At 42.3% G+C, this 144,179-nt stretch overlaps 1 pseudogene and 2 gene segments (V, D, J or C); all 3 read left to right on the forward strand.

Annotated features, from left to right (window-relative positions):
* The first annotated feature begins 4,091 nt into the window (after positions 1 to 4,091).
* On the forward strand, positions 4,092 to 38,006 carry LOC123001765 (T cell receptor gamma constant 2-like; annotated as a pseudogene).
* A 10,642-nt stretch (positions 38,007 to 48,648) lies between these two features.
* On the forward strand, positions 48,649 to 91,877 carry LOC113265892 (T cell receptor gamma constant 2-like). The segment is given in 7 exon segments: positions 48,649 to 48,763; positions 48,859 to 49,170; positions 71,471 to 71,527; positions 77,774 to 78,103; positions 79,876 to 80,001; positions 89,425 to 89,472; positions 91,302 to 91,877. Coding segments are annotated over 7 exon segments (1,104 nt in total).
* Positions 91,878 to 110,805: 18,928 nt separating this feature from the next.
* LOC113258353 (Ig kappa chain V-VI region NQ2-6.1-like) lies at positions 110,806 to 111,542 on the forward strand. The segment is given in 2 exon segments: positions 110,806 to 110,934; positions 111,022 to 111,542. Coding segments are annotated over 2 exon segments (582 nt in total).
* The last annotated feature ends 32,637 nt before the right edge of the window (positions 111,543 to 144,179 follow it).

The raw sequence follows: 144,179 nt of genomic DNA on the forward strand, positions 1-144,179 counted from the left end.
GGGGAGCCCAGAGATCATCCCACAGGACCTGGGCCTTGTCCCTTATCCCCCAACTAGGTTCCCAGCAACATGACACCTGCCCAGAGTGATGCCAACAGTAGCCTGACTGACAGCATGGGGGTCAGGGGACATCGGGTGTGAAGCTCTGTAAGTATTAACACAGTTATAGAGTCAGTATTAGCAACTTGCAACACACATGTGCACATACACACACGCACATGCACACGCACACGCACACACCACAGCCACAGTGAGCTTCCTGGAAGAGGAGGCATTTTACTTTCTGATACTCATTAAGTTTACAGGCTGACACTAGTGCAATGTAGTCCTAACGTCCATGCGTCTCCAGAAGTCTGACAACGTTCATAATCAGCAATTTCTTCTCATACGAGGCTCATTTTGGTCAATATTTTCCTGACATTTTATATTTACAGATATATAACATTAAAAGATCATATGGAAAAGTCAAGTCCCTACCCCAGTGTCTAGACAAGAGAATCCTTAATATCTTTCATTAGATTACTCCCCCCCCCCCCCCGCCGTTACTCTGTACTCAATGTAAGCTCATCGGGAAGGATCACCACCAGTGTTCTTCACCTGTTCGCTTCGCCAGCACCCCCTCGGGTTTCTTAGTGAATTCCATGTAAAATCCATACAACTCCCTTCTTCATTTCCCCAGTAACTGATAAAGTCTCTACCGACCTGTTCTGTGTTCTGAATCCACTGCAGGGATCGTCTGTACACGTGCAAGGAGCAAATAAAGGGCAGACTGAGGGATGATGGGTTCACAGAAGTCCACACACGCTGATGCACGGACCATGTTTATGGAGAACGTGTGTGTGTGTGTGTGTGTGTGTGTGTGTGTGTGTGTGTGTTTCCTGGGACCAACAACCCTGGGATGAGATTCCCAGGGAGCGACTTGTTGCCCGCGTGTAGAGCCCTGAGCTGTTGGTGACAACCTTGCTGGTGACAGCCAGTCTGGGAGCCGGACCAGTGTCTGTCACTGTCGGTGCATGAATTCATGCAGTGGCTGCAGCCAGTGGCACCAGGAGCAGCACCGAGGAGCAGTGAACTGGGGGACAGACATATGGACAGACATTGATTGATGGGAATGGTGTGCCATTTATATAAATGTAAATAAGTATATTCACAAGCAAATCTCTGTAGTTTTCACAGGTACATAGGACACCAAGCATATCAGTCAGTTCTCTCATTTGAAGCTGGGGAAATGGGGGCCTTGCAAGGACGAGCTGCTTACCCAAAACTACCATGCACACTGAGTACACAGTTGGAAAAACAGATTTCCTGCCTCGTATTTCTGGGCTCTTCCACCACTAAGCTGAGTCTTTGCTGTAGTAGACTTCACCTACCTGCAGAACAATAGAGGACTACCAGGTGTGTGACATACCTGCAATGGCCAGCAGGGGGGGCTAGTAGTCAGTGTTAAGTAACAAGCAAAATACCATAGTTTTTATGCAGGAAGCTTATTATTGAAAAATCGGAAGTGGAACAAGAACACAATGTGCATTCAGAGCAACAGCTCAGAGAGAACAGAAATTAATCTCTGAATCAAAAGCACCAAGCAGGTTATGTAAGGCACATGCTTCGTTAACCTGGCGGAATTCAAGTTCTTGCTGTGTTCTTCTTAGCGGGACTACTCAACCTCCCTGAGCCTCTGTCTCATCTGCAGAATAGGATAAATAACACCTTTATGTTTGCAGGGAAGGAATCAACAGGTACCATGTATGACATCCAATAAAGTGTATTTGACATTATTTAATGGATCAATGATTACTGTTACGACCTTAACAAAATTAGTGTCTCTAAAGGCAAGCAACTATTAATTCACCAGTGCTAGAAGAATCTCTATCGTGTTCTGCGGTCCAGCACTGTTACCTGAATGACTACTCTCCAAGAACAGCTTCTACTCCTTGCTCCCTGGCATGTGAGAGATTCTTGAGTTCTGCGAACTAGCTGAAATTTCCCTCATGATCTCTTATTCTCTAGAGCTTAAACATAACCCTCTCCATCTCTGTGTATATATATGTTGAATTCTCCATCTATAGAATGGATGGTGAGACAGGTTTTGCATTTGTTGGCCTTGTGTTTAAATCAAGGCTCCATTACTTATGTCACTGCACAGATGAAATATTTGAAGATTCCAGTTAGCTGCTCTGTCCTATGTGGTTGTTATAACTATGTTGGCATGTCATTTTAAGGAACAAGTGGTTGTAAAAATCACATTGGATATAAGACTGACTGATAGTATTTATTTAGAAAGCGACCAACTTGGCCCAATCCCAGGTCCATGATGGACGGTGTCTACAGAGTGAGCATTATTATTCCCGTTTTCAGTGACTTTCCCAAGGACACACATCCTCCAAGTGGCAGGGCTTGGACTGGAGCGTCATTCTGTCCTGGTCAAAGCAATAAGTCCTCCCAGAGTTAGCAGGTATCATTCAGCCTCTCCAACGTGTCCCATTTTGGAGCTCCGGACTGAGAGGACGTCTCCCCTCAGCGCACCATTGATCAGATGACATCGCTGGCTGCGTGGAGAGCTGGGCTCCCAGGCTGGGCCCATGACTGGAGCGTTCCCGAGGCCAGCAGGTCTGGGAGGCTGGCAGGCACGTGCAGTGGGTCTGAACCCGCCGTTCCCTGCAGACCGCGAGCACCTGGCAGCCGCAGGGCCTGTGGGAAAAGCAGGCAGATGGGAAGCTTTGGTTGAGGTTTCTGAAGTCGATTTCTCTTATTACCTTTTTGTCTCAAGAATACTCTTTCTGCTTTGGTGTGATGACAATTTTACATTTTCTTAATTTTGAAACCACGAGTCTTCTGTCCCAGCAAGGATTTCCGGGCCTGTAAGACATCGAGCTTGCCTGGGAGATTCTGCTCTCGGAGCTGCTCCTGGGGCAGCCTCCTGTCCCTGGCACATGGGGTCCCTGAGCAAAGGACGGTCACCCCGAGTCTCTGCTGTTCCTCACCTCCCAGCTTCTGTGATGATGTTTGTTATGTGCTTTTTGATAACAGCCAATCAAATGGGTGTGAGGTGATATCTCATTGTAGATTTGATTCGCATTTCCCTGGATTTCAGGTAAACCACTGATAATTTTGTAGTTTATGTCCAAATATTGCGTAGCACTTTGCACTCTTTTTCCATTAAATTTGACAACGCTATGTGAGGCTGCCTTTTTCCTCAGGAGCAACAGACATTCTCTATTAAATGAATTTGCTATGCTTGCATTCACGTGTGCACACACGCACACCCACACTCACAATACACTCACACACACACACCTGATTTCCCATGAATGTAATATTCCCTGTAATTCTACACTATGAGGACCCCAGGAATCATCTACTACAACCAGTCCAGTTTTAAGATGAAACACCAATGCCCAGCATTTCCTGAGCTTGTTCTATGCATCTGGGACAGGACACATGCTTTGCTCACACTCCCTGCTTATTCCGCATGCAACCTAATGAGCTCGCTCTGACATGTGAGGACAAGGAGAACTAGCTTGTCTAACACGACACAGCTATCATGTCACGTTAGGGCATTGCCATCTTCCGAGGAGACCGCCGGGAGAAATGCTGCAATGCTAGCTCAGGGGGCTGCTGCCTTTCCAGCAGGATCTCTGCTCTGTGCTGTCCCTGCGTCCCGAGCCACCTGCACACCCGGTGCTCTGTCAGTACCGAGTGGCCCTTTGAGGCTTGAGATTTGTCTCCAGGCAGACCTGGCTCACATCCCCATCACCTAATTCCCTGTAGGCATGCTGCCTTGGAAGGGTTACTTAAAATATGAGCCAGGCTTTCCCCATTTCTAAATTCTAAATCTCCCCACAGTGTGATTTTCAGGATGTGATCAAACAATGAGCAGAAAGCAATTCGTGCAGCGCTCAGGCTACTGATGTCCAGTCAAGGACTGCTGTTATCGCTGGTGCTCTCCCTGCACTAACACGCCTCATTGTTTCTCAGCCCCCTAACCATTGGTGTTCCCTCCCCCCTTGTGGTCAGACCTGTCCCAGCCCTCTGGCCCCTCCCTCCTTCCCTCCTGCCTCTCTCTCACCATTCCTGCAGGTTCCTCAGTGAAGCAGAGGCTGAGGTCCTAACCTGCCCTCTGCCACCAGCCAGCCAGTCTCCTCACAGCAGGTGCAGCCAGGAGGTCAAGCTGTGTTTCTTTCCAGCAGGTGGGAAGCAGAACCATGCTGGGTCCCCTTGCCATCCTGTGCTCTCTCCTGCTCTCCGGTAAGTCTAATTTGCTCTCTGGTGCAGGGTGCAGGGGATACCCTGAGGCTCCTGGCCATCACTGTCTCACCGCTGTCCCCTTCTCCCCCTGGCAGGTGGCGGAGCAGGGCTCAAGCTGGAGCAGCCTGCTTTGGTGGTGGCGCGCTTGCCCTTGGAACCCTCAGCCACACTGACTTGCAAAGTTGACAGCTCAGTCCGCTACATCCACTGGTACCCGCCACCAGGAGGGTATGGTCCCCAGGAGGCTCCTCTACCTCGACATGTCCAGTTCCAAAGTGGAGAGGGATTTTCCTATGAATGCGGACAAAGTCAATGCTGAGAAGGGCAGCGACGGCTACAGCTGTAGTCTGTCGGTGCTGAAACTGAGGAAGAGCGACGAGGGCGTGTACTACTGCGCTGCCTGGGAAGAACACAGCCCAGCACTCTGATCAGGTCCCTGAGCAAAAATGTCTCTGTCTCCCAGGTCACTCCATGCCTGGCACCTTCCACGGGCTCTGGGTTCCTGGGGTTGCCCTAGGGTCAGCCCTCAGCACCCCGGACTCTCGCTAACGCCCCCTCCGCAGGTCCACTGCACAGAACCCTGGAGACCCAGGGAGCTGTCCTGTCTGGAGGGACTTCTCTGAAGATCGTCCAGCGTGGATTTTCTGAAGCATCTGGAGCAGAATCTGTGCTGCTTGATGCAGGAGCCACGAGCCACTAGCCACACGTGGCTCCTGAGCACGTGAAATGTAGCTAGTCCACTAGTCCAAGCTGAGATGGGCTCTTTGTGTAACATACAAGTCACATTCTGGAGACTGTATAGAAGATGAACCGTCTTACTAATTTCTTATTGATTACCGTTGAAACACTATTTTGGATATCTCGCAGGAAATAAAAATAACCCTAGAATTTTGTTTCTTAAACTTTTTTTCTAAAAGCCACAGTTAGAAAGTGTGTCTCAAATTGTGACTTATATTTGTTTCTACTGAGCAGAGCTGTGACATTCCAGCGATTGAAGATTCTGGCCATCGCCAACGAAGAATGTGGAAACAAAGTATTGTGCGAATCATTCTGGGGACAGATTTACCATAAAATGATTGAAAACTGAGATGGGAAATCAACTCCTGATTCCAGTTTCTAAGTTGCTGCCCGCCCACTGTTAGTTACTTGACAGTGGAGAGTCAGGCATTAAAAGCACAGAAAACAGTAGGGCTAAATTCTCAGCACCCTCACACACTGGCATTTTGGTGCTTGACTCCTGTGGGGGGACGTGATCCTCAGGCAGGTTGAACATCAACCCTGAATGAGCCCAGAGCCCGCAGCCTTCCACTTCTCCTGGAATGCTACCCCATATGGGATTTGGGGGCCAGATTCCCTGGACCTCTGTTCTCTCCTCTGCAAAAGGGGGTGGTTTAACTGCCACAATTATAGGACTGATTTCTGTTAAAGCAAAATTGTACAAATAAGGTATCACTATGTTTCCTAAATCCTTATAAAATTTGTCAACTTCTTGAGAAAAGAAAAAAAGAAAGAAAAGAAAAGAAAGAAAAGAAAAGAAAAGAAAAGAAAAGAAGAGAAGAGCTATCTTAGTGATCCTCTAGCCCCAAACAGGAAAACATCTCCTGTCCCATGTGGGGAAGAAGAAAAGGCTCTCTGAGGAGGTCTAAGCTGAATTAATTGTATTTTCAAACAAAGATTCAATCTGATGTACACTTAACAGCATTGGTAAGCATGATTACTGCAAGTCCAAATCATCTGTAGTAAATTGGTCTCTCAGATTCAGTAAGTCCTCATCTGTCTCCCTGAGCTTCTGTTTCTGCAGCAGGAGATTTATACTTAACACACACCTGCTTGTGAAAAACCCAACACCCCTACCCTCCACTGAAGGCTGGCCCAAGGCTAAGACCTCCAGCAGGGGCAGGAAGGGGTGGGGGAGGAGGGGCGGTAACTTACCTTTGCTCTGTTTTGGGGATGTTTCTTCATGTGTCTCTCCTATTTCCTAATACCCTGAACCCTTTCGTCTCAGTGCCTGACTCCACAGAGGAATGATGCTGAGACCTGACTGTGACAATTTAGTTACAGAGAAGTTAGCTAAATATGAAGCCCCTGTCATGAGAAGGCATCCCAAGTCAATGGAAATCTCACTTTTCAACATGGGTCCGTAGTGCCCTTGAGTTACAGGCTGAGAGGACAGTGGCCTTGTGCATGGAGGAAACAACCCCTGTGTGGAGGGAACAACAAGTCACATTTGGAGTCATTTCCTACCCCCTGCCCTTGTCCCTTTGGCTAGGTGAGTGTCACCAAGGACGCTGCAGCCACACACAGTAAAGCCAAACTACCCAGAGAACATCCAACCCTCCTGTCCTACTTAAATGATTGCTAATTAAATGGTTGTTTACATGGCAGATTCTAACAACACTGAAAGCATCGTGTTAGAATGTACAGGACCCAGTACAGTGGTGACTCCATTAATGTCTGTTGAAGTGAGATTGACATTTTGACTATGACAGAGGGGCTCCCAGTACCTCAGGGGTGGGGGATTTTGCATAGCTGGATGGTTGAAATACCCTGATGATTTGGGCTCAACTCATTTATTTCATTCCTGAGTTGGGTGAGACACTTTTATGAGTTTGAATAATTGGACCAACAGTATATTATGAATTTAACGGTGAATAAAGTCTAAGAACATCTCAAAAAATCATAGTTTCCATAGTTATATTATCCATTCCCAATTGATCACACACGCAAGTACTGTGGAAAAGTCATGTCTGTTCCCTCAGTGTCGTCTTCTAAAAATCACAATTCTGAAAATTTCTGGGCACACCTGGAAATCTATGCGGACTGGTTTGTGTTGGGTGTTCTTAGTGTTCCACCCCAGAATGCGTCAGGGACACAGTCTTCAGTAGAGGAAAGGGCACAACTTGAAGAGGTCACTCCTAGACATTGGGATCAGGAGAGATTTTATGATGTCACTTCCATATCCTATTGTCTCTTAGAAAACCTGTATGGCTTTTGATCTTTATTTGAAAATTTGTTGTTAAAAAGAATTCACATGTTACTTGATATTAAAATTCTTACATATTATTGAGCACTTAGACACACCATGTGTCATCTGACGGCTAGAAATGTGTATAATAGCCTGTCTTGTCCACAATTTCTCCCCTCTTCTCCAACAACCTTTGCTTCATTTACAATACAAAATCTTGGTTTCCCTCCTGGTTCCTACTGAATCTGTCTGCCAAGCTAGAGACGAGGTTCCTGCTTGGAGAGCTCAGAGTAGCTTCGTGGCCTGAGTGTGTCTTTTCCCCTGTGTAGGACAGGTACCAGGTGCTATAGACAGTGACACCAATACTGAGTCTTCCTATTAACACTGTACTTAATCTCCTTGGTTTCTTTACATCTCTTGTCCACATGCAGATGAGGGAATGAGATGGTCTCAAGCAGAATTGCACACAACCATGGTTTTGTTCAGCATAGTTGCTTGGCACTTTTATTGCCTGAAAACATGATCTGCTACCATTCATGGAAGGTTGCTAGAAAATCAGCTTCACGTGTTTATCCGGACACTGAGAAGAAGGAATCTGTGTGTCCCCTGCTGTGGGGGCATGGATCTCTCCCGCAGACAAAGAACAAGCACGGACGCAGAGGGGCACAAAGGGCGGATTCTGTGAAATCTTCTGTTTCCTCCTCAGGATCAATGCTCCACTTTTCTCCCCATTGCTCTGCGCCCCAGGAACTTGACCCTTGTGGATTACAGTAATGGGACTCTTTGCTCTGATTTCCAATGGAAAGTTGGCCAATGGAAATTGAAGCTCAGAGAACCATCACCATGTCACCTGTCAAAAGCATTTCTTCTTGGCACTAGATTTCCAAGGCTGTGAATCCAGAACCCTGGGAAAAAAGAAACACAGTCCTCTAGTGTGTTGGTTGATATAAAAGGAAATGGCCTCTCCCACTTGCACCTGTATTTGGCCGCTGTGAGGATGCAGGCCCCCTTCAGGGAGGGAACCCGAAGCTCACTCTCTCCCACTTCCCAGTCTCTGCTGATGCTTCCATTAGCTGCTCCCGAACAGTAACCAGTAACTAAGGAAACCATGTGTGCCGTCCCCGCGTGCCCACCTCGTCATGCCCAGGGCACGGTAACGAGAGGTGGACTGTCCATCTGGAGGAGCAAGAGAATAAGCCTCAAGTAGACGGTCACATAAATAGGGTTATATTTGCCCCCAAATAAATAAAACAAGTGGCAGAGTTGGGAGATTTTATCTAGTTCCTTTCTCTTTCCACAAAGCCACCAAAGTCCCATCTGTGACAGAACAGGATGTGCCCATTCCTTCAGTAAGAAACAGGAAACCGGGCAAGTGTTGAGAGAGGATCAGTAACACTGGTGCTTTTCTAGTTGGTGAACACAGTCGAGAGGAGAATGGGGATTATTTCTATGCTTTTGTTCTTTGGTTACATCAGGGATTCTGAGGTATTTGTTGAGTTACTAGGTAAGTCATCACCACCTCAGTAGAATGAAATAAATAAAGAGATCTCTCTATCTGTGTAGAGAAATGAGGATAGGGGTTTCTGAACCAGTATTATGATGAATTCAGTCCTGTGTTCTTGATGTTCTCTAATACAAAGACCAAGTGTGCAGTAGTGAACAGTCTTAACTCTTACAAAAAGAAAGTAGAGAATTGTCTGCCACTTCCGTAACGTCAACTAAAATCCAGCCTCTCACATTTGTTAAAATTGATCTATCTCTTCTGTCCATCTTCTTTTCTCCCACCTGTGAGTCAACATTTAAATGTTTCACTCACAAACTGATCGTTCCTACCTACGGTGAGTTCTGTCGCCTCTGTTTTTTTAACTTCTAAATTGAAGTTACACAATACTTACCAAAAATCTGTAGTTATATTCTGAAAGTGGTAGAATTAGTATTTGCAATCCACACATCAACAGTTACTTTGCTTTCCTATGCTCACTCAAAGAAAAAGAATTAAGTTCTTTATGAAATTTAATAAATATAATGTTCTGATAAGATTTTAATAAGAGCTATTTTTTACTGAGAACTCTTTCCGTACCGGGTAGGCAGTGTATTAAGCACTTTAATACTTCTTGTTAGGTAATGCCTCAGTATTAGAGGAAAGGGAGTTGGATGGCTCTCAATGTACCCCCGCAGATATCACTAACCCTGCCCTAAATGTCTGGTTGACATAATTTCCCATTAACTCACATTCCTATTTAGAGACTCTATGTTGAAATGGTCTGATTATCTCAGAGAGAAGTAAGGTGGTCAGAGATTTTCAGTAATTGTGAAAAGCTCAACCTCGAGGTGCTGGCAATGAACAAAATGGAATTCACATGCATTTAGCTGCCAGATAATGTGCTAGATGTTGAGTCTGTTGAGGGAATCATGTAATCATCCTAAAAATCCTACAGATACACCTATTTCATGGAAGAAAGAATTGATGCTTAGCCAAGAGCAGAAACCGCAGGGAGGAACCTTTACGTCCCAGGGCGCGGTGAGAGTCAGTGGTGGGTTCAGGGCTGGTTAGTGCACAAGACAGTTCTGACGAGGCCAATCCTAACGACCAGCGGGGCAAAGGGCTGGAAGAGGGTGGGAGGACCACTATGAGAACTCACTGTCCTCCCATGTGTAGTGATGTCCTCATGAGAACGAGCAGGAGACAGACAGAGAAACGGAAAGGATGAGGAATGTGCCAGAAGAGATTGTCTTAACCTGAAAGAGGCTGTTCCAAACCAGAGGAAACTATTTTCAGTTGGTAGGGTTAGCACCTCCCTCCAAAATCAGGAGGAAGAGATGACATGTATAGGTTCTCAACAGTAATGACACTTCCTTCCCCCGCAACACACCCGGAGTCGCAGCCTCTGTTTGTTGTGACCAGCGTGCCCTGCTCATGTGTGCCTATGTGAGGGGACACGATGGGGACCAAAATCCATCCCACGCCCACCCTCCTCTACACCCTGAGCAGGGCTGGGTCAGCCTGGAGAAAAAGTGACTTTTTCTAATTATTCTGCAAAGGCTGTGCCCTTTTTTATTTAGTTAAAAAGGAGATTTCTGTGCTACAGTGACTCTGTTCAGAAAGTACTAAGTACATAGTTATGTAAACAAGATACAGGGTTTTAAAAACCGAATCTATGAAGCTTTCTGACTCCAAAAAAAAAGAGAAACTAATCTATAAAAAGTATGGTCCAAGAACCAATGGAAATACTATTGTTTGAATCCAGGAACCAAATTTCACAATTCAAAGTTCTTGAGAGAAACGGACAGTCATGAGAAATGCGGTAAAATGGCAACAACAACAAAGGCCAGAGTTTGCATAGACCCTGGGGGCCCCAGACTGTGGGGTCAGAGGAGGAGGTCAGCGGGAGCATCTCCAGAGTTGCCTTCTGGGGAGCAGAGGTGCTCCCACCCCAGCGACTGGTGTGAGATGATGAGATGAGAAATCCAAGATGCGTAGCACCCAGCCTGGAGGACGACTCCGGATTATCATCAGTACTTCTTTGAAATTTCACATCTGTCTCTACTCCTTAGCATGAAATAATTGGGACAATTAATTGAGAAAAGTCTTTCTTGCGGCACATTTGCAATATTTCTAGCTGCACTAGATATACCTGTGTTTACGTCTCTGTCAGTCTCTGTCTCCATCTCTGTCTCTATCTACGTGTCTGTGTGTATATCTCTGTCTCTCTTTCCAGTTACTAGCTAAAATGGCACAACCAGAAATATCATATCCATAGTAGAAAAAAGGATAATTACCTTTATGTACCATACTCAATATTGTACCTGCCCCCTTAGTCATGTATTGGTACCAAAAAAATGAATCAGGCTTTGGGTATCTGATGCACATCTGGTCTCTTAAAACACCTGCTCAGAGGCAGTAAGAGGAGAATAAACAGGCAGCACTGAGACATCCTGTCTCCTCCACTGGGATTCTTCCTACGCAGTCCACAGAACACAGTAGATGAACCCACGTGCAAATGTGCCAAGTATTAGAGAGGCCAAGCCAGTCAGGCCCTCACCCTGCGCTCCCTGACAGGTACCTCGGTCCTACAACAAGGGGGAAAGCAGCAGACAGCCACCAGCTGTGCCTGCAGGATGCCAGCCTTCCTGCCGCAACTTCCCGTGGACCCGATTGCCTCCTGATGAGAGCTGCTGTCTGCGGTTGTTGAGAACAGCCTGAGTGAGTCAGGGACTGTCAGTTCTTTGTCCTGAGATTTCCAGGGAATGTCTGTGGTTCAGGCTGCATAAGATGGGGCTTGAAATGGAGAGAGGGCACATGACTGTGGTCATGGACGTGACTGTGCGGGCCAGGTTCAGCGCCAAACGAAGGAAGATGAACGCAAGTGCTGCTGGGATACAAGCGCTCCCAAGTAAGACCCTTGTCTCCGGTGCCTGACCTCGCCAGGGTCCGCACATGCCTCGTCTCTAGGGCAGCCTCCGTACACACTTGCTGACTTGATGGGTGAATCAATGAGTCTTAGGAAGCATTACTGAGGAAGCACATTTAGAGTATTTCCTGTAGTGAATCCTAAACATGTGTTCTAGAACTTTGGGATAAATAAATACACATATACCTATGTATACATACATGCATATGTACAAATACATGGATACGTATTCTTATTACATAGTTGTATATGATATATTGTATATTGCAAGTACATATGGAAGAAATAAAGTATCTGATTTAAGGTTGTGCGTTCTAGGTATAGATCCCCTGGTGCAAATTACTGTTCTGCCACTTACTCGCGTCAGACCTTTGATAAAATGCCTGGTGTGTCAAAAGCCTCCCTTTTCTCATCTGAAAGATGGGAACAAAAATAAAAGCACCCACTTAGTAGGCTTTGTGAGGATTAAATGAGATCATAGAACCAATGTGTTCATAGCACAACACCTACCATGTAGAAATGCCTTCACTATGGGGTGCCTGGGTGGCACAGCGGTTAAGCGTCTGCCTTCGGCTCAGGGCGTGATCCCGGCATTGTGGGATCGAGCCCCACATCAGGCTCCTCCACTATGAGCCTGCTTCTTCCTCTCCCACTCCCCCTGCTTGTGTTCCCTCTCTCGCTGGCTGTCTCTATCTCTGTCAAATAAATAAATAAAATCTTAAAAAAAAAAAAAAAAGAAATGCCTTCACTATTGTGAGCTATTAATGTTATGAAAAATAAAGAAAATAACATCTCTATTTTCTGAAAGTGTTTAAAATAATGAATAGAAGATAAATTCTGCCTTTGCTTACTTCCTGTTTGAAATAATTCACGAAGACAAAACACATTTTTCCATGAATATATCTGAAGTGGCCATTTATCTCCCTTCTTGGCTTCTAGCATCTGAAACCCTCATCTATATCCAGGAAATTCCCCACCTTATGAGTCTTAGTGAAAGAATGGATTCATCCCCACTATAGGAAAGAAAAATGTCAGATACTGTTTCTCAGCCTTCCTTGAGGTAAAGTCATGTAGAAAGTGTGGGCTCCCCCAATTAGACACACACAAGTGCCAGCCCTTCTTCATAGAACACATACACGGAGACACACACATGGACAAACACACAGGCACACATAGTCACATAGAGACACACACACAAACGAACACAATGCACAGGAACACACATGCACACACACACAGGATCTGGAAGGAGATGCCTAACAGTAATGGCGGAGCAGGGGACCTCCCTCCAGAGTGGCCCTATGTCTCCTCTCCCTCTCCTCCTCCTTCACATTCCCAGGAGGCACCTTCCTGGAGACTAAGAGTCAGTCCTCTTAGTTGGAGGCCATCGGCCTTCTGGTCTACTGTCCTCCACCTCCCCAACCTTCAACAGCCCAGTGTGGATCACTTCAGAAGTGATATTTATTGGAAAGCAGGGACAATAGGGCAGCTGCCTCAGGAGGAAAACCCAGCCATCCTGGCTTCTTCCTCTCTTTTCTCCTCAGACAGGACCCAAATCAGAGTTCACATCAGCTCCACATGGTATGTGACAGAGCCACACGTAAGTTCTAGGCAGAACTCTTCAAAGTTTTAATAGATGCAAACATTTAGAGAAAACCATATGGAAATCATAAAAGGCAAGCAAAAAAGCTTCACTGAAGAAAGGAGGGGGGGAAAGAGGAACATGGAAAATCAATGCAGAAAAATAAGATAGTAATAATATGTGACTGATTTTCCAGGTTACGACTTCAAAATGGTCACCAAGGCTTTTTCACAATTAAAGTTGGTGTAAATAATAATGGTTGACAGTATGGGGACATTAAATTTGTGAAATCATAGTAGGAGTAATGATATGTATTATCAAAAATTCACTATATTCCAGAACCTGGACTAGCAGTTATAAGACTGAAATACTCAGTTATTTAATGTGCACTAACTTCTGTGATAGGATTGTTATCACATCTATTTTCAGATGAGGACTTTGAGACAGAAAGAGATTAAGAAATGTGCACAGTTTCAGGCAGCTCCCGAGCGACAGACATAAACACTTCATAGCCTCAGACATGAAAAACTGCTCCAGTGACAGGGGGACATGCTCAGAATATGAAGTGAACTGAAACAAGAAGAAAACAAAACGCTGTGTGCACCTGTGACTCGTCAATGTCTCTGTAGTCCCCAAAATAACACTTATGCCCATGTATCTGCAAAGAAGAAATCTAGAACTCCACACACCATAATGGAGCGAGTTGTTGCTCGTGGTGAGATGCTCATAAGGCATTTTTATCTTCATCTTTATCCTTTGTCTCTAAGTTTCTTCAAGGAAGATGTTTACCCACTGTGGCTTTCCTTGAGTCAGGTGTCACTCCTCTGTCCCTCACTGTCCTGATCTGTGAAATGAAAACTACTAGCATCCGTATCATGTGATCGCTGTGAAGATGGAAAAGGTGAAGGACGTTTAGAATAAAACTTCAACAATAAAAAATACTCTTAAATATTAGCTCATTTTTTAGAGTGGTTCAGGGAGGGGCAGAAGAAGAGAGAGAATCTTAAGCAGGCTCCACGGTCAGCACAAGCCCAATGTCAGGCTCAATCTCAGGACCCTGAGATCATGACCTAAGTCAAAATCAAGAGTCAGACGCTAACCAGCTGAGCCACCCAGGTGCCCTAAATATTTGTTCTTCTGAAAGTTAATATTTAGTAAACATGCAATATTTTAAAATATTATACTGAGAAAGTATGTTCATAAAACAGATCCTGGCAAGTAGAAACCATTCTCATTTCCACAGAAATCAGGATTCTTCCATGGTCCCTTCACATTTATGCCAATAGTCCTCAAGAGACCACCAGCCCTATTTTGAGATGGGCACAGCAGGAAGAAGCCCACAAAACACAGCCCATCAGACCCTGCAAGTCTGCAGTCAGCACTAAGGGCCAACAACCCACCTCACCAACCACTTCTTTCCCCCTCCCCATTTCAGGCCATGCCGTCGGGACACTGAGGCAGGAGGCATCCAGCCACCAGGTCCACACTATCCTGCCTGTTTCTGTAGGACACAGCCTGGCAAATGGGATGTCACTGCTCCAAGCGTTCACCTTCTTCTCCTTCTGGGCTCTTGAGTCACACTCCCAGAGCATTTTACTCTAGATGAGAGGGCAAAGAAATTCTGTAATGTTTCTTATAATTATTAGAAGTTTGGGGAGGCTGGATGGCTCAGTTGGTTAAGCGTCATCCTTTGGCTCAGGTCATGAGCCCAGGGTCCTAGGGTCAAGTCCTGTGTCTGGCTCCCTGCTCAGCAGCGAGTCTGCTTGTCCCTCTGCCCCCTCCTTGTACTCTCTCTCTGTCTCAAATAAATAAAATCTTCAAAAAAAAGTTCACTGGAAATGCTCTTCTTTTATTTACAGTTGGACTTGGGTTATCAAAGATGGAACAGTGCCACATATCCATTTCACAAAAGTAAAGAAAAATATTGACAAATATTGCAAGAAATCAAGCCCAAATTTTGAAAAGGTAGTCATTCACTGGTAGGGGCAAAAACACAATTAGGCTTTGGAGCATCGGATTTTTGAGGGGTGGACAAAAATCCCAAATCAAATTCATGTATGTGGGAAGAACAAAGTTGAGGCAAAAGTTTTCTCAATTTTTTACTTCAATCTTTACCATAAATTTCATAGAAATAGAGGATGTTGTGGTACTCGCCATCCTGGAACTGTGGAGACAACCCACAGAACATCTCCTTGGGATAGTCCCATCCACATCCTTCCCTACAGTGGCAACCACAACCAGTCCCCCAGCTGGGCTCCCAGCCTCAGTCTCCCCTGGTCTGCAGCACTTCTGGAGCTTTCCAGGAAGCCAGCTTGGATTACCCTTACACAGTTTTTTTCTAGCCGACCTCAGGAGTTGTGCTTCCAAAGCGTCCTTGGACACTATTTGCAAGCGAACGAAAGTCCTCTGTGGGGACTGAGAGCACACAGGCTGTACCACTGACCCTCATCTCAGCATCCAGAGACTCAGTATGTGGGCAAAGTTCAGGCTGAGACAGGGAATCACTGTGTGCCATTTTTATTGCATGTTAAAGAAATCCCTCTGTAATATAACTATTATTGGTCCATTTTAAAACTAAAAAATATTCAAGCTTAATGAATTTAGGCTTAGTGTTGAGCCAAAGGTAGTAAGTTCATGCCTTCTGAGTTGGACTAATGGGCACTGAAGGGTTTAAGGACTGCAGTTCCTTAAGTGAACACTAAGGGTCTGGTGAATTAGAATCGGAGCAAGGCCCTTTCCTGGGAGGTGTGGGGAGGTTGTGCCAGCATGATGTCATCAGAATAGAGCTCAGAATTCATTGAGGCTGTGAGATGGGCCGCCATATTGGGCCACTGTGGATTCTCCCTGTGAAAGAAGAGAGAGAACCTGGACCAGAAGAGCTAATCTGTGTGTGTGTGTGTGTGTGTGTGTGTGTGTGTAAGTTCTCTCTGTGTGTTCTCACTTCTGAGTATATGTTAGCTCCTGTAACCCACACCACCTAAATGTTCTGTTCCAGTGTTATCAGCAAGCATGCCCGACTCCTGAGGTAACTGAAGTACTAAGGGGTCAGTGGCTTGTCCAGGTCACACAGCTGGTATAGGCAGAGAAAGGGGGGGACCCAGATCGCTAGCTCCTCTTGACGGTTGCACTAAACCACTTCTTCACTGTAAGACAACACAAGGAACACTACACTGTCCCCCACAGCAGAGACAGACTGCTATTGAACATGGAGTGACACGAATCATTACAATGTGCTGTAGCACCAGTGCAGGAACTGAGGGATTAGATGTCTTCAGAGAATAAGTAAAATGCCAAGAAATTCTCAATTGACTAATACAAAAGGCCTGTCCTCATGTTTCTGAGCAATGTTCCTGCACTACGGGATTCAGGGGGAATGGCTGAGCGGGTTTGAGTATAATCCTGCCACACCCCAAATAGACATATTCACCAGTAATTTCTTTCCAGATTGGGAGCCCTCTTACGCTTTCTGCCCAGCACTCATGGGGCACAAAAAGCCCCAGAACTGCTTGGATCATGAACAACCTGAGGGAACTATCTAAGCCACCAGTTCTTCTGAGACCTGAACCAGCCCCGCCCTCCTGCCCCTGGCCTGACAAGTCCTGTTAACAGGGACCTTTCTTACCTTGTTGCTGGGACCCAGCCAGGCCAACGGGATGTCACTGCTGGAAGCAGTCATTTTCTTATCTCTCAGGTGAGTTGTCCCTCAGGAACATGAGTCTACAGAAAACTTCAAAAAATTCTTTCTTGTTGCCTTTTTCCATATCATTTTTTCATGGGAATTTCCTTTCGTTGTTCGCAGTTGGCCTTGGGCAGGTGAAGTTGGAGCAACCTGAAATAGCAATTTCCAGAGCAAGAGATGAGTGTGCCCACATATCTTAGAAAGTGCCCACTGGCTTAACAAAAGAGCCAAGCACTGGTACTGACAGAAACCAGATCAGGGAGAGAATATCTCACATTTGTCTCAGTAAAGCTTACTTACAGTCACTTAAGTAGGAAGAACAACAAACTTGCACTTCCCCCTTGAAAATAAATTTCTTAAGGAAATAAGACGAGGCCGTGTACTACTGTGGCTGCTGGGATTGGACCCACAGCATGAACGTTGCCAAGAGAAGCTGCACAAGAACCGTCCTCAGGTCTGACCCACCCACATCCTGCCCAGCATGGGCGACCACAGAGGCTGCGCAGCTGGGTGGCAGCCTGAGCCGCTCCCTCTGCGGTATTTCCTGAGCGTGGCAGGCAGACATCTTAGATTCTGCTCACACAGTGAGCTCCGTATGGTATCAGCAATATGGTGCAAATCAAAGCAGTTTGAACCAATATCCCACCAAATGAGGCTATCTGGGAACTCTGAAGATACACGGTGAACGGTTCACAGGAAGATCCATTTGTCTGTCAACGCACTGTAGAGAGATTTCTAGTACTGAAGGGTTTAAAATGAAGACAGGAAAGGGGTATACAGATTGCCTAAGTATTTCCTAGTATTATTTCCAGTTTTATTCATGGGCATTACAGTTTTTCAGAGGTGGAATGGTCTCTCAAATTTAGAAATTCCATGCCTTTGTTACCATCCTGAGGCCATCCTGAAGGAATCTACTGACTGTTCTATCCCTAAGTATATGGCAGTTACTTGGGTATGGGAGACACCAAGGTGTACATCTTGTATCCTAGAGGAAGAAGCAGCACCTCACTCCACATTCGGGGTCAACACCGGGACAAAGGAACACTCTGCGTTGGAACAGACCCCTGAGAGCAACAGGTGCCTGCAACATGGTGGATATGGCTCTGAAACCTTGTTCTCCAGGGTTCTGGAAAGAAAAGTAAAAATCCTGAATATGGATCAGGTGGTTAAAAAGAAGGATAACACATGCTCCCTTATTCTGTAAAGAAAAGATGGCAAAGGTCTTTCACAAATGAATCAGATTAAAAATAATGACTGAGAATAAAATTCTGTAATTAGTAGCTGGATGGTCGCCAGTTTTCAGCAAACAGTGATCCACACAAGCCATGTGTGAAATTACAAAACCCCCTCCCCCACCTCCTGAGCGTCCACTTTCAAATGTTGAGGTAAGTTCTTTACTTCAGAAAACCTCGATGCTTTTGGTAACTTGGATATCTGAGCACATAGTCACCATGCATGCGGTTCACCTCTGGTTCCTGAGACCATGACAACACCTTCATTTTGTTTCTCCTTCTAAGAATCATGCGGTGCTATCAAGTGCAGAGACACTATGGAAGCAGAATGAATTCCTCCCCCAGCCGTGTCAGCTCTTCCCAGGGCAACCTCAGGATCTTGTGTCCCTGTCCATTATGATTCCTGACTGGGGTGGGTTCCAGGGGGAGGAACCCGAGAGCCTGGGTCTCAACAAGGCCTCAACTGTCCTCTAACACATCTACGGAAACAAAGGTAAGAAGACCCCTGAATGAAATACGGAGTCAGAGAACATGAACACTTTCTAGAAAGAAGTGAATGAATAGAAAGAGGGATTAAGTTTTCACAGTCTCTGTGCCAAATATTTTACACCGATTATTTTATTTAATCCTCAAAAGAGCAGCAGAATGGACTGAATTGGCCACATTCAAGGAGACAGAGCCTCCCTGACTTTTCAACACACAACAGCCATGAAGCACTATGAACAGGAGGGAAAGGATGGCCTTATCCATGTGGGTTTGATGTGACAAGTTACTATGTGGCCGTCATAACCTGTTTTTAGAAGAATTATGCATCAAGTTTACAAATTCACTAAGGGAAAGAACATATTTCCTAAGATTTGGGCCTTGGTCAGCATTTCTAAGATTTCCAAGGCGCCCAGAAAATGTCACGCCAGGAGAGGACTTGATCAAGATGGAGGGCAAAGGTAGAGTCAGTATTTTCAGCACTAATGCAGTCAGTATTTTTTTTTTTTGGCTTTTACATTAAATAATAAGATTATTTATATAAGAATATAAAATGTAATTGTTTATATAACACTTAAAATGGTTATATATTTATATTTTCCCATCTAATATTATTATACTAATATATTAATACTAATACTACTCAGTAACTCCCTGAAAAAAAAAGATAAACTAAAAAGCAGCAAGTAACCATAATGGCGATAGTATTTACCATGGAACAGGAGGTCCGCAAACTCTGCCCCTGCCAGGCAAGCCCCAGGTTTGTTGATAAAGTTTTATTGAAACACAACTTTGACCGTATGCTTGTAAATTGTCTGTAGCTATTTCCCCTCAAAAGACAGAGTTGAGTAGTTGCAACAGAGACCCACAAAGCCTAAAATGTTGAGTATTTGGCCCTTTACAGAAGATGTTTGTCAATCATTGCCCTACAGTGATATATTGTGAGTGACATTTATTTTTATTTTAGATTTCCCTATTTCTCAGTGTTTCCTCAGTGACCCTTTGTTACATATCCACGCCCCCCCCATACTAACTGTCTTACTCTGGATAAATTGAGTAATATATCTTTGGTTCATTCTCCTCACTTGAAAATGGAAAATATGTTTCTATTTACCTGAAAGAACTTTGGGGAGGAGGTAACTTAAACAATATGTATAAAGTTCTTACAAGTGCTTGGAGCATGTCTAATGCTCACTACATTGAGGCTTTCCATTGCTTATATGGGTTATTATGGAATATTTGAACATAATACAACAAAATATGAAACAAAACTGATAACCTACTCTTTTCTTATTTTTTATTTTAAATAATAGAAATAAGTGAAAATAGACTACTTTTCCTTTCCAACATTCCTAATAAAACACCTGCTGACCTTTCTGGAATGCTGCCATGCCTATTCCTTTCCTAACTGTCCATGACTCCTTTTGTGCTACAACAGCAGATGTGAGGATTCACAGCAGAGACTTTAGGGCAAGAGCCTAAACGAAATATTTGTTATCTGGCCCTGCAGAAAAAATTTGACAGCCCTTCCTGTGCAAGAAAGAGTAAAGGAACGAGTTTGAAACAATAACTAAAATTCAAGATGTAGTTAAGAGAAAATATTGACAAAGTTTACTCCATGAAAATGAAAACCAAATTTGCATGGCAGAAAGCACCATAATTTAAATGACAAGAACAAACCATTAGGAAATATTTACAACTTCTGTAGAGCAAATCCTAAGAGTGGCTTACTAGAAAGCGGAGACCACCCTTCACATTTCTCAAGTATATTTCTGTGGGCACGCTCCTTTTTTCAGTTAGTGAAGCGTATCCTCTTCAGAAATACAATCTTAAACTGCTGACACAGGAGGCCTGGCGTTCCTGAGAACAGAAGAGCTTTCCTCTGATGCATCTCTGAGCAGTTTCACACACTCCAGCACCTGGAAATCAAAACCTCTTGATTCTCTGAACACTGTTCCTGGTAATTTAGAAAAGCGATTGGTTGACCACTTGGTCTTGATCTTCTTATTCTTTCTTTCGTTTTTTCTTTCACTTTCTTTGTCCTTTTCTTTCTTCCTTTCTTTGTCTCTCTCCCTCCCTTTCTCCCTCCCTTCCTCACTCCCTACCTTGCTTTCTCTCTTTTCTTCCTTTCTCTCTTCATCTCTTTCTCCCTTCTTTCCCCTCCCTTCTTCCTTCCTTCCTTCCTTCCTTCCTTCCTTCCTTCCTTCCTTCCTTCCTTCTCTCCTTCTTTCCTCTCGCTTTCTTTCTCTTTCTTTTTATTTGCTCTTATCATCTCCATTTTCTATCAGCACTCTTCCGTGATTGCTGCCTCCATCAAAACAGCCATTTGGGTTAATTAATCTGAGGAAAACTTATAAAATATATCAGATGCCACAAAGCTTATATTCAAGGACTTTTAATGACCTCAAAAGATCAAATTGCCAGTACAAGGTTTCTACCTGCTGGCCCAGCCATGAAGCTCAGGAGAAGGCTGACATTTTTGTAGAAGCTCTAACCAGTGTGAGAACCTCTAACCAGGCTGGATCAAGATATTTGCAGAAGGAACTAGGTTCATAGTAACTCCTCCTGGTAAGTAACTTTGTTCCTTTTAGATCCTGTGAATGAAAAACTGATGGGTGCTTTTTAGAAAAAACAATGCAGAATCAACCTAGCATTTGGACAGCAATTTTGCAGCTACTGGCCACTGTATATGGAAACAAAACTACTCTGTAAAAGTTTATTTAATTCCCTGCTTGCAACCAGATTGAAATTCTACTTCTAGAAAATATATACACAAAAGTATAGATGCAGGCTTGAAATTAAAATATTTCTGTGACCGTGTCTGTGATATATTCATATAAGTTATTGGGTTAAGACGTTTTTCATGTAGGTGGCCTTTTAAGTGAGACGCTTGTTGATGAAGTAGCTGTAGTAGTAATGGTGCTCCCTTCTTAATGAGTAGTGCTCCTTTCTCTAATAACCTGCAAAACCTGTGTGATCGCTTTTGATCTCATCTTTAAGAGCAGGGCAAAAAATTAACGCTTACAGTGGAGGACTATACAACATCAATAAATCGACCTATTATTATTACTGTAGTTTCTTAGTGGGTAGGCTGAGTTTAGTCAAAATCTGAGCTATTGTGACTCTTGTGACTTTGCCTAGAGATGGTCCAGTTTAATGGATTTTGTGAGCTCAGTAATCCAGTTCAGCACCAGGGCCCATGAAAAGAGGCTGTCAGCATGGCTTTACATCCTTGACTGTTCATTTATTGAAGGCAGTGTCTATGCTGGACTCTAGAGACAGAAGGTGCACAGGACACATATATATTTTTTTAGTTATTTATTGAGAGTCAGATGCCATACTGCCTAGTTTCTGTGCCTTATCTCAGTCCTTAAGAACACTATACAGGGAATTTTCTTATTCCAATTTCACCAGTGGGGAACTGAGGCTTAGAGATGTCAATTGTTTGTCTACATTCACATGGCTAGTTACTATGGCAAAGTTTGGGACCCAATAGATAATTGTTCCTTAGTGCATGGTCTATACCATTATATGCTATTAGGAACATTAACCCATGTTTTTATTCTGAATATATAGTTTTTTGTAGTCTGACCTTTTACATAGACTATGTAGTTGAATGTTTAATGAGTAATAGCTCATAATTTGTATGACTTCTCATGCAGAAAACAATGCTTCTGCTTCTTAATCATGGCACTAAAATTGCCTCTCTTCCCCCCCAAGACATCAAGTCAGTCATGTTGAATATTCATTTATTAAATTTTCACCATGTGATTCTTAGGGTATTTCTATAAAATGACAAGTCCTTTTGGCACCATTCTATTCAATCTTTCTGTATTGGCATCCAATTTGCTGGAAATATGGAAGCTGGCAGAAGAACGGGAGCAGTTGTCCTACATGCAGGACTCAGCTGCAGAATTGGAGCTGTCTGCACTCGTGCTGGGACAGCTGCAGAGAGACCAGGCCAGACAGGGTCCTCTGAGGAGCAGCTCAGAATTGTAAGTCCGTATCCTGGAACTTGTTAAGGTAAATTCAAGTTCAAAGGAACAGTCTTTCAGGAATAAATGGGTTGAGAGATCATCGTTAATATTTCACACTCCGTAACAACTCATCTGGATTAGAATCGTGAGGACTGAATTCTGGAAGGAACTTACTTTAAAATCAAACCAGATATCCACCCTTCAATGTGCAGAAATTTTAAAAAACCTATAAAATATTGAACATTCGTATATTAAATATTCAAATATATTGTCTGTTTTTGTTCCTCTGTTAAAATCATAGAAGTAGTAACTGTAAATTACACTCTAGGAAAAGCACTGACATGAGACATGAAAACCTTTTAAGGAAAAAGACTTAGAAGTTTCAGGAAAATGGTAGGGTCGCCTGGGTGGCTGAGTCGGTTAAAATTCTGCCTTCAGCTCAGGTCACAATCTCGGGGTCCTGGGATCGAGCCCCACATTGGGCTCCCTGGTCAGTGGGGAGCTTACCTCTCCCTCTGCCACTCCCCCTGATTGTTCTCTGCTTCTCTGTGTTAAACATATACATAAAATATTTTAAAAAATAAAAAGAAGTTTCAGGAAAATGAGAAGGAAAGGTAAAATCAGATTCTCCAATGCGTGTGAGTGAGATGGGAAGGACAGACCCAAACTGTCCAGGCAGAGAGGATCAGTTCGTCCATTCTTGACTATGTTCGTGTCTAATGTGATTTTGCTTGAGATTCATCTTTGTTTAATGTCAGAGGTGCTTATTTATATATATTTATATAAATATTCAAAAAATATTGACACAATCTTAAAAGAGGCACACAGGGAGATTTCTGTAAAAGCTTTTCAGACAGTGGATCTCCTTTAGCTGGGAAAACAAAGTGTTTGGTCCTGGCACAATTCTCAGGGTTACAGGTAAAATATTTTTTAATTCTTCCCTATTAGGTAGGGGAGGGCAGTTGAGGCAGGGAGGGCAGGCTAGGTGCTGGTGCTGGCCCAGAATTCTAGGATTTGGTCCCAGTTTGGTCACAAACAGCAGCGGGATCCTTGGAGAGGTAGGTGACTCTGTCCCAGTCCTTGGGCGTAATTGCTGCCTGAGCTAGCCTGGAGGACATTAACAAGGAGCTAACCAGCTAGAGCAACTGGGGTCCCTACAGGGTGCAGATGTGAGGTCCCGTAGAGATTTCTGTGTTGAAAGATTCGTAAAGAAATTTGTGTATCTTATTTATTAGATTCCAAAAATACCAAAGGAAAAGAAAAAAGAACAAAAAATTGATAAAGTTGCCATTTTGTCTGAAGGCGATTTGTATCAGGTATCGACATATTTAACTGCACAAATGTATCCAAGAAGGTCATAAGCTGGGTTAGTTTTTTTCCAAATTCGGTCTAGTAACTTTGTTCATTCTTCATTAGACTTAGACATGAAATTTTGCCTGGATGAGGGAGAAAGTGTCACAGGGATGTTTCTACCCTATAGGATCTAGTCAAATAAGTATGTTTTCAAAGAATTTTCACAAGGCTGGTGAAACATTGGAAAAGTGAAAGGAAAGATATATTTTGGTGTCTTTCTGGGAGTGATCATAGGCACAGATGAGTTCATACATTGGAAAGCAACCTTCTAGTCCCAGTTTTTTCTCCAACTGACTGCAGTGTAAATTCTAGCAATCTAATTACATAATGGTGACACAGATGTAATTCATGAGGTCCTGAAAAAATTTTTTTAGGAGAGTGAGGTGCAGAGAATAATGTGGACTGTGATTCTGAATCTATCATTTTCTGTATAATCGTCCTTCAGCAGATAAATTTTGATTCACTGGTTATTGCTTTCTTATCAGTATAAAAATAATATATACCCATTAGGGAAAAATTGGAAAGGAGAAAAAAATAAAGTATTAAAAATTTATGACGACACTTATTCTGTTAACATTTGCTGTATTTCCATCCATCTTTCTGTCAAGGTAACAACCATCTCAAGTGGATGTTGTGGAATTGAATATGGAAATAGCTACCGCGTAGGTTGGGACGCGGTAATTCATTAAAACAGTTCTACAAATTCCAATTATCACTCAGTGGAGTCCTTTTTAAATCAGGAGTACAGAAAATTGTATTAATTATGATCTAGTCTACAGGTCACTTCAGAATAATTGTTAACATTTGCATAATACTTTCAATTTTTAAGACTCATTGTTACACGTTTCTAAAAATGAGTAGAATATAGTAAGCAGTACCTCATATATCGTTAGCCTCGGCATAAGTTGATCTCTCCATTTTCAGTGGGAACATCTGGATGTAAACTAGGGAGAGGTTTTATAACTGAATATATAAAATTACACTAACATATATATAAAGTTAATATTCACTTTTTTAATAAAACATTTTATTTTTTATATATTAGAGGGAGAGAGCATGCATGCAAGAGAGAGATAGAGTGCATAGGAGCTGGGGGGAGAGGCAGACAGAGAAGGAGAAGCAGACTCCCAGCTGAGCAGGGAGCCCAGTGTGATGGGCTCCATCCAGGACGCTGGGGTCATGACCTGAGCCAAAGGCAGATGCTTAACACACGGAGCCACCCAGGTGCCCCTCAAATATTCACTTTTAATAGTTTATATCGTCATTGGACTATACCGACAAATTAAAAATTATGTTATTACAAATATCACTTGAGAAATACCGCTTTTCTTAACCTCATATTTTGTTAAAGATTTTGTTCAGATTCTTCACATGCATCTAATAGGTATACTTCCGAGCAAATTTCTGAGTCATCTTAGGGTCTGAGTGTCTGTTTGGGGATGGCTTTATGGTGATGTCTTTGGATATTTCATTGGAACATCCACTTATAAAATAAGCATTTTTTATTTTTATTTTTTTTAATATTTTATTTATTTATTCGACAGAGATAGAGACAGCCAGCGAGAGAGGGAACACAAGCAGGGGGAGTGGGAGAGGAAGAAGCAGGCTCATAGCGGAGGAGCCTGATGCGGGGCTCGATCCCATAACGCCGGGATCACGCCCTGAGCCGAAGGAAGACGCTTAACCGCTGTGCCACCCAGGCGCCCCCTATAATAAGCATTTTTTAAATTTATTCTATCATTCTGTATATGTACAATGTAAGCATAGAGTATAGAGACTTTAGTCCCAGGTAATATTTACCAAATCCATATGAAACTTCTTTATTTTATTTTATTTTTTTACTGGCGCTATCTCTAAACTGGCCTCAGTTGAGTTTATTTCAGGTTGATATCTTGTCCAGGTATATTGTTCAATCAAAGTAGAGTATTAGAAGAGCATCTTTTAAAATGAGAGATTGCCCAAACTGAAACATACGCAGCCTCTGCTTTATGAGGCATAATGTTGGGAGTGAAAGCTTCACCTCATGCTCTGATTTCAGGGTGTTTGAACTCTGAATGTTTTGCATTTATATCACAGAGTGGGATCTGCAGATATCTTGTCGCGTTTTTTCATGTCACCTTTGAGGTAGACCTGACTAAAATATGAAGCTCTGGGGCAGAAAAAGAAACAAGTTCTAATGCATGAACTGTTTCTCATTTATTTATACTGCCTATTGCCAAAATCAATTTGAGAAGATGTAAATTATGCAAGCACAGTTAGGCAATGAGATAAAAGTAGCAGACCAAAAGCACTAAGGAAAATAGAAGAAAAAGGCCTGTGATTATCTAACAAGAAACATAGGGTAAAATTTTACTTTCAAAGGTAGGAGGAAAATGTAACGAAGCACCTAGTATTTATTAACTGAGAAAACAAAGCACACCAGATTTTCAAATAGGTTATGTGTTTCCCACCATAAAATGAGGAAAGGACTTCAATGCATGAGACCTTTAGGAGGAATGTGAAGAGAAACAGTGGGCATTGCCTTCCACATTCGCTTTATAAAATGGAAGAAATGGTCTTTAACAAACACATTTCATGCTCCCACTGCATCATTCTATGGGCGCCATGACATTAATGTCACTCACAGATGGTGACCTTCAGCCGACCTGGTCAGGCAGGTGACAGTCTAGTGATCTAACGTGACAATAGAAGGCTTGGAGGACCAGGCAATTAGCCATTGCTCTAGTCATTCCACCATGACTGTTCACTGTAAGAGTCTGAAGCCCAACTTTGGACATGAGCTGGAAGGAAGTCAGTTTGAGGTAGAAATTTCTGAGGAGAGCTTGGAATGCTCATGGATTGTGTTGTTGATGGGAAAAGTGCCATCTGCTTTGGACAACACAGGTGAATCAGTTCCATGAAGTGACCCCATATTACTGGGCTTTACTAGCTTCCATTTGATGTTCTTATCACTGGAAAGGCATTGGGTAAGATAAGACAAATGATTCCCTAATGATTGTTGTGTGAAGGACACATTTTCAGTGATCAGGTTCAGAGAATTCCAGACATAGTAGAGCAAAGAGAGGTGCAAACGAAGGAATGAATCTTGATGCTTGATTGACACAGGTCCAATTGTCCCCAAATACTGCATTCCCATTAGTAAGGGAGGGCTTGGTCCCGTGAGATTAAAATGTCATCATTTTAATGATGACACACAATCATCACAAACAAATTGCTAATAATAGTGGTAATGATAATTATAATCTCTCATTTTCATAGCATGTTTAGATGTGGCAATCTCAGGAGAGATCTGTATACCAATCCTTCCAGTAAAGGTCCGCATAGACAACATCGTGCAAACACTGTAATAGGATCTGACCTTGTGTCCGTGTGAACTTGCATGAAGTGTTCATGTACAACATGTGTAATTGTCTTGAAAGCATTTGGCCCAAGAACAAAGTTGATCAGGACAGATAAGTTGTGTGAGTTGACACATTGCCTTTTCTGATGGTGAAAGGGTGTTGGCAGAGAGGCTGGACTTTGGACTCAGGCTGACCTGGAGATCTGGCTTCACCACTTGCTACTTATGTGGACTTGGGTGATTATTCTCTGGTCTCAGTTTCCTAATCCAAAAGATGGGATAACAGGATGTATGAGCAAGGGTCATATGAAAATCAAACGAGAGACAGTGAATAAGGCATTTGTCACGTGGTCTAACACATAACAGGCGCTGCATAGATGTTGCCCCATTTCAAACCTAAAGGGAGAATCGTATCCAGTGTGGAGAGTGGTTTGTAACCGATCATATTGACAGAGCAGAAATTCTCCAGGAGATTCAGCTCGACTTCTAACCGCTCTAGCGGGACGTTACTTTACTGTCCACTGATACACAAAAAACTTGAATTTAGAGGTATTTGTTTAATGGACTTTTCCCTCACTTGTCACAAAAATGAAATTAAAATGTGGGTCTTTTTTTGGTATTTTTAAGTTGTCAAATGTACTTAAATCTTAATCCTTTATCTTAATTGAAATCATGTCTAACACTAACAGGTTTGGCCTTCATACTGATATTTAGTAGAAAAACAATTAAAATTTTAAATTTTATTTAGAAAATATGTCGGAATATAGTTAGAGATACAGTTAGTCCTTTTAAATATACTGAGAAATGTCATAAACCTGAAATTCATATTTACATAAGAAATAGCTTTAAGTATTTTTTAATAAAAAATGAGAAGAAGAAAATAGGAATTTTGAATCAATGTTAATATGCAGATTTGAAATACATATTTAATTGAAAATCTCGTTGCATTTGGTTAATTTATATAGAATTCACACTGCTTCATATTCATCAAATATATACAACTTGGGCAATTTACCTGAAAAATTTTTTAATTATGAATATTACAAATGCATTGAAAATTTCATTTATTTTGTATACGGGTTTCAGTTTTATAAATCAATGCAATGATTGTGGCCATAAAAAACACTTAATAATTATTTTTAAGATTTTATTTATTTATTTGAAAGAGAGAGAGTGAGTGAGAGAGAGAGCAGGAGCAGGGGGAAGGGAAGAAGCAGACTGAACGCTGAGCAGGGAGTCCAGTCCAGGGCTGGATCCCAGGACTCTGGGATCATGACGGGGGCTGAAGGCAGACATTTAACAACTGAGCCACTCAGGCACCCCACTCTTAATAAGTTTAATAAAGAATGTTGTGGGCCACCTGGTGGCTTTTCGATTAAGCATCTGGTCATGATCTCAGGGTAGTGGGATTGAGTCCTGAGCTCCATGTTGGGCTCCAGGCTGAGCGTGGAGCCTGCTCAGGATTCTCACTCCCCTGTTGTTCGGCCTCTCCCCCACCACTCTGCCCACCACTCTCTCTCTCTCTAAAATAAATAAATAAAATCCTAATAAAAAGCAATGTTAAAAAAACCATGTAATATAATTCCATAAAATATAGCCGCTAATCATATATAATCAAGAATACTATTGAATGCTCAGTTAACTATCACATTGAGAAAGTTATGAAAGTTCAAGCTACCTTCTATCCTGAAAAGAATGAAACTTCAGGGCTCTAGCTAAGGAAAAGGGACAGGAAGTAAGCATAATGTCTTACCATCCAGATTTTTCCAAACTCATGATTTGATATTCAAGTCCCTTACTGTGATGAATCAGAAGTGTTCCTATCAAAAACCAACCTTTTTAAGGTGAAAACTAAATTCTTTAATGTATTGACTTGAGGCAAAAATTATGGGAATACCATGTACTTTGAAAAATAAATCTTGCTTTATATAACATGTTTTTTAAATTAAATTGAAATTAAATTAAAAGACAAAAATATATGGTTGAGGAAATATACAGTGTCTTACTATTATAATCAGTAAAATACTATTTGCACTATAAGGAAGACGTACAAAATTAAAAGAAGTGCATTATGACCTAATATTTATTTATACCATGAATAAAAAAACTCATCATTGTTCGCTTACTTATTTAGTATAAAAATAAGGAGCTTTGGTGCACAGGCAAAAATTCTGAAGAATTTTTTTTCCTTTCCTCTCAGAGGAGAAATCCATTTATTCTTTTCTTAGGAAATGGCCCGTGAAATTATTATTCCAACTCCAAACTAGTGGAAAGAGAAAATAGTAAAGCATTTGTGTTTCAGTTGGAACTCAAACTGGAAAGAGTTCTACTATTTACAATTTGAATCATTAATTAATAATAAATGTATAACCAAGGACTATTCCAGCCTTCAAGTGACATGACCTTGAAAACCATGATGTTTCATTATATATTTTGACATTATGTCTGCAAAAAACTCAGACTATAACTGTTAACACGACGCTGTTAGATATAACTTTATTCAGCAGGTGAAATGAAAGAAAATTGAGGGGTCCTACACCAAGTTCAGCAGGCTTGTAGGGCAGATTCAGATTTGGGGAGAGGTGCTAAGGGTCAAACGGTGTCTTCTTAGTCAAGGTATCTTCAAAAAATTCCAATATAAAATATACTTTTAGTGAACCTTTCCTGAAGCAAAACAAAATTCTGACCACTGCATTACTTGATTAGGTTACTATAAGAACATTTCTGAAAATAATCAATAATTTTTTTAAATAGAAGCTTTGGAAATACGGCCATTTTGTTTCTAAATTTCAGGCATTGTAAATAACTTGGAGGTGCAGCATTAAACCTTGCCCTACTCAAAATCCTGCAGTGGTTCAGACGTGAGAAGGAAATATTCTATAAAATCAGAAATCAAGGAGAGGAATTCTAGTATCAGAAATGGCCATGGGATCTGTATTTGTAACTGAAAGGTCAACTTGCTAAATTTCCACTCAAACAAGTGACTATGTATTATTTACAAATATTGCATGTTTTGATTCAGGACTTTTTACTTAATAGTTGTAACCTTGGGCAAGTTATATAACCTCTAGACCCTCTTTTCCCAAGGAAACTAAGAAAATAAGCACCTCGTAACCCTTTGTGGGTGAAAAACCATGGTAAACACCGATTCTATACAACTTTCCTTCCCTTTATTATGTGCTGGGCGTTTCCAAACCACACAATGTTTGTGTTTCCATAACTATGGTTGTTTTTTTTTAAAGGTTTTATTTATTTATTTGACACACACTGGAATAGAGCACAAGTCGGCAGAGCTGCAGGCGAGACAGAGGCAGAAGCAGGCTCCCCATTAAGCAGAGAGCCTGATGTGGGGCTCTACCCCAAGACCCTGGGATCATGACCTGAGCCGAAAAGAGACGCTTCACCAACTGAGCCACCCAGGCGCCCTCCAATTATGTTTTAATTGTTATTCCATTTTCTCCAACAGATAAAAGTCCTGATGCAGACATTTCCCCCAAGCCCACAGTTTTTCTTCCTTCAATTGCTGAAATAAAAGTCCAGAAGGCTGGAACGTACCTTTGTCTTCTTGAGGATTTTTTCCCTGACATTATCAAGATAGATTGGCAAGAAAAGGATGACAAAACAATTCTGACATCACAGCAGGGAGACACCATGAAGACTAAGGGCGCATACATGAAATTCAGCTGGCTGACCGTGGCTGGAGCATCACTGGATAAAGAACACAAATGTATCGTCAAACATGAGAGTGATAGAACAAAGGTTAATCAAGAGATTCTTTTTCCTTCAATAAACAAAGGTAGGTGCATATATTTTTTTAAGATTTTATTTATTTATTTGAGAGAGAGAGGCAGCGAGAGAGGGAACACAAGCAAGGGGAGCGGGAGAGGGAGAAACAGGCTTCTTGCTGAGCAGGGAGCCCGATGCGGGGCTCGATCCCAGGACCCTGGGATCACGCCCTGAGCCGAAGGCAGACGCTTAACAACTGAGCCACCCAGGTGCCTCAAGATGGGTGCATATTACATGAATATAACCTTCCAGAACCCTTTGTTTCAAAGGGAAAACCCTACATTTTCTGTCAAGTATTAATGAAAACAAGCAAATAGAAATTTTTTTCTAATGTTGTTTAATGAAAGCATCAATGTCCTGCTATTTCTCCATGGAATTAATCTAGTATGGGCTTTGGGGGCACCTGGGTGGCTCAGTTGGTTGAACATCTGACTCCTCATTCCGCTCGGGTCATGATCTCAAGGTCTTGAGATCAAGCCCTGCGTTGAGCTCCGTGCTCAGCATTAGAGCTTGAGGTTCTCTCCCTCTGTCCTTCCCCCTGTGCTCTCTGTCTCTCAATAAGTAATAAATCTTTAAAAGAAAGTAGTACGGCCTATGGGACATACAGAGAAAAAAAAGAGACCAATTCACTTAACCTTTCTCAACTCAGTTTCATCAACCCAAATATTAATGTCACGGTGATGTTTTTTATAGTCATTTCATGGATAAAATGAAGCAATACACGTGAAAAGACCTGGCAATCTCACACTTAACAAATGCTCAGAGGGTCCACTATTGATGATCTTACTTGATCAGGAAATAAGAACAATTATAAATCTTTCAAGAATGTTCTTCTAAGCATCACAGTCCTTCTCACTTCATTACCCAGTCAACATGGGAATTCCTTGGCCATCACCAAGAAACACCCCTTCAATTCCCCTGGAGGGTGACCTTGCTTAAAACAATGGATTCTTTGCCAAGAATTTTCTTTTTTCTGCTCCTGTCTATTGTTAAAACATTTCCTTTCCTCTATTCCTTTTGAGCCCCCTCTTCTGCTAGATGGGATGCTGCGTGATTCATTCATCGATGGATTATTAACACCATTAGGTCTGTAACATTTACTGGGTTGAATTTTGGTTCTTTAACAGATTTGATGGCAGCGATGGAATCTGAAGGGGACTCCCAGGGCCATTCAGAGACAAAGCAAAACACAGACGTGGTAACTGTGAGCCCTCTGAGTTCAGGATCTTTCTCGCCTATTCCAAGCGCTGTGGGTGAGTTCTTGGTTCTAAGCTCCATTCTCTTTGTGCTCGAATCCTCATCTAATTGGCTTTGCTTTACAGGGCAGGCTGGCCTGGGCTGGCAGAGTGTTACGCCAGTGTTCAGTGGAGCTAGCGTGTTTGTCTGGAGCTCCGTTGAGCTGGTATATTTGCCCAGAATCCAGCTGAATTGGCAGAAGGGTGGGCCCACAGCCAAGTCCCTAATCTTTCAGACCAAGCTCCCCAGGTGGAAACCTCAGCAAGTTTCCAGAACTGTTGGCGGTGCCCACAGTCTTCCTGTGGCCAGAACTCGGTAACATCTCTTACCGTCCGTACACTGCTGTGCACATAAGTGTCAGTCTGCAGTGTAGATAAAGCCACTGCTAACAGAGGAACGTGGAAAAAGCCACAAAAATTGGTGGGCATGAGTCAAGCATGTAGAGGCTATAAGAGCATTTGCTATTTCAAGAACACTCCCCTGATAGTATGAGTTGGTCAGGAAATGGGTTGGATCAGCACCAGGTCACCCATCAACCTCAAGAAAACTTCTGTGCAAGGAGCTACCCTGTAAAACACGAAATCCTCAATCCCAGACACATCCCTTCTAGGTGTTCGTTTGGCTCTGAGAAGCCCAAAGTCGTACCTAATGGGATCCGTAAATTCCAAAGAGATGAGCTCACCACTTTCTGATATACTTGTTTATTTTTCTTTTTTTAATTTTTAAATTTTATTATTTTTTCTGATAAATCTGGGTTTTTTTTACCTAAGAACTATAGTCCCAGATTACAGATATGTAGCAAATATGCAAAATATTTCTTTTTGAAGGTTTTATTTTATTTATTTGAGAGAGAGAGAGAGATACGAGTTGGAGGGCAGAGGGAGAAGGAAAAGCAGACTTCCTGCTGAGCCGGGAACCTCATGCAGGACTGGATCCCAGCATCCCGGGATCAGGAGCTGAGCTGAGGCAGACACTTAACTGACTGAGCCACCCAGGCAAGCCCCAAATTGCAAAATTTTAAAAGCTTCTTTTTTGTCTTGAGGAACTGGCTTGGTAACTGTGGGGTTGGAGACCCCAAAAGTACGAAACAATTTACCATCAATGTCTAACCTATCAGGTCCCAAATCCTGGAACAACTGTTTACTCTCCAGAGGTTTCATGCCTCCTCCCTCTGGACTCTTTGAACATCTGCAACTGGACCTCATTCCACTGCCCTTAGTGTGGGTTCACAATACTCCCTTGTCATTGTGTATGTATCTTCTGCATGGGTTAAAGCCTATCCTTGATGTCCTCATATGGCAAAGACACTGTTAAAAATGGGTTTCCCCCTTGGGCCACACCTTCTGTGATCTCCAGTGACCAAGGCTCCTACTTCACTGGGCAAATCACAGGAGCCTTTAGGAAAAACTTGCAAACTTCCTGGTTTGCACCTGTATGGGTGTACAACCTTCCGCTGATCCTTTGTGTGACCTGCTAGTCTGACCAGCTAGAGTAACTCTCCAATGTCTGAAGCTCAAAGCCGTCATCACCAGCTTATGGAAACCTTCCTAGATCACAATTGAAAGGATCCTGTCGGTCACAGGTTATAGCCTGGTGATTAGGTATTTTACACACATCATCAGAGGAAGACAGCCCTAGACATCCCTGTAGATGAGGGGCCTTACCACGTGCTCCTACTGTAAAACTAAAGCCTGAAGTTTGTACACATCCCACAACTACAGGTGTCTCCATCTGACACTGGGTCCTGCCCGGACACTGGAGTTTCTGAATCAAATTGAGAGTAAGAAACGTAGCTGACATCCAAATCAACTGTTTTCACGTAAACAGGGGTTGAAGACATCATACTTTAACCAAATATGAAATCCTTTATCCCTCTTTTCTTTCCCTTTACTCTGGCAATGGCCTGAATATCTCGATGATTGCCAAAGGCAGTAACCTCTGGAATTTAGAGCAACCTTATTTCAGGCTATGAGAATGTCTAACCCTGGTCCTAAGTTTTCTCAAGGTAAAGAGGACATCTCATTGGTTGACTCCCCTAAAGTTACAGCCTGATTTAGTAGGGACTACCAAAAAGCCACCAGGATTCACTTAATCCACCAGGATTCACTCCTTCGGCTGGCCCTACTTCCCTGGTTAGGAATAAATGTAAATGAGGTATGATGAAGACTTTCTCCTTCGTTCTTGAAATCGTTGCAGAATCCCTCCTAAAGCAATGGCTGCCCAACAAAAGTCCTTAGACTCTGGCCAAAGCAGTGCTTGAAAGTCAGATAGCCCTTGATTATGACTCAGCTGAGCAAGGCTGGATCTGTGCTGTCGGCAACACCACGTGCTATACCCAGATGAACACTATCGGGGAAGCTAAAACCCAATGATATCAGATCAGGGTGCAGGACATTTGGCTTAAAAGAGTGACTCCTTCAGCAGGGTCTTTCTTGCTTGTGTGATTTCAATTTCTTTGAGTCTTCAGGACCATGGCATCAAATGGCACTCCAAACACGGGGAGTTATCCTGTTTAGAGGCATCATAACAACCTGCTTGGTGTGTTATGTTCTCTCAGAAGCTTGACATGCAAATTCAAAGCCCGTAATCTCCAAGCATATGATCTTTCTAAGACTAGAATATTGCAAAGAATGAAGAGTATGACCAACTCAAAAACTGTAAAGCTGAAGTGGTAACCTGGGAACATCACAAGGGTTAAGCGAAAGGTCAAGAACTATGAATGTCATCCAGAGGAACAACAAAAACTGTGAGAACTTCAGAGCAGTTGCTGAGAGTGGTGGTAATGCCTCAATTTTGATCCCAGCGCTCAGTTAAGCTGAGAATCTGATCAAAAGGCAGGGCTGTTAAAAAGGAAAACCACAGGCTCAAAGTGTACTCACTTAGCTTAAGGCCACAAGTCAGTAAACCAAGGCTTCATAGCTCCCCAGCTGCAGTTTCAACACCCGGAACTGGAACCTGTAACCAGTGGACATGGGAATTTGCATGTCATAACTAGGAACTTACTGACTGAACCTACTGAATTACACAGAATCAGACCAACCATTTCTGGAATTGTGGGGCACATATTAGTGATGGTTCTCCTCTCTGTCGACTAACTGTTATCTATCTATCTATCTATCTATCTATCTATCTATCTATGTATCTATCTATCTATCATCTATCTACCTATCTATCATCGGTCATCTATCATCTATCTATCCATCTATTCACAACACAGACAATGTCAAAGAAGGATATGAACAATTGAATAATACATGTTCTCATTTCTTTTAGAGCCCGCTACTAACTCCACCAAAGATTCTCTGACGGATGAAAATGGTAAGTTTTTGTCAATGTTTGCCTTATTAGTTATGCTACAGCATTTTTTCCACCTGACCAACATAACCTTTGAACTTCCCTGGCTTCAGGGAGAAGCCTCAGAATGGCTGGAGCTTGCAAAATAGACTGAGTGATATTTAAAGTCAATCCATCATTTCTCAGGAGTCATCTTCTCACAGTAAATGCTGGTTTGGGTGGGAGAGGACTATAAATTAGGGCTGCAGTGATGTGCTCTGAATTCTTTCAGCAATGGATTCCATTCACTTCTGCAGCCTTTGTTACTACTGACTGAGGACATGCTATCCTGTTGCTTCTGTATTTTTTGTCTTTGTTCTTGCTGGTAGTTAGTAACATGAACCGACACTGGGAGCTTCGTGTACAGAAGGTATTGTGCTGCGCTGAGAGGGCCTTTTGTTTAAGTCTCTTAATACTCAACTGTGAAGGATTTTATTCCCATTTTACAATGAGGGCAATGCGCTGAAATTATTTAAGTCTGCACACCACATGGTGAGATCTATGGCTTCATCCCAGACCATCTGAATCAAGCGTTCATATATTTCCTTCGTTTTTATCCTTCCTGAAATTCCAAAGCCAAAGCCCTGAGACAGGTTCACGCATGAGGAGGGGATGTGGTTTTGGGTTTCAAGTGTCACAGACTGGACTTAAACTCCACTCTTTTAATGATCAGTTGCATGAGTATGGATAAACTATTTACATTTTTTGAACCCACCAAATCAACACAGATATCACCTAATTCAGTTATAGAAGTTATAATGTGGCATATGTGGAACGTCTAGCATAGATACTCATTTAGCTGCTACATCATAAGTACTAGCTCCTGGCCCTTTCTCCCCACATATGAACAAAGGCAGTGATGAAGAGCATTGGTTCTAGCCCTGCCGATCCACCCTCCATGTTCATTATCAAGGGACTTCTAATCATCATCATCATCATCATCCAACTTTATAGTTTTGCTTAATCATGTTGATGTCTGGGTATTTATTGCATGTGGAGGTGCACAATTAAAGAGCAGTTAAGAAAGTGTTCTTAGGGGCGCCTGGGTGGCACAGCGGTTAAGCGTCTGACTTTGGCTCAGGGCGTGATCCTGGCGTTGTGGGATCGAGCCCCACATCAGGCTCCTCCGCTATGAGCCTGCTTCTTCCTCTCCCACTCCCCCTGCTGTGTTCCCTCTCTCGCTGGCTGTCTCTATCACCGTCAAATAAATAAATAAAATCTTTAAAAAAAAAAAAAAAGAAAGTGTTCTTAAATGCCGTGTTGCTGGGATCGAAACCTGGATTCTAGTACTTACTAATTGCGTGAAATCAGGCAAACGGCTTCTCTCTCTGTCCTCAGTTGATTTGTAAAATGGGAATGAAAATAATAATCTCTTAGGTTATTGAAAATTAAATAAGATTTAAGCTTTGCACACAAAGTTCTCAAAATAAGTGACATTTAGTTTGTACTTAATGGATATTGCCTCTTATTCGTACTTACAGGCATGGTGAGGATGAAGAAATGCTAAAAGCTATTTATCACCAATGCCTTTTTTCCTATTGGACTCATTAATTATAAACACAACCTTATTTTTTAATACTTCGGAAATTCTAGGTGAATTTCACAGGTGTTTGACTGGCTTGACCTGCAAACTGGGTTCTGAGTTGTCTCAGTGGTGGTGATGGTGGTGTTGGTGTTTACTATCCAGCTGTGCTGGTGTGAGAGTGTCACTTCAACCTAAGTCAGCAGAAATGTATGCTGTCACCTCTCTCCCATTAGTAAGTCCGACCCTTTCAAAACAACACATGAAACTAATAAAATGCTTCTTTTAGCCATCCTGCAGCTGCAGCTCACGAACACGTCTGCCTACTACACCTACGTCCTCCTTCTCCTCAAGAGCCTGGTCTACTCCGCCATCATGGCCGTCTGTCTGCTCGGGAGACCAGCGCTCTATGGCAATGGGAAGAGTTCCTAACACATGGTGGCACCAAGGATCCCTTATGTCCATTGGCTACTGTCCCTAAAAGTGTTGCTGAGGATCTAGTGGGACTTCTTTCTGAGATTGGGTCATTTCAGTTCACATGTGTCTTTTTCTCTTGTGTCATTATTGCAGAACGGGTTTACAAATCATTGGGCAAACAGAAACTTTCACTCTGCAGCAAGAATAAATGCTGCCATGACTCAGGGGCGGGGCCGGGGGACCATCCACAGGGGCTTCCAGCACCGCTCTCTTCTTAGTGTCCACCAGCCCCTCAGCCACCAATTCCCCATGCCTCTGCGCACAGCCAGCATGCACCTTACAGCTGCATCCCCTGGACTCTTTCACCAGATAACTGCCTGGAAGCCGCCGTCCTTGCCACCTGCAGTTTGTAGTGGTTTTCAAAATAGGCACAGTAAAAGGAATGAAAAGTCTACTTTGGCCTCTGTGTTCTTTTTTTGCTGCAATCTAACTGAGAGCCCAAGGTAAGGGACAGCATGACACCTGAGCCTTCCCATCCAGCAGTGATTGTAATAATGGTCAATTCCACATTTCTACTTCTTTCCCTGAGACAGTCGTTATGACGCCTTCTTTGGGGCACTGGCCCCAGGGGAGCCACAGCCAGTGAAGATGCCCAGGCTATTTCTCCTTCAAAGGTCAGCAGATTCAGACTCATTTGGTGTGAGACGCTCTGGTGGTGACAGTATAACCTGTCGCATGACTGGCAGGTGTGCTCAGATCTATCCCAATGTGTCATGGGCACCATGTTCCTGATCGCACAAGAACCTCATGAGAGTTGCACTGACACCAGAAAGGTAGGGTGGTGGAGGAGATAAGTGCTTGACTCTGAACCCCTAGTGCCTGGGCTTAAATTTTGGTTCCACAGTTCTCTGTGACATAATTTTCTCACTTGTCAGTTGGAGTTATAGTGACCTGTTTCCTGGAGTCGTGTGGATGAGATGAGTTAATTTTATTGCGTACACACGCGAGTCCTCAACAAAATTAGCATCTACTCTTGGCAGCTCTAAGTTAGAAATAATAGAAGCACACACACACGTGCACACACCAACAGGTAGGACACTCATTAATATGTGTGTGTGTGTTTCTACATACATGGATGTAAAAATATACAGCGTCTGGTAAGTCGGTGAAAAAAGTAGTGATTGTTTATCTTTCTATTTCTGCTAATGAATGGATTTAACATTATAACTTTGATATGTTAGAATTCAAACAATGTCTCATTTAACATTGGGAAGGATTTTTTGTTTATTTACAATCAGGTTCAGGTCCTGAGAAACTGGTGCTTTTGGACACCAAGTAGAGGTTCCCACGTGGAAACAACATAAGACGTAGCAGATAAAGTATAAGGGAATTTAATTTTGAATTACTCCTGGATTCTCAAAAATTTGTTCACACCTCTAAGGACAAATGCCCGGGCCTCTACTTACATATCGGAAGTGTTTCTGCGTGTGGAAAGCACGGAGGCCAAAAAGAGAAACTCAAATAATGGAAATCTGTGTGGACTGATGTCACTGCCGGGGCTTCTGGGCAGTATGTCCTGTGGCTTCCAACTCCTTAGTACCTTCCTTCCCAACCCAACCTGGGCTGCGCTGGACTGGGGGGTGCACAGAGGGGGAGGGTGGCGGTGCAGGAGACAGTGTGGGAGGCAGGAGGGCGCTGGTGTGGTGATGGTGTTTATTTCTCAGGCTTTTTTTTTTTTTTCGGTCTATGTACTCCTTCAAATGTGGTTGATTCGTAGAAAATGCTTGAAATCAAACTGGCCCCTGCAGGTTGGGGCTGTGCAAGATATGTTTTGGGTGTTGAAAGATAAAATAAGGACAGTTAAACCACAGCCAACTAGCTCATCTCCAAAAGGCCACAGCTAACGGGAAGAACAGTTCCATCTGCACACGCACGCTGCTGCTGGCAAACATCCTGTCAGCTGTGGGTGAGGGTCCCTCTGTTTTATCCCAAGTTCATTCCACTAGCTGCTACGTGAGTTGGGAATCGTATGACCAGGACTGTGGAGACGCCGCACCCTCAGGCCACTCCGATGACACTGTTCTGAAGGAAACAGCACGCAGACTTGAACACTAGGTGATCCCCGACATTCCACCCGGATCTGCGCTTTTCCACGGCAGGTGATTTACTGAGGTTTATACTTTTGGTTTCATTCTGTCAGTGTAGGCAGGTGACATGAGACCCGCGCCCGTGAAGCTACCAGCACAGGTAGACCGTAGACGGCACACAGCAGGTGCTTCTTTCCTCACACGAACACAGACATACTGAAGCCCAGAGTTCAACTGTGTTTGAATGTCATAGACTGAGTCATCTCAGTCACTCTAAAGGGACAAATGACTGCAGAGTCCAGCTGTGCAAGGCTCAATAGAAGGCATGCACATCAGAGAAGTGTGCTGGGGGTGGAGCAGGGGAGGGCTGATCAGCAATGTGAGCACGAAGAGCAAGTGTCCCCGCCCCCACCCCATCCAAGCACAGAACAGAGAGGGGGCCCAGTCCCGGGACCCATGCTGTCCAGTCCTTGGGGAAACAAAACTCTATTGAGGAGATCACTACTTTAGGTTTTAATAGTCTGACTTCCCAGGACATTCTCACCCTAGGCTTCACACCCATTGGTCTGTGCTTGAGAATCAACTTCTGGCTGAGCCTTGGCTTCCGTGAGCATGCGCCCCATGCTACAGGCTCAGCCCAGCGTGTGTGCGAGAGAGCTGTTCCTCAGGGTCAATTATAAATTCACCTCTTGCTTAGACATCATCAGCGGACCTGGTGTGTATGCAATTCCACCCCGACACAGGATATTCTAACTGTGACCACACCACTGAGTTCTGTAGATTTGGGTCCAAAAGACTGAATCTGCAGACCCTCTTTGCCCCTTTCTCCACCTTAAGAAACTCTTTCCGGTGAAGCCTCAGCCTCCCACAGCCCTTCTGGTGTCCCTTGTGTCATTTGGTCCGTTCTCAGAACAGCGCAGACGGAGCTGATCTGACCTGCACAAGTGCACACATTTGTGTTGTTACATTCAGTAATTTTTTTCTTCAGGAAATAGCTCTGTCAAAATAATACTTGTTTTCCATCATGCACATTTCTCTCTAAAATCAGAAAAAGCCTAAAGGTCTGAGAGTAGAAGAAAAGTTAAATAATTATTATATATCCATGAAATATTTTGCATCCACTAAAAATTACATTTATGGAGTATACAACACCTCAGTAAATACTCATGCTATCAAGCAAAAGCAAACATGTAATGAAAACCTGTATATCCCATAGGACTGTATTTAAAAAAATAAAAACCTGAATATATATTTGCAAATCAGAAAGACAAGAAGAAAATAACCAGGTGATTTCAGTCATTTCTGGATCTTCCAAAATTTCTACAGCAAAATGACTTTGTTACTTTTACATTAGAATTTAAAACAGGGTATGAATAATATTGGCCATATGATGCAATTATGTGAACATACAAACACAAACTGAGCAAGAGACCAAGGAAACTGTCCACAGTGATGTGGCCGCAGAGATTGAAGGACAGTTTCTGTGATTATAGTTCTATGCACATTTTTACAAAAAGCATGTGTTATTCTCACAATCAGGGAAGGAACATAAAAAAGAGGAGCCACAGGTAGACCAAGGTAGCAGGTGAGGGACAGAATCTACTTGCACACAGAGGAAGCTGCCTGCCTCGCAGGTGCTTTAATCTTGTCAGATAATACACCTCAAATAGGACATTTTTTTCTCCTGAGCCTGTCCGTCTGCATTATAGCCAAGAACCTATCTGGTACAGGAGAATGAATAGCAGAGAATCTTAAGAAAAGGTGCGTCCCACACCTTAGTCTCGTATATTTCACACAGTTCAGGTGAAGTCTGGTGACATAAATAGGTAAAGGTATTGCTGTTGGAAGACTTCACTTCCAGCCTATGAAACTGTGTAGAGACACTGGCCAGATTAAACGCCTTCTCACTTGAAATTGAATCTGAGGAAGAAGGTCATACCATGTCTACCTGTTTCTGCGCTTATGGTCCACCTGTCCAGCTAATAGCATTTGAGCTTGCAAGGAGCTGACATGTCTTGGAATTATTTGGGAGTCCTAAATAAAGCCAAACATTTGATTAAAACATAATAATATGTATAGTTTGCTTAATTTAAAACTGTATGTCATCAAGACCCTCTCTCTATGGCCAACAAATCGTCCCATGGATGCCAAAAATAAAACTGGACTAGATCAACAAAACTAGCCATTTCAGTAATGGGAAATGTCCAAATTCGCACAATAGTCTGATAATTTTTTATGTTTGAAAACCGGCAGAATCCAGGGAACAGCAGCTATGCCCTTGCCTACAGTTGCTCCCATTCTTCCTCCAGGTCCCACACCAACCATAGTGAGCATAGAGTTTCCTCCAAAATAGGACAGGCCGTGAGGACTGGCATCAAAGTTACGCAGTGTAAGGAGCTGCGTTAATTTGGGGTGGGTAGTGATGTGGAGGTGAGCTGACAAGCCGTGTGGTGTGCAAGCAGGAAGGCCAGGGGCTCTGCTGGTCTGCGGTTGTGGTCATGACTGCAGCAAGCATGTGCTTGGCTGAAGCTATGTGCACGCTTAGCAGAGACTCAATAGAGCCCAAGCCAGCCAAACACTGCTGGTTGACCTTGAAGTGACTGGTGTATGCAGAGGAACCATGAAAAGACTCAGAAAGTATAAGCTGGGAGACATACCCTTTAGCACGCACAGTCTATGTGCTAATTGCCTGAAACATGAACGTGCTCCCCAATACCGACAACAAAACCATTTGGCAGAGGCGAAGTCTTAACCAAGTTGCTGGGACAGAGCCCTGAGTAATCGAAGTGACCATGAAGCTATTAGACACAGAGTGATTTCCAGGAAGCTAGGCTGAAAAAGAAAAGAACTGAAAAAGAAAACAGGACAGTCATGAGCAGCACATACTGCAGGGGACAGAATATCACAGATTAAGTCCAAGCAACTTTCTCAGCAATGAAAGCAACTTTTCGGGGGAAAAGTCACAATCTAGAGTTGCTACAAAATATATTTTCTACAAAATATTTTTCCATTAAAAATAATAAGGCAGGCAGAGAATCACAAAAGTGTGACTATTGTTAGGGGGGAAAAAAAACCCTACAACTCGATATAAACTGTCCCTGAGGTGTGCAGATACTCTTTTCAGCAGACAAATACTTTGAAGTGGCTATAACAAATTTGTTCAAAAAACACATATTTAAAATACTAAAGAAAATATGACAACAAAAGTCAACAAATACACATTGTATTGAAGTATACCAAAGTTACAAAACAGAACATATATTTAAAGGTAATAAAATCTAGATTAGAAAAGTTTTAACCGGAAGTGAACTATTCACTAGAGCGCTTCAAGAGGACAGTCCCGTTGGCAGAAGAAACAATCTCAATACAGGGAAACTTCCTCAATCTGATAAAGGGCATCTGTGAAAAGCCACAGCCGACATCATACTGAATGTTGAAAGACTGAATGCTTTTCCCCAACGACCAGGAACAAGACAGTGATGTCTGCTCCCGACGCTTCTAATTAACATGGTAATACAGGTCCTAGACAGTGGAACTAGAAAAAATATAAAGACCTCTAGCAGATTGAAAAGGAAAAGTAAAAATATCCTCATCCACAGATGACATGATCCTGTCTGTAGATGATTCCGTGGAATCCACCTGCCCACAAAACCAAAAGCAGAACTCACAGACAAGGTCAGCATCGTCACAAGATACACATTCAATGTACGAAATATCAGTTGGGTTTCTATACACTTATATGAACAACTTGAAAATGAAATTTAGGAAACAATTACATTTACGATAGAACCAGAAGAATAAAACATATAGGAATAAGTTTAACACTAGAAGAGCAAATCTTGTATGTTGAAAATTATAAAACATTGCAGAGAAAAATTAAAGACTGTCTCAATAAATGCAGAGAGCGCCCACGTTCATGGATTAGTAGACACAATATTGCCATGATGACAATTCTTACCAAATTCATTGAACATTCAACGCAGCGGGCTTTCTGGACACAACAAGCTTGCACTAAAATTAACATGAAAACCCAAAAGACCTAGAATAGATGTAATAATTTTGAAAGAAAACAAAGTTGGAGGACTGGTAATGGTCACCCTGCAGAAGCAGTGGGGGAGGGGCATACCCACAATTTTATTCGGATGATGAGACTGATGATGCCGCACCACAGAGGGTGTGGAAAGCTTTATCACTGACACAGGAGGTCCTGGGGGCTGCAGGCGGGCCCTCCAAGCAGAGGCTTACAGCACGTATGGCAGCCACGGGGGGTCGCTGATTCTCAGAGCTGCCATCCAAGCTCAGCCCGACTGGTTTCCATCTCTGTCCCTGAGGAGCAGGGCTGTTCAGACACACACAGTGCTGAGTGTCCTAGGACTGCGATCCCAGGGACACAGAGGTTCAGGCTGTTTCTGCGGTTGGAATGTCCTTTCCCCCCGGGGCTCACACTGGCTTCTAGGGAAGCCTGGCCTGACAGCTCGAGAGAGGAGCCACGTTCTCTCCCCATCCTGTCCTCCACCTGCTCTGGATGTCTGCTGGGCCCACTGAAGGATGGAGCCCGAGACCCACATCACCTCCCCTGAGTGCGGCTCCGTTCCAATCAGGACTTCCAGGGTCTTCCTTCAGCTCGGTCCCTAGCTGCTCTCAGGAGCCTAACTTGGGGACACACTTACTGGTTCCTCTTCTGCCTCTTGAGGTGACACTTTGAAATCCAGGAACCATGTCTCAGTCCAGACAAGGAGGAATGAGATGATGGGGAGCTCGCAGCCGAAAGCCCCTGAGAGAAAAGCTGGAAGGACAGACGTGACCAGGAGAGGGAAATGCAGTTTCCAGGAGCTCACACTGGAAAACGAGCCTTCGCCATTATAGACGGTGATGGTACAGGACACGGGGGAGGCTGGACCCGTGACAGGATCACTTTGGGAGTAAAAGGCACTGGTCACTGCTGTCGTCAGCTGACAGACACATAATCCAGCAGCATTTGAATTACATATTGTACGTTGGGAGGGCACCTGCTCCCAAAAGACACCCGTCTGAGCCAGAAGCTCCTACTGCCTGGAAGCTCTGCCAGGCCAGCTCCTGCCCACGTCACTCTGTCTCCAGCCCCTGAACGTGCACGGGGCCAGCGTGGGCTTCTCCGTGGTGCCCGATCCCCCCTGGCTGCTGCTGTTCTCCCTCCTCCCAGGGTCTAGCAGGCTAGTGTGTTAGGAAACTAAGTTTTGTCCCCACAAGGTGCAACAGACTAAGGCACTGTCCCCACACAGGGACCCCTGAAATGCAGAGGCGGGGCTCCCCCTAGTGGTTGGGGAGCCCAGAGATCATCCCACAGGACCTAGGCCTTGTCCCTCACCCCCAACTAGGATTCCCAGCAACATGACACCTGTCCAGAGTGATGCCAACAGTAGCCTGACTGACAGCATGGGGGTCAGGGGACATTGGGTGTGAAGCTCTGTAAGTATTAACACAGCTGCAGAGTCAGCATTTGTTAGCAGATCACAGCGGGCGCGGACACGCGCGCGCACACACACACACACACACACACACACACACACCCATAGTCAGAGTGAGCTTCCTGGAAGAGGAGGCATTTTATGTTTGATACTCATTAAGATAACAGGTGACACTAGTGCAATGTAGTCCTAACATCCATGTATCACTAAAAATCTGACAATGTTCATAATCAGCAATTTCTTCTCTACCAGCCACATTTTTTGTCAATATTTTTCGGATGTTTTACATTTACAGGCATATAACATTAATAGATCATATGGAATAGAAAAGTCCAATCACAGGCCCAATATCTATGCGAGAATATTCTTAATATCTTTCATTGGATTACTTTTTCTGTCCGTAACTCTGTACTCAGCGTAAGCTCATCAGGAAGGAACATCACTAGCGTTCTCCACCCGTTCCCTTCTCTGCCAGCACCCCCTCGGGTTTTTACTGAATTTCGTGTAAAATCCATACAACTCCCTTCTTCGTTTCCCCAGTAACTGATAAAGTCTCTACCGAGCTGTTCCGTGTTCTGAGTCGGCTGCAGGGATCGTCTGTACACGTGCAAGGAGCAAATAAAGGACAGACTGAGGGATGATGGGTTCACAGAAGTCCACACACGCTGATGCAGGATCGGCCCGGACTCCAATCTCAACCTGAATATCACGAGGAATGGAGAATGCTTCCATGGGGCGGGAGAGGGGCACGTTTCCTAAACAGGACTCCATAGTACGCAAAGTATGTTGTCCACAAGACTTTGACAATATTGAGAATCTCTAGTTAATGAAAGTGCTTTAGACAAAGTTCAGATAATAGATTAGCTGAGGATGTTTGTAACAGCTAAAACTCAGAAAGGATATGTATCTAAGAGACTAAATTCATTCAAGTCACTAATTAGAAATAATTAGTATAATCTCAATTTTACTAATTTAACGTTAATGTCATCATTTACTAATGTTAACGTTGTCATCATTTCTTTATTTGTATTCATATATAATATTAATCAATACTGTTAACAGTAAATTATAATAGTAAAGAATAATAACTAACAGACTTTATCAGCCGGGCCCGCTCCTTACTGTTCTGCACATGGTACGTTAGTTCATCTTCATGAGCCTGTGCGGCAGCTGCGGGTTTTCCTGTCTGCAGACGAGGAGCTGAGAAACAGCGGCGGGAGCGCTGACTCCGGGGCTCCCAGGCAGGACATGGGGAGCCCAGCCACAGTGCGGGGGGCCTGGCTCTGCGGTGCGCTCCAGCCTCTGCGAGCCGGCCTCCCATCGCGGCACCTGCAGCCCACGGAGAAGCTGGTCTCTGAGGGAGACCCTCCGTGGACACCAGGGTTACACAGAGACCCTCGGCTTCCTCCTCATCACCCAGGACCCCATACCCTCCTCGAACAACGTGATCCCGCGTGGGAGCCGTCAGGCTGGTAAACATGTCGCTGTTGGATAACACAGCACGGGCCGTGTTTATGGAGAACGCGTGTGTGTGTTTCCCAGGACCCGCACCCCTGGGATGAGATTCCCGGGAGCTGCTTGCTGCCCGCGTGCAGAGCCCTGAGCTGTGGGCGACAGTCTTGCTGGTGACAGCCATCCTGGGAGCCGGACGAGTGTCTGTCACTGTCGGTGAATGAATTCATGCGGTGGCTGCAGCCAGTGGCTCCAGGACCAGCACCGAGGAGCAGTGGACAGAGGGGGACAGACTGATGGACAGACACGGATTGATGGGAATGGTGTGCCATTTATATAAATGTAAATACGCACTATTCACAAGCAAATCTCTGTAGTTTTCACGGGTACATAGGACACCAAGCTATCATTCAATTCTCTCATTTGAAGCTGGGGCAATGGGGGCCTTGCAAGGACGAACCACTGACCTAAAACTACCAAGCACACTGAGTACACAATTGGAAAAACAAGTTTCCTGCCTAGTATTTCTGGGTCCTTCTACTCACTAAGCTGATCTTTGCTGTAATAGACTCACTGGGGAGCAATAGAGGACAATCAGGTGCATGAGATACCTGCAATGGCCAGCAGGGGGAGCAAGAAGTCAGTGTAAGGAAGAAGCAAAACAGTTTTTCAGCAGGAAGCTCATTATTGAAATCAAGATCACAATCTGCCTTCAAAGCAACAGCTCAATGAGGACAACATTAATTCCTGAGTCACATTCCAGCAGGTTATATAGGCCACAGTGATCAAGAGCCTGACTGATTTGATGTTCTTGGTGTGCTCTGTCTTAGCTGGGCAATCTCAAGTAAGTGACTCAACCTCCCAAGGCCTCTGTGTCATCTGCAGAATGGGATGGATATCACCTTCTTCGTGTTTGCAGGGAAGGAATCAGTATGTACCATGTTTGGCATTCAATTAAGTGTATTTATTATTATTTAATGGATAGTTTCTGTTATAACCTTTAAAAATTTAGTCTCTCACAAAAGGCAAGCAACTATTAATTCAAAAGAGCTAGAAGAATCTCTATTACATTCTGAGGTCCAGCACTGTTACCTGAATGACGCTCTTCAAAACAGCTTATGCTCTTTGCTCCCTGGCATGTGAGAGATTCTTGAGTTCTGCAACCTCGCTGAATGTTTCCTCACGGCCCCTTACTCTTCAGAGCTTAAAAGAAATTCTTTCTCTGTCTACACACACACACACACACACATTTGATTTCCCATGAATGTAATATTCCTTGTAATTCTACACTATGAGGACCCCAGGAGTCATCTATGCAACCAGTCCAGTTTTAAGATGAAACACCAATGCCCAGCATTTCCTGAGCTTGTTCTGTGCATCCGGGACAGGACACATGCTTTGCTCACACTCCCTGCTTACTCCGCATGCAACCTAATGAGCTCGCTCTGACATGTGAGGACAAGGAGGAGAACAAGCTTGTCCAATACGACACAGCTATCATGCACTTTAGGGCATTTCCATCTTCCGAGGAGACAGCAGGGAGAAATGAGAAATGCTGCAATGCTAGCTCAGGGGGCTGCTGCCTTTCCAGCAGGATCTCTGCTCTGTGCTGTCCCTGCGTTCGAGCAGCCTGCACACCCGGTGCTCTGTCAGTACCGAGTGGCCCTTTGAGGCTTGAGATTTGTCTCCAGGCAGACCTGGATAATATCCACACCTAATTCACAGTAGGTATTCAGCCTTGGAAGGGTTACTTAAAATATGAGCCAGGCTTTCCCCATTTCTAAATTGAGGGTATTAGCATTCATCCCACAGGGTGATTTTCAGGATGTGATCAAACAACGGGCAGAAACCAGTTACTGCAGTGCTCAGTGCAGTGGATCTCCAATCAGGGATTGCTGTTATCGCTGGTGCTCTCGTTGCACTAACATTCTTCAGTGTTTCTAGCATCTTGACCATTGATGGTCCCTCACCAGCCTCTTGTGGTCAGACCTGTCCCAGCCCTCTGGCTCCTCCCTCCCTCCCGCCTCTCTCTCACCAGTACCTACAGGGGCCTTGGGGAAGCAGAGGTTCAGATCTTAATCTGCCCTCTGCCACCAGCCAGCCAGTCTCCTCCCAGCAGGTGCAGTCATGGGGTCACCCTGGGCTTCTTTCCACCAGGTGGGAAGCAGAAGCATGCTGGGTCCCCTTGCCATCCTGTGTGCCCTCCTGTTTCCTGGTAAGTCCCGACTTGTTCCCCCGTGCAGGGTACAGGGGAGGTCCTGAGTCCTCCTGCCATCCTTATCTCACCACTCTCTCCCTCTTCCCCTTCAGGCAGTGGATCAGGGCTCAAGCTGGAGCAGCTAGATGTGGTCGTGGAGCGCTTGGGCAGCACGGCCAGCCTGCCATGCAAAGTCGACACCTCGGTCAACTACATCCACTGGTACCGCCACCAGGAGGGTAGTGCCCCACAGAGGCTCCTCTACCTCGACATGTCTGGGTCGTATGTAAGGAGGGATTCAGTCCTGAAAGCGGACAAAGTCAACGTCAAGAAGGGCAAGCAAAGCAACAGCTGTAACCTGTTGGTGCTGAAGCTGGAGAAGGACGACGAGGGCGTGTACTACTGCGCTGCCTGGGAAACGCACAGCCCTGCGCTGGGACCAGCTCCCTGAGCAAAAAGGTCTCTGTCTCCCAGGACACTCCGTGCCTGGCACCGTCCACTGGTTCTGGGTCCCTGGGGTTGCCCTGGGGTCAGCCCTCAGTACCCTGGACTCTCGCTAACGGCTCAGGAGCCCCAGTGCCCAGGCTGGCGCAGACCCAGGGAGCTGTCCTGTCTGGGGGGGGACTTCTCTGAAGATGGTTCAGTGCATCATTTCTGGAGCAGAATCTGGCTGCTCGATGCAGGAGCCATGAGCCACTAGCCACACGTGGCTCCTGAGCACGTGAAATGTAGTTAGTCCACTAGTCCAAGCTGAGATGGGCTGCTTGTGATATACCAGTCACATTCTGGAGACTATTAAAAAAAAGATGAAAATTTTTTTAGTGATTTCTCTATTAATTACATGTTGAAATACTGTTTTGGATATCTCGCAGTAAATAAAAACAATCCTAGAATTTTATTTAACTTTTTTTTTCATGCAACAGTTAGAAAATGTGTCTCATATTGTGACTTGTATTTGTTTCCACTGAACAGAGCTGTGACAGACCAGTGATTGAAGATCTGGCCATCTCCGGTGAAGAATGTGGGAATAAAGTATTGTGTATAAATCATTCCAGAGAGAGATTTACCATAAAATGATTGAAAGCTGACATTGGAAGTCACCTCCTGATTCCAGTTTCTAAGCTGCTGCCCTGCCCACTGCGGGTTACTCTGCAGTGGAGACTCAGTGAGCAGAAGCACGGAGAACAATCTAACTTCCCAGCACACTCGTGCACTGGCACGCCTGGCCCTTGACACCGGTGGGGGGACATGGCCCTCACGCAGGTTGACGCATCAGCCCTGGGTGAGACTGGGGCCTCAGCCCTCCGCTTCTCCCCGAATGCTACTCCATATGGGATTCTGTGACCAGATTCCCCGAACCTCTGTTCTCTCCTCTATAAAAGGAACTGGTTTCACTGCCACAATATTGGGACTAATTTCTGTATTAAAGAAAAATTATACCAGTAAGATATCACTATGTTTACCAACTTCTTATATAGTCAACTTCTTGACCAAAAAAAAAAAAGGAAAGAAAAGAATAGCTATGTTACTAACCCACCAGCCCCAAACAGGAAACCCCCACTGTCCCATGTGGGAAAGTAGAAAAAGCTAAGGAGGGGTAAGCTGATTTTAATGCATTTTCAATTGAAAATTCAAATTTTAGGTACAAGTTAATACCATTGGTAAATATAATTACCGAAAAGAAAGTCTACATGACCTGAAGGAAATTGGTCTTTCAGATTCACTAACTACTCTCAGTTTCTGCTTTAGTGGTGAGAGAGAAAGATTTGCCTGCCTGTGGAAAAGCCTAACACCCCTACCCTCTACTGAAGCCTGGATCAACACTACAGCATGTGCAGGAAGGGGTGGGGGAGGAGGGTCAGTAACTTACCTTTGCTCTGTTTTAGGAGTGTTTCGTATGTCTTCCCCATTGCCTAATATAACTGAACCCTTCCCTCTCAGTGCCTGACTCCACAGGAGAGTGACTCCGAGAGCTCTTACAGTTTGGTTAGAGACAAACTAGCTAAATATGAAGATACTGTCATGAGAAGTCTTCCCAAGTCAATGTGAATGTGTTTTCAACATGGTCCGTAGTGCCTTTGAGTTACAGACTAAGAGGACAGTGGTCTTGTGCATGGAGCAAACAACTCCTATGTGGTGGGAACAACAAGTCACATTTGGAGTCATTTCCTACCCCCTGCCCTTGTCCTTCTGGCTAAGTGAGCTTCACCAAGGACACTGCGGCCACACGGAGTAAAGCCAACCCAGCCAGAGACCAATCAGCCCTCCCGTCCGACGTAAATGATTGCTAATTAAATGGTTGTTTAAATGGCTGATTCTAACAACACGGAAAGCATCGTGTTAGAATGTACAGGCCCCGGTACAGTGATGACTGCATTAATGTCTGTTGAAGTGAGATTGACATTTTGACTATGACAGAGGGGCTCCCATTACCTCATAGGTGGGGGATTTCGCATAACTGGATGGTTGAAATACCCTAATGATTTGGGCTCAACTCATTTATTTCATTCCTGAGGTGGGTGAGACACAATGACTTTGAGTAACAGAAGCAACGTATTATGAAATTAATGCTGAATAAAGTCTAAGAACATCTCAAAAAATCAGTTTCCACAGTTATATTATCCATTCCCAACCGATCACACACACGAGTACTGTGGAAAAGTCATGTCTGTTCCCTCAGCGTCGTCTTCTAAAAATCACAATTCTGAAAATTTCTGGGCACACCTGGAAATCCATGCAGACTGTTTCGTTTTATATGTCCCACCCCCAGAATGTGTCAGGGACACAGTCTTCAGTAGAGGAAAGGGCACAACTTGGAGACGTCACTTCTAAACGTTGGGATCAGGGGAGCTTTTACTATGTCATTTCCATATACTTATTGTCTCATAGAAAACCTGTATGGCTTTATTTGAAAATTTGTTAATAAGAATTTGTATGGTACTAATTAGAATTCTTGCATATTATTGAGGACTTAGACACACCATGTGAAATCCGCTGGTTAGAAATGTATATAATAGCCTCTGTCTTGACCACTATTTCTCCCCTCTTCTCCAACAACCTTTGCTTCTTTTACAAAATAAAATCTTGTTTTCTCTGATTCCTACTGCCAAGTTAGAGACAAGATTCATGCTTGGGAGAGCTCGCAATAGCTTCTCGGGCAGCATGTCTTTTCCCCTGTGTAGGACAGATACCAGGTACTACAGAGAGGGGCAGAAATCCTCAGTCTTCTTGTCAACATTTTACTATAAGTTCTTTGATTTGTGTCTCTTTTGTCCAGAGGCAGGAATGAGAACATTTCCAGAGAATTGCTCACAACCATAGTTTTGTTCAGCATAGTTGTTTGGCACTTTTATTGCCTGAAAACATGATCTGCTACTGTTCATGGAAGTTGCTAGAAAATCAGCCTCCCGTGTTCATCTGGACACTGAGAAGAAGGAACCTGTGTGCCCCCGCTATGGGGGCACAGATTTCTCCCTCAGACAAAGAACAAGTATGGATGCTGAGGGGCACAAAGGGCGGGTTCTGTAAAATCAGTGCTCCACTCTTCTCCCCATTGCTCTGCGCCCCAGGAACCTAACCCTTATGGATTACAGTAATGGGACTCTTTGCTCTGATTTCCAGTGGAAAGTGGGTCAATGGAAATTGAAGCTCAGAGAACCATCACCATGTCACCTGACAAAAGCATCTCTTCTTGGCACTAGATTTCCAAGGCTGTGAATCCAGAACCCTGGGAAAAAGAAACACAGTCCTCTAGTGGGTTGATTGGTATAAAAGGAAATGGCCTCTTCCACTTGCACCTGTATTTGGCCGCTGTGAGGATGCAGGCCCCCTTCAGGGAGGGAACCCGAAGCTCACTCTCTCCCACTTCCTAGTCTCTGCTGATGCTTCCATTAGCTGCTCCCAAACAGTAACCAGTAACTAAGGAAACCATGTGTGCCGTCCCCGCGTGCCCACCTCGTCATGCCCAGGGCACGGTAACGAGAGGTAGACTGTCCATCTGGAGGAGCAAGAGAATAAACCTCAAGTAGACGGGCACACAAATGGGGTATATTTGCCCCCAAATAAATAAAACAAGTGGCAGAGTTGGGAGATTTTATCTAGTTCCTTTCTCTTTCCACAAAGCCACCAAAGTCCCATCTGTGACAGAACAAGATGTGCCCCGTTCCCTCAGTAAGAAACAGGAAACCGGGCAAGTGTTGAGAGGATCAGTAACACTGGTGCTTTTCTAGTTGGTGAACACAGTAGAGAGGAGCTTGTAGATTATTTGTAATGCTTTTAGTTAAATCAGGGACTCTGAGGAATTTTTAAAGTTACTAAGGCATCATCAGCTAAGTAGAATAAAATAGAGATCTCTGTGTAGATAAATGGTTACAGGGCTTTATGGGCCAGTATTATGAACCCAGTTGCGTTCCTGATGTTCTTCAGTAAGTGTACAGAAGTGAACCAATCCTTACTCCTAGGAAAAGAAAGTAGACAAATGTCTGCCACTTTCATGATGTCAGCTAAAATCCAGCCTCTCACTTGTTCTGATTGATTTTTTCTGTCTTTCATCTGTCCTAGTTGCCTGCCATCTATGAGTCAAAATTGAACTGTTTTAATCACAAACTGATCATTCCTGTATGTATTTTTTAACTTCTAAATTACAGTTACAGAGTAGTTACATGTATCTGTAGTTATATCCTGAAAGTGGCAGAATTAGCATTTGTAATCCACAGGTCAACAGCTATCTTTGATTGCTTTCCTGTACTCAAGTAAAAAGAATTAAGTTCTTGGTAAGATTTTAATAGGAATTTTTTCTTAGAACTCCTTCTGTACTAGGTAGGGGTTGTATTAAGCACTTTATATGCTTATGTAATGCCTCAGTATCAAAGGAAAGAGGAAGGGAGTCTGATGGCCATCAAGATACCTCCACAGACATCACCAGCCCTGCCCTCAACGTCTGATTTGACATAATTTCCTACTGACTTGCATTCCTATTTAAAGACTGTATCTTGAAATGGTCTGAGTATCTCAGAGAAAAGTTAAGGTGCTCAGAGATTTTCAGTAATTGTGAAAAGCTCAACCTGAAGGGGGTGACAATGAACAAATGGATTCAAATCCACTTAGCTGCCAGATAACGAGCTAGACGTTGAGTCTCTTGAGGAAATCATGTGATCACCATAAAAATCCTGCCAATACACTGATTTGAGGAAAGAAAGAATTGATGCTTAGACAGGAACAGAAATGTTTCCAAACAAATAGTTCATGCAGTTTCAATACTCTACTGGGCCACTTTGAATTCCCTAAGTGTCTGTTAACTTTACAGGAACATATTCTGGTATTTGTGAGCAAGTAGGGGTTGTCCCAGACGTGCCCCCCAGCACAGCCGATCCTGGTCAGGACACTATGAGTGGTCACTCAAGAAGCCATTCCTAAAAGGTCACAGTAGGCAGACATCTAAGAGTTCCCTTTCTGGAGAGTCTTTCCCAGAACGCTTCCTGCTAATGGAGTGAAAATGGCTAAGAAAAATCACTATCTTCTCTGTTTTGTGAAACCACCCTAGCGAAAATTATTGTAGGTCAACTACATGGAGAATGCTCAAAACCCCACAGCCGGACTTAAGGGTCAAACGTTCAATGAGGATGTTTTGGAAATTTGTAGCTGGCATAGTTTTAATCTCCAATACGTCATGTCACCCGGAGCCCTTCCTCTGTTTAGGCTAAGCCATGAGAAATACCACCCATGAAAGGAGACAGTAGCTGTGCCCAGAACAAGCTCATTTCTCGAGTTAATCAAGAGATACTGAGCTTGAAAGTCGGATTTATATGAAAAAGAATGGGATTTTCTAAATTTCCAAATTTCCTATTTATAGATTTGCAAGCAAGCCCGACAAATGTGGACAGACTTCCATTAGATATTCTGGATGCAGAGAATTGGGGGTGTGGTAACAGCCAAGTTAGCACGCACCCCAGAAGACGACTGGCACTCCAGGCTGTACGTAGTGTGAGATGTTGGGGAAAGAGTAAGTGAAGGTTCTTTGCTGTTCCCTTTCTCTGAGGGTCCTATCTTAGAGAGGGTAAAAACTTCCACAGAAACCAAAAACACATGGAGACTCTGAGAGCATAGGGCTGATGTGAAGCTTCCGCAATATGGCCGCAGTGCACATCGCCAACAGGGCAGGCATCTGCACAGTCCAACCCAAACCAGTACTGACTTTCCCCACAGGCTGCCCATGGAAGAGACCACAGGTGCCTGCCAGGGTCTCTAAGGGGTTCAGTCAGGATGCTGGCATTACCAGACCAGGTGGCCACGGGGATTTAGAGGAGAAGCTGCAGGGTGGAAACTTTACATTCCCTGGTGTGGTGTGGTGTGAGTCAGTACCTGTGGGGTCAGGGCTGGTTATTGCACAAGATAGTTCCGATGAAGAGGCTGATTCCTAAAGACCAGCAGACCAAAGTGCTGGGAGAGGGTGGGAGGAAGACCGTAAGAACTCGCTCTCCTCCCATGTGTACTGATGTCATCCTGAGAATGAGCAGGAGAGAGAGAAGTACAAGGAACCTACCAGAGGAGAAACTATTTTCCATTGGTAAGTTTAGCACCTCCCTTCAATATCAGAATTTGGAAGAGATGACACAAGTAAGTTATCAACAATAGTGACACTTTCCTCCCCTGCAACACACCCAGAGTTGCAGCCTCTGTTTGTTGTGACCAGTGTTCCCTGGTGGAGGGTGGCTATGTGAGGGGACACAGTGGGGACCAATATCCATCGTATGTCCACCCCTCTCTATACTCTGGGCAAGGCTGTGTCAGCCTGGAGAAAAAGTGCCTTTTTCTAATTATTCTGCCGAAGCTGTGTCCTTTTTTAACTAGCTAAAAAGGAGCCTTCTGTGCTACAGAGAGTCTGTTCAGGAGGCAGAAACTACACAGAGTTATGTAGGAGACACAGGGTTTTTAGAAAACTTAAATCTGTGATGCTTCCTGACCTTAAAAAGATAAACTAATCTACAAAAAGTGTTGCCAAGAACCAATGAGAATACTGTTCTTTGAATCTAGAACCCAAATTTTACAACTGAAAGCCTTGAGAGAAACGGACAGTCATGAGAAATGTGGTAAACTAGCAACAACAACAAAAGCTGGTGTTTGCATAGACCCCGGGGCCCCCGACTGTGGGGTCAGAGGAGGAGGTCAGCGGGAGCATCTCCAGAGTTGTCTTCTGGGGAGCAGAGGTGCTCCCACCCCAGCGACTGGTGTGAGATGATGAGATGAGAAATCCAAGATGCGTAGCACCCAGCCTGGAGGAGAACTCCGGATTATCATCAGTACTTCTTTGAAATTACACATCTGTGTCTACTCCCCAGAATGAAATAATTGGGACAATTAATTGAGAAAAGTCTTCCTTGAGGCACATTTGCAGTATTTCTATCTGCACATTTTTATAACTGTGTCTAAGTCCCTGTCTCCATCTGTCTCCATCTCTGTCTCTATCTACGTATCTGAGTCTGTGTCTGTGTCTCTAGCTCCACCTCGGCTTCTATCACCTGTGTCTGCACCATCTACTGCTGTCTAACTATCCTGAAGTGGACTGGTGGGATGGCTGTTGTCTCAGCCTGACCGATATTCTCCAGACAAATCAAAACCTTCATGAGCAACTGCATGGAATGGTGGCCCCGGGTTGCCCCACTATTTCCTTCCCTGACACCAGCAGTCACACATACCTAACACGGATGACCCTCTGGCCCTCAGCGTTCTCAGGTGGCCACCTTGTCCATGGAGGCAAAATCTGGGGTATAACAAGATGGCCAGTCACAAGCAAACATCTATCACTTTTCTCTGAGCTAGTAAGTTCATTCTTCCATCTGTTCAGAGTATGTGAGAACCTTAAGAAATTAATGCCTTCCGTGAATATTTTGAGGGTAAGTCTGTTTTGTTCCCTGTTTCTCTCTTTCCAGTTAGTAGCCAGAATGACACAACCAGAAACATCTATATCCATAGAAAAAAGGATAATTACCTTTATGTACCATACTCAACATTGTACCTGCCCCCTTAGTCATGTATTGGTACCAAAAAAATGAATCAGGCTTTGGATATCTGATGCATATCTGGTCTCTTACAACACCTGCTCAGAGGCAGTAAGAGAATAAACAGGCAGCACTGAGACATCCTGTCTCCCCCACTGGGATTCTTCCTACGCAGTCCACAGAACACAATAGATGAAGCCACGTGCAAATGTGCCAAGTATTAGAGAGGCCAAGCCAGTCAGGCCCTCACCCTGCGCTCCCTGACAGGTACCTCGGTCCTACAACAAGGGGGAAAGCAGCAGACAGCCACCAGCTGTGCCTGCAGGATGCCAGCCTTCCTGCCGCAACTGCCCGTGGACCCGATTGCCTCCTGATGAGAGCTGCTGTCTGCGGTTGTTGAGAACAGCCTGAGCGGGTCCAGGACCGTCAGTTCCTTGTCCTGAGAGATTTCCAGGGAGTATGAGCGGCACAGGCTGCATTAACAAGGGGCTTGAAATGGAGGGAGCGCGGGCGACTGCGGTCATGGACGTGACTGTGAGCAACAGGTGCGGCGCCAAATGAAGGAAGATGAACGCAAGTGCTGCTGGGATACAAGCGCTCCCAAGGAGGACCTTTGTCTCCGGTGTCTGACCCCGCCAGCGTCCGCACATGCCTCGTCTCTAGGGCAGCCTCCGTACACACTTGCTGAATTAATCTGTGAATAAATGAATCTCAGGAAGCATTATTTTGGAAGCAAATTCAGAGTATTTCCTGTAATTAATCCTAAAACATGCATAACTTTGAGAGAATGTATTTACAGAGACACATGTTTACATACATACACACACGTACATATACATGTACACATATTCTTATTACGTAGTGGTATATATTATGTCATAGTGAGTATATTCGGAAGGATTTTATTTAAGAACGTGGGTTGCAAACATGGATCCTCTGATGCAATTACTGTTCTGTCACTTACATCAGACCTTTGGTAATAATATGTAATTATTATCAAAAATATCCCATATTCCAGAACCTGTGCTTGCAGTTATAGTAAGACTGAAATACTGTCAGTTATTTAATTTGCATTAACTTCTGAGATAGAACTGTTATCACGTCTACTTTCAGATGAGGATTTTTTGACAGAAAGAGATTCAGAAATTGGTATAGTTTCAGGCAGCTCCTGAGGGACGGAGATGAACAGTTCATAGCTTCAGACATGAGAAAAAATGAAAAACTGCTTCAGTGGCATGGAGAGATGCTCAGAGTATCCAGTGAACTGAAACAAAGACTACAAAACCCTGTGCAGATGCAGCTGTGACTCATCAATGTCTCTGTAGTCCCCAAAATAATACTTATGCCCATGTATCTGCAAAGAAGAAATCTAGAACTCCACACACCATAACGGAGCAAGTGGCTGCTCATGGGAGATGCTCATGGTCATTTTTATCTTCATCTTTATCCTTTTTCTCTAAGTTTCTTGAAGGAAGGTCTTTATCTACTTAGCAGCCCTGTGACTTTCCTTGAGTCACATGTCACTCCTCTGTACCTCACTGTCCTGATCTATGAAATAAAAACTACAATCATCCATATCATGGGATTACTGTGAAGATGGAAAAGGTGAAGAAAGCTTAGGGAAAAAGTCTAAATATATAAAAATACCCATTAAATATTAGCTTTTTTTTTTGAGGGGTGGGGACAGGCAGAGAGAGGAGAGAATCTTTTTTTTTTTTTTAAAGATTTTATTTATTTATTTATTTGACAGAGAAAGACAGCCAGCGAGAGAGGTAACACAAGCAGGGGGAGTGGGAGAGGAAGAAGCAGCCTCCCAGCAGAGGAGCCTGATGTGGGGCTTGATCCCTGGAATGCCGGAATCACGCCCTGAGCCGAAGGCAGATGCCTAACGACTGAGCCACCCAGGTGCCCTGGGAGGAGAGAATCTTAAGCATGCTTTAAGATCAGCACAAGCACGACGACATGGGGCTCTATCTCAGAGGCACCCAAACACCACAAATATTTGCTCTTCTGAAAGTATTTATGAAACATGCAATATTTTAAAATATTATACTGAGAATGTGTGTTCATAAAATAGCTCCTGGCAAATAGAAACCATCCTCATTTCCACAGAAATCAAGACTAAACCACTAACCCACTTCTTCACTGCACGACAATACAAGGAACAATCCACTGGCCTCCACAATATAGACAGAACTGGTATTGAATGTTAACTGACACAAATCATTCAACGTCCAGCACAAGTGCAGGACCTGAGTGATTAGGTGTCTTCAGAGAGTAAGTAAAATGCCAGTAAATTATCCATTGACTTTTCAGTATAAAACGGTGAAAAGTCTATTTCTAATACTAGTATCTGCAGTGGGCTTCTTGTAGAAACATAGATACCTCCTTGCAACTTTCCTGTATGAACTACTCACCTTAATGGTAAATTCCCCCACTAACACCAACATATTCATTTGTTCAATCCCCTACTTGAAGACCCTGCAGTCTATTGTTCAACTTTGAGAACTACTTGGGGGAGAGAGGGATTTGCAGGCCAGGCACACACAAGAGATGAAATTACATGTGATCCTTCAAAATTCTCCCACCTCAGTTGGGCTCATGTTCCTTGTCATTTTAACCCATCCTGCTTATGACCATGACAGTTTCTTAATGGGGGGACCCTTGCCTTCTTGAGCCTGAGCAGAACCTCCTAGACCCTTGTATTTTTTATGGAAGAAAATTGGAGGCCAGAACCCGAGTGGGACACACGAATGGGGAAGACGAACCCTTTCCAAAAGGAATTGTGTGAGAAGTATGGATTCTGCTGCTTTTTGTTTTATTTTATGTTTTTAAATTATTATTTTTACAGAGTTTATTTATTCATTTGACAGAGAGAGAGGGACAGAGAGAAAATAAGAGGCATGGCAGAGAGAGAGAAGCAGACTCCCCACTGAGCAGGGAGCCTGACTTGGGACTCGACCCCAGAACCTGGAGATCATGACCTGAGCAGAAGGCAGATGCTTACCCAACTGAGCCACCCAGGCGCCCCGTGGATTCTGCTTCTTAAGAAATCTTTGCTACATTACTATTTTGTTTCTCAAAATATCTTTCCTAGAAGTGTTTTCTCATGTCACATATGGAAGAACAGTGGACCTTTGTAACATAGTGTCTTCAGGTAACAGCCCTCACGACACAAAAGGTATATCAGCTTTTCAATATGAGCCCTAGAAAAGTCAGTGAAAAGTTTAATGTTAAAATAATGGAAGAGGCAAATAATTTATGTGGCATTCAAAAACTGGAATACTATGATGCCATTAAAAATGACATTTTAAGACAGGTTAATAAAAGTGAAAATGTTTACATCAAAAATAAAAAACTACACAAAGTTCATACTCATACGTTGTGTCTCAAATACATAAATGTCTCTCTTGGTAGAGGAAAGAAAATGAATAGAAATATTTAAGTTTTAAGATACCATTTTCCTTGGGGCACCTGGGTGGCACAATCATTAAGCGTCTGCCTTCGGCTCAGGGCGTGATCCCGGTGTTATGGGATCGAGCCCCACATCAGGCTCGTCCGCTATGAGCCTGCTTCTCCCTCTCCCACTCCCCCTGCTTGTGTTCCCTCTCTCGCTGGCTGTCTCTCTCTCTCTGTCAAATAAATAAATAAAATCTTTAAAAAAAAAAAAAAGATACCATTTTCCTTGACAGGAAGGATGGGTTTTTCTTCCTTATTCTTATTGATTTTATACATTAAAAAGAAAAGAAAGAACAGAAATTTTTACAGTGAAAATAGTTCAAAGTCACTTTTTGTTCTTTTTCAATAATAAAAATACAACTTGAACACTTTAGAAGGGACATAATATTGCCATGCACAAAATATAATTTCTGTTTATTATCACTTATCAGGTATACTTTATGTTCATCCACATTTTTAGACTGATATTGTAACTTTCTCAGTTTTGAAAGATACTTATTTCAGCAATTATAGATGTAGAAACTGAGACAAAAAAATTAAATACCTTAGTCCACATCCAAAGGGGTAAGTAGTATAGGAGGGTACTTACTGATTTTCATAGGCCATTAATCATATTCATGAAAAGTTGGTAAGGCCCTGATAAGTTTCAATATACGAAGTTGACTAAATGGGTTAAATGGTATGTTAAATTGGCTGTTAAATTGTATGTAGTCATGAAAAATACTATTCTCATAGATTATTAAAGACCTGGAATATTGCTCACAATAGTAATTTAGCCAAAAGAAGAGAAAATACACCAAATATACAAATCTCACTTAAAAACATGTATTTATATATCAACTACCAAGCAATCCTATTTTTAGTCACAACTACTTAGAGAAAATTCAAGGTAAAAGTAAAAGATGGGTGCTTTGTATTGTCATTTTTTACCTGACTTTACTCAGATTTTCTCGAAGAGTTACTGTTACTTTACATGTTCTCATATTCACCAGCTGTGTCTCTGCACGAGTTACTTTTTGCCACTGTCCTCATTTGTGAAATGGAGAGTAATCATGAACAGCTATGCAAGGGGCCTGCAGAGTATTAAATAAAATAATGCAAGAAAACGTTCAGACCTTTGCCTGACAAATATTAAGTCCAAAACACACATTACACATCTGTGAATTGAAAAGCTTATCATCACGTATTAAACATACCATTTCCTTGAAAACGACCCTGCCTGTGACATCACGCTCCTGAGGCAGTTGCAAGGCCCAGGGCAAGTAGAAGCTCGTTACCAGGGACGGCTCTGACCCATGTATCCCCAGCAATTGCAGTCTGGTCCCTTCTTGGAGGCACCCAGATCATAAATGAAATTTGATTTCTCTGAACCCTGATCTTCATGACAACATCTCAATCAACCTCAAAAAACACAAAAATACCCCAGTGCTTGTGCACATGGCATATTCAATAATGTCAGTGAGATATTTCAGGGTCTGACTGTTCTTTTGCTGGGCTGCGTTTCAGAAGAGTAAGGTCAGGTTTCGTATCTGAGTCCGCAATCACAGTAAGTCAGAGGCAGACAGACACAGGGGCTGAACTCAGGAAGCCTGTTGTACTGTTTCTGAGCAATGTTTCTGTACTATGGGATTGCAGGGGAATGGCTGGGTGGGTGTGAGAATCACCCTGCCTCACCCCAGCACACACATTTACCAGGAACTTCTTCCCAGATTGGAAGCCCTCTTATGCCATCTGCCCAGTTCATGGGGCACAGGAAGCCCCAGACCTGCTTGGATCTGTGACAGATCATGAACAACCCACGGAAACATCTAAGCCACCACTTCTTAGAAACCTGAAGCAGCCCCGCCCTCCTGCCTCTGGCCTGACAAGTCCTGCTACCAGGGACTTCACTTCTTACCTTGTCACTGGGGACCCAGACAGGCCAACAAGATGCCGCTGCTGGAAGAAGTCATCTTCTCGTCCCTCTGGGCCAGTGAGTTGTCCCCCAGTCACTCCAGTCTGCAGGAGACACACAAAAAATTCTTTATTGTGGCCTTTTTCCATATCATTTTTTCATGGGGTTTTCCCCTTTTTTCTTGCAGTTGGCCTTGGGCAGGTAAAGATGGAGAAACCTGAAATATCAATTTCCAGAGCAAGAGATGAGAGTGCCCGTGTATCTTGAAAGGTGTCCACTGGGGATGTTAACAAGACAGCCGTGCACTGGTGCTGACAGAAACCAGATCAGGGAGAGAATATCTCACATTTGTCTCAGCAAAGCTTACTTATGGTCGCTTAAGTGGGAAGCACAACAAATTTCCACTTCCCCCTTGAAAATAAATGTAAGGATTTGAATATAAATTTCTTAAGGAAACAAGATGAGGCCGTGTACTCCTGTGGCTGCTGGATTGGGACCCACAGCATCAGCGTTGCGGAGAGAAGCTGCACAGGAACTGTCTTCAGGTCTGACCCACTCACATCCTGCCCAACATGGGCCACCACAGAGCTGCCAGCTGGGTGGCAGCCTGAGCCGCTCCCTCTGCGGTATTTCCTGAGTGTGGCAGGCAGACATCGTAGATTCTGCTCACACAGTGAGCCCCATATGGTATCAGCAATATGGTGCAAATCAAAGCAGTTTGAACTGATATCCCACCAAATGAGGCTGTCCGGGAACTCTGAAGATACACAGTGAATGGTACAAAGGAAGATCCATTTGTCCGTTAATGCACTGTAGAGAGATTTCTAGTACCTGAAGGGTTCAAAATGAAGATAGGAAAGGCGTATACAGATTGCCTAGTATTTCCTAGTATTACTTCCAGTTTTATTCATGGGCATTACAGTTTTTCAGAGGTAGAATGATCTGTCAAACATAGAAATCCCATGCCTTTATCACCATCCTGTGGCCATCCTGAAGGAATCTACTGACTGTTCTATCCCTAAGTATATGGCAGTTACTTGGGTATGGGAGACACCAAGGTGTACATCCCATATCCTAGAGGTAGAAGCAGCACCTCACTCCACATTCGGGGTCAACACCGGGACAAAGGAACACTGCGTTGGAACAGACCCCTGAGAGCAACAGGTGCCTGCAACATGGTGGGTATGGCTCTGAAACCTTGTTCTCCGGGGTTCTGGAAAGAGAAGTAAAAATCCTGAATATGGATCAGATGGTTAAAAAGAAGGATAATAGATGCTCCCTTATTCTGTAAAGATCTTTCACAAATCATGATTGAGAATAAAATTCTGTAATTAGTAGCTGGATGTTTGCCGGTTTTCAGCAAATAATGATCCACACAAGCCACAAAACCCCCTCCCCCACCTCCTGAGAGTCCACTTTCAAATGTTGAAGTAAGATCTTTACTTCAGAAAAACTCGATGCTTTTGGTAACTTGGATATCTGAGCACATAGTCACCATGCATGCGGTTCACCTCTGGTTCCTGAGACCATGACAACACCTTCATTCTCTTTCTCCTTCTAAGAATCAGGCGGTGCTATCAAGTGCAGAGACGCTATGGAAGCAGAATGAATTCCTCCCCCAGCCGTGTCAGCCCTTCCCAGGGCAACCTCAGGATCTTGTGTCCCACACCCTGTCCGCCGTGATTCCTGACTGCGGTGGGTTCCAGGGGGAGGAACTTGAGAGCCTGGGTCTCAACAAGGCCTCAACTGTCCCCTAACACATCTACAGAAACAAAGGTAAGAAGACCCCTGAATGAAATATGGAGTCAGAGAACATGAACACTTTCTAGAAAGAAGTGAATGAAAAGACGGATTAAGCTTCTCACACTATCTGTGCTAAATATTTTACACCGATTATTTTATTTAATCCTCAAAAGAGCAGCAGAATGGACTGAATTGGCCACACAAGGAGATGGGGCCGCCCTGACTTTTCAACACACACCAGCCATGAAACACTATGAACAGGAGGGAAAGGACGGCCTTATCCATGTGGCTTTGAAGTGACAAGGTACTATGTAGCCATCAATAACCTGTCTTTAGAAGAATTATGTGTAAAATTTACAAATTCAGTGAGGGCTAGAGAGAATTTTCTCAGATTTGGGCCTTAGTCGGCATTTCTAAGATTTCCAAGGGGCCCAGAACCTGTTGTCCTAAGAGAGGACTTGATCAAGACAGAGGGTCAAAGGTAGAGTCAGTATTTTCGGCACTAATGCAGTCAATATTTTTTTGATTTTTACATTTAATGAGATTTATATAACAATGTAAAATGTAACTGTATATGACACTTAAATTGGTTATATAAATTTTTCCTATCTAATACTATTACTATTCTAATTCCCTTAAAAAAAAAACTAAGCTAAAAAGGTACAATCAAACATAATGGCAGTATAATAGTTATCACAACAGGAGAGCTGCAAACTCTGCCCAGCCAGGCAAGCCCCAGTTTTGTAAATAAAGATTTATTGAAACACAACCTTGACTGTATACTTAGAAATTGTCTGTGGCTCTTTCCACTACAAAGACAAAGTTGAGTACTTGCAATAGAGACCCACAAAGTCTAAAATGTTGACCATCTGGCCCTCTACAGAGCATGTTTGTCAATCACTGCTCTAGAATTATATACCGTGACATTTATTTTTATTTTAGGTTTCTCTATTTCTCAGTATTTCCTCAGTGATCCTTTGTTACATACCCATCGTCCTTGTAATAACGGACTCACTCCAGGTAAATTGCTTAATGTATCTTTGATTCATTTTCCTCATTTGAAAATGAAAAATATAATAATACTTACCTGAGAGAAGTGTTGCAAGGAGGAACTTAATACATACAAAGTTCTTAAAGTGCTTGGAGCATGTCTAATGCTCAGTATATTGAGGCTTTCCATTCCTTATATGGGGTATTCCAGCATATCTGAATGTAACGTACAAAATAGGAAACAAAACTCATAAAAATTTTAAGTAATAGAAAAAAGCGAAAACACACAACTTTTCCTTTCAGACATTTCTAATCCAACACCTGCTGTTGACCTTTCCAGAACGTAGCCGTGCCTATTCCTTTCCTAACGGTTTATGACTCCTTTTATGCTGCAATAGCAGATGTGAGGATTCACAGCAGAGACTTTAGGGCAAGAGCCTAAACAAAATGTTTGTTATCTGACCCCGCAGAAAAAAATTGACAGCCCTTCCTCGCAAGGAAAGAGTAAAGGAATGAGTTTGTAATTGTAACTAAAATTCAAGATGTAGTTAAGAGAAAATATTGACAAAGTTTACTCCATGAAAATGAAAACAAAATTTGCATGGCAAAAAGCACCGTAAGTTAAAGGACAAGAGCAAACCATGAGGAAATATTCACAACCTGTAGAGCACGTAATGGTCCACTATCACCAAAATAAAAACACATTTTAAAAATGGAGGTAAAACATTAAAATATCCTACAGGAAAATGGCAAAAGACTTGAAAAGTCTATTCATGAAAAGAAATATAAGGTAGATCTTAAAATTATACAGAGTTGATGAACTTCCCTTACAATAAGGTAGAGTTCATTTGATGCTACAGAGATACCGTATCTCTCTCGTAAGCCTGGCAAGAACGTAAGTTTGACAATACTCAGTTGGCAAAACTGTTGAGAGATAACAGGCACTCATACATTTCTGGTAAGGATGCAAAATACAGCCATTTCATGGGGGAATTTAGAAATATCTAACAGAAGTTCGTATGCATTTACTTTTCAACCTGGCAAAAACACTTCAGAAATTTACTCTGAAGGCACAATTTCAACACTGAAAATATATGCAAGAAAGTATTCATCGGGTAACTGCAAAATGTGAAACTACATAAATACCAGACATAGGAGATTGGTTGAATAAATGGGGCACGTGCACCCACTGGAGGACTATACACTGTAAAACAGGAAGTGCGATGCAAAATCAACTTAACTTACATACCAGCAAGACACAATTGGAAATTGAAATTTAAAAATGGTACCATTTACAATAGCAACAACACCACCAAAAAACCTATAGAAGAGTGAAAACTTTATCCAAAAATATGAAGAATCTGTATGCTGACAGTAAAACTTTAAGAACTAAATAAATTGAGAGGTATGCCATGTTCACATCAGAAGCCTCAATATTAAGATGTTGAAATTTCTCCCAAAGGAAGTAGATTCAATGTAATCCCAATGAAAATCCTAGGACTTTTCATAGAAATCCATAAACTGGCTGCAAAATTCATACAGGAAGGTGAAGGATGTACATTGCCAAATCAGTTTTGAAAAAAAGTTTTAAGACTTACTATTAAGCCTCAATGATCAAGACAGTTACATATCGCCGGGAACGGCCAGCAATCCCTGTACCGACGGAAGAAAGATGACTTCAAACTTCGCCATGAAAGACAGGAAAAGTAACAGGGGTCAAAGCTCAGATGCGAAGACCCTTTGCTGCTCTTTTATTGGTCCTTCAGGATAATCACAAATCCTTATCACTGTTTCTCAAGCACGTGAAGTTGACAAGGGGTCTTACTGAAACTGAGAGGATCTGTTTACGGGAAAGATACAATATGCTAATTTGGGCGTGTTCTACGAGTTCTGCTAAACATAGCCTAGGGGACAATGCCTAAGTCTCTTACGTCACAGGCCAGCTGTCTGGGCTAAGAAAGCTTGGGGAAGACAACTCCCTGTGGCGTTCCTACGGGAGAGTGGTCACGTAGGCCTCCATATTCCAAAGGCCTAGGGCCTTCTCCGAAACCCTCCCCGCGCTCAGCGGCCAACGTGTTACATTTTAGCAAGGCAGCTATTCTGGCTGATTTCATGCTCTACGTGAACCCCAGCAACGTAGGGTGAATTCATAGATGCATAGATAAGAGGAAAAGAATTCAGAACTTGGACAACACAGAAGTGATTAATTTCTAACATGATGCCAAGGAAATGCAATGAACAAAGAATAGACTTTTCGACAAATGGTATTGGAACAATTGTTCACCTATGTGAAAACAAAAGAAAGCAGGTACAACTCAATACCCAACACAAGCTAATTAAAACTGTTTTTAAGTTGTAAATGTATAACCTAAAAAATAAAAGTTCTGGATGGAAATACAGAAGAAAATCTTCGTGACCTTGGGCTAGGCAAGAATTGTTCATAGAGGACACCAAAAGCAAGATCAAAAAGAAGTATTTGATAAACTACACTTCCTCAAAATTAGCATTTCTGCTCCTGCAAGACTAAAATTAGAAGGCAAATGGAAAAATGTCCGGAAAATGGAAGGAAAAGCCACAGATTAGAAGAAAATATTTTTAAAAGACAAATCAGGAGTAAGACTGGTGTTCAGAGTATTAAGAGAAACATCACAACTCAATAATCAGAAAAGAAACTCAGTTAAAGAATGGGAAAGACAAATACTAGAATTTAGGCAGAAATCACCTTACATTTGCTTTTCTTCTGTTTTTGGTAGAATTTTAAGGTAAGGAAAGTACAAAAACAAAATGGCAGAGGACTCACATGTGCTCAGAGACATAGAAAGCTCGAAATGGCACTGCCACCATTTTACAATAATATCCAAAAAAGCAGGAAAGAAATTTAATATTTGGAGTCCATCCGAGAACTGAGGTTGCAGGGTATGTGACTTATACAAAATCTGGAGACAGACAAGCACTTGCAGGGCCAAACAGGAGGTGAGCATTTGCTCACCCTGGACAGATATTGTCAAACACATTCGATAGTCACAAGATCAAAGTGGAATTTGTCAACGCACTAGTAAGTGTTGACTATGGACCAATGAGAGAGTGTGAACCCAAGGAGACCACATATAAGGTATTTCCGAGCACCTTGCAAGCTTCTTGTCCAACACCCCGCAAAATTCTTGCAGGGAAGATCAAGGACAATCAAGAGAGAGCTTCCCTTGGTGCTGCGGGAGGGAAACAACCGTCAGGGCTAAATCCACCCGGACCTAATCTACACCATCACCACGGTAGAAACAAGTGACGTCATCTGCCGGGGAAGGACACTGCAGTTGAGCAAAGGCAAAGGAGGCAGCCGCTGAAACTTTGCCCAGAACAACTCCTTCTGTCCAAAAGTAACACAATTTCTTCTGCAATAGGATGGGCACCAAACTACAGCCTGAAGTAGGTGGGAAACTCCTGCAGCTGGGGGAGGGGACGGGGATTGAAAATGCTCCACTTCCGGAAAAAAGGCAGGAGTACTTGTGAGGCCACATCCTTAAGACCTAGTTTCACTGTATCTGCTTAAATTGAGACTAAATAAAAATACCAGAGAATGGCTCCATTCCTGACCTTTCACCGCCATGCTGGCAAACCTTGAGTAAGAGCAACAGTGGAATAGAGCTGAGAGAGCTTCAAGAGACAGACTCTCTCTGGGGAGCAGAACAAGGAGAAGACTCAAAGACAAGTGAAGAGACAAAGACAAAGCAGAACTAGAGGATTTTTAAGTGTCTCAACTCTGACAACAACAAATTTCAACCCTGGTAACATAGCAACAATAAACTTCAAACCCAGTCTAACCCCTGACTACTTAACCCAACCCCATGTGACCCAAGGTCACTTCATCTTCTATACTTAGCTCTCTGGGGAGGAGACTGGCTTCAGGAAGTGTGAATTTTCTCTGTCTCTCCATTATAAGAAGCTTCCTGGGAAGCAAGCCATACCAGTGTGCACAATGGTGTGGACTCAAAATGAATGAATAAATGAATGAATGAATGAATGATGGAAGTACAAGGCCTTTGGAGTGGTAGAGAACTAGGTTTGAATACCTGCTTAGCCACTTAACTGACAGCACCATCCAAGCAAGTTACATAACCTTTTTCATAGCGTTGCTGGGGACCGAAGGAGGTTCCATAGAGGACAGTCTAGCACAGGGTCAACACATCACTGTGTCCTTTCCCATCACAACTAAACTGCTTCACTGAGCCATCTCAGCTAACACAGGAACTCAGAGACTCTTTAAATGTCGTATCTTATATTGTCCTCCAAACAACAGTAAGGTTTGCTTCATTTTGAAAAGCTAAGAATTGTGAATAGGAAAAGAGTCCAGGGTAATAATACAATTTTTTTCCTCCAAGATTTTTCTTCATTCACAGCAGAGTATAGGAACATCATAGCATCTAAAGCAAAAACTACAGCAATTGTTAACATCCCCCCAAATTTGTGAACTTTCTCCAAACTACTGATCTATAAAATGTATATATTTCTTCATAAAGTTGTGGGATTATTATCGCATAGTGATAAGTCTTTTCTTTTTTTTTTTTTTCAGTACCAATAAGTTTTTATGTATTCATTGTATTTTCCCAGGGTAAAGAGAGAAGGGAAAAGGGTCAGCGTGTGTATTACTTTTCTGCCAATTTTCATGATAGCCTCATAGTTCCCCACACTCTTGCCAAATATGGTGAGAAATCCGTAACTTAGAAAAAGAGCTCAAGGATAGGTGTGTTTGAAGCAAAACCTAAAGGAAAACTGTGAAGCTATTGCCCCCAAAAGGAAGATAACAGTGAATTATTATAACACGGTGTTTTGGTGAGGTCTTCTAGGATCTGAGAGTTCTTTACACCAGGGACATATTAAATAACACTGAGACAGATCTTACTGAGAAGGTCTTTCCTTGGTTCTAAAGCAAACCTTTCTCCCCTGTCCTTGCCGCTGAAGAACAGGGTTGCTACTGCCTCCCCAGTCCTGATGCATGCCCCCTCTTGGAGAAAATTCTTACTAGCCAGGGACAATGCCAACTGCATGGATGGACATGTGTCTTTGGCTTGGGTTGTCTATATTCCTTCTTTGTTCACTGTTTTTATGCCAACTATCAACTTGTTCAAGTGCCTCTGATTTCTCTCCTTTGCTTTTCAAAGAAATACAAAAATTAGAATCTCTCAGGATCAAGTCTCCTTTTCCCAAACACCATACAGAACATTGCATATATGTTGCAAGCTCCCTAGCTTTTCCATGGAGGAGGCCAAGGTGCCATGGTACCAACAAAAAGAAGAGTCCCTGAAATGAATCTTGGATGACTCATGCAAGATTACAAGCAATACCAGCCCAATTCCTGCTGGGACACCGATAGGAAAGACAATGGACTCTTTTTCCTGATAATCCTTAAATTCCTCAAGTCTGAGGAAGCCCCCTGCTATTGTGCCTGCTGGGATCTCACAGTGTCACACAGTCAGAGGGGACCTGTAAGAAATCCTTCTCCATTACTAACCCTCAAGTCCTTTCTCACTTGAGCAACCACAGCAGACCCTTTTCTGCTCTTCATCACGGGTTCATAAGCTGGGGGGACAGGAAGGGCCCATTGGACATATGTAGTCTAATGCCCACACAGCAAATGGGATATGGAGGTCCGGGGATGGCAAATGCCTTGTCCAAAGCTAGTTAACCATAGGGGCAGAGCTACAAATGCATTTCCAATGATCACAGAAGAGCATCCAAGAGGCTTCTTCTTTCAACCTATCAGAGAACTGGGTTTGTTTTCCAATTTGAGTTTTAATAAAGAATCTATTTTTCTATGGGAGATAGAATTCTACAATTTTTTTTTCATTCCAGGAAAATATTGTCATCAAGGTAATTATTTTCTTGTACTCTTTGCACGGTAAAGATTAGTGTTTCCAAATGGTACAAGTGGCTTACTAAAAATTGGAAACCATTGTTCACATTTCTCAAGTATATTTCTGTTGGCCTGTTCGATTTTTCAGTTATTGAGGCGTATCCTCTGTCAGAAATACAGTCCCAAACTGCTGACACAGCAGCCTGGCGTTCGTGAGAACAGAAGGGCTTTTCCTTTGATGCATTTCTGAGCAGTTTCACACACTTGAGCACCTGGAAAGCAAAACCTCTTAATTCTCTGGACAATGTTTCTGGTAATTTAGAAAAGTAGATCATTTACCGTTTGGTCCCTATCTCTTCTTTTTCTTTCTTTTATTCTATTTTCTTTTTCCTTTCCTTTCCTTTTCTCTTTCCTTCCTTCCTTTCTTCCTTCCTTCCTTCTTCTCTTTCTTCCTCTCTCCCCCTTTCTTCCTTTTTTTCTTTCTTTCTTTCTTTCTTTCTCTCTCTCTCTCTCTTTCGTTCGTTCGTTCGTTCGTTCTCTCTATTTGCTCTCATTGCTTCCATTTTCTACCAGCACTTTTCTGTGACTACTGCCTCCATCAAAACAGACATTTGGGTCACTTGTTCTGAGAAAAACTAATAAAATATCAGATGTCGCAAAGCTTATATTCAAGAACTTTCAATTCCTTCAAAAGATCAGATTGCCAGTACAAGGTTTCTACCCGCTGGTCCTGCCATGAAGCTCAGGAGAAGGCTGACTTTTTTGTAGAAGCTCTAACCAGTGTGAGAACCTCTAACCAGGCGGGATCAAGATATTTGCAGAAGGAACTAAGCTCACAGTAACGCCTCCTGGTAAGTAACTTTGTTCCTTTTAGATCCTGTGAATGAAAAACTGATAGATGCTTTTTAGAAAAAACAATGCCGAATCAATTTAGCATTCGGACAGCAATTTTGCAGCTACTGGTCGCTATATCTTGAAACAAAACTACTTTGTAAATGGTTTATTTACTTTCCTGCTTGCAAGCAGATTGAAATTCTACTTTTAGACAATATACACACAAAAGTATAGATGCAGGCTTGAAATTAAAATATTTCTGTGACCGTGTCTGTGAACTATTTGTGTAAGTTCAAGATGTTTTTATTGTAGATGCTCTTTAAGTGAGGAATACTTTGATGAAGCAGCTGTAGTATTAACACTGCTCCTTTATTAGTCAATTGTGCTCCTTTCTCTAATAACCTGCAAAACCTGTGTGATTGCTTTCGATCTCGTCTTTAAGTGCAGTGCAAAAAATTTAACGCTTACAGTGGATGACTACAGAACATCAATAAATCAACATATTCTTTTTATTCTAGCTTCTTAGTGGGTAGGCTGAGGCTGGTCAGAATTTGTGCTATTGTGACTCTTGTGATATTGCCTAGAGATGGTCCAGTTTAATGGAATTTGTGAGCTCAGCAAATCATTTCTGTTCCAGTGTCCATGCAAAGAGGCTGTCAGCATGGCTTTACATCCTTGTTGGTTCATTTATTGTCTCAGCAAATAGTTACTGAAAGACAGTTTCTATTCTGGACGCTAAAGACACAGTCCTCAACACTCATAAGCTTGTAGCCTAGTGGATAAGTATTCCAGATGCTGGCTTGATTGGGCCCCATGATCTTTGGCCTGTGACTGCCAGAGACATAGAATGTCTTGGATTCATGAGCTCTTTTGCTTTCTTAATTTATATAATAAATATTTATTGCTTATAAAATCTATATATTTCTTTAGTGGAAAATTTGATAAAGGGGACCCAAACCATTCAATTAGAGACAATAATAGTATTAGCTAAATTTTATTAAATCAGATAACATACTGCCTAGTTTCTGTGCCTTATCTCAATCCTCAAGAGCACTATACATGGAATCTTCTTATTCCAATTTCACTGATGGGAAAACTGAGGCTTAGGGAGCTCTGTCTTGCCTAAATTCACATGGCTAGTTAGTGTGACAAAGTTCAGGACCCAATAGATACTTTTTGTTCCTTAGTGCATGGTCTATACCATTATATGCATTAGAAACATTAAACCATAACTATATTTTGAATATATACTCTTTTGTAGTCTGACCTTTTAAATAGACTGTATAGTTGAATGTTTAACTATTAGTAGCTCATAATTTGTATGACTGCTCATGCAGAGAACAATGTTTCTGCTTCTAATCATGGCACTAAAATTGCCTCTCTGCCTAGAAGACATCAAGTACGTCATGTTGAATATACATTTATTATATTCTCAATGTGATTCTTAGGGTATTTCTATAAAATGACAAGTCTTTTTGACACCGTTCCATTCAACCTTCTTTCTGGCATCAGATTTGCTGGAAATATGGAAGCTGGCAGAACGGGAGCAGTTGTCCTACATGAAGGACTCGGCTGCAGAACTAGAGCTGTCTGCACTCCTGCTGGGACAGCTGCAGAGAGACCAGGCCAGACAGGGTCCTCTGAGGAGCAGCTCAGGATTTCAAATCAGTGCCCTGAAAACTCTAAGGGTATCATCAAGTCCAAAAGAGCAGTCTTTCAGGAATAAATAGGTTAAGAGATCATCATTACGATTTGAGACTCTAACAACTCATCTGGATTAGTTTCAGTGGGGATTGAATTCTGGAAAGATCTTACTTTAAAATCAAACCAGATATCTATCCCTCAATGTGTAGAAATAAAAAAATACCTATAAAATATTGAATGTTCATATATTAAATATTAAAATATATTATGTCTATTTTTGTTCCTCTGTTAAAATCATAGAAATAGTAACTGTAAATTACACTCTAGGAAAAGAGCTGATATGATACATGAAAACCTTTTAAGAAAAAAGATTTAGCAGTTTCAGGAAAATGGTGAGAAAAGGTAAAATCAGGCTCTCCAATGCCTGTAAGTGAGTCCAGGCAGAGAGGGTCAGTTCATCCATTCTTGACTATGTTTGTATCTAATGTGACTTTGCTTGAGATTCATCTTTGTTTAATGTCAGCGGTGCCTATTTATATATATTTATATAAATATTGAAAAATTATGGCGCAATCTTAAAAAAGGCACAAAGGGAGATTTCTGTAAAAGCTTTTCAGACAGTGGATTGGTACAACTGGGACTACAAAGTGTTTGGTCCCGGCACAATTCTCAGGGTTACAGGTAAAATATTTTTTAATTCTTCCCTATTAGGTAGGGGAAGGCAGTTGAGGCAGGGAGGGCAGGCTAGGTGCTGGTGCTGGCCCAGAATTCTAGGATTTGGTCCCAGTTTGGTCACAAACAGCAGCGGGATCCTTGGAGAGGTAGGTGACTCCGTCCCAGTCCTTGGGGTAGTTGCTGCCTGAGCTAGCCTGGAGGACATTAACAAGGAGCTAACCAGCTAGAGCAACTGGGGTCCCTACAGGGTGTAGATGTGAGGTCCCGTAGGGATTTCTGTGTTGAAAGATTCGTAAAGAAATTTGTGTATCTTATTTATTAGATTCCAAAAATACCAAAGGAAAAGAAAAAAGAACAAAAAATTGATAAAGTTGCCATTTTGTCTGAAGGCGATTTGTATCAGGTATCGACATATTTAACTGCACAAATGTATCCAAGAAGGTCATAAGCTGGGTTAGTTTTTTTCCAAATTCGGTCTAGTAACTTTGTTCATTCTTCATTAGACTTAGACGTGAAATTTTGCCTGGATGAGGGAGAAAGTGTCACAGGGATGTTTCTACCCTATAGGATCTAGTCAAATAAGTATGTTTTCAAAGAATTTTCACAAGGCTGGTGAAACATTGGAAAAGTGAAAGGAAAGATATATTTTGGTGTCTTTCTGGGAGTGATCAGAGGCACAGATGAGTTCATACATTGAAAAGCAACCTTCTAGTCCCAGTTTTTTCTCCAACTGACTGCAATGTAAATTCTAGCAATCTAATTAAATAATGGTAACACAGATGTAATTCACAAAGTCCTGAAAATGTTTTTTAGGAGAGCGAGGTGCAGAGAAAAATATGGACCGTGGTTCTGGATCTATCACTTTCTGTATAATCATCCTTCAACAAATAAATTTTGATTCACTGGTGATTGCTTTCTTAAAAGTATAAAAATAATACATGCCCATTAGGGAAAAATTGGAAAAGAGAAAAAAATTTAAAATTTATAATGACACTTATTCTGTTAACATTTGCTGTATTTCCATCCATTCAGTCTGTCAAGGTAAGAACCATCTCAAGTGCACGTTGTGGAACTAAATCAAATTACTACATAGGATGGGACATGGTCATCATTAAAAAAGTCAGTTCTACAAATTCCAATTATCACCCAGGGGAGTTCTTTTTAAATCAGGAGTACAGAAAATTGTATTCATTATGATCTAGTCTACAGGTCACTTTAGAACAACTGGTCAGTATTTGCAGAATACTTTCAATTTCTAAGATTCATTGTTACATGTTTCTAAAAATGAGTAGAATGTAGTAAGCAGTACCTCATATATTGTTACTCTCAACATAAGTTGATCTCTCATTTTTTGGTGCAAATGTCTGGGTGTAAACAAGGGAGAGGTTTTATAATTGAATATGTAAAATAACACTAATATACATATAAAGTCAAATATTCGCTTTTTTAATAAAACGTTTTATTTTTCATTTATTTGAGAGAGAGGGAGTGCACCTGCAGGAGCTGGGGGGAGGGGCAGAGGCAGAAGTAGACTCCCCACTGAGCAGGGAGCCCAAGGCAAGAGGCCTTCTGCATTCACTTTATAAAATGCAAGAAATGGTCTTTAACAAACACATTTCATGCTCCCACTGCACCATTACTATGGGCTCCATGACATTTAATGTCATTCACAGATGGTGACCTTCAGCAGACCTGGTCAGGCAGGTGACATGTCTAGTGATCTAATGTGACAATAGGAGGCTTGGAGGACAAGGCCACCAGCCATTGATCTAATCACTCCACCATGAAGACCCACTGCAGGTGTTTGAAATGCCACACTTAATTGAAAATGTGGTTGCTGTGGTTAATTTACATAAAAGTCATAATGCTTTATATTCACCAAATATATACAACTCAGGCAATTTACCTGAGAATTTTTTATGAACATACACATCTGTATTGGAATATTTATTTATTTTGTAAACTGGTTTCTATGTTACACGTCAATGAAATGTTTGCAGCCAAAAATAACACTTTAATAAGTTTAATAAAGAATGTTGAGGAGCACCTGGGTGGCTATTTCCATTAAGCATCAGGTCATGACCTCAGGTTTGTGGGACTGAGCCCTGAGTCCCATGTTTGATGCCAGGCTGAGCGTAGAGACTTTTCTGCATTCTCTCTCTCCCTATCCCTCTGCGCTTTCCCCGCTGCTCTCTCTATCTCTAAAATAAACAAATAAAATCTTAAAAAAAAAATGTTGAAAGAAAAACCGTGTAATATAATTATGTAAAATATGGGCACTAACCATATATAATCAAGAACACTATTTAATGCTTAGTTAACTATCACATTGAGAAAGTTATGCAAGTTCAAGATACCTTCTATCCGGAAAAGAATGAAACTTCAGGGCTCTAGCTAAGGAAAAGGGACAGAAAGTAAGCATAGTGTCTTACCATCCAGAATTTTCCAAGTTCATCATTTGATTTTCAAGTTCTTTAGTATGATGAATCCGAAGTATTCTTATCAAAAACGACTTTTAAGATGAAAACTAGATTCTTTCATGTATTGACTAGAAGCAAAAGTTATGTGAATACCATGTACTTTGAAAAATAAATCTTGCTTTATATAACATGCTTTTTAAATTAAAAACAAAGTATGTGGTTGAAGAAATATACAGTGTCTTTTCAATATAATCAATAAAATACTATTGGCACTATAAGGAATATGTACAAAATTAAAACAAGCACATTATGACCTAATATCTATTTACAGAATGAATAAAAAAACTCATCATTGTTTGCTTACTCATTTAGTATAAAATCAGGAATTTTGGTGCACAGGCAATAAGTCTGAAGAATTTTTCCCCCTTTCTTCTCAAAGGAGAAATACAATTCTTCTTTTCTTAGGAAGTTGCGCATGTGATTATTATTCTAACTCCAAATTAGTTAAAAAAGAAAATCAGTACGGCATTTGTGTTTCAGCTGGAACTCAAATTGGAAAGAGTTCTACTGTTTATAATTTAAATCATTAATTAATAATAAGTATATAACCAAGGACCATTCCAGCCTTCAAGTGACAAGCTCTTGAAAACCATGATGTTTCATTATATAATTTGACATTATGTCTGCAAGGAACTCTGACCGTAATTGTTAACATGACACCACTAGATATGACTTTATTCAGCAGGTGAAATGAAAGAAAATTGAGGGGTCCTACACCAAGTTCAGCAGGCTTGTAGGGCAGATTCAGATTTGGGGGGAGATGCTAAGGGTCAAATATGGTGTCTTCTTAGTTGTGCTTCAACTTCAAATGAAATTCCAATATAAAGTGTACTTTTAGTGAACATTCCCAAAGCAAAATGAAATTTTGACCTGTGCACTACTTGATTATGTTACTATAAGAACATTTCTGTAAATAATCAATAATATTTTTAAAAAGAAGCTTTGGAAATACGGCCATTTTGTTTCTAAATTTCAGGCATTGTAAATAATTTGGAGGTGCAGCATTAAACATTTGCCTACTCAAAATCCTGCAGTGGTTCAGAAGTGAGAAGGAGATATTCTATAAAATCAGAAATCAGGGAGGAGAACTCCAGTATCAGAAGTGGGCATGGGATCTGTATTTGAAGCTAAAGGTCAACTTGATAGATTGTCAAGTATACGTGGAAATAGGTTCACATTTGAACAAGTGACTATGTATTGTTTATAAAGCTTCCACATGGTAATCCAGGCTCTGCTACTTAATAGCTGTGATTTGGGGGAAATTACATAACCTCTAGAACCTCTTTTCTCATGGAAACTAAGAAAATAAGCACCTCGTAACCCACTGTGGCTGAAAGTCCAGGGTAGGCACTAATTCCATAGCATGAATTCTTTCCTTTCACTATGTGCTGGGTGGTTCTAACCACACCATGTTTGTGTTTTCCCCCAATTATGTTTTAAGTGTCATTCCATTTTCTCCAACAGATAAAAGTCCGGATGCAGACATTTCCCCCAAGCCCACAATTTTTCTTCCTTCGATTGCTGAGAGAGTGCTTCATAAGGCTGGAACATATCTTTGTCTTCTTGAGGATTTTTTCCCTGATGTTATTAAGATAGATTGGAAAGAAAAGAATGGCAAAACAGTTCTGACATCCCAGCAGGGAGACACCATGAAGACTAACGACACATACATGAAATTCAGCTGGCTGACCGTGACTGGAGCATCATTGGATAAAGACCACAAATGTATCGTCAACCACGAGAGTGATATAGGAGGGGTTAATCAAGAGATTCTTTTTCCTCCAGTAAATAAAGGTATGTACATATAAACATGACTATAACCATGTACATATAAACATGACCAGAACCCTTTGTTTCAAAAGGGAAAACTTTTTCTATCAAGAATTTTCTAACAAGTATTAATGAAAACAAGCAAATCGAAATTTTTCTCTAATGATATTGCTTTCATGGTAGCATCAATGCCCTGCAATTTTCCCATAGAATTCAAATAGTATGGGATTTGGGGGTGCCTATGGGGCTCGGTTGGTTGAGTGTTTGGCTCTTCATTCAGCTCAGGTCATGATCTCAGGGTCCTGAGATCGAACCTGGTGTTTGGCTCCGTACTCAACACAGAGTCTGAGTTTCTCACCCTCTGCCCCGTTCCCTGTGCTCGCTCTCTCACTCTCTTAAAATAAATAAATCTTCTTTATAAAAATAGTATGGGTTTTGGAACATACGAAGAAAAAGAAAAAGAGCAATTCACTTAGATTTTCTCCCCTCAGTTTCATCATCCAAAATGTTAATGTCACAGTGATGTTTTTTACAGTCATTTCATGGATTAAATGAAACAATACATGTGAAAGCACCTGGCAACTTCACATGCTGTGAATGCTCAAAAGAGAGTCCACTTTTGATGATTTTACTTGATTCAGAAATAAGAACAATTATGCATCTTTTGACAATGTTCTACTCAGCAGTCAAAGTCCTTCTCACTTCAATCTTGCTCTATGCAGAGTATAGCCCACAAACAATGAGAGATACGGGAAAAAAATGCTGTTCATTTGAGGGAGCCAGATCCCAGATCAACCAGAAATAGTAATTTGGTTCCCGAGGTTTTAATATGGTCTCGAGTTTTTAGATTTGAATTTTATATACCACCATAAGGTGAAATTTGGTAAGGAAAGTTTGGGTGAGGTTCACGTGTATAAACATTCTTCCATCCTACACAGTGAATGCATTTCTAACCACGGGCAAATGCTGCTCAGCAAATATTACAGAGGTAGCATGTGCCAGGCTGGATGGGATGCAGGATGAACTATTATCCCAAGGAGGGTCACTAACTTAAAGCAAATATCCTTTTCCTAATCACATAGGGTCACTCATGATCAGGCATGGTGTCCCAAAGTAGTCCCTCTGGTGCAAATGCTGGACGTATTTAGACAGTGTGGGCAGATAGCTGAATGTGCCCGGGTCCCACTGTCATCCATTAACTCACTAGACTCAGAAGTCAAGTCAAGTCCTGGCATTAATATCTTATGGTCCCAGAGGGCCCATAAGAAGAAACCAGTTTGTACTTTTCCCTGTGGTTCACAGCACTTTTTAGCTGTGGGGAACAAGCACATAACAAGACCCATGGAGAGCTTTCTATATACAAGTCTAAATATCTGAAGTCAATCTTCACCTTCTTGGGTCTGTTGAAAAGAAAACCACAGACGCAAAATGGCAACACTTAGCTTATGGACCCAAGTCGCTAAACCAAGACTTAATACCAAACCCAAGGACAATTTCGGCCCCCCAGAAGAGTAAACTTTGACCAGTTCACATGGGAATTTCCTAGTCAGCCCCAGGAAGTTTCCTGATTGACACCTTCCCTTCCCCTTGGGAGGGCGACCTTGCCTAAAACAATGGATTCTTTGCTCATTATTTCCTTTTTCCCCTCCCTCTCAATTGTTAAAACCTCTTCCTTTCCTATAGTCCTCTGGAGCTCTCTTCTACTTGCCAACTGGGATGCTGTGTGATTCGTAAATGGATTAATACAGCCTTTAGATCTTTAACATTTACGTGGTTGAATTTTTGGTCTTTAACAGGTTTGATGGCAGTGATGGAATCCGAAGCAGACTCCGAGGGCCATTCAGAGACAAAGCAAAACACAGAGGTGGTTACTGCGAGCCCTTTGAATTCACGATCTTTCTCACCTGTTCCAAGGGCTGTGGGTGAGTTCTTTTTGGTTCTAAGCTCCACTCTCTTTGTGCTCGAATCCTAATCTAATTGGCTTCGCTTTACAGGGCAGGCCGGCCTGGGCTGGCAGAGTGTTACGCCAGTGTTCAGGGGAGCTAGCAGGTATGTCTGGAGCCCTGTTGAGCTGGCATATTTGCTCAAGGTCCAACTGAACTGGCCGAAGGGTCTGCCCAGAGCCAAGCCCTAACCTTTCAGATCAAGTTCCCCAGGTGGAAACATCGGCAAGTTTCCAGAATTGTTGGCAGTACACACAGAGTCTTCTTGTGGCCAGGACTCAGTAACATCTCTTACTGCCCATAGACTAATGTGCACATAAACGTTTGTCTTCATTCATGTAGATAAAGGCTACTGCTAACAGAGGAACGTGGAAAAAGCCACAAAAATTGGTGGGCACAAGTCAAGCATTTAGAGGCTGTAAGAGCATTTGCTATTTCAAGAACACTCCCCTGACAGTATGAGTTGGTTAGGAAATGGGTTGGATCAGCACTAGGTCACCCATCAACCTCAAGGAAACTTCTGTGCAAGGAGCTACCCTATAAAACACACAACCCCCAATTCAAGGACACATCCCTTTCACGGGTTAGTTTGGCTCTGAGAAGCCCATGTCTTAGCTAATGGGATCCTTAAATTCTTAAAACCTTGTTATGTGTTCTGGGGAACTGGCTGGGTAACCATCAGGTTGGAGAACCCAAAATAATGCCGGTTAGAAATGTGGCATATAACTCATTTGCAGCAGGATAGGGCTGCACTGGGCTGTGGGTTAACTCCATTTGAGGCTAGTGTCCTACCCAACTGCTCCCAGACCTCAGGGCAATGACAACTAGAAACACAATGGCCATAATGGGGCATTTTTTAATTAGAGATCATTAAGAAGTGCACTAAAAAGCAAGGGTTCCCCTATTAGAAGCCTCCAAAAGGTTAACCATTCCAAGGTCGTTTCATGGAAAGACTCACTGCAGAAGGCTAATGAAAAATTAACCGTGGAAGAGGAGCCTAAAACAAAAGACTCTAAGACTGATGGAACTCCTCCTGCTCCCCTCTTTGCTCCTTGGAGCTCTCATTCTAGTCTGAAGTGGAAACAGAAGTCTGCCAAGTTCATGGCCTTACAGACACTCCCATATCTACCTCCATAGGAGAGCCCCCAGATGAGCCCCTCCCAGAGCTGATGAAACTGGGTGGTTTCTGGCAAACTGGTACATTATTCCCTTAAACAGCCAAGTGGAAATTCTGGTAAATTCCAGGGCCTGCAAAAGGGGTCCTAAAATAATTGGCAGAAGCCAGTGAAGGGTGGAAACCCTTAGCAGAATCAGCTCTTTCTGAATCCCTGTCTGATGTGCCTGGTCCAGAGAGGAAATAAAATATCACATTGTCCCATCCTTTCCAAATCCAGACCCATTGCTATTGATCCTTTCTCTCGCAGAGATGGCTATTGTCTTCCTTCTGGTGACGTCCCGCATGACTGCTCTTAACTTTCTGTCCGCCAAGGACCTGCGGCTGGTTGGTTCCTTCCTTCGGCTCTCACTGCGAGGGACTCTGGATCTTGGGAGGGTGATATCCTTTGCACCCTCTTTGGGGACCCATCTTATATCCAAGCGGGGTTATTCCATCTGCCAGAAATACTTAAAATTAAAACTATGCACCCAGAGGGAAGGAAGCACATTGAGGCTCATGTGCTCGGATAGATTGGACCAACCTGATGTCATTTCACGTAAATCCAAGTCTTTGAGAAAATGAGAGCAACTGTCCTTACAAATCTTAATAGAACCTGAAATGCAGCTTTGAGGCAATTCAAAGTCCACCTATTCCTTTACCTATCCCCAAACTTCTCCTGTTTATCAAAGGGGGCTTATAAATACTGGCTTTAGGAAAGCAAAGTCCTTCTTGGAGGAAATTGCTTTCTTTCTCTGTCCTTAAAGGTTATACATCTTATCATGTCTTTGAAATGTAAACATAGCTCACAAATGCCTGAGACTGAGGGAAACCAGGGAAAGAGGCCTTTTTAAAATACAAACAGCTTAAAGGGCTCTTGTACCTAACCTCTAGCACAGTCTCCTTAATAATTCCAGAGACAAATGCAAATATTAACATTTTCTCCATAAATATTAGTGGCTCCAGAGTTTTTGCACCAGTCTGTGAGTCAATAAATATACATTGTCAATGTGTGATATTTTTCTCTCTAGATGGTTTTGCCAAAATTAATTTGTAAAGAGCTCTATTTCCCTGGTTTGAGTATCAGCCCTTATAAGGATTGGGCATTCTAAAACGCTCAGAAAGATAGAAACTGACCCCCAAGTGTTTCAACTTTGCATGATCTGGGCAAATTTTCCCTCGTGGGACTAAGTAAAATAGGCATATCATTATTCCTTTATCATCACTGAAATTAGTAATTTCAGGTGCCTGGATTTACTAAAATTCAAGTAAGTAGGTGTGATCTCTGTTACAAAATGTTACAGGAAATAGCTTGGGAGAATCATGGACTTTGATGTTTCATAAGGTGTTTAGATTTTTTTAATTTTAATTCCGGCTAATTAACACACCATGGTATATTAGGTTCCTGTGCACAATATAGTGATTCAACCCCTCCATGCATCACCTGTGTGTATCAGGACAAGTGCACCCCTTAATCCCCATCACCTATTTCACCCATCCCTCCTATGTCTCATCAAGTTTTTATGGGTAATCTCAGCTAAACTGTTAGGAACAAGTACATTGAAGAGATGTTAAAAAAAAAATACAAAATTTTAGCTAACATTTTAAATCATCTCCCAAATTTGGGGGGACGGGACTTAAAACCTTAAGGTCCTGCTGAGATAGGTCACTTGTTAAATTAAGTTATATTTATTAAGTATCTAGATCATTTCCAAGCAACATAAAATACTAAAGTATTAAGGAATAAACAAAGTTTATCTACTTTTGGTTTCCTTATTGCAGAGGAACTGAAGATAAATCTGGGCCTGGTCATATTCATATTTTGTGCTTTACTGAAAGACTGTTTTAGGAAGGAGCACACCTTTCTAGAAATTATGAAATGTATTCATAAATTTGGCATATAAAAAATGTTGGTGAACAAAAGTTCACAATTGCTTGCTTACTAGATTTTTATAAAAATGAAGGTTTCTAATGGTTAAGAATTCTAATATATGTAGTACAGACTACTGGAAATAATATGGGAAACAACGTGGAATGCAAAGAAAATAAGATGTGTGCTTTTAGTATGAAAAAGTATGAGGAATGGAAATATATTTTTTGAGGGGAGAAAGTGGGATTTTGTTCTAAAAGGGAGACTGGTCATCTAGAGAGGGTGAACTGGGGACAAAATCTGAGTATAAAAGGGAAAAATGGAGAGGTTCATACAAAGGCGAAGTTAGGACGGGAATGTTACGTGTGGTCAGGGCTGACTAAGATTGGAATGAAGAATTTTCAAATCAGAAGTAAGGTGGTGCAGCATTAGAATTTGGTTTTCTCCTTGCCAAAAGGACAAATGGTTTTTGGGGTTTTTTTTTTTTGTTTGTTTGTTTTCTTTGGAGTTTTGGTCTGCTTAAGTATCTTTGACCTGGAACATTCCAAAGGATTTGCTAAACTAGTTTGGCTTATTTTGTGTGTCGAATTTCATGGAAACCATTGTCAAAGAAAACTTCGTACTAAGTTTCCTTGATACTGATTTGTGAAATTGTGGCAAAAGTAGGAAAGGTCCATTCTGGTTCTACAAAAATGGCCGCTCATTGCCAGACTTGGGCTGTCCTGATGTCCTTGTAACATGGCACTGGTCAGCTTCTGAATCAGAGAAATGAAGGTGGGGGAACATGGCAGTGTTTTCAACAAAGAGTCAGGGCTAAGGAAAAGCTAGGACAATCACTTGGTTCCTCCAGGCTCCCTTGGCAAACCCCATTTCTCTTTGTTTTTGTTTTTTCAATCCTTTACCCAGCATAGGGAATTTTAAGTGACTCAAATTATAAATGGTCATCACTGGGAAGACTTCTATAAGTACAAAATGGTTTTCCATCAATGTCTAATTTGTCAGTTCCATAATTCTGGAAAAACTGTTTTTTCTCCAGAGCCTTTATGTCTCATCTCTCTGAACCCTTTCAAAACCTGCAGCTGCGATTCATTCCACTGCCACTTAGTGTGGGTTGTCAATATGTGCTTGTCATTATGTGTATATCTTCCGGATGGGTGAAAGCCTTTCCCTTTCTGAGAGGCTGATACCCTCATTGTGCCAAAGACACTGTTGAACATGGGTTTACCCCTTGGGGCATGCTTTCTATGATCTTCAGTGACCAAGGCTCCTACTTCACTGGGCAAATCACAGGAGCCTTTTGGAAAACCTTGAAAATTTCTTGGAATTGTCTCAGGGTACAACCTTCCACTGATCCTTTGTGTGGCCTGCTAGTCTGACCAGCTAGAGTAAGTCTCCAATGTCTGACGCTGAAGCCTGTCATCACCAGGTTATGGAAGGCTTCCTAGATCACAATTAAAAGGATCCTGTCAGTCACAGTTACAGCCTGGTGAGTAGGTATTTTACACACATCATCAGAGGAAGATACCCTTGGAAGTTTCTAGTAGAAGAGAGACCTTACCAAGTGCTCCTGCTGTAAAACTAAAGGTTGAGCCTTGTACGCATCACACACCTAGAGAAGTCTCTACCTGACACCTGGGTCTGCCCAGACACCGGAGTTTCTGAATCAAATGGAGAGACAGAAAAGTAGCTGACATCCAAACAGACTGCTTTCACCTAAACAGGGGTTCAAGACGTCATACTTGAACTAAATATGAAATCCTTTCTCCCTCTTTTCATTTCCTTTACTCTGGCAACGGCCTGTATCTCCCAGGTCATTGCCAAGGGGGCTAACCTCGGAATTAGAGCAACCTATTATTTCAGGCTAGGAGAAACACCTCAACCTGCTCCTAAGTTTTCTCAAGGCAAATAAGACACCTCATTGGTTGATTCCTCTAAAGCTACAGCCTGAGTTAGTATGACTACCAAGAAGCCGCCAGGATTCACTAATTTGCCCGGTCCTACTTCCCTGGTTAGGAATAAATGTAAATGAGGTATGATGAAGACTTTCTCCTTCGTTCTTGAAATCACTGCAGAATCCCTCCTAAAGCAATGGCTGCCCAACAAAAGTCCTTAGACTCTGGCCAAAGCAGTGCTTGAAAGTCAGATAGCCCTGGATTATGACTCAGCTGAGCAAGGCTGGATCTGTGCTGTCGGCAACACCACGTGCTATACCCAGATGAACACTACCGGGGAAGTTAAAACCCAGTAAGATCAGATCACGGTGCCAAGCCACTTGGCTTAAAAGAGTGGCTCCTTCAGCAGGGTATTTCTTGCTTATGTGATTTTAATTGCGTTGAGTCTTGGGGACCATGGCATCAAATGGCACTCCAAACACGGGGAGTTATCCTGTTTAGAGGCATCATAACAACCTGCTTGGTGTGTTATGTTCTCTCAGAAGCTTGACATGCAAATTCAAAGCCAGTAATCTCCAAGCATATGATCTTTCTAAGTCTGGAACATCACAAAAGAATGAAGAGAATGACCAACTCAAAAACTGTAAAGGTGAAGTGGTAACCCGTGAATGTCACAAGGGTTAAGCAAAAAGGTCAAGACCTGTGAATATCACCCAGAGGAACAACAAATACTGTGAGAACTTCAGAGCAGTTGCTGAGAGTGGTGGTAATGCCTCAGTTTTGATCACAGCGCTCAGTTAAGCTGAGAAGCTGATCAAAAGGCAGGGCTGTTAACAAGGAAAACCACAGGCTCAAAATATACTCGCTTAGCTTAGGACCACAAGTCAGTAAACCAAGGCTTCATAGCTCCCCAGCTGCAGTTTCAACACCCAGAACTGGAACCTGTAACCAGTGGACATGGGAATTTCCTGATCAACGCTAGGAACTTACTGACTGACTCCTCCATTCTCCTTAGGAGTATGACCTTGCCTAAAAACAATGGATTCTTTGCTAATAATTTTTTTATTTTTATTTTTTTAAGTTTTTATTTAAATTTCAGTTAGTAACACAGTGTTATATTAGTTTCAGGTGTACAATGTGGTGATTCAACACTTCCATACACACCCAATGCTCATCACAAGTGCACTCCTTTATTATTATTATTATTATTATTATTATTATTATTATATGTTAGTCACCATACAGTACTTCATTAGTTTCTGATGTAGTGATTCATTGTTTGCGTATAACACCCAGTGCTCCATGCAATATGTGCCCTCCTTAATACCCATCACCGGGCTAGCCCATCCCCCGAACCCCCTCCGCTCTAAGACCCTCAGTTTGTTTCCCAGAGTCCATAGTCTCTCATGGTTCATCTTCCCCTCTGCTTCCCCCCCTTCCTTTCCCCCTTCCTTTTCCTAATGATCTCCCTGCTATTCCTTATGTTCCACAAATAAGTGAAACCATATGATAATTGTTTGCATCAACATGCATGGAACCGGAGGAAATTACGCTAAGTGAAATAAGTCAAGCAGAGAAAGACAATTATCATATGGTTGCTAATAATTTGTTTTCACTCCCTCTCCATCTTGAAAAACCTCTTTCTTGTAGCCCTTTGGAGTTCCCCTCTACTTGTTAGATAGGATGATGCCCGATTCATGAATATGTTGATAAATATAGCCAATTAGGTCTTTAGAATTTACTCATTTAAATATTTTTTTATTTCCCAGATTCTTAGTTTGTCCAATGATCAAATTAGGATTAAACAGTTACCTGTGTTTCTCCTGACCTGTGATGAAGAGCAAATGAAATTATGTCAGTGAAAATGCTTGCTGTTAAAAGCATAACATAGATGAATTTATTCTTATACTTATTGTATTTACTTATATCCTTTCCTAAAACTAAGGTAAGATGAGACAGACAGCCCCAGTTTTTTTTTTTTTTTTTATTTCTACAGCTAACAGAGAGGACTCGAATGAGCAAGGCATAAATTTAATGCAACCACTGGGCTGAAGTATCCTGTTAGGTTTTGATTTTTCTAGTGTGCAGGGAAATGTAAAAAGTATAGTAGGTTCCATGGTGATGATTATGGTAAGGGAGAAGTTCCTGTGTATATGATGTGTTTTACGTAGCACTTATTTCTGAAAGGAATGTCTCCCAAGGTCTTCTCATAGCAACAAAGCTAATAAGGGCATTTTTTTTTTTTTAAGATTTTATTTATTTATTCGACAGAGAGAGACAGCCAGCGAGAGAGGGAACACAAGCAGGGGGAGTGGGAGAAGGAGAAGCAGGCTCATAGCGGAGGAGCCTGATGTGGGGCTCGATCCCATAACGCCAGGATCACGCCCTGAGCCGAAGGCAGACGCTTAACCACTGTGCCACCCAGGCACCCCTTATAAGGGCATTTCTGTTAATGCAATTCTGCAGCAGATTTCTAGCGCTGGTCATGGGAGTTTTCTGTTGTTTTTGTTTTTGACAAAAGCTTGTATATATGTGTGTATATACATGAAAGCACAGAACAATGGAGCAATTCTGAAGAGAGATAAAACTCATCTTGTCCACATTTTTGACCAACCTCGATTGAGAAAGGGCAACTAGGCACACATACAGCTTTTATTATGAAAATTGTTACTTTGCTGTCTTTACATCATTCAATGCATGCTGACAAGAGATTGTTATTTATCTTTTTTTTTTACATTTTTATTTTAGTTCCAGTTAGTAAACATACAGAGTTATATTAGTTTCAGGTTCAAATGTGATAAATACAGTCACTGTATGGAAAAGAAAGAGACATTTAATGCACTTTCAAGTGAGCTCTTGAGGATCTTTTAACGTTGAACGTATTTATACTAACGTTTTCCTTCTTGGGATTTACCCCAAAGCTTATACCTCAAACCCATTTCTTCAGGGGCAGACCAAAATAAGATTGTGTGGCGTGCATAAAATTGTACACCGGAACCATGTCTGTGTGGACAAGGACACATGGACCGGAAAAAAAGACAAACCAAAAGAAACTTGCAACTCTCCCTTTCTGTATCCATTGGTCAATGATCATTTAAATAATTTTGTCTTTGTATGTTTGTTGGGTGTTTTTTGTTTGTTTGTTTGTTTTGTGTTTCTACATTGTAGATAAATACAACTTCCACCTCAGGCTTTATATATTCAGACAACTATCAATGTGACTTGGCCTATCCTTCTATCCCTGCAATTTTAAGGGCACTGAAATGCTAAGGTTTTAGGGGGCTATGGGTAGCTCAGTTGGTTAAGCATCTGCCTGCGGCTCGGGTCATGATCCCTGGGTCATGGGATTGAGTCCTGCTTTGGGCTCCCTGCTCAGTGGGGACTCTGCTTCTCCCTCTCCCTGTGCCCCTTCCCCCTGCTCGCGCTCTCTCTCTCTCAAATAAATAAATTAATTTAAAAAAATGCTGAGATTCCAAAATAAAATGGTCATTTGCTAAGATTATGCTATCTAGAAGAGATGATGTCTGATTGTCCACGATGGTGGAGTTACATTCGATTTCTATGAGGTGTTTTACAAGGTGCTTTCCAACGCTCTCGCTCATCTAAACCCCCGCCACCATCCATTGAGTGCTGGCTCTGCCAGTCACTGGTATGATTCTCTGCAAGGTATTAGACTCTTGAAATCTTATTTCCTTCTGGGTAACACGGAGCCCTTCAAATTCAGCTCATATCAGTGTAACTAGAGGATCAGATGAGATAATACATTTGAACCTTTAATAGAGCACCTGGCACAGTAATAATCAATCAATAGGTATTGGCTTTTATTCATATTGTTGTCCTGTCCACAAACACCACCCACCACTCCAGAAAACCACGTGCGGGAGTTGATGACATTGGGAATATGCACACTTTGGAAAGGTAAGGACTCTCTCTTTTGCTTAGATGGGAAATTGATCTAACCCAGACTCCTTCCAACATGTAAGATTCTGCTGTGGATTCTAGCGTTGGATGAATTCATTTTAGTAGCAACCCTTCATGTCGGCAGTGGGTGCCGAGAACTATACAGCTGCCACTGTTTCTGGCTATTTTTCCATTCAGCAAGCATTTATAGATCACCCACTGTGCAGCAGGGTCTGAGCGAGGAGCTGGGAGCACAGAAGGAAAACAAGATAGTCTTAGGCATTTACCCTCCGATTGTGGGGCAAAAATAGAAAAAAATGCATCATTCATGAATTTCAACATCTTCATGTGCAGAAATACAATGTATGAATTACATAAAATCAGACCAACCATTTCTGGACTTGTGGGGCTAATATTTGTGATGTCTCTCTCCTCTTTGTTGACAAATTGTATCTATTGATCAATTTATCATCTATCTATCTATCTACCATCTATCTATCGATTATCCATCCATGTATCCACAACACAGACACATGTCAAAGAATGGATATGAACACTTGAATAATACTTGCTCTCATTTGTTTCAGAGCTCACTGCCATTAACTCCACAAAAGCTGCTCTGAATGATGAAAATGGTAAGTTTTTGTCTGCTTGCCTTTAAATTATGCTACAGCATTTTTTCTACTGATCAAATAACCTTTGACCTTCCCTGGCTTCAAGGAGAAACCACAGAATGGTTGGATCTTGCAAAATAGACTGAGTGATATTTTTTTTTTTAAGATTTTATTTATTTATTTGACAGAGATAGAGACAGCCAGCGAGAGAGGGAACACAAGCAGGGGGAGTGGGAGAGGAAGAAGCAGGCTCATAGCAGAAGAGCCTGATGTGGGGCTCGATCCCATAACGCCAGGATCGCGCCCTGAGCCGAAGGCAGACGCTTAACCGCTGTGCCACCCAGGCGCCCTGACTGAGTGATATTTTAAGTCAATCCATCATTTCTCAGGAGTTGCCTTCACACCGTAAATGCTGGTTTGGGTGTGAGAAGACTATAAATTAGGGCTGCAGTGATGTGCTCTGAAGTCTTTCAAAAATAAGACTTCACTTCTGTGGCCTTTGTTTCTACTGACTGAGGAAAACATGTTATCAAGTTGCTTCTAGATTTTTTACGTCTCTGTTCTTGTTCATATTTGATAACATGAACTGGCACTGAGAGCTTCTCACGCAGAAGGCGTTGTGCTGCGCTGTGAGTGCATTTTGTTTCATTGTCTTAATGCTCACTGTGAAGGATTTTATTCCCATTTTACGCACTTAAGGCGATGAACTAAAATTAATTCAGTCTCCATACCACACAGCTTCCTCTTGGGCTTCAACCCATCCCATCTGAATCAGGAGTTCACAAACTTACCCAGTTTTTTGTCTTCCTTTAAATCCCAAATCCAACGCCCCGAGGCGGGTGCACACGTGGGGAGGGGGTGTGAACGCAAGGCTTCTGGGGCCGCAGACTGGATTTAAACTCCACTCTTTTAATGATCAGTTGCATGAATATGAGTAAACGATTTACATTTTTTAAGCCCACCAAAAGCTACACAAACACCACATAATTCAGTTATAGAAACTATAACGTGGCATAAGTGGAATGTCTAGCCTAGGTCATCACTTAGCTGCTACGTCACAAGTACTAGCTCCTGGCCCTTTCTCCCCACATACGAACAAAGGCAGTGATGAGGATCATTGGTTCTAGCCCTGCCGATCCACCCTCCACGTTCATTATCAAGGGACTTCTAATCATCATCATCATCCGACTTTATAGTTTTGCTTAATCATGTTGATGTCTTGGGTATTTATTGCACGTGGAGGTGCACAATTAAGGAGCAGTTAAGAAAGCGTTCTTAAATGCCGTGTTGCTGGGATCGAAACCTGGATTCTAGTACTTCTAGTTGCATGAAATCAGGCAAATGGCTTCTCTCTCTGTCCTCGGTTTATCTGTAAAATGGGAATGAAAATAATAATCTCATAGGTTATTGAAAAATTAAATAAGAATTAAGCTCTGCACGCAAAGTTCTCAAAATAAGTGACATTTAGTTTGTACTTAATAGATATTGCCTCTTATTCGTACTTAGGGACACTGTGGGGATGAAGAAATGCTAAAAGCTATTTATCACCAATCTCTTTTTCCCCACTGGATTCATTCATGACCAATACAACCTTACTTGGGAACTTATTATACTTTGGAAATTCTAGGTGAATTTGGAAATTTAGATTTTTGACTGCCTTGACCTGCAAACTGGGTTCTGAGTTATCTTGGTGGTGGTGGTGGTGATGGTGGTGTTGGTGTTTACCAGTTGTGCTGGTGTGAGAGTGTCACTTCAACCCAGGTCATCAGAAATATATAGTCACCCCTCACCCATTAATAAGTCTTAGCCTTTCAAAACAGCATGTGAAATTAATAAAATGCTTCTTTCAGACATCCTACAGCTGCAGCTCAGGAACACATCTGCCTACTACACCTACCTCCTTCTCCTTGTGAAGAGCCTGGTCTACTCCACCATCATGGCCGTCTGTCTGCTCGGGGGACCAGCGCTCTATGGCAATGGGAAGTGTTCCTAACACATGGTGGCACAAGGTTCCACTTTTCCCCATCCTATTGTCCCTAAAAATGTCTGGTGAGGATCTAGTGGGGCTTTCTTTCTGGGATTGGGTTATTTCCATTCATATGTGTCTTTTTCTCTTGTGTCATTATTGTAGAACGGGTTTACAAACCGCTGGGCAAACAGAAACTTTCACTCTGCAGCAAGAACAAATGCTGCAATGACTCAGGAGTGGGGCCGGAGGACCATCCACAGGGGCTTCAGCACCACTCTCTCCTTAGTGTCCCCCAGCTCCTTGGACACCCAGTCCCCATGCCTCTGAGTAGAGCCAGCATCCTGGACTCTTTCACCAGATGACTGCCAGGAAGCCTTTTAGTTTACATACCCGGAAGCCGCCATCCTTGCTAGCTGAAGCTTATACTGTTTTTCATCATAGGCACAATAAAAGCAATCAAAAGTCTGCTTTGGCCTCTATGTACTTTCATTTCGTGCAATCTAACTGAGAGTTCTAGGTAAGGGACAACATGACAACTGAGCCTTCCTCTTAAGCATTGGTTGTGATAATGGTCAATTCCACATTTCTAATTCTTTCCCTGAGATACTCCTTATGACGCCTTCTTTGGGGCACTGGCCCCAGAGGAGCCACAGCCAGTAAAGGTGCCCAAGCTATTTCTCCTTCAAAGTTCAGCAGATTCACTCGTTTGGTTGAAGATGCTCTGGTGGTGACAGTGTAACCTGTCACATGACTGGTGGGTGTGCTCAGACCTATTCCAGTGTTGCACGGGCACCATGTTTCCTGATCTCACAAGAACCCCATGAGAGCTGTACTAATACTAGAAAAGTAGAGTGGCTGAGGGATTAAATGCTTGGACTCTGAACCAGAATGCCTGGATTTAAATCTTGGGACTATAGCTATTTGAACCCTCTGTGGCATAATTTTCTCATTTGTCAAATGGAGTTATAGTGGGCCCTGTCCCTGGAGTCGTGTGCGTGAGAGGAGCTAATTATGTGGGTACATGCGAGTTCTCAACACCATTAGCATCTGCTGTTGGCAGCTCTAAGTTAGGTAATAGATAACACACGCAACGCACGCACACTAAGTATGACACTCATTTCTAGGTGTGTGTCTATTTCTACAAACATGGGTGTAAAACAAAATGTTCAGTGTGAGGTAAGTTGGTGAAAAATTTAATAATTGCGCATTTTCTATTTTCACTATGAATGCATTTAGAGTAATGACGTTTACATTTTAGAATTCAAACAATGTCTTGTTTAAAATTGGGAAGGATTGGGTGCCTGGTTGGCTCAGTTTATTAAGCCTCTGTCTTCAGCTTAGGTCATGATCCCAGGGTCCTGAGATCAAGCCCCACATTGGTCTTCCTGCTCACGGAGAATCTGCTTCTCCCTCTACCCCCCCTCCCCGCTTGTGCTCTCTCTATCATGCTCTCTCTCTCTCAAATAAATAAAATCTTTAAAAATAAAATAAAATAAAATGGTGAAGGATTATTGGTTTATTTACCATCAGCTTCAGTTTCTGTGAAACAGGTGTTGTGGAAACCAAGTGGAGGTTCCCATGTGGAAACAACATAAGACCCAGCAGATAAAGGAAGAGGAAATTTGATTTTGACCTACTCCTTGATTCTCAATAATTTGTTCACATCTATTTGGACAAATGTCTGGGCCTCTACTTAGCGATCTGGACCTGTTTCTGCACGTGGAAAACATGGAGGCATAGAGGGGAAAGTCGCAGATGACCGACAGCTGTGTGGGCTGATGTCACTTCTGGGGCTCCCGGGCAGTGTCTCCTGTGGCTTCCAACTCCTTAGCACCTTCCTTCCCCAACTGGACCTGGACAACCCTGGACTGGGAGGTGCAGAGAGGGGGAGGGTGGTGGTGCAGGAGACAGTGTGGGGGGCAGGAGGGCGCTGGTGTGGTCACGGTGTTTTATTTTTTCAGGCTTGTTTTATCTATGTGCTCTGTCAAATGTGGTTGATTCGTGGAAAATGCTTGAAGTCAAACCGACCCCTGCTGGTTGGGGCTCTACTAGCAGTGGCTCGAGCGTTGTAAGATGAAATAAGGACAGTTAAACCACAGCCAGCTTTGCTCACTTCCCAAAGGCCACAGCTAATGGGAAGAACAGTTCCATCTGCACACGCACGCTCCTGCTGTCAAACATCCTGTCAGCTGTGGGTGAGGGTCCCCCTATTTATACCAAGTTCATTCCAGCAGCTGCTACGTGAGTTGGGGTCGTATGACCAGGACTGTGGAGACGCCGCACCCTCAGGCCACTTCGATGACACTGTTCTGAAGGAAACAGCCCGCAGGCTTGTAGCACTCGGTGGTCCCCCACATTCCACCCGGATCTGCGCTTTTCCACGGCAGGTGATTTACTGAGGCTCAGACTTTCGGTTTCATTGTGTCAGTGTGGGCAGGGTGACATGAGACCCGCGCCCGTGAAGCTACCAGCACAGGTAGACCACAGATGGCACACAGCAGGTGCTTCTTTCCTCACAAGAACATTGAATGTCATAGACTGAGTCACCTAATTCCCTGTTTATAAAAGGACAAATGACTGCAGAGTCCAGCTGAGCAAGACATGCACATCAGATAAGTGTGAGCGGGGTGGGGCAGAGGAGGGCTGTTCAGGGATGTGAGCACAAAGAGCAAGTGTCCCCGCCCCCACCCCACCCAATCACAGAACAGAGAGGGGACCTAGTCTGGGGACCCAATCTTTTCAGGCCTTGGGGAAACAAAACTCTGCTGCTGAGATCACTGCTTTAGGCTTTTGTAGTCTGACTTCACAGCACATTCTCACCATAGACTTCACTTCTCTTGGTTTGTGCTCAAAAGCCAACTTCTGGCTGAGCCTTGGCTTCCGTGAGCATGCACCCCATGCTACAGGCTCAGCCCAGCGTGTGTGCGAGAGAGCTCTTCCTCAGGGTCAATTATAAATTCACGTCTGGCTTAGGCGTCATCTGTGGGCCTGGTATATATATGTGACTCCCCTCCTGACACAGGATATTCTAACTGTGACCAACACACTGAGTTCTTGAGATTTGGGTCCAAGGGCCAGAATCTGCAGACCCTCTTTGCCCCTTTCTCCACCTTAAGACACCCTTCTGGTGAAGCCTCAGTCTCCCACAGAGCTTCTGGTGTCACTTCTGTTATTTGGTCCATTCTCAGAACAGCACAGATGGAACTCATCTGACTTGTAGAAATGCACATTTGATCCAGTCATTAAAATCTGTAATTATTTCTTCAGGAAATATCTCTGAGAAAATACTTATTTTCCATTATGTATATTTTTTCTCTAAAATCAGAAAAAAATCTAAATGAGATTAGAAGAAAAGTTAAATAATTATTTTCTTTCCACAAAATATTTTGCATCCACTTGAAATTATATTTACGTAGTATACAACACCTCAGTAAATACTCGTGCTATCAAGCAAAAATAAGTATGTAATGAAAAACTGTATAACCCATAACAAGGCCATATTTATAAAACTAAAAAGCTAAATACATATTTGCAAATCAGAGAGACAAGAAGAAAATAACCAGGTAACTTCAATCATTTCTGGATCTTCCAAAATTTCTACCACAAAATGACTTTGTTACTTTTACATTAAAATTTAAAATAGGGTATGAATAATATTGGCCATATGACGCAATTATGTGAACATACAAACACAAACTGAGCAAGAGACCAAGGAAACTGTCCACAGTGATGTGGCCGCAGAGTTTGAAGGACAGGTTCTGTGATTATAGTTCTATGCACATTTTCATAAAAAGCATGTATTACTCTCACAATCAGGGAAGGAACATAAAAAAGAGGAGCCACAGGTGGACCAAGGTAGCAGGTGAGGGACAGAACCTACTCGCACACAGAGGAAGCTGCCTGCCTCGCAGGTGCTTTAATCTTTTCAGATGATACACCTCAAATAGGACATTTTCTGCTCCTGAGCATGTCCGCCTGCATTATAGCCAGGAACCTATCTGGTACAGGATAATAACAGAGAATCTTAAGAAAAGATGTGTCCCACAACCTAACCTCGTAAGTGTCACAGAGTTCAGGTGAAGTTTGTGGTAAAATACATAGATAAAGGTAGCACTGTCGGAAGGCTTCACTTTCCAGCTTATTCACCTGCTGTAGAGACACTGGGGCAGATTAAATGCCTCCTCACTTGGAATTGAGTCTGAGGAAGATCATACCAAGTCTTCCTGTTTCTGGACATACTTCCACCTGTCAAGATAAAGTCATTTGAGCCACATGAAGCTGACGTGTCTTGGAATTATTTGGGAGTCCTAAATAAAGCCAAACATTTAATCAAAACATAATAACATGTATGCTTTGCACGATTTAAAAGTGAAAGTTAGCAAGGCCCTGTCGCTATGGTCAGCAAACCTTCTCATGGATGCCAGCTGTGAAACTGGATTAGATCAACAAAACTAAGCACTTCAGTGGTTGGAAAATGTCCAAATGCATGCAACAGTCTGAGAATTGTTTATGCTTGAAAAGTTTCCGATCAGGGCACGACAGCGGTGCTCTTGCCTAGAGTGGTTCCAATTCCTCTCCTACCTCCCGACACTCAGCTCCATGAGCATGAAGGTTCTTTCAATATAGGACAGGCCACAAGGCAGCAGAGTGACACAGTGAAGGAGCTGAGTTAATTGGGGGTGGGGAGGGACGTGAAGGTGAGCTGACAAGCTGTGTGGTGTGCAAGCAGGAAGGCCAGGGGCTCTGCTGGTCTGCGGTGGGGTCATGGCTGCAGCAAGCGTGTGTTTGGCTGAAGTTGAGTGCATGCTGAGCAGAAACCCAAACGAGCCCGAGCTAGCCAAGCACTTCCGGTCAACCTTGAGGTGATTGGCATATGCAGAGGAGCCATGAAAAGACTCAGAAAAAGTATAAACTGGGAAGACTTCTATACACAGTCTAGGTGTTAATTGCCTAAAATATGAATGTGCTCCCCAATACCTAGAACAGAACCATTTGGCAGAGAGGAAGTCTTCATCAAGTTGCTCGTACAAAATCGCTAAGGGACCTTGGCGACCGTGAGGCTATGTAGACACAGGGTGATCCCCAGGAAGCTGGGCTGAAAAAGAAAACAATTTAAAAAGAAAACAATTTAAAAAGAAAACACAAGGGTCAAAGGTGGCCACATACGGCAGGGGATAGAATATCACAGATCAAGTCCAAGCAACTTTCTCAGCATCTAAATAGCAATGAAAGCAAACTTTGGGGGAAAGTCACAAACTAGAGTTGCTCCGATGTATTTACAAAATATTTTTCAATAAAAATAACAAGGCAAAAAAATCACAAAATTGTGACTATTCTTAGGGGAAAACCCCCCTACAACTCAATATAAACTGTCCTTGAGGTGAGCAGATACTGTCTTTAGCAAATACTTTGAACTGTCTATAACAAATATGTTAAAAAAATATAGAAAGCCATGTTTAAAATACTAAAGGAAAATACGACAACAAAACATCAACAAATAGATATTCTAATGAAGGATACCAAAATTACAAAACACAACATATATTTAAAAATATAAAATCTAGAATAGAAAAGTTTTTAACCTGAAGTGAAATATTCACTAGAGGGCTTTAAGAGAATATTCCTGTTGGCAGAAGAAACAATCTCAATACAAGAGAACTTCTTCAACCTGATAAAGGGCATCTGTGAAAACCCACAGCCGACATCATACTTTAATGTTGAAAGACTGAATGCTTTTCCCCAAAGACCAGGAACAAGACAGGGATGTCTGCTCTTGACCCTTCTATTCAACATGGTATTAAAAGTTCTAGACGGTGGAACTAGAAAAAATGTGAAGATCTCTAGCTGACTGAAAAGGAAAAGTAAAAATGTCTTCTTCCACAGATGACATGATCCTGTGTATAGAAAATTCCACGGAATCTACCCGCACACAAAACCAAAACTAGAACTCATAAACAAGGTCAGCATCGTCACAAGGTACACATTCGATGTACAAAATATCAGTTGGATTTCTATATACTAGCACGAACAACTTGAAATTGAAATTTAAGAAATAATTTCATTTACAATGGTACCAAAAAGAATAAAACATTTAGGAATTAATTTAATAAAAGGAGAGCAAATCTTGTATGTTGAAAATTACAAAACAATGCAGAGAAAAATTAAAGACTATCTCAATAAATGCAGAGAGGGTCCATGTTCATGGATTAGTAGAGTCAATATTGCCACGATGACAATTCTCACCAAATTCATTAAACATTCAATGTAGCGGGCTTTCTGGACACAAATCAACAAGCTTGCACTGAAATTAACATGAAAACCCGAAAGACCTAGAGTAGACATAATAATTTGGAAAGAGAACAAAGTTGGAGGACTGGTAATGGTCACCCTGAAGAAGCAGTGGGGGAGGGGCATACCCACAATCTGGTTTGGATGATGAGACTGATGATGCCGCGCCACAGAGGGTGTGGAAAGCTTTTTCACTGACACTCGAGGTCCTGGGGACAGCAGGGCGAGCCTTTCAAGCAAGGCCTTACAGCACTTGATTTCAAAGATAAAGAAAGATTAAGTTTTGTAATTTAGCCAGAGTGCTGTTCGGGCAAAGAAACATAGAGGTCACTGGAAGGCAACTGAGAGGCCAGAAATAATATCTTGTGTTTATGGCCAATTGGATTTTGGTAAATGTGCTGAGTTAATTCAGTGCAAGATGGGATAGTCTTTTCAACAATGGCTCAGGTACAACTGCATAACCAGGAGCAGAAGAATAAATTTCATTCTTTACCTCCTCCCTACATGAAAATTAATTCATGATGGACCATAAACTTATTGGTAGAGCTAAGACTATAAAATCTCCTAGAAGAAAACATAGGAGAGAATCTTTCATATAGGATTAAGGCAAAAAGTTCATCATGACCCCAAACACATTGTCCATAAAATAATTTTTGGTAAACTGGATTTTATCAAAACTGTGTTTCAAAAGGCTCCATGAAGAAAATGAATACAGCCTAGGAGAAAAATTTGTGCAACTTATAAAGGACTTTTATCTAGAATGTAAAAGAACTCCCACAACTCAGTAAGACTTAACATAATTTTAAACAATGATAAAAGGCTTAAAATACACATTTTACCAAAGAAGATATATGAATAACAAATAGCACATGAAAATATTTTCAACATTCAGTCCATGGGGGCAAATGCAACCCACAAGGAGACACCACTGCACACCTGCTACAATGTGTGTCATCAAACAGACACCCTCTAGCATGTGTCAGTGAAAATAGGGAGAAACAAGCTCTTTTTAAAAAAATTAAAGTATAATTAACATATAGTGTTATATTAGTTTCAGGTGTACAATATAATAAATCAACAATTATATGAATTCCTCAGTGATTCAATACTCAGTATTTATGGCATCTTTCCCTGGGGAATATCTCCTCCCAGCAGAAATCAACAACGTCATCAAAACCAAAGCACATAGCAAATCAAAATCCCTGATTAGGTAGGACAAATGGCCTGAAGTATGCACTTTGTTAGAGAAATGTCCATTGTAAAGCATAGTAAATATATAGTGTTATTAAGATGGCAAAGAAGCATTTATTCAATAAAATGGTCCTCCCCCAAAAGGAGGGAATTACAAGAGGCCAGAAAAGAGGAGGAAGCCCAACGAGGGAGCTCAGTACACAAAGAGAGGGACCATCATGACCCCAGGGGAGGTAACACTGGGAGAAGCTGGAGGAAGCACCAGCCTCAGCCCAGGGGCCAGGTGTGTGTACCACCTGTTATGAGCCTGAGAACACAGGTGCTACTGGTATGGCATTTATCCTGTGTTCTGCTGTATTAGTGCATTCGAATTTGGTGGAATCACATAAGCATTCAAGCATGACTCAACATTAATAGTTGATATGCCTTTAATCAAGCTCAATTTGATGTTTACACACAATTGCAAAACCGACTTCCATTAGCTCTCTCTGCCGCTGCTCCAGGATAGGTGTCCATAGAAGAAGAGAGAGCAGAGGATAGAAGACCTATCTCGATCTGATTCAGGGCATTTAAAATTACTCTTGAACTTTCTGCTCTATAAATGCGGTTACCCAAAATAAAACCCTTTACAAGGTTATTTTTCCTCCACTGTTTCCGGAGGTTATAATGAGACTTAACTTTCTCTAGTCCATGAGCCCTTCTGTTCCTATTAAGCAGGGCAAACCGAGCCCCGTGCTGACAGAGCACAGTCACAGCGTGTGTGGAAGCGGCCTGGGTCTCTGCGCTGAGTCTCGATCCTGTCACCAGCAAGAGGGCGGGGTGGCACCTGGGCTTCCACTCTGGCCATCGTGCAGAGAAGAATTCCAGCCCAATAACGCCCCATGCGGCTCAGCCTGTCACGGGGCTTCCTAGTCAGTGTCCGGGGTCTCAAAGCCCACAGGGGACGGTAACCGCCTGGCAGGGCTCAGGATCCCACAGCGCAGGGAATCCCTCCGCTCATCACAGCAGATGGGGGAAGCCTGAGTGACTGAGCAGGTGTCTGGCTGGCTTCTCCCTCCTCCCGCCCTCCGTGTTCCTCCCTCACCCACCGCTCGTCCCCTCCAGGCACCATCTGTGCTGATTGTGGCCCCTCAAAGCCGCCCCCTGCTCTGTGGCAGCCACGGGAGACGCTGGAGGGTCGCTGACTCTCAGAGCTGCCGACTGGTTTCCATCTCTGTCCCTGAAGAACAGGGCTGTTCAGACACACACAGTGCTGAGTGTCCTAGGACTGCAATCCCAGGGACACAGCAGGACTGGTGTTTCTGCAGTTGGAATGTCCTTTCCTCCCGGGGCTCACACTGGCTTCTAGGGAAGCCTGGCCTGACAGCTCGAGAGAGGAGCCATGTTCTCTCCCCATCCTGTCCTCCACCTGCTCTGGATGTCTGCTGGGACCACTGAGGATGGAGCCCGAGACCCACGTCACCCCCCGAGTGCAGCTCCATTCCAATCAGGACTTCCAGGGTCTTCCTTCAGCTCAGTCCCTAGCTGCTCTCAGGAGCCTAACTTGGGGACACACTTACTGGTTCCGATTCTGCCTCCAGAGGTGACACTTTGGTGTCCAGGAACCATGTCTCCATGCAGGCAAGGAGGAATGAGATGATGGGCAGCACATAGCCAAAAGCCCCTGAGAGAAAAGCTGGAAGGACAGACGTGACCAGGAGAGGGAAATGCAGTTCCCAGGAGCTCACACTGGAAAACAAAGCTTCGCCATTATAGACAGTGATGGTACAGGACACGTGGGAGGCTGGACCTGTGACAGGATCACTTTGGGAGTAAAAGGCACTGGTCACTGCTGTCGTCAGCTGACAGACACATAATCCAGCACCATTCGAATCACATATTTTACGTTGGGAGGGCACCTGCTCCCAAAAGACACCCGTCTGAGCCAGAAGCTCCTACTGCCTGGAAAAGCTCTGCCAGGCCAGCTCCTGCCCACGTCACTCTGTCTCCAGCCCCTGAACGTGCACGGGGCCAGCGTGGGCTTCTCCGTGGTGCCCGATCCTTCCCTGGCTGCTGCTGCTCTCCCTCCTCCCAGGTTCTAGCAGGCTAGTGTGCTAGGAAACTAAGTTTTGTCCCCACAAGGTGCAACAGACTAAGGCACTGTCCCCACAGCAGGGACCCCTGAAATGCAGAGGCGGGGCTCCCCCTAGTGGTTGGGGAGCCCAGAGATCATCCCACAGGACCTGGGCCTTGTCCCTCACCCCCAACTAGGATTCCCAGCAACATGACACCTGCCCAGAGTGTTGCCAACAGTAGCCTGACTGACAGCATGGGGGTCAGGGGACATCGGGTGTGAAGCTCTGTAAGTATTAACATAGCTGCAGAGTCAGCATTTGTTAGCAGATCACAACACACACACATACACACACGAACACGCACACACCACAGCCACGGTGAGCTTCCTGGAAGAGGAGGCATTTTACATTCTGATACTCATTAAGTTTATATGCTGACACCAGGTGCAATGTAGTCCTAACGTCCATGCGTCACCATAAATCTGACAACCTTCATAATCAGCAATTTCCTCTCTACCAGGTACATTTTTTTGGTCAATTTTATTCTGACATTTTAATTTATAGGCATATAACACTAATAGATCACTTCACTTCTCCGCCAGCACCCCCTCGGGTTTTTACTGAATTCCGTGTAAAATCCATACAACTCCCTTCTTCATTTACCCAGTAACTGATAAAGTCTCTACCGAGCTGCTCCGTGTTCTGAGTCGGCTGCAGGGATCGTCTGTACACGTGCAAGGAGCAAATAAAGGACAGACTGAGGGATGATGGGTTCACAGAAGTCTACACACGCTGATGCAGGATCGGCCCGGACTCGAATCTCAACCTGAATATCACGAGGAATGGAGAATGCTTCCATGGGGCAGGAGAGGGGCACGTTTCTTTAACAGGACTCCGTAGTATGCAAAGTATATTGTCCACAAGAGATTGACTGCAAAATTGAGAATCTCTAGTTAATGAAAATGCTTTAGACAAAGTTCAGATAATAGAGAGATTAGCTGAGGATGTTTGTAACAGCTAAAACTCAGAAAGGATAAATACCTAATAGACATAAATTCATTTAAGTCAAGAATTAATTAATAATAATTACTATAATGTAATTAATTTTATTAATTTAATGTTATATCATTTTTCTTTATTTGTATTTATAATGTATTTGTAATAATATAACTTATATTATATATGTGTATTTATTTGAGCTTATAAGATTAATAAATTTGTGTTAATAATAATAATAACTAACCACCTTTATCAGCCGGCCCGCTCCTAAGTGTTCTGCATGTGGTACATTAGTTCATGTTCATGAGCCTGTGCGGCAGCTGCGGGTTTTCCTGTCTGCAGACGAGGAGCTGAGAAACAGCGGCGGGAGCGCTGACTCCGGGGCTCCCAGGCAGGACACGGGGGGCCGGCCACAGTGCGGGGGGCCTGGCTCTGCGGTGCGCTCCAGCCTCTGCGAGCCGGCCTCCCATCGCGGCACCCGCAGCCCACGGAGAAGCTCGTCTCCGAGGGAGACCCTCCGTGGACACCAGGGATACACAGAGACCCTCGGCTTCCTCCTCATCACCCAGGACCCCATACCCTCCTCGAACAACATGATCCCGCGTGGGAGCCGTCAGGCTGGTAAACACGTCGCTGTCGGAAAACACAGCACGGACCGTGTTTATGGAGAACGCGTGTGTGTGTTTCCTGGGACCTGCAACCCCGGGATGAGATTCCCGGGGAGCTGCTTGCTGCCCGCGTGCAGAGCCCTGAGCTGTGGGCGACAGCCTTGCTGGTGACAGCCAGCCTGGGAGCCGGACGAGTGTCTGTCACTGTCAGTGAATGAATTCATGCAGTGGCTGCGGCCAGTGGCTCCAGGACCAGCACCGAGGAGCAGTGGACTGGGGGACAGACTGATGGGCAGACATGGATTGACGGGAATGGTGTGTCATTTATATAAACGTAGATAGGCACTATTCACAAGCAAGTCTCCGTAGTTCTCACAGGCACTTAAGACACCAAGAGCATCAATCAATTCTCTCATTTGAGGCTGGGAAATGGGGGCCTTGCAAGAATGAGACGCTTACGAACAACTATCAGGCACACTGAGTACAATCAGAAGAACAGGATTCCTGCCTAATATTTCTGGGCTCTTCCATCACTAAGCTGTCTTTGCCCTAATAGACTTCACTTACCTGGGGAACAATACAGACTATAAGGTGTATGACATACCGATCCTGGCCAGCAGGGGGAGCTAGAAGTCAGTGCAGAAAAAAAGCAAAATACCAGATTTTTAAGCAGGAAGCTCATTATCAAAACAAATGAGAAGTGTACAAGATCACATTTTGCAGTCAAAACAACAGCTCTGTGAGGACAGAAATCAATCCCGAAATTACAAGCAGAGAAGCAGGTTATGTAGGACACAGCCTTCAAGAGCCTGGCTAACTTGAAATTCTTGGTGTCCTTTTTCTTAGCTGGGCAATCTCAAGTAAATTACTTGAACTGCGTAAGCCTCTGTCTCATCTACAGAATGGGATGAATATTACCTTTATGCTTGCAGGGAAAGAATCAGTATGTACCATGTCTGATAATAAAGTGTATTTGTTATTATTTAGTGGATCAATGATTTGTTATAACTTGAACAATTTAGTCTCTCACAAAAGGCAGCAATGATTTTTTTTAAAGATTTTATTTATTTATTTATTTGAGAGAGAGAGAGAAGAAGCAGTGGGGAGGGGCAGAGCAAGATGGAGAAGCAGACTCCCTGTTGAGCAGGAAGCCTGATGCTGGGCTCTGGGCTCTATCCCAGGACCTGGAGATCATGACCTGAGCCTAAGGCAGATGCTTAACTGACTGAGCCACCCAGGCGTCCCCAAAGGCAAGCAATTACTAGCTTACAATTGCTGAAAGAATCTCTCCCACGTTCTGCGGTCCAGCACTGTTACCTGAATGACTGCTCTCCAAGAACAGCTTCTGCTCCTTGCTCCCTGGCATGTGAGAGATTCTTGAGTTCTGCGACCTCGCTGAAAGTTTCCTCATGACCCCTTACTCTCTAGAGCTTAAAAGAAATTCTTTCTTTCTGTCTTTCTCTCTTTCTGTCTCTCACTCTCTGTATTCATATATGTTGAATACATATGGAATGGATGATGTCATGGGTTTGGGATTTTGTTAGACTTGGATTTGAATCAGGTCTCCATTACTTACTTCACCCTGAGGAGGTGAAACATTGAAATATTCTAACTAGCTGGTCTGTCAAACGTGGCTGTTTTAACTACCCTAGCATGGTATTATAAGAAACAAAAGGTTGTAAGAATCACACTGTACTTCAGGCTGACTGATAGTGTTTATTTACAAAGCAACTAGCTTGGTCCAATCCCAGATTCATGATGGACGGTGTCTGCACAGCGAGCATTATTATTCCCATTTTCAGTGACTTTCCCAAGGACACACATCCTCCAAGTGGCAGGGCTTGGCCTGGAGCGTCATTCTGTCCTTGTCAAAGCAAGAAGTCCTCCCAGAGTTAGGAGGTATCATTCAGTCTCTCCAACGTGTCCCATTTTGGAGCTCCGGACTGAGAAGGACGTCTCCCCTCAGCGCACATTGATCAGATGACATCTTGGCTGCGTGGAGAGCTGGGCTCCCAGGCTGGGCCCCGTGACTGGACCGTTCCCGAGGCCAGCAGGTCTGGGAGGCTGGCAGGCACGTGCAGTGGGTCTGAACCTGCCGTTCCCTGCAGACCACGAGCACCTGGCAGCCGCAGGGCCTGTGGGAAAAGCAGGCAGGGTATGAAGCTCTGGTTGAGGTTCTGAGCTCCCCTGGACTCTTCTGGAAACTGTCCTGGGCCAGCCCTGCCACAGCACCAGCAGGAGATGGGGCTGCTGTCTGGGAAGCTGCGGGGCGGCACCGAGGAGCACAGGGCCCAGGAGCAGGAACTGGGCCCTTGTTTGGCTTCCTGTCTCCCCCACTATCACCCCCTATTTCAGTCCAGTGTGTTGAGTCGTGATTTGCATAAAGTCACATTCCCATCCAAGTCTCAGCCCAGACTGCGTGAAAATACTGTTCGCTGACAGTTTCTTCTTTTTTTTTTTTAAAGATTTTATTTATTTATTTGACAGAGATAGAGACAGCCCACGAGAGAGGGAACACAAGCAGGGGGAGTGGGAGAGGAAGAAGCAGGCTCCCAGCGGAGGAGCCTGATGTGGGGCTCGATCCCATAACGCCGGGATCACGCCCTGAGCCGAAGGCAGACGCTCAACCGCTGTGCCACCCAGGCGCCCCAGTTTCTTCTGATCTTCATGCAGGAAAGACACACTGTGTTATTCAGTCTCAGATTTTATTTATTTATTTGACAGAGATAGAGACAGCCCACGAGAGAGGGAACACAAGCAGGGGGAGTGGGAGAGGAAGAAGCAGGCTCCCAGCGGAGGAGCCTGATGTGGGGCTCGATCCCATAACGCCGGGATCACGCCCTGAGCCGAAGGCAGACGCTCAACCGCTGTGCCACCCAGGCGCCCCAGTTTCTTCTGATCTTCATGCAGGAAAGACACACTGTGTTATTCAGTCTCAGTGACACCCCATAAGAATCTTCTAAAACCCACACCATATATGATCTTACACGTATATATTAAACAAATAGCATCTTCCAGGCCTTTGTCCTAGTGCTCTTGACACAGAGGTATGTGTTCATTATGACCACTATTGACCTGTCTGGCTGCAGTCATGAAACAACATAAAGAGAGAGACCCGTTCAGAGGTCATGAACTCGTAGGAGATTCTAATAATTCATGATAAATAGACTGTTTCTCCTACTGTTTCTAGGTAACATGTCATGACCCACTGAGATAGAAACACAAGCACTAGTGTGTATGTGATGACAGTGTCCCCAGGGCAGCAATGCTGATGACAGGTCTTCCGTCACCGCCAGCATCATTCTGATGTCATGTTGTGTGCCAGGTGCGATCATCAGGAGAAGGCGAAGGAGTAAATGTGTATCTGTGAACTTTGGACCCATCCTGTCACCATAATGAGCACAGACCCACGGGCCTGCCTCCCACAGGCCCCAGAAGACGCGACAAGATGACCCGAGAGAAGAGGGACAACAGACAGAAGAGGCTCATATGAAGAGATCTCTGAGAGGAGAGAGACAGAGAAATGACACAGACAGAAAGACATAGAATTTAGTTACTGCGACCATGAAAAGAGGTAGGAAGATAGAGATAGAACGTAAAATACATAAGGGAGATGTAAATAGATGAAAGAACTATGGAGTAGAGATGGGCTGACAGATGTCAGGAGACAGAAGTACTGAGACAGACATGAGACACAGAGAGAGACACAGAGACAGAGAGATCAGGAGGAGACAGAGGAGAGATAGAGAGAAATACAGCAGGAGAAGGAGACCCAGCTAGAAGGGGAGACGGAGAGAGAAAGACGCAGGGGGACGGACAACAATAGGACAGGAGACAAAGAAAGAGTGTGGACACAGCCATGGGGACAGAGGGAGGTGAGGAGGGGGAGCAGTGGGGGGAGGGACAGAAGGGCAGCAGGAGCAGCACCAGTGCCAGTGAGGGAGCTGGGGACCCCTGGGGACAGTGTCTGATCCAGTGTCTCATTAGGGGGTGCCTGGGGGCGATTTCCTAATTCTCGAATTCTCTCTGATTCCTCCTGCACTTAGCGGTGGTAATAATTCCATGGAGAAGAGCTGTCATTCGTAAGCTCTGTGTAGCCTGAAACAGAGTGTGTAGGAAACGGGCAGATAAGTGGCTGATTCTTTTATGATTGTGTTATTTCTGTTTTCAGTCATTTCTCCACTGAGCCCTGGTACTTGGAGTAAGGAGTGGCATTTGATGCCACAACATAGACATTACAAACGCTCATACTTCTGAATAATTATTGCTTTCAGTTCTTTTAGTGGTTATCGAGAAATGGAGTAATTTTTAGAGAAATGAATTCAAATTATAGATCACAAAGTTTTTACTAAGCCATAGAAATTGTATATATGCATTTTTCTCTTACACTGACATCTTTGTGCCTAACACTACTGACATGAATTTAAAAATATAAATATAAAAAAATTATAATCACCACTAACAATACTAGGCCCAGAGGATGAAAATTAAGATTTCTACCCACCCCCAACCCGCACCAGCACCTCTTAGGGTAAATTGTGCTGATTGAATAAAATCTAGTTCCAATATTATACTCCTTTCATTTGTGTAGGTTTATAGTTTCTTTACCATGCTGTTAGAGATTTCTCTTATTACATCTTTGTCTTAAGATGACTGTTTAAGTGGAATACTCTTTCCACTGTGGTGTGACGACAGTTTTTTACTTTCTTAATTTTGAAACCACGAGTCTCCTAGCCCAGCAGGGATTTTCCAGGACTGCAAGACATCGAGCTAGCCTGGGAGAGTCTGCTCTCAGAGCTGCTCCTGGGGCAGCCTCCTGGCCCCGGCACATGGGGTCCCTGAGCAAAGGACGGTCACCCCGAGTCCCTGCCCTTCCCCACCTCCCAGCTTCTGTGATGATGTTTGTTATTTGTACTTTTTGATCATAGCCAATCAAATGGGTGTGAGGTGATATCTCGTTGTGGATTTGATTCGCATTTCCCTGAACTTCGGATAAATAACAAATAATTTTGTAGTGTATGTCCAAATATTGCATAGCAATTTGTACTTTTGTTCCTAGTAAATCTGGCAACCCTATGTGAGGCTGCCATTTTACCTGAGGAGAAACAGGAATTCTCTACTAAATTAATTTACTCTGTGTGAGCCTGTACACACATACACACCTATTTAGCTTTGAGGAGAGTCAACTGTGGACCAACGTAACGCATCCTAATTCCTTCTAATAAAGCCGGTTCAATGATTATCAGATTTGCTCAGCTATTTAAAGGAGTTGGTTGTGAGGACTGACCAAGGAGACTGACTCTCATTTTCCGTTGACTGAGAAGACTAACGTGTGCCTCAGAGATTCTATTATCTTCAGGATTATGAAATCGAGGTTAGTGCTTGAAAGGGGTCTGGTCCCGTGCCTGAAATGTAGCGGGTGGTCTGCATGTAGTGACTGAGTTTGAAAGGCCAGGTCCACTCAATGACAGGTGCACACAGTACAGAGAAGGGGGTGGGAATTCTAATCCCTCCTCAGCTGCTCACGGTCCTGTCATATTCAATGAGTCACCTGCAGTCGGGAACTGTTTTCTCATCTTTAGGGATGAGGAAAAATGAAACTCCAGGAATGAAGGCCAAAGAGGAAGTCCTTCCTCTGCCCTTTGGTTCTTCAGCTGGTATTAGAATCAAGTGATATGAGACCAATTTACAGGAGAAAATCAAATTTAATAGGCAAGAGGCAACAGGAAGCTTGTATGAGCTAAAGCAAGAGGCAGGGTCTGAGGACACAAAGGGGCCAGGAGCAAGAGGGTGAGAGGAGATGTTTGGAAGAACAAGGTTGCCCTATTATGCAGATGAGTTCCTTAGGCAAAGGGGAGTCTGTTAATAGCTGTCTTGCTGCCACGGGCTCTCCTTTCCAGTGTAAGTTTCTACAGTTCAGGGGGAGGCAGAAGTTTTCCTGCATCTCCTGGGTTTTGATTATTTTAACTCAGAATAATCTTTATGCTGAAGTGGTCCATCAGGAACAGCCTGCCCTGGGTCCCCTACACTTTTCATCTTCAAGTTCTAAGTTTCTGTGAACCCATAGCAAAGTGCAATTTTCCAGTATGACACTTATGACTTGGTTTTTAAAATGGGTTACCTATCTAACAAAAAACAAATGATTTTTCTAGATTTTTAATCAACACAAAGTATTATAAAGGTGTAAGTTGAAGATTAAAGAAAGAATACTTATGCACAGTCCTCTCATCAAAATATATCAATGCCTTTATCCTGTTCTGGGTTTTCCGAGCTTGTCCTGTTCACTAAGAGTTGACATCACATGGACTAAGGGAAGAAGTCAAATAGGATTAGATCTCAGGTGCTCCATGGTCAGAAGGGAGCTGTCCCAGGTCAGGGAAAGCAAGCCAACCTCTCAGAGGTTCAGTGGAAATGTCCAAGCTTCAGCACCTGGCTCTTTGCCCAGGGTCTGCCTGAGTCCCCACCTGCTCTGGCCTCCCCGCCTCTCCCCTGGGGCCGAGGTCTGGGGCCATCAGAGCAGTTTCATTCATGGCAGGAGCAGGATGACCTGGGGGGACAGGAAGTGCTGTTCCCCCAGGAGCCACTTGATTTCTCTCTTCCTGGAGACCAGTGGGGTCTTGCTCAGAACCCTCCACTCTCCCCATGGTGGTGGTGGGGAAGCCTGGGCTACTCTTTCTGTCCCGTTCAAGAGTTTTCTCCTATTATTTTTTTAAACATGTGTCAATTTCAGAGAAACATGACCTCTCAGGACCATTTACAGAAGAGCACACAAGACCAGGGAGAGAACGAGGACCGGAAAACAGTTGTCACCTGTTGAAATGCATTTCCAGGCCCAGGACGGAGGCGCTCCTGCCCGGATGCCAAGTCAGCAAACTGAAACTTAGGTGACTCCTGTCCCTGTAAATGCTGCCCTTGACCAGAAATGCAGTATATCCCAGCCAGCCAGGCCCCAAACATCAGGAATCTGTGATAAGATCAGATATGCAACCCCAGCCAATCAACCTAAACCAGATACTGTCTCCTCATTCCCTGACTGACCCGCCAGCCTTGGAAGGAAATCCCTGACCTCCCAGCTCACCCTGCCTGTTCCCAGTTTGCTGCTTCTAAGTCTTCACAAAACTCCCTCTTGCCCTGAATCCCTGGGGCAGGGGGCTCCCTGCTTGTGAGACACTGAGCTCCCCAACCCACGGATTGCTCTCCTTTGAATAAAGGACACCACACTCTACACACTGAATTGTTTCACTTTTGTTGTTTGACACACCCAGGGGAGTATTCGTGTGGAGGTCTGGCACAGACTTCATTGCACTAAGGCTGGTCATGGCCAACAGGTGTTGAGCCTTTGATGGCAGTGTTTGAAGACAAATGGGAACAGTCATTGAGAGAAACAGAGTTTTCAGTGCTGACAATGTGAAATAAAATTTACTTTCATGAAAGAATAGATGGTTGTGGATTTTTCTCCCCAAAAGGAAGATTTTCAAGTTGGTGAAAATCTAGAAAATAGAGAAAGGAGGAAGGAAAAATTTCACCCAGTTTCTCACCCCGCACATTGCTCGCCTGCTATATACTAAGACGCTTTCCACCTGTTGTTTTCTTGTCACCCCCATTGTCATCTCTTTCCCACTTAACTTTGTAGCACAGCTGCCCTAGACACCTGCTGAGGGTCTGAATGAGGGGCCTGGAATATTCTTTTGACAGAGTTTGTAATCAATACCTCACCAACTCAGCACAAAGCCTGCGTTTTGAGACTCTTGAGCCTTGAATCCTGGTTATAGCTCGGCACGTCTGCCTTTCAGTGTTCGCCAAGAGGAGGAGCTCAGGAACTGGGTCTGGTAGTGGGTGTGAAGGACCCAAACCTCCCCGCCCCAGCCAAGTCCCCTTCCTGGCCATCCCCACTGCCCTCTCCCCTGAGGCTGACAGGTATCATTAGCATAACTAATCACCATAACTATATGCAGGACGCCCTGCTATACTTGGGATAACCGAAAAGGAACATTCATTTCAATTGGAAGGCAATGCTACCTTTACTTCTCAAAGCTTCATTGCAGATGCATTTCTCAGCTGACCCTTCTTGAGACCCTGTCTTTACCACTTCTGAAGATCTGACATTTGAACTGCAGGACGTGGTCCCGCCCCCTGACCCTCACTGTCCCTGCTCTCTGGGCCCCTCCCACCCTCCCTCTCCCCTTTCTCTCAGCAGTATCTGCTGGTACCACCTGGAAGCAGCAGCTCAGCCCCTATCCTGCCCTCTGCCACCCACCCCCGTGGTCTTCTCCCAGCAGGTGCAGCCACAAGGTCACTTGGGCTTCTGACCCCATGGCAGAACTCAGAACCATGCTGGGTCTCCTTGCTATCCTGTGGGTCCTCCTGTTTCCCGGTGAGTCTGGACTCCCTCTTGCTTGCCAGGTGTGGGCGCTGCCCTGAGGCTTTGGCCACCCTGACCTCATCATGATCCCCCTTACAGGCAGACTGGCAGGGATTAGACTGGAGCAACCGGCCTTGGTCGTGGCACGCAGTGGCAGCTCGGTCACCCTGTCCTGCAGAGCAAATACCAAAGTCAGCTACATCCACTGGTACCAGCACCAGGAGGGCAACGCTCCCCAGAGGCTCCTCATAGTGGCACTATTTTCGTCTTACGTGCAAACAGATTCGGTTCTGAAAGGGGACAAGGTCACTGCCAGGAGGGGCTCAGATGGCAAGAGCTGTAACCTGTTGATGTCGAAGCTGGAGAAGAGCGACGAGGCCGTGTACTACTGCGCTGCCTGGGAAGCTCACAGCCCTGCATGCCTTCCTGGTCCCAGCACAAAAAGGTCTCTGACTCCCTGGGCAATGCGTGGCTGGCACCTTCCACTGGCTCTGGGTTCCTGGGGTTGCTCTGGGGTCAGCCCTCAGCACCCAGGACTCTCGCTAACGCCCCCACCGCAGGTCCACTGCACAGAACCCCGGAGACCCAGGGAGCTGTCCTGTCCGGAGGGACTTCTCTGAAGATCGTCCAGCACAGCGTTTCTGAAGCATCTGGAGCAGAATCTGTGCTGCTCACGGCAGGAACCACGAGCCACTAGCCACACGTGGCTCCTGAGCACGTGAAATGTAGCTAGTCCGCTAGTCCAAGCTGAGATGGGCTCTTTGTGTAACATACAAACCATTATTTTGAAGACTCAAAAAGAAGACAAACTATCTCTTTAATAGTTTCTATATTGACTGCATGTTGAAATAATATTTATGATATCTTGGACTAAGTAAAAATAGCTTTACTTGTTCTTTTAACCTTTCTTTGATGCAACAGATAGACCATTTTTAATTTGTGTCTCAAACTGATGACTTACTTTTATTTCTATTGGACAGTGCTGTTATAGACCGGTGATTTAAGATTCTGACCATGTCCCCTGAATAATGTGCAAATAAAATATTGTGTAAATGGTGTCAAGTTTGAAGGACTCTCTGGAGATTTACCACAAAATGGTTATAAGCTGAGACTGGAAGTCACCTCCTGATTCCTGTTTCTAAGTTGCTGCCCTGCCGATTTTTAATTACTTTGCAGTGAGTGCAGAGTCAGCGAGCAGAAACACAGAAAACAATCTCACTGACTTCCCAGCACTCTCACGTCCTGGCACGCCTGGCCCTTAACGCCTGTGTGGGGACATGACCCTCAGGCAGGTCGATGTATCAGCCCTGGACGAGACCTGAGTCGCTTTACCTTCTGCTTCTCCCTGAATGCTGCCCCATATGGGATTTGGGGTCCAGATTCCGTAGACCTCTGTTCTCTGACCTATAAAATAAGGTGGTTTAACTGCCACAAATATAGGACCGATTTCTGTATTAAGTTAATATTATACAAATAACATATCACTATGTTCACTACCTTCGTATAAAGTTAGTCAAATTCTTGAAAACCCTATGCTTCTATACGTGGTGAAGAAAAAAAGCTCTTCCTGGAGGTCTAAGCTGAATGAAACCCATTTTCAGTTGAAAATTCAAAGTCCAATTACAGCTTAATCACATTGGTAAAAATGATTAACGAAAGGAAAGTCTACGTGCTCGGAAGGAAATTGGTCCCTCAGATTCATTAACTTCTCATCTGTCTCCCTGAGCTTCTGTTCTTGTCATGGGAGATTTATATTTAACACATGCCTGCTTGTGAAAAAGCCCAACACCCCTACCCTCTACTGAAGGCTGGCTCAAGGCTAAGACCTCCTATGCAGGAAGGGGTGGGGGAGGAGGGGCAGAAACTTACCTTTGCTCTGTTTGGGGGATGCTCCTTATTTATCTTCCCCATCTCCTAATACAACTGAAACTTTTCCTCTTGTTACACCCTCTCAGTGCCTGACTCCACAGAGGCGTGACTCTGAGAGCTGACTATTTTAGTTTAATTAGAGAGTAGCTAAATATTGAGGGCATTCTCATGAGAAGTCATCCCAAGTCAATGTAAATCTGAATTTTCTACATGGTTCTATATGTCTTGCTTTTGAGGTACGACCTGGAAGGACAGTGGTCTTGTGCATGGATCAAAAACCCATTGTGGTGGTGGGGGTAACTTTGCAGTCATTTCCTCCTCCTGCCCTTGTCCTTGTGGATAAGATGAGCCTCACCAAGGACACCTGGGCCACACACAGTAAAGCCAAAGCAGCAAAACCAACCAGCCCTCTCGTCCTAAGTAAACTTTTGCCAATGAAATGTTTGTTTACATGTCTGATTCATAAAGACACTGAAAGCATCTTACTAGAATGTACAAGACCTAGAAAGCACAGTGGCCACTCCATTAATGTCTGTTGAACTGAGATTCGTATTTTGACTATTATTGAGGGGCTCCTGTTAGGGCTTGCATGTGGGATTTTACATAGATACACGCTCAACATGTCCTGATGATTTGGGCTCGACTCAGTTGTTTTCATATCTGGCGTGGATGAGACACAATAAGTTTAAATAATAGAACCAACATTATGTTATCAAATTAATGCCAAATAAAGTCTAGTAACATCTTCAGAATCACAATTTTCATAGTTCCATTATCCATTACCAGCCGCCCACACATACTATTAGCATGGGAAAAGTGATGTCTCTTACCTCAGAGTCACCTTGTGAAAACCGTAATTTTAAAAATTTCCAGGCACACCTGGAAATCCATGTTGACTGTTCTGATTTCAGTCTGCTTTATGTTCTGCCTGGAGAATTAGCTCGGAGGCACAACCTGGGACAGAGGAAAGTGCACAACTTGTAGATGTCACCTCTACACATTGGGATCAGAATAGTTTTCTCTTTATCACTACTGTGGTCCCCAAGTTGTCTCATAGAAACCTTGTCTCACTTTTGAATGTTATTTTAAAATTTATTGGATACAGAATTCACACGTTTCATAATATTAAAAATCGCTGCATATTCCTGAGCGTCTAGAAACAACATGTGAAATCTGATGGTTAGAAAGGCCTGTAACTGGCTCTGTCTTGATCACTTTTCTCCCCTCTTCTCAAAAAACCTTGTCTTCTTTTATAAAACAAAATCTTACTTTCTCTCCTGATTGCCATTGACATTCTGCCAAGTTAGAGACAAGGTTCACACTTGGGAGAGCCCAGAGTAGCTTCTGGGAAGAGTGTGTCTTTTCCTCTGTGTAGGACAGATACCAGGTACTACAGAGGGCTGCACAAATCTCAGTCTTCTTGTTAACACTGTACTGTACCTTCCTTGCTGTCTTTAAGTCTCTTTTGCCCACATGCAGTTTCAGGAATGAGATCCCCTCAAGCACAATTGATTACAGAGATGCACGTTACTGTGATTTCATTCAGCAAGATGGTCTGGCACTTTTATTGTGTGAAACATGATCTGTTAGCTTTCATGGAAGGTTCCTGGCAATTAGGTTCACGTGATCTTCACCCGGAGACTGAGAAGAAGATAGATTTTCAAGTTGGATTCTGTGTGTTCCCTTCTTTGGGGGCATAGATTTTTCTCCCAGGCAAGGGCAGGAGTGGATGCTGAGGGGTATAAATGGTGGACTTTGCTGAATGCCTTCTGTTTTCCCCTCAGGATTTATTCTCCTCATTTCTCCACCTTGCTCAGTGCTCCAGGAGGCTAACCCCTATGGACTATAGTAACGGGCATCTTTGCTCTGATTTCCATTGAATGTTGGCCACTAAGAGTTGAAGTTCAAAGGAATTTGGCCTTGTTACTTGACAAAAAACATTCAATCCCTCAGTCCTGGGCACTATATTTCCAGGACCCTGAATCCAGGGCCCTGGGAGAAAAGAAAAAAAATTCTCCCAGTGGATTAAAAAGGAATAGCTAATCCCACCTGCACCTCTTGGTTCCTGAGCATGAACCTCTGGCTCTGGGGTAGATGGCGCCATATGTCGGACCCAGGGAGGATGCCGCCAACCCAAAGCCACTTGTCATAGAGGGAACCCGGAGCTCACTGCTCCCACTTCCCAGTCTCCTGCTGATGCTCCCACTGACTGCTTCCAACAGCAACCAGAAGATAAGGAAGACCACAGATGGAGTCTGTGAGGGTCTATCTAGTAATGCCCAGGGCAAGATAAAGAGAGGTGGACAGTCCATCTGCAGGAGCAAAAGGAGAAAATTAAGCAGATGGTCAAATAAGTGGTTATGCTTGTCCCCAGATTAGTCAAACAGTTTGGAATAGGGGAATAAGGGGAAGATTGTATCTAAATTGATTCATGTCACTTTCCACAAAGCCACCAAGGTCCCATCTGTAACAGAACAGCATGTGCCCTGTCCCGTCAGTAACAACACAGGAAATGGGACAGGTGTTGAAGGTTATCACTAAATTCTATGCTTAGTTGATGAACTAAGAAAAGTGCATGTAGATTATTTGTAATTTTTTTGTCCTTCAGCTAAATCAGGGATTCCCAGGTATTTGTCTACTTATTAAGTAAATCATCAACACCTAAGTAGAATTAAAAAAAATAATTTAAAAAGACCTATTTATAGATAAATGATTATACTGTTTTATGAACCAATATTACGATGAATCCAATTCTGTGTTCTTGATGTCCTTTAACGTAATAAACAGATGTACAGTAGTGAACCAATCCTAACTCTTATTAAGACACTAGAGAAATGCCTGCCACTTTCATAATGTCAGCTAAAATCCCACCTCTCACGTTCGTTATAATTAATCTATCTTTTCTGTTCTTCCTTAACCTGCTTCCTTGTACCGATGAGTCAACACTTAATTGTTTCAGTCACAAGCTGATCATTCCTATCTACTGAAGTTCTGTTGCATTTTTTTTTAACTTCTAAATTGACGTTACAAACTAATTACCAAAAATCTGCAGTTACATTCTGAAAGTGGTAGAATTAGCATTTGGAGTCCACAGCTCAACAGATTTCTTTGATTCCTTTTCTTCGCTCAGCTAAAGGAAAAGAATTAATCATGTGTACAGAGTTGCATGTATAGTCATTGTCTCAAGGAGCTCAGTTCCATATGAAAATAAATACATATAATGTAATGCTCTATTAAGAACATAATAGCAGGGACACCTGGGTGCTCAGTCAGATAAGTGACTGTTGATTTGGGCTCAGGTCGTGATCTCGGCTCCTGAGATCAAGCCCATTATTGGGCCAGTCTGCACTGAGCATGGAGCCTGCTTGAGGTTCTCTGTTTCCTTCTCCCTTTGCCTCTCCCTGCTCCCACTCTCTCTCTCTAAAAAAAAAAAGAAAGAAAGAATATAATAGCCACTTTTTAGTGAAAACTCCTTATGTCCTAGGCACTGTATTAAGCACTTTATATATTTTTAATTATGCAACGTCTCTGTATCAGAGGAAAGAGGAAAGGGAGTCTGATGCCTGACAATTGTTCCCCCACAAATGCCACTAATTGTGCCCCGGATGTCTGGTTTTACACAATCACCTATCGACTTGGTTTCCCATTTACAGACTGTGAATGTTGAAATGGTCTGATTATCTCAGGGAGAAGAAAGATGCCCAGAGATATTCAGAATTGTGAAAAGCTCAAGCTGAGGACGCTGGCAATGATGAAAAAGGAACTTATATCCATTTATCTCCATTGGCTGCTAGAAAATGTGGAAAGTTGCTCAGAATATAAAGTAAAATGAAACAAGAAGAAAACAAAACACTAACTATATTGCACCTTTAACTTGTACTATATCCCACAAAATAATATTTATGTCCATATCTGCCAGAAGAAATCTAGAAATTCATACACGATAATGGAAAGAGTTGCTGATCGTGGCGATAGGCTCATGGGAATTTTTTTTTTTATCATCTTTATCTTTTTTCTCTAAGTTTCTTCAGGGAAGATCTTTGCCCGCATGTCCTACTTAGCAGCCCTGTGACTTTCCTTGAGTCATGCGTCACTCCTCTGTCCCTCACTGTCCTGATCTATGAAATGAAAACTACAAGCATCGATATCATGTGATTGCTGTGAAGATGGAAAAGGTGAAGGACGTTTAGAAAAAAAAAGTCTGACAAAAAATACTCATTAAATATTAGCTCTTCTGAAGGTTAATATTTATTAACAGGAAATATTTTGAACTATTATACTGAGAAAGTGTGTTCATAAAATGGTTTCTGGCACGTAGAAATCATTCCCATGTCTAGAGAAATCAAGATCCTTCCATGGTTCCTTCCCATTCATGGCAAACAGTCTTCTAAAGACCACCAGCCTATTCTGAGATGGACACAGCAAGCAAGGGACCTATAAAAGACAGTGAGTGCCTTCAGTCCCTGCAAGCCTGCCATTAGCATGATAAGGCCAACAACCCACATTCATCAACTACTTGCTTCCGCCCCCCATAAGTCAGGCCACACCCTCCTAACACTGAGCCAGGAGGCATCCTGCAATGAGGTCCCCACTGTCCTGTCTTTTCCTTTAGGACACAGCCTGGCAGACAGGATGTCACTTCTCCAGGCATTTATCTTCTTCTCCTTCTGGGCTCATGAGTCACATTCCCAGACCATTTCAGTCTAGGTGAGAGAACACGGAAATTCTGTAATGTTTCTTATATTATCAGAAGTTCATTGGAAATTCTCTTCTTTTACTTCCAGTTGGACTTGGGTTATCAAAAGTGGAGTAGTTCTAGATATCCATTTCCACAAAAATAAAGAAAAATATTGACATATATTGCAAGAAATCCAGCTTAAGTTTTGAAATGGAAGTCATTCCTTGGTAAGGGCAGAAACCAAATCAGACTTTAGGGCATCCAGTTTTTGTGAGGTTGACAAAAATCCCAGCTTAAAGTCATGTAGGTGGGAAGAACAAAGTTGAGGCAACAACGTACTCTCAAAATTTTACTTCAATTCTTAGCATAAATTTCACAGAAAAAGAAGATATGGCCATTTATTACAGGGCGGGAAGGTATCCACAGACGATGCAGACACAAGATCTCCTCCTTGGGCTGTGCCATCCACATCCTTCCCTACAGTGGCAACCACAACCAGCCCTCCAGCTGGGCTCCCAGCCTCAGCCTCCCCTGGCTTGCAGTACTTCGGAAGCTTTCTAGAAAGCCAGCTTGGAATATATCTGCACATTAGTTTAGCTGACCCCAGGAAATGTTCTTCCAAAGGGTTCTTTGACACTATTTCCCAATGAGCTAACGTCCTCTGTGGGGACAGAGAGCACACAGGCTCTACCACTGTCTATCATCTCACCATAAAGAGACTCAAGTATGTAGGTAAGGTTCAGGCTAAGAGAGGGAATCATGGGATGTCATTATTACAGCATTTAAATAAGTCCCTCTGTAATATAATCATTATTGGTCCACTTTATGACAAAAGAAATTAAACCTTAAGGAATGTAGGCTTAATGTTCAGCCATAAGGCAGTAAGTCCATGCTTTCTGACCTGAACTAAACAGTTTGAGGACTACAATTCCTTAAGTGAACTCTAGGGGACCTGGTGAATTCACACTGGAGCAAAGCCCTTTCCCTGGCAGCTGTGGGGAGGTTTGTGCCAGCATGATGCCATCAGAATAGAGCTCCAAATTCATTGAGGCTGTGAGATGGACCACCATATTGGACAAACCATTGAGTCTCCCTTTGAAAGAAGAGAGAGAACCTGGACCAGAAGAGCTAAACTGTGTGTGTGTATGTGTGTGTGTGTGTGTGTGTGTAAGTTCTCTCTCAGTGTTCTCCCTTCTGAGCACGTTAGCTCCTGTAACCCACACCACCTAAATGTTCTGCTCCAGTGTCATCCACAAGCATGTCTGACTCCTGAGGTAACCGAAATACTAAGGGGTCAGTGACTTGTCACCCACATCAGCTGGCTCCTCTTGACTGTTGTACTAAACCACTTCTTCACTGCAGGACAACCCAGAGAACAATACATTGTCCCCCACAGGAGAGACAGACTGATATTAAACACTAACTAACACAAATTAGTATGATGTGCTCAAACACATGTTCAGGACTTGAGTGATTAGGTGTCTTCAGAGAATAAGTAAAATATCAATAAACTATCCGTTGGCTTTTCAATATGAAAGAGTGACAAGACCCTTATTTTCTATTTCTAGTAGTACTGTATGCAGTGGGCTTCTTGTAGGAATGTGGATATCTCCTTGCAACTTTCCTATATGAACTGTTCACCTTAATGATGAATTCCCCAAGGAACACGAACATATTCATCCCCTTTATCCCCTATTTCAAAGCCCCACAGGCTATTGTTCAACTTTGAGATATACTGGGGGAAAGAGGGATTTGCAGGCTGGGCAGACACAAGAGATGGAATTAGATACATGATCCTTCAGCCCTTCTTCTCCCACCTCGGGTGGACTCAGGTTCTTTGATTGTCATTTTAACTCACACTGTTCAGGACCATGACAGTTCCTTTTTGGGGGGACCACTGTCTTCTTGAGCCTGAACAGAACCTTCCTAGTCCCCTATATTTTTTATGGAAGCACATTGGAGGCTAGAACCTGAGTGGAACACACTGAGTGCAGGAAGACAAGCCTTTTTCAAAAGGAATGCATCGAAAGTGGGAATTCTGCTTGTCAAGAAATCTTAACTACAGTATTGCTTTGTTCGCAAGATGTCTTTCCTAAACTTGTTTTCTCCTGTCACATACAGAAGACCAATGTACCTCTGTAATATAGTGTTTTCAGACAAGCAGATCTCGGGAGACAAGTGTTATATCAGCTTTTCAATACGAAAGCTAAAAAAGTTAGTGAAAATTTCAATGATAAGCAAATGGATAGGGCAAATAACTTATGCTGCATTCAAGTGATGGAATACTGTGAAGTCATTGAAAATGGTATTTTTAGATTTATTAATAAAAGTGAAATGTTTCCATTCAAATATTAAAAAAATATATATAATTCAAGTAACTATACATTAAATCTCAAATCCGTAATGCCTCTCTTGGTGGAAGAAGCAAAATGAAAGGAAATATTTGGGTTTTAAAACAGCCTTTTCCTTGACAGAGAGGATGGATTATTTTCTTCCTTCCTTTCTTTTTTAGTAATTTGATATTTTCAAAACCAGGTACTACAGGAATTTTTACAATAAAAATATTATTTCACATTTCATATTATTCAATATTATTCATATTATTTCAATATTATTTCATATTTCACACAAAATATTATTTCATTTTTTCTTGTTTTTCAATATAATAAATATATGACTTGAAAGCATCAGAAAGGACTTCTTGTCATTATACATAATATACTTTCTGCTCATTATCATTTATCACGCACACATACTTCTTTTTCATTCTCATTTTTAGACTGATAATGTAACTTTTTCAAGTTTGGAAAACATTTATTTTGTCAAGTATAGATGTAGAATCTGAGACCAAAAAAAAAAAAAGATTCAATAACTCAGCTGACATCCAAAGAGTTAAGTAGTATAGGAGGGTGTCTATTTTCATAAGTCATTTAAATAATATTCACAAGAACTTTTAAGGACCTGAAAAATTTTCAAACTACAAAGTTAACTAATGGTTTAAATGGCAAAGGAGGGTAATAATTATCTCTGGCAATTAAAAACGATATTCTCATAGATTATTTAAAGACCTGCAGTATTGTTCACAGTAATAAATTAACCCAAATCAGAGAATATAAAGCCAAATATACAAAATTCACTTAAAAATGTATATTTATATATCAAATACGAAGCAATCCTATTTCTATTCATAAATACATAGAGAAAATTCAAAGTGAAAGTAAATTATGGATACCTTGTATTGTCATTTTTATATCTCAATTAATTCAGATTTTCTTTATGGAACTACTATTACTTCTATCCATTCTCATATTTATAGGCTCTGTGTCCTTACATGAGTCTCTTCTCTTTGTCACTGTCCTCATTTGTGAAATGGAGATTAATCATAACAGCTATTTCATGGGACTGTGGAAAGGAGTAAATAAAATAATGCAAGAAAACATTTAGAACATTGCCTGACAAATAGCAAGTCTAGAATGGACAGAGGATGGGTATTCATTGTCAAGCTTATCATGACATATTACACATAACACTGCTTTGAAGATGACCATCTTCATCACGTGACATCACGCTCATGAGACAGTAGCAAGGCCCAGGGTGAGTAGAAGCTGGTTTCCAGAGACGGCTCTGACCCATGTATGCCCAGCAATTGCAGCCTCGTCCCTTCTTGGAGGGACCCAGATTATAAATGAAATCTGATTTCTCTGAGTCCTAATCTGCATGGTAACATCTCAATTAACTTTACAAACACCACAATACTCCAGTGCTTGTGCACATGGCATATTCAGTAACATCAATGAGATATTTCAAGGTCTTATTGTTGTTTTGTTGTGCTGTGTTAAGAAGAGTAAAGGTCAGGTTTCTTATCCAAACCCTGAATCACTATCAAATCAGAGACAGATAGATATTGGGGCTGATCCCAGGAGGCCTGTCCTCCTGTTCTGAGCAATGTTTCTGCGGCATGGGATTCCAGGGGGAGTGGCTGAGTGGGTGTGAGAATCATCCTGCCAAACCCAGACAGACACATTCATACCAGGAATTTCTTTCCAGATTGGAAACACTCTCACCCCATCTGCCCAGCACTCACAAGGCACAGGAAGCCCCAGACCTGCTCATATCTGTGGCAGATCATAAAGAACCCCAGGGAACTATCTAAGCCACCGCTTCTTCTAAGAAATCAACCCCCACCCCTCCTGTCACTGGCCTGACAAGTCCTGCTACCAAGTACCTCACCTCTTACCTTGTCACTGGGAACCCAGCCAGGACAATGAGATGCCACTGATGGGAACAGTCAGTTCTCATCCCTTTGCATATGAGTGCCCCAGTCACTTCACTCTACAAGATATACTACCAAAATTATTATTATTATTATTTAAAGATATATATATTTATTTTAGAGACACGGGGGGAGGGCTAAAGGAGAAAGAGGATCCTTAGGCAGACTCCCTGCTGAGCATAGAACCCTACCTGAGGTTTGATCCTAGGACCCTGAGATCATGACCTGAGCCGAAATCAAGAGTTGGCTGCTTAACTGACAGAGCCACCCAGGGACCTCAAGAAATTCTTTAATGTTACCTTTTCCATTATCATTTGTTCATGGGAATTTCTTTTCTTTACTTGGAGTTGACCTTGGGCAAGTAAAGTTAGAACAACCTGAAATATCAAATTAGAGGGCCCACATATATTGGAAAGTATGCACTGAGCATATTAACAAAGCAGCCATGCACTTGTTCTGGCAGAAACCAGACCAGGGATAGAATAGCTAACATTTGCCTTGACAAACCTTGGTCAAGGTTGCTTAGGTGGGAGGACAACAAACTTCTACTTTAACCTTGAAAATAAATTTCTTAGTGCAAGGAGACGAGGCCGTGTACGACTGTGGCTGCTGGATTTGGACCCACAGCATCAGCGTTGCCAAGAGAAGCTGCACAAGAACCATCTTCAGGTCTGACCCACCCACATCCTGCTCCATGCGGGCGACCACGGAGGCTGCGCAGCTGGGTGGCAGCCTGAGCCGCTCCCTCTGCGGTATTTCCTGAGCATGGCAGGCAGACATCGTAGATTCTGCTCACACAGTGAGCCACATTGAATTCAGCAATTATGTCCCGAATTAAAGCAATTTGATATCATTTCCCACTAAACTGAACTGTCGAGGACCTCTGAAATAATAGGGTGGATATTTCAGACAAAAATCCATTTGTCTCCTAGAGTCAGAGAATTCTAGTATCTGAATGGTTCAGAATGAAGACAGGAGAGGGGTATACATTTTACATAAATATTTCTTGTTATTATGACATTCCAAATTTACTCATGGGCATTGTAGTTTTTAGACGTAGAAAGATCTTTCACACATAAAAACTCCATGCCTTTATTAGTAACCTGTGGCCATGCTAAAGGAATCTCCTAACCCTCATATCTGTAACTAAACAATCAGCTATTTGGGAAGTGGGAGAGGCTGAGGTATAAATCCTGTACCCTAGAGGTAGAAGCAGTGCCTCACTCCACATTCAGGGCTCAATGCTAGGAGAAAACCAGCACTGCTCCAATGGAACAGGCCCCTGAGCATATCAGGTGTCTCCAACATGGTGGATATGCCTCTAAGACTTTGTTTTCTGGGGTTCTTCAAAGAAAACTAAAGATCCTGCATAAGGATCAGGTGGTTAAAAAGAACGATAATACATGCTCCCTTTATAAAGAAAAGGAAGACAATACTTCTCACAAATTAATAAAATAAAAAATAATGATTGATAATTGCATTCTGTGATTAGTAGGTGGGTGGCTGCCAGTTTTCAAGGAATAATGAAACAAAGTGTAACACGTGAAACTATAAAAACTCCTCTCCTACCTCTTGGAGTCCACTTTCCAACCACAGGAAAAACAATTACTTCAGAAAATGTTCTAATATTGGAACCTTTGGTAACATGGATATCTGATTACATCCTGCCTTTTACCCCTGGTTCCTGATATAAGGACAACACACTCATTCTCTGTTTCTCCTTCTAAGAATCAGGCAGTGCTATCAAGAGCAAAGACGCCATGGAAATAGAATGAATTCCTCCCACAACCGTGTCAGCCCCTTCCCAGGGCAACCTCAGGATCTTGTGTCCCACACCCTGTCCATCGTGATTCCTGACTGTCGTGGATTCCAGTGGGAGGAACCTGAGGGCCTGGGTCTCAACAGGGTCTCGCCTGTCCCCTAACACATCTACAGAAACAAAGGTAAGACCCCTGGATGAAATATGGAGTCAGAGAACAATGAACCCTTTCCAGAAAGAGGGGAATGAAGGGGGATCAAGCTTCTCATAGTATCTGTGCTAAATTCTTTGCACAGATTATTTCATTTAACCCTCAAAAGAGCAGAGCAGAATTCAGCTGAAGTGTCTGCATGGGGACTGATCTCACGAGTTGGAGCCACCGTGACTTTTCAACACACAGCAACCATGAAACACTATAGTGACGAATAGGAGGGAATGAGTAACCTTATCTGTGTGGCTTTGATGTGATAAGATACTATGTAGCTGTTACAAAGATGTTTTTTGAAGAATTGTAAGTAAAATTTACAAATTTACTGAGGGCCAAAGCAAGTCTCCCCAGATCTGGCCTTGGCGGGCATTTCTAAGGTGTGCAGATTAAGCTCCAAGGGGCCCAGAACATGCCGCAAGAGAGGACTTGTTCAAGATGGAGGGCCAAAGGTGGAGTCAGTATTTTCAGCACTCCTGAGGTCAATTTTTCTTTTGCTTTTACATTTAATAATGAGATTATTTATATAACAATAAAAAATATAACTATATATATGACTTACTTAAAATGATTATATATTTAATTTTCCCACCTAATACTATTACTACTCTTTAATTTCCAAGAAAAACAAAAACTAAAAAACTACAATTAGCCATAATGATAATGGTTACCATGATACGGGCGTCTGCAAACCACGTATATGCCCAGCAACCCCCAGTTTTATAATTAAGTTTTATTGAAATACAACCTTGACCATATGTTTACAAATTGTCTATAGCTGCTTTTGCAGTACACCAGTAGAGTTGAATGGTTGCAACAGAGACTTACAAATGCTAAAATATTTACCATTTGGTCCTCACAGAAAACCTTTGTCAATCAGTACCCTGCGATGATTTCTGAAGATTGACATTTATTTTTATTTTCTTTCCCTATTTCTCAGTGTTTCTTCAATGACCCTTTGTTACACAGCCACTCTCCCTATACTGAGTGCCTTACTTTGCATAAATTGCTTAACATCTGTTTGATTCATTTGCATCATTTGAAAATGGAAAACATGATTATATTTATCTGAAGGAACTGTGGAGAGGACCAACTTCAATAAGAAGTATCGAGTTCTTACACGTGCTTGGAGCATGCCTAACATTCATTATATTGAGGCATGCCTTTGATTATATGAGTTGTTACTGCATATTCTTAAAGGAAATTATTCTGATGAGTACACTAAGTCCTTGGTACTCAGAGTTTGATTCATGGACCAGCAGCAACGACTTCACCGGGAGCTTGTTACAAATGGGGAAAATCAAGCCTCAGCCAGGCTTACCGAATCAGAATCCCACTGCACAATATTCTTTACAGTCTGAGAAGCCAGAATCTAAAGGTAGAGAATCAAGTGAGAGTAACACAAAACAACACAAGACCATGAACGCTTCCCTGGAAAGAATGAATGGAAAGTGTGCGTGAGGGCTCTCTGAGGGCTCATTGCTGCTCTTAAATCATTTCCACTTCTGATGAGAAAGCAAAGAGATTCCTTGATGGTGCATCTTTAGAGATCAGGTGTTCACACGAATTTCTCTTTTTTTGCTTACAGTTTGTTTTTCCAGTTAAGGTTGGAGCATCCTGAAATGTTAATTTCCAGAGAAATATATAGAAAGTCCAAGTACTGTAGAAGATGATATCTAGCAAACTTGCAGTGGTTGAAGCATAGCCTGACTCGTCTTTGCCAACAGTGTCACCTGCTCAAGTTCAATGAGGTTCTCTAGCCAAAAACACCGTCCCCGGGCCCATTTTGACCTTGAAAATGAATTCACAGGAAAAGGAAATGTGGGTATTTACTACTGCGCCTGCTGAAAAGGTAGAACAAGAGGTGCCCAGACAACCCACACAGAGCCCCTTCTCAGGTCTGTGTCTACCCACATCCTTCCCTACGTGAGCACCAGGGGCAGCTCCTTGACTCGTTCAGGGCTGGCCTCCACTTCCCAGGACTGCTTCCTCAGTCTCTGAAACCTCCAATTCTAGTCACGCATTAGGACCTACATTTACTCTTTTACACACACACACACACACACACACACACCCCGTCTAGAGATTACCTGAACGTTTATATGGCTCAGATCCAAAGAGGAAATCACTGAGTTCTAGGAAACATGTTGCTGATAATATATCACAAAACTTTGCAATGTAATATTCATTTTTTCCACTGTAATATGAATAGTTTGAAACTTAGAGAGATGAAATAACTTTCAAATCTTTCATCCCATCCTCCTTCATTTCCATCAGGTTTTCTGAAGCAGTTCAGCACTTATTGCTCTGTACACACTGGGGGAGAATGTGGACAGGAGCTCACACCCTCTCCTACTGTGAGAATTATAGATCATTCCACACTGTAGGATCCGGGTACAGCCCCAGCAGCACACTTCCTTCTGCACAAGCCTCAGATTCTCTGGGGCAGGGAGGGGAGCATTAGTGATCACACAGTAAGGTGGAAAATCCTGTCAGGCCCCCTTCCCCTCCCACCCCCGGGTTCTGCTGTGAACCTAGGGACGATTGAAGGGGCCATTTAATCAGAGCTGCTGCTCTTTCTTAGGCACTGTTCCAAATCCCTTAGATATAATCTAGCTCATCCCGTGGCAATCCTGGGACACTGGCACTATCACGATTCACATTTTACAGATGAGGAGACAAAGGCATAAGGGCGTTATTTACTTTGTGGTCACAGAGTTACCAGGTGGGGGTAGAGGGCTGGTTTCTGGCTTCAGGGTCTGCCCTTGTACCAGGTACTGTCCTGCCTCTGAAACACAAGCAGTAGAAATGGCGTTTACTCTGTGCTTCCTACAGCCAAAGAGAAGACAAACTGTTATTCACAAAATAATTCCTGAAACAAATAGGTGACTATTCTCTGCTGAGTCTGAATTCAAGTGTTGTCCTCCTAGCACAAGTATAAATACCATGGCAGTCTGTGGACTCTGGGAAACAAACTGAGGGCTTCAGAGGGGAGTGGGGTGGGGCATTGGAATAGGCTGGTGATGGGTAGTAAGGAGGGCACATACTGCATGGTGCACTGGGTGTTATACGCAACTAATGAATCACTACATCAGAAACTAATGAAGTACTGTATGGTGACTAATACAACAAAATAGAAATTATTTAAAAAAAAGTTTTTGAAAAGGAAGTTGAAAATAATAAATAAATAAATAAATAAATACATACATACATACATACATACATACCATGGCAGATTTACTTTCAAAATATAAAGCTAAAATAAAATATAAAAGCAAAATAAAGCAATATAAAAACATCAACAAATATATACAACAAAACCCGTAACATATTATTTTCTTTTCTTCTTATTTTAAATAATAGAAACGAATGAAAAAAGAAACCTTTCCTTTCAGAGATGTCTAACAGAACACTTAATGCTCACATTCCTGGAATACAGCCATGTCTCTTCATTTCCTACCTGTCTATGATTGCTTTCGAGCTACATGGTAGAGGTGATTAATCGTAACTTAGGGCCCAAAAGCCTAAATAAAATATTTTTTATCTGGTCTCATACAGAAAAAATTTGACAGCCCCTCCTGTGCAACAAGGTGTTAGGGAATGCATTTGTAACTAGAACTAAAATTCAAGATGTAGTAAGGGAAAATATCAATGAATTTACTATATGAAAATAAAAACAAATCTTGCATGGCAAAAAAAACAGCATAAGTTAAATCGAAGGACAAATGACAAACCATTAGGAAATATTTGCAACCTATATTACATATAAAAGCCAACTGCCTCTAACATAAAATACATTTTTAAAATGGAGGTAAGCCATTTAAAAAAAATCTTGTAGGAAAATGCAAAAGACATGAGAACCAATTCATGAAGAGAAATACAGAAATTGCTCTTAAACATGTAAAAAATGCTTAACTTTACTTATAATAGATCAAGATCAATTAAAACTGTATTAGGATAGCGTTTCTCAACCAAAAGATTGAGAAGAATGAAAGTTTGACAGTACACTGTGATGGTGAAGCTGTGAGGGAATATAGGCACTCTTAATCATTGCTGGAAAGGATGCAAAGTATAACCATTTTGTAGGAGATTTTAGAAATATCCAGAAAACTTAATATCCATTTACCTTTCAACCTAGCAAAACTACTTTTAGAATTTTTACTCTGATTGCACAGTTTCAACATTATGAAAACATATATGCAGAAAGGTAGTCATTGGGTAGCTACAAAATGTTGGAAATTATATAAATATCCAGACATAGGACATTGGTTGAATAAATGATGGCACATGCACACAATGGAGGACTATATACCATAAAATAAAATGTAAGATGTAAAATCAATTATACTTTATATACTGGCAATTCACAATTGCTAGTTGGAATTTACAAGCTGAACCATATACAATAGCAAAAACAACATCAAAAACTTATATTTAAAAAAATATATAATAGAGATTAAATTTAACCAAAAATGTGAAGGATTTCTATGCTGAAAAGAATAAAATTTTAATGACAGAAGTTGAAGAAGAACTAAAAAAATGGAGAGATACACCATGTTCATGGATTAGAAGACTCAATATATTTAAGATGTCAAAAGTTTCCCATAGTGATAAGTAGATTCGATGTAATCTCAATCAAAATTCAAGGAGGACTTTTGCTAGAAATCAACTACAATGGGCACAGCTCCCATGTTACAATAACATGCAAAAAAGTGGGACAAAGTGAAATTTAATGACTAATTTGAACACATGGGAGAATGAGGTTTCAGGAAACATGACTTAGTCAAACACTGGAGACAGGCACTTCCAAGGAGAAACAGGATGTGAGCATTTGTTCTCCTTGGGAAGATGTTGTCAAACACATTCAGCTGGTGACGGGTTAAAGTAGGTACTTTTAATGAAAGAATAAGAGCTGAGTATAGACTAGTTGGAGAGCGTGATACCTGGGGAACCATAAACAGTGTATTACTCATCAACTTTGAAACATCTTCTTCAGTAACTGTGCAAAATTTTTGCAAGGAAGATGAGAGACAATCCAAAGGAGGCTTCTCCCTTGGTGCTGCAGGATTCTTGCTCATTTCCAAGCATAAAATATATTTACCCCAGAAATTATACCATACGTGTCGAGCTTCAATCAAAAACGTCAGAGGCATACAAAAAGTGAAGAGGAAACACAGTCTGAGGACACAAAGCAATCTTCAGAACCAGACAAAGACATGACACAGATGTTTCAGAATTCTGAAAAGGTAAGAATTGTGAATAGGAAAAGAGTAAAGGGTAATAAACCAAAGGACTTTTCTCCTCCAAGATTTTCTTTCATTCACAGCAGGGTATAGTGACATCATAGCACTTAAAGCAATAATTATAGTCTTTGCTAATATTCCTCCAAATTTGTGAACTTTCCACAAGCTACTGATCTATAAAACGTATGTATTTCTACATGATGTTTGTTATTACAGACAGTAACATGACTTTTCTTCCAATTCTCATGAGAGCCATATACCTTGGCATGGTCTGACAAAATATGGTGAAAAATCTATAACTCAAGGAGTGACAAAGAGCACAAGGTTGGCTGTTTTTGAAGTAAAACTTAAAGGAAAAATGCAAGGGTGTTGTTCCCAAGGGGAATATAACACTGAATAATTATAACATGGGGTTTAGGTGAGGTCTTCTGGGAGCTGATAGTTCTTTATACCAGGAACAAAATAAATAACATTGAGACAGATCTTACTAGAAGATCGCTCATTGGTTCTAAAGCAAACCTTCCTCCCCCATCCCTGCTTCTGAAGAACTGGCCTACCACTGCCTGATTCATGCCCCCTTTCGGAGCCCATTCTGATCAGTCCCTGGCAATGCCAACCCCATGGATTTATTTGTGTCTTTGGTTTGGGTTTCTAGGTTGACTATGCTCCTTCCTTGCCTGTTCACTGTTTTTATGTCCACTGTCAACTTGTTCAAGTATCTCTGATTTCCCTCCTTTGCTTTTTAAAAGGAGACAAAAAAATGAGAATCTCTCAGGATCAACTCTCCTTTACCTGAACACCAGACAGAACATTAAACATACATTGCAAGCTTTCTGGGGTTTCCCTGGAGAAGGTCATTGTCCGTAGGTACCAACTAAAAGAAGGGGAGTCCCTGAAATGAATCCCATATGGCTCAAACAATATCAACTGTAAGACAAACTCGATTCCAGTTTGGACACAGGTAAGAAAGACAACAGAGTCTTTTACCTGATAATCCTTAATGTCCTGAAGTCTGATGAATTCACCTGCTATTGTGCCTGCTAAGATCTCATAATGTCACAAAGTCGGAAGGCACCTGTAAGAATACATCTCTATGACTAACCCTCAACTCCTTTCTCACTTGAGCAACCACAGCAGACCCTTTCCTGCTCTTCATCGCAGGTTCATAAGCTGTTGGAACAGGAAGGGCCCTTTGGACATACGTAGCCCAATGCCCGCACAGCAAATGGGATATGGAGGTCCGGGGATGGTAAACGCCTTGTCCAAAGCTAGTTATCCACAGAGGCAGGGCTACACGTGCATTTCTGAAGGTCACAGAATAGCTTCCGAGAGACCTCCTCTTTCAGCATATCAAAGAACTGGGTTTGTTTTCCAATTTGAGCTTTAATAAGGAATCTATTTTTCTATGAGAGATGGAATTCTACAGATTTCTTTTCATTCCAGGAATTTATTGTCATCAAGGAAATTATTCTCTCATTTTGCTTTGCCTCATAAAGACTAGTATTTCCAAATGGTTAAAGTGGCTTACTAAAAGGTGGAGAACACTGTTCGCATTTCTCAAATATATTTCTGTTGGCACGTTCGATTGTTCAGTTACTGAGGCATATCCTCTTTCAGAAATACAGTCCCAAACGGGTGACACCGGAGGTCTGGTGTGCGTGAGAACAGAAGGGCTTTTCCTTTGATCCATTTCTGAGCAGTTTCACACACTTGAGCACCTGGAAATCAAAACCTCTTAATACTTGAACATTTTCCTGGAAATTTAGAGAAGTCGTTGGTTGACCATTAAGTCCCCATCTTCTCTCTCTCTCTCTTTTTTTTTTCTTTTTCTTGTCTTCTTTTATTTTTTTTCCCTAGCATTTCTATTCTCTATAAGCACTTTTCTGTGACTACTGCCTCCTTGGAAAACAGACATTTTTGTCAACTAATCCGAGGAAAACTTATAAAATATCAGATGTCATGAAGCCTATAATCAAGGAATTCCTAGGGAACCCAGAAGGTCAAATTGCCAGTAAAGGTTTCTACCTGCTGGCCCTGCCATGAAGCTCAGGAGAAGGCTGGCATTTTTGTAGAAGCTCTAACCAGTGTGATAACATCTAACCAGGCTGGATCAAGGTATTTGCAGAAGGAACTAGGCTCATAGTAACTTTCCTGGTAAGTAACTTTGTTCTTTTTTCATCCTATGAATGAAAAACTGATAGATGCTTTTTTAGGAAAAAAATGTGGGGTCACCTTAGCATTTGGACAGCAATTTTGCTGCTACTGACCACTGTATATGGAAACAAAACTCCTTTGTAAATGGTTTCTTACTTTCCTGCTTACAAGCAGATTATAATTCTATTTTAGACTACACACATATACACAAGTATAGATTTAGGCTTGAAATTAGATTTTTAGGACCGTGTCCATAAACCATTGGTGTAAATTAATAGTTCAAGATCCTTTCCTTGTAAATGATCTTTTAAGCGAGAAACTCTTTGATGAATACCTCTAGTATTAATAGTGCTGCTTTCTCTAATATCCTGCTAAATCTCTATGATTGCTTTTGATCTCATCTTTAACAGCAGTGCAAACAATTAACTCTTACAGGAAATGACTACAGAACATCAATAAATCTCACTTATTCTTATTACTCTAGCTCCTTAGAGGGTAGGCTGAGACTAGTCAACATTTGTACCATTGTGACTCTTAATGATATTGCCTAGAGATGGACCAGTTTAATGGAATTTGTGAGCTCAGTAAACCACTTCGGCTCAAGAGTTCATGAAAAGAGCCTGTCTGCCTGGCTTTACACACTCGTTTGTTCATTTATTGTCTCATCAAACATTTATTGAAGACAGTTTCTGTGCTGGACGCTAGAGATAAAAGGGTGAACAAGATACAATCCCAACACTCAAAAAGCTTCTAGTCTAGTGGATAAATACTCTAGATTGTGGTTTGATTGGATCTCATGGTTTTCAGCCTGTGGCTGACAGAGATACAGAAAGTCTCTTTGGCTTTCTTAATTTATCTAATACTTATGTCTTATAAAACCCATAAATTTTGTTTGGTTGAAAATTTGATCAGGTGGCCCCAAGCCATCTCATTATAGAAAATAATAATATTAGCTAATATTTATTGTGGGCCAAATACCATGTTGGATAGTTTCAATCCCTTATCTCTATAGTCAACAGCCCTGTACAGGAGATCCTCTATTCCAGTTTCACAGATAAAGAACCCGAGGCTTAGAGAAGTTCAGTTATTTGCCTAAATACACATGGCTAGTTACTGGGGAAAAGTTTTGGACCCAACAGAGACTTGTTTGTTCCAAAGTGCATTGTCTAGACCATTATATGTAGAAACGTTAAGCCATATTTTTTAATTCTGAAAATATTCTGTAGCCTGACCGTTTGTGTCATCTCTTCAGTTGAATGCTTAACTAGTAATAGGTCATAACTTGTATTACTACTCATGTTAAAAACACTGCTTCTGCTTCTAAGTATGATATTCAAATTGCCGCTCTTCCCCGGAAAGATCGAGTAAGTCATATTGAATACACATTTATTATATTCTCTCAGTGTGATACTTAAGAGTATTTCTATAAAATGACAAGTCCTTCTGACACCGTTCTATCCAACCTTCTTTCTGTATTGGTGTCAGATTTGCCGGAAATATGGAAGCAGACAGAAGAACGGGAGCAGTTGTCCTACATGCAGGACTCAGCTGCAGGACTCAGAGCTGCATTTGCACTCCTGCTGGGCCAGCTGCAGAGAGACCAAGCCAAACAGGATCCTCTGATGAGCAGCTCAGGATTGTAAGTCAATGCCCTGGAAACTGTTGGGGAATTTCAAATCCAAAAGAGCAGTCTCCCAGGAATAAGTAAGTTAAGAGATCATCATTAAGATTTCAGACTCCGTAACAACTCGTCTGGCCCACTCTCAGTGGGAACTGGATTGTGGAAATAACTTATTTTATAATCAAACCAGATACTCATCCTTCAATATATAGAAAAATCAAATTCTAGACAAACATTAAATATTCATTTATTAAATAATCAATTATATTATTTTTATTTCTGTCCTCTTGAAAAATTATAGAAATAATAACAGTAAAGTACACTCCAGGAAAAGAACTGATATGATATGTGAAAACCTTTCAAGAAAAAAGATGTAGAAGGTTCAGGAAATGGTGAGGAAAGGTCAAATCAGATTCTCCGATGCGTGTGAGTGAGATGGGAAAGGCAGAACCAATCTGTCCAGCCAGACAGGGTCAGTTCATCTATTCTTGACTATGATCATATCTAATGTGATTTTGCTGGAGCTTTACCTTTGTTTAATGTGGGCAAGGCCCACTTTTTTTATTTATATAAATATTGAGAAACTATGGGCACAATTTTGTAAGGGGCAGAAAGGAAGATTTCTGTAAAAGCTTTTCAGACGGTGTAATTGTATGACTGGAACAACAAAGTGTTTGGTCCCGGCACACACCTCAGGGTTACAGGTAAATACTCTTTAATTCTTCTGTATAAGTAGGGAGGGACGGCAGGTTTTGCAGGGGCTGCAGGCTATGTGCTTCTGCTGGCTCAGAATTCCAAGATTTCATCCAACTTGGGCACAAATAGCATTGGGATCCTTGGAGAACTTGGTGACTCTGTCCCAGTCCTTTGAGTAGTTGCTGCCCGAGCTGGCATGGGGGACATTAACAAGAAGCTAACTGACAAGAGAAACTGGGAATACCTAAGGGGTGGAGATGTTAGGTCCCTTTGGGATTTCTGTGTTGAAAGATTTGTAAAGAAATTTGTGTCTCTTATTTATTTGATTCTGGAAATAATCAGTGGAGAAGAACGGACCAAAATTTGATAAACTTGTCATGTGTCAGAAGGTGATTCATATCAGGTCCCGACATACTTAACTGTGCAAACATATCTAAGAATGTCATAAGCTGGTAAATTGTTCATTCTTCATTAGCGTTAGAGATGAAATTTTGCCTGGATGAGGGAGAACATCTCACAGGGATGTTTGTAGCAGGCTAGATCTAGTCAAATAGAAGTTTTCAAAGAAGTTTCACAAAGCAGGTAAAACTTTGGAAAAATAAGAGAAATGATTGATTTTGGTTTCCTTAAAGGTTATGATCCCAGGCACAAACAAATTCATAAACCAAAAAGCAACTTTCTGGTCTTCTTTTTTCCCCACTGACTACAAACTCAATATAAATTCTAGCAGTGCAATTAAATAATGGTGACACTGTTCTAATTCAAGAGGTCTTGAATAATAATTTTTAGGAGAGTGAGGTACAGAGAAAAATGTGGATCGTGATTCTGGATCTATCACTTTCTGTATAATCATCCTTCAAAAAATAAATTTTGAGTCACTGCTTATTGCTTTCTTAAAATTATAAAAAATAATACATGCCCAGTATAGAAAAAATTGGAAAGTAGAAAAAACAAAGAAAAAATTACAATTGTATCTGACGCTTATTACTGTTAACATTTGCTGTATTTCCATCCATTCATTCTGTCCATGTAACAACCGTTTCAAGTGGACAAGATGAGGACTTCGCAAATTTAAGCATGGAAGTAGCTATGACATAGGTTGTGACATGTAGGTGATTAAAAAGGTCAATTCTGTAGATTTCAAATAATCACCTATTGGCGTACTTTATGAATCAGGAGTACAGAAAAATGGATTAATTATGATCTAGTCTACAGGTCACTTTAAAACAATTAGTCAACATTTGCAAAATAGTTTCAATTTCTAAGACTCATTGTTACATGTTTCTAAAAATAATGAGAATGTAATAAGCATTTCCTGAAGTACTGTTACCTGAGCATACGATGATCTCTCGTTTTCAGGGGAAACATCTGGATGTAAAAGAGGAGGGTTTTACAACTTGAATATATACAATTACACTGATACGCATGTGAAGTCAAATATTCACTTGTATTATTTAGTATATTCTTTGGGTTATACCTACAGATTAAAAATTATATCATACACATTTCACTTGATAAATACTGCTTTTTTTTCCTCTCATTTCACTAAATATTTTATTCAGACTCTTCCCATGAATATAAAATGTATAATCTAAGGAAAATTGCTGAATCATTGCAAGGTCTGGGTGTCTGTTCTGGGATCCTCCTATGATGACGTCACTGGATATTTTATGAGAACAGACAATTACACACTTATGAAATAAAAGCATTTTTTTCCATTTATTCTGTCATCATATGTACAACATAAGCGTTAAAGTATAGAGACTTTAGTCTCAGGTAATATTTACCAAATCCTCATTAAACTTTTCTTGTCTTCTACCAGCGCTACCTCTAAACTGGATTTAATTGAGTTTATTTCAGGTCGATATCCTCTCCAGGCAGTATTGTTTGTTCGAAGTAGAGTATTGGAAGAGAAATCAGAGGTTGCCCCCGCTGAAACATAAGGCGAACTTTATTTCATGAGGCATAATTTTGGGAACAAAAACTTCACCTTATGTTCTAGAATTTCAGTGTGTTTAAATTCTGCATATTTTGCATCTATATTGCGGAGTGGGATTTGCAAATATCTTCTCCCATTTTTCATGTCACCTTCGAGGTAGACCTGACTAAAATATCAAGCTCTGGGGCAGAAAAAGAAACAAGGTTTAACGCACGAACTCTTTCTCATTTATTTATACTGCCTATTTCCGAAATCTATTTGAGAAGACCTAAAAAAAAATACACAAGTAGATTTAGGCCATGTGATAAAAATAAAAGATCAAAAGCACTAAGGAAAGCAGAAGAAAAAAGGCCTGCGATTTTCTAACAAGAAACACAGAGTAAAATTTTATGTTCAAAGGGAGGAGAAAAATGTAGTGCAGTACGTAGGTTTTATTAGCTGAGCACACCAAGTTTTCAAGTATGTTATGTTTTTGTCACCATAAAATGAGAAAAGGACTGCAATGCATGAGTCCTTTAGGAGAAATGTGAAGAGAAACCGTGGGCATTGGCTTCCACATCCACTTTATAAAATGGAAGAAATGGTCTTTAACAAACACGTTTCATGCTCCCACTGCATCATTACTATGGGCACCATGACATTTAATGTCATTCACAGATGATGGCCTTCAGCAGTCTTGGTCAGGCAGGTGACAATCTAGTGATTTAACGTGATAATAGAAGGTTTGCAGGATCAGCCAACTGACCATTGCTCTAGTCATTCTGCCATGAAGACCCACTGTAGGAGTTTCAAGGCAAACTTGGACAATTATTCTCTGGCCTCAGTTTCCTAATCTATAAGCTGGGATAACAGTATGTATCCAGTAATGGTCATATAAAAATTGAATGAGAGACTGTGAGTAAAGTACTTGGCACATTGTCTAACACATAAGAGGTGCTTCAGAGCTACTGCCCTTTCGAACAAAAGCAAGCATTATATGCAGAGTGGAGAGTGGTTTGTAGCCAATCATATTGACGGAGCAGAAATCCTCCAGGAGAGTCAGCTCGACTTGTAACTGCCCCAGTGGAAAGTTACCTTACTGTCCACCGATACACAGAAAACTTGAATTTAGCATTTGTTTCTGTTCAGTGGATTTTTCCCTCCCTTGGCAACAAAAATGATATTAAACTGTGTGGGTTTTTTGTGGGGTTTTTTTGTATTTTTGTAGTTCTTTTCTGTATGTTAATCTTAATCCTTTATGTTAATTGATATCATCTCTAAAACCAACAAATTTGAGCTTCCTATGTGTATTTAGTAGAAAAATAATTAAGCTTTTAAAATACAGTTAGAAAGTACTTAGAAATATAGTTAGAGATACAGTTAGTACTTGTAAATATACTTAGAAAGTCTTGAATTTGAAATTCATATTTACATATGAAATAGCTATAATTATTTACTTAATAAAAGAAAAATGAGAAGAATAAAATAAAGAACTTTGGAATCAAGATGAACATCCAAGTTTGAAATATCATGCTTAGATGAAAATGTGGTGGCATTTGGTTAATTTATATAGAATTCATACTGTTTCATTTTCATAAGAAAACTCAGGCAATTCATCTCCATGTTTTATTATGAATGTATATAAATGGATTTGAAGAACATATTTATTTTGTAAACTGATTTCCATTTTATGCATCCATAAAATGATTTGAGCCATAAAAAACAGTTAATATATTTTTAAAAAGAATGTTGAGACAAAAATCATGTAATATAATCACCCCAAATTAGGCACTCATATATAATCAAGTTCCCTATTTAATGCTCAGTTAATTATCACATTGAGAAAGTTATGGAAGTTCGAGATTCATTCTACTCAGAAAAGAATGAAACTTCAGGAATCTAACTAAGGAAAAGGGACAGGAGGTAAGCATAGTGTCTTACTGTACAGAAATTTTCTTTTACAATGATGAATCAGAAATATTCCTATGGAAAAGCAAACTTCCCAAGATGAAAACTAGATTATTTAATGTATTGAGAAGAGGCTAAAATTATATAAATATCATGTACAATTAAAACATTAACTTTGTTTCAAATAACATACTTTTAAATTAAAAACAAAGTAGATCGTAGGAGAAATAACAGTGTCTTACTATTATTATCAATAAAATACTATTGCCCTACAAGCAAGATGTACAAAGTTAAAACAAACACATTATGATCTAATTCTATTTACAGCATGAGTAAAAACTCATCATTGCTTGCTTACTGATTTAGTGTAAAAATCAGGAGCTTTGCTACACACAGAAATTCTCAAGAATATTTTTCCCTTTTCTTCTCAAAAGAGAAATCCAATTCTTCTTTTCTCAGGAAATGCCTATTTAATTATTATTCTAACTCCAAGCTAGTCGAAAATGAGTAAAACATTTATGTTTCAGCTGGTAATCAAATTGGAATGGTTTCTACTATTTCTACTAAATTAACAATAAATGTATAATTTGGTAACATTCCAGCATTCAAGTGACACGCCCTTGAAAACCGTGATGTTTCATTATATATTTTGACGTATGTCTGCAAGAAATCCTGGAACCATAACTTTAAACATTACACCAGTTACATAGAACTTTATTCAGCAGGTGGAATCAAAGAAAATTGAGGGGTACTACAACAAATTCAGCAGACTTGTAGGGCAGATTCAAATTTGGGGAGAGGTGCTAAGTCAAAATATGGTGTCTTCTTCGTCGTGCTTCAACTTCAAATGAAATTCCAATATAAAATGAGCTTTTAGTGAACATGTTCTTTTTCTTTTTTTTTTTAAGATTTTATTTACTTATTTGAGAGGGAGAGAGAGAGAGCACACAAGCAGGGGGAACAGTGGAGGGAGAGGGGAAAGCAGACTCCCCACTGAGCAGGAAGCCTGGCACAGGGCTGGATCCCAGGACCCCGGGATCAGGACCTGAGCCAAAGACAGACACTCAACCTACTTAGCCACCCAGGAACCCCACTTTTAGTGAACATTTTTAAAGCAAAACTAAATTGCGATCAGTGCATTATTTGATAAGATTAAAATAAGAACATATCTGAAAATAATAATTTTTTTAAGTAAAAGTTTTGGGAATATTGCCACTTTGCTTCTAAATTCAAATCATTTCAAATAATTTGGAGGTGCAACTTTAAACATTGCCCTAATCAAAATCCTAGCATGGTTCAGTTGTAAGAGCAAGATGTTCTATAAAATCAGAAATCAAAGAGAAGACCTCCAGTATCAGAAGTGGACATGGGATCCATATTTGAAGCTAAAAGTTCAACTTGATAGATTGTCAAGTATGCCTGGAAATAGATTCCCATTCAAACAAGGGACTATGTTTTGTTTAAAATTATTACACTACTTAATCCAGGCCTGCCACTGAATAGCGGTGACTTTGGGCAAGTTACAAAACCTCTTGAGCTGCTTTTCCCATGGAAACTAAGAAACTAAGCATCTCATAACCCACTGTGGATGAAAAGCTCTGGTAGGCACTAATTCTATAACAACCTTTCCTTCTTTTTACTATATGCTAGGTGTTTCCAAACCCTACTATGTTTGTGTTTCTCTCAGGTTTTAAATGTCATTCCATTTTCTCCCACAGATAAAAGTCCTAATGAAGACATTTCCCCCAAGCCCACTATTTTTCTTCCTTCAGTTGCTGAAAAAAGACTCCATGATGCTGGAACATATCTTTGTCTTCTGGAGGATTTTTTCCCTGACATTATTAAGATAGATTGGCAAGAAAAGGATGGCAAAAGAATTCTGACATCCCAGCAGGGAGACACCATGAAGACTAAGGACACATACATGAAATTCAGCTGGCTGACCGTGACTGGAGCGTCCCTGGATAAAGACCACAAATGTATCGTCACACATAAAAATAATAAAGGAGGGGTTGATCAAGAGATTCTGTTTCCTTCAATAAAAAAAGGTATGTTATAAACATAATTATAACCTCCCAGAACCCTTATTTTCAGAGGGAATATCTTACCTTTCCTGTGGTTTTAATGGAAAACAAACAAATAGACACCTTCTTTTAATGTTACTTTTAACGGTAGCATAAATGTCCTATATCCCCATTAAATTAAATTAGTACGAGCTTTGGAACATACCAAGAAAAAGAAAGAGACAAATTCCCTTACCCTTTCCTGTCTCAGTTTCCTCATTCAAAATATGAAGGTCACAGTGATGTGTCTGAAGGTCACTGTATGGGTTAAATGAAACAATACACATGAAAGCGTGGGCAACCTCACACCGCATAAACGCTCAAGAAGAGAACCCCCTTGGATGATCTTACTTGATCAGGAAGTAAGAACAATTACACATCTTTCAGGAATGTTCTACTCAGCAGTCAAGTCCCTCTCATTTCAATCTTGCTCTACTCAAAGTATAACCCATGAACATGAGTTACAAGGAACAAAATGCTTTTCATTTGATGGACCCAGATCACAGCTCAACCAAAATAGTAATGTGGTTGCTGAGGTTTTAGTATGGTCTTGGGTTTCTCAGATTTGAATTTTACATACCGCTCTAAGGTGAAATTGGTAAGTAAAGATTGGGTGAGGCTACTGTCCACAAACATTCTTCCATTCTACACAGTGAATGTATTTCTTACCACTGGTAAATGCGGCTCAGCAAACACTATTGCGGTCCTAGTGTGTGCCGGGCCTGGAAGGGAGAAGGAGAAGACCTACAGTAGAGAGAATATACTTTTCCCGACCACTCAGGGTCAGTCATGTTTCAGGCATGGTGACCCAAATGAACCTCATTGGGGCAGACCCTGGTCGTATTCAGACAGTGTGGGCAAACGGCTGAATGTGCCCTGGCCCCGCTGTGAGCCAGTAACTCACTAGCTCAGAAGTCAAGTCCTGAGCATGAACCTCACAGACCAAGGCCCCAGAGGGCCCCTAAGAAGAAACCAGTTTGTACTTTTCCCTGTGGTTCACAAGAACTTTTTAATCAGTGGGGAACAAACACATAACAAGACCTGTGAAGAGCTTTCTGGACACAAGTCTAAATTTCTGAAATCTTCACCTTTGGGGTCTGTTAAAACGAAAACCACAGACCTAAATGGCAACACTTAGCTTAAGTCCCCAAGTCACTAAACCAAAACTTAACACCTAACCCAAGTGCAATGTCAACCCCCACCCCCACCCCCGGAACAGTGACCTTTAACCAGTCAACATGGGGATTTCCTGATGCACTAAGGAGTTTACTGATTGACTCCTTCCATTCCCCTTTGGAGGGCAACCTTGCTGTAAACAATGGATTCTTTGCTAATAATTTCCTTTTCTCCACTCCCTCTCTATTTTTAATAACATTTCCTCTGCTGTAGTCTTTTGGAGCTCTCCTCTGCTTGTTAGATATGCTGCCCGACTCATAAGTCCACTGATGAGTACAGTTGTTAGATCTAGAACATTTATTTACTTGGTTGAATTTTTGTATTTAACAGGTTTGGTGGCAATGATGGGATCCAAAGTGGACTTTCAGGGGCATCCAGAGACAAGGGCACCCAAGACAGGGGTGGTTACTGTGAGCCCACTGAGGTCGCTGTCTCTCTCACCATTCTCAAGGGCTATCGGTGAGTCCTTCTTGTTTCTAAGCTCCACTCTCTGCCTCTGGGCTCCTGATGTACTTGGCTTTCCTACAGGTGGGTCAGCTCGGGCTGGCAGGTTTTGCCCAGAGCCTAGTCGAGCGGGCACATTTGTAGGAGCCCAGCTGAACTGTCAGAAGGGTCTCCCCGAAGCCAAGCCTCTTACCTTTCAGACCAAGTTCCCCAGGTGGAAATCTCAGCAAGGCTCCAGGAGAACTGTCGGCGGTGCACACAGAGCTTTTTTGAGACCAGGACGCAGTAACATCTCTGAGATACCACCCATGCACTCGTGTGCATGTCACCGTTTGTCTTGGTTCATCTAGGTAAAGGCTACTGCTAACAGGGGTCTCAGAAACGGGAAAAGCGCAAAAACCTTTTAAAGGCTTTCAAAATACTCACCACCTTAGGAACAGTCCTGTGATAGTACAAGTTTGTCGGGGAATGGGTTGGATCAGCACTAGGTCACCCATCGGTCTCAAGAAAACTTCCCTGCAAGGTGCTACTCTGGAAAACAGACACAATTCCTAACTCAGGGCACATCCCTTACAGGTGTTAGTTCTGCTCCAAGAAGCCCAGAATTTTAGCTAATGGGATCCTTAAATTCTAAAGAGTCAAGTGCACCACATTCTACTAGACCTGCTTATTTTACTTCTAAGAACCGTAGTTCCAGAAGTTACAGATATCAAGCAAAAATGGCAAAATCTTACTAAGCTTGTTTTGTGTCCTGAGGACCTGGCTTGGTAACCATCAGATTGGAGACCCCAAGTAAGGCTGGAAAGAAATGTGTCTACACCTTATTTGTGACTACTCATGGCTGGAGAAAAGTGTGGGTTAACTCCATTCAACTCTAGGGTCCCATGGAACTTCCACCAGTCCTCTGGGGAATGACAACCTAGAAATACAACGACATAATGAGGAACTTTTCAATTAGATAAGATCATTTGAGAAGTGCACTTAAAAGCAAGGGTTCTCCAATTAAACAAGATGGGACATCTCTGTTAATCGGCAAGCAGAAGCCTCCAAAAGGTTTTAAAATTCAAAGGTAGTTTCATCGAAACATTTACTGCAAAGGCTAATGAGAAATTAACGTTGGAAGAGGTACATAAACAAAAGACTATAAAACTGACATAAGTCCCCCTGCTCCCCCTTTGCTCCTCTGAGCACTCATTTTTGTCTGAATTTTTTCCACTCTGAAAAGACTATGCAGCCATAAACAGAAGTCTGCCAAGTTCATGGCCTTAGAGACACCCCCATATCCGCCTTCAAATGTGGGCTCCCAAATGAGCCCCTCCCAGAGTTGATGAAACTGGGTGGTTTCTGGCAAACTGGCACATTGTTCCCTTACAGCCAAGTGGAAATTCTGGTAAATAACAGGGCCTACAGAAGGGGTCCTGAAAAACTGGCCAAAGCCAGGGAGGGTGGAAACCCTCAGAGGAATCAGGTCCTTCTGAATCTCTCTGTTCACCTTGCCTTGTCCAGAGAGGAAATAAAATTTCACATTGTCCCACCTTTCCAAATCCAGACCCATTGCTATTGATCCTTTCTCTGGCAGAGATGGCCATTGTCTTCCTGTTGGTGGCATCCCGCATGACTGCTCTTAGCTTTCTGCCCGCCAGGGACATGCGGCCGGTTGGTTCTTCCTTTGGCTCTCACTGCGAGTGACTCTGGATCTCGGAGAGTGATATCCTTTGCACCTCTTTGAGGACCCGTCTTACACCCCAGGGAAGTTCTGGTGCCAGAAATCCTTAAAATCAAACCTACGCACCCAGAGGGAAGGAAGCACTTTGAGGCTCATGTGCTTGGATCGGTTGGAGCAACGTGTGATGTCATTTCACGTAAATTCGGGTCTTTGAGAAAACAAGAGCAACTGTCCTCACAAAATTTAACAGAACTAGAAATGCAGCCCTTGAGGCAATTTGGAGTCTACCTAATCCTTTACCCTTCCCCAAACTTCTCCTATTTATGGAAAAGGGCTTATAAATACTGGCTTTAGAAAAACAAAGTCCTTCTTGGAGGAACTAGCTTTCTTTCTCTGAACCATGAGAGACTATGGACTCTGGGAAACAAACTGAGGGCTTCAGAGGGGAGGGGGTGGGGAAATGGGATAGACTGGTGATGGGTATTAAGGAGGGCACGTATTGCATGGTGCACTGGGTGTTATACGCAACTAATGAATCATCGAACTTTACATCAGAAACTAGAGATGTACTGTATGGTGACTAACATAATATAATTAAAAAATAAAATTAAAAAAAATAAAGTTAAAAAAATAAAAATAAATTTTAAAAAATCTTAAAAAAATAAAGTAAAATTTTAAAAATAAATAAATAAATGCCAGAATTTCAAACTCCCTAAAAAAAATAAATAAAATAAAATAAAATAAAATAAAATAAAATAAAATAAAATACAAACTGTTAAAGGGCTCTTGTACCTAACCTCTAGCAGTCTCCTTAATCATTTCAGGGACACATACAAATCTGTACATTTTCTCCAGACATGTTAGTGACTCTAGGGTCCGTGCAGAGGCCTGTGTGTCCACAAATATACATTGTCAGTGTGAGATATTTTTCTCTTTGGATGGTATTGTCAACATTAATTTCTTTTTTTTTTTTTTAAGATTTTATTTATTTATTCGACAGGATAGAGACAGGGAACACAAGCGAGAGAGGGAACACAAGCAGGGGGAGTGGGAGAGGAAGAAGCAGGCTCATAGAGGAGGAGCCTGATGTGGGGCTCGATCCCATAACGCCGGGATCACGCCCTGAGCCGAAGGCAGACGCTTAACCGCTGTGCCACCCAGGTGCCCCCTCAACATTAATTTCTAAAGAGCTCTATAGCCTTGGTTTGAAGATGAGCACTTGAAAGGATTGGGCATTCTAAAACTCTCAGAAAGATTAGAAACTAACCCAAATGTGTTTCAATATCATATTGTGGGACAAATATTTGGTTGTTGGTTTAAGTAAAATAGATTTATCTTAAGAGTTATTTATCTTAAGAGTTATTATCCCTTTGTGGGACACAAAGGCAAAAGAGTGACATTCCTCTAGGAACTCAGCTGCCTTCACGTTAATACTTTGCTTAAGGCTAAAAGTAATCTTAGCCTGATAACCTCTCGCCGCCCCCCCAAACCCAATCCTGTGAGTCTACTTGAACATATAAAAATTCCTTTGGAGATTTCCTTTATCTATACCCTCAAGATGTATGTTGGCACTCATCCCCCAAG

Source organism: Ursus arctos, unplaced genomic scaffold (assembly GCF_023065955.2).
Source record: "Ursus arctos isolate Adak ecotype North America unplaced genomic scaffold, UrsArc2.0 scaffold_3, whole genome shotgun sequence".
Lineage (NCBI taxonomy): Eukaryota > Metazoa > Chordata > Mammalia > Carnivora > Ursidae > Ursus > Ursus arctos.